A 144,179-nucleotide genomic window follows, 5' to 3' on the forward strand; every position below is an offset into this window, starting at 1 on the left:
CTGTATACTGTCCCAGACACGTCTGTGTTGTATGAAAGATGATTCATGGCAGTATAGCTTGAGAAATGTTCTCCGTACTCAAATAAAAATTTAAGAGCTCTTTTAAAGGTCAGATAGAACAGTCATAGCCAAGCTTCATGCAACTGCTGTTCAAAAACTATTAATTTATGACGCTTTCCTCATGATGGGGTGATCACATCTAAAATGTAATCAGAATAATGTATCTTGATGTGTTTGTTGGTAAGCATACATCTCAACTCCGCCACAGCATTTCAAGCCACTTGTAAGTGAAATGTAACAAACTCTGGCTCAAGGTTAAAAAGAAAAACAAGAGGTAACAATTTGCGTGAATCTTTTTAAGTTATTTCAACTTAGCCATTGTCATGTAAATGCCACAAGACCTCTCAAGTTAGGCAAGTTCTTATTAAACAACATGATTTTTTGTGTACTCTACAAGCTTAATTAAGTTGAATGAATTTAATTTTTTGTTTTGTTTTGTTTTTTGAGTAATGTAACTTATTTTTGCACATCAGCACACAGCCCAGGCTTAAAAGGAACCCCCACTGTCATGACAAGTTTGCTCCATATTATTCATTTGGTTGTTACTAACATAACTTTGAGATTAATCTCAAAAATTATTTCCAGTTTAATAAATTTTGTAGAAACTTTATTTGGACGTACGCCGCCATTGCTATTTACATCGCAACGCATTCAGTGCGTAGTGACGTAGAATGGCGGCAGGCTCTCTGCCAAGCAATGTGAAATATCTATAAATAAAGTAAGTTAAGCCTCGTAGCATTACTAAAGAAACAATATGCAATCGGGATAGCCACCCTCCCCCACGCTGTGCTCTCGTCATTCACCAGACGCATTCAAGAGTTTTGATCGTCCCTTTAGGAACGCTACAAAATGTATTAAACTGGACATTCTTTTTTGGAAAATGAATCTCATAGTTATGTTAGTAACAACCAAATAAATTATATAGAGCAAACTTGTCATGACAGCCGGGGTTCCTTTTAAGGAGGGCACATGAAATGCATGGGGGAGGAGGCGGGGGGTGGGGGGTGAAGGGCAATTATTATGCATATCCTACAGACAGCATTAACTAGCCCCATATATATGGATAAATTCACGTAGCACTTACCGTTCATCTAATCATTGAATGGCGCCCGCTGACAGTATTATCATAGACAGCATTTACAGTACATATACATGCAGTAGACGGCAAGGACGTCGTGAGTACGTTGACGCCGCAGCCATATTGGATGAGGCAAAGTGAAACTATTTGTAAAGATGCCTCATTCAGTTTCTCCTTGGAGATGTATCATCAAGCCACAACTCATTGGATTCATAAGGAACCATTACCTTTGATTATATGACTCTGGCACGCCAACATTGACGTATTTGTCGTGTATAAGCCAGCGTAGGCCTACCTAGCATTATTTTCAGTAAGGCTGTGACAGCTGTTGCAAATAAGACTGGCCATCAATCAAACAAAACCACACCACAATTTCTTCATATTGTGACGTCTTGCAAGAATGCCGCCAGCAAACGTTGTTTGGGAATGTCACCCTTTTTTTTTTGTCTTGAACAAACGCAGAAAACAAGAACAATTCACGAGCGGCGAGCAGTAGCAGCAATGAACACAAGCAACACAAACGTAACGTACCTCCTCCACCGCGAGACCTGTGTTACGTTTGCTGACACTCGGACAAAAGAGTGCGAAACTGAATGAATGAAAAATATAATAATAAAAAAGGAGAACCATTTTAGAGATCCACGCCTCAAATGGGGGAGCACAATTATTTTTGTGGGCGGGCACGGACCCCTATGACCTGCCCATGGCGACGTATGTGCTCAAATAGATTTAACAATTTGACAGTCATGCTGATCAGACTGATTTAAAGTTACAAAGTAAACTTATTGTGGCAGAATGTGGACCAGCACCTTCTGTGTGCCATGAGGTCAAATATGGTCAAAAGAGTGGTGCACAGGAAATGGTTTAATGCAGTGAAAATACGGTATCGTGCTTTATCTACAGGAGCAAGTGAATCGACAAATATGGAAAAGGCATAACATACTTTAATGTACTTAATGAACTCTGAGCAAGGCAATGGAAATAGAAGTGCAACATTTCCTCTGTAATTTGAGGAATTCTTTTACCTTTTTATTTTTTCAATTCTGTATGGCAGTATACTTTTTAACGACATTATCTTAGGACTGACTTTGAGATGCGACTGATTTACATCCAGAGGGAAGCGATCTGGCATATCACTCAATAGTAACTAATGGGTGCCAGTGACAGCCTGTTAACGTGGTGATGTCACATCTGCATGGCGTCGAGAATTAAAATTAACCAGCGGAATTGTTTTAGCAAATACAAGACTAGACACGAAAATGGAGGCACCAAATATCAATCAAACTTCACAATATTTTTGGTCCATTTTCCTGTCAATACCTCGAAATGGGGCTCCAGATGTAGACTTTAAAAGCAATACTTTGAAAGACCGGCACAGAAACAAATGAAATGGATTATTACAAATGCAAATGTACTTTAGTTGCTTTAATTAGTGGGTGTCTCTTCAACGAGCTGGTCCAGAAGTATGCTACTGTCATATTTCGGTCACTTTTTGATGTCCTGTACTTTTATAGTACTATACTTTTACTTTATATTACAAATATTGCTGGACTGTTATTATTTTAAATGTTGCTATATTTTCAAGTATGCAGAGGTCACATTTTATGTTGTCCTGGTAATTTAAAAAAAGGGCCTGGAGTCTTTGTAGTTGAAAGTGTCTTTTATTTTGTATTTCTCAGACACAATGAAGCACGTTACCCAAAGCACAAGTGGGTTCGAGGGTGAGAGATGTGGGCCTATTCAATACCTATTAAAAAGCCATTATGCTTGCTCTGAATGAGATAAGCAAATCACAGTTTTCCCCCCAGTTTTCCCCCAACTTGCAATAATTCAGTTCATACATGCAATTTCTATTTGCAATATAAAAACACATTTATATAAAGTTTAGTTTGTATTGCCAACAATAGCATATTACTTGATACTGGTTTAGCCATCATTATATTGTCTTCCCTTAACACACATTACAAAGTCAGCTTGAAATGACTTCAGCTGCCAATAAATGTGAAAATAAAATGCTTGTACAGATGAGTGAAAGCTACATTTTTATCCCACAGCTTTGCAGTTCATACAGCACCCGGAACACCACTGGAAGAAATGCCTCGTTTTGGCTAAAGAAATTCTAATGTGAAAATATTGTGAAGTTGTTGACTTTTATCATTTCACAATGTATTTCATCAAATTAGAATACTCAACAATCAGCCTTATTCTTTTTGATACCTTTAAAGTTTGTTGATTTAATCCGTTAAACATTATAAGCACATTCTACAAGTCTCTGCAGTGGAATGAGACGTTTGAAAATCTAATGAGCATTTTTTCTATAGCAGCCCCTTAAAGTACAGTACATCTCCCTGAGATGAAAACAACACTAAACTGAATTGTTCCTAACCAGAGGAATCATTTAAAAGTCAACCTTATTTAACCACATATACAAAGTAATTAAATATTTTCTATATAAATGAAGACATCTTGTTTCCTATTATAATTTTAGGTTGTGACCTGCACTGTAAATCATAAACTAGATTTATATTGAAAAGGCAGTGGAAAGTGACTTTCAAATAATAATAATAATAATCTAAAAAAATCAACAACAACAACATTGATCTGTGTGATAACAGTGTGATGTTACCAAATCTTCCTAGCTGCTGCTTGTTCCATTTGGTCACTCACCTCCAATCCTAATTAATATTCAAATTGAATTTATTGTGGGGTTGAATGTGAAATAAAATAATGATATGACCAGGGACATATTGAAACAAAAATGTATCCCAGGAATATTCGTCGACAGAGAGGGCGGGGGGCTTTGAGCAGCCCGGAAATGGAACGGCCATTCGGAAAACTCCCGAAATTCCCAATGGACACCACGCCCCTTGAATTCACACATTTCCTTAACAGAGTTTAAACCATCCAGCCAATTGCTATGCTGCTTATCCTCAAGAGGTTAGCGGGTAAATTGGAGCCCTTCCCAGCTGATTTTGGGCGAGAGGCAGGGTACTTTACGCTGGCAAACATAGGGCACAAATAGACAAACCACCATTCACACTCATGTTTAGACCTAAGGACAATTTAGAGTCTTAAGTTAACCTTTAGAAGTCGAATATGGAATGTGTGAAAAATTGGAATATGCGTAAAAAACATGAAACTCCCATTTCCACTGTACTCTTGGAATGCACTGATTATTAACATAGTACACTTTCAAGCTAACACAAAATAACTTAAAATTCAGACATAGTAATAGTGTAGCCAAAATCACAGTGGAAATGTGTTTACAAAAATACTTTACGAGCAAAAGAATGGGATGGGTTAGGATTTACACACCGTCGTTTTTGTTGTTATCGAGGAATGTCACTAGTTTTTCCTGATCTTAGTGGTTAAGGTTTAAACTGCAGCTGTATAATTAATTGTGTTTATCACTAGACAATTCAACAACAATTGTAATTTCTTACATTGCATAACAAGTAGAGCATGTAATCACAATTTAAACCTAGTATTTCCATTTAAATAAAAGAAATGAGGGCAAAAAACAAAATTACTATCAGAATAAATAAATAAGTAAATAAATAAAGTCAAAAAGGTACTACAGTATAACTATACAAACAGTAGATTTGAATCATGTAAAAAAAAAAAAAATCCTTCCTTTTCCAGGCCAAACTGACAGTGAAAGACAGACGAGGGAATGAAGACAGTTTGTAGAGTGGAGGCAGAAAAAAAGCAGGGCAAGCTGATCACAGCTTGTCTGACATCAATTCAGTGTAGTTGGTTTGTCTCACGTTCACTGGACACATATTTCATTCTTCAGACTGTCGGAGGAACAGAGAAAGGAAAAGTTGCATTAACAATATATTCATTGATAAAACATTCATTGTATTTAACATCAGGATTTATTAATGATAAGAACAAAATCGTAAAAATCAGTTGTAAAGTTCCAATGGGAACTTTCACCGGTTCTTGTATCTTAATGCTCGCAATATTATATTAACAGTAACGACCAGAAGACTGCATAACTTAGTTGAACCATTTACTAGATGCCAGCAAGATCGAGTACACAGCTGTGGAGCCCTCTTCCCTTAGTGTGCGGAAGAAGGTCTAATATATTCAAAATGGTTTCTGCATTTATGTCTTGGCCGCCCACCCACACTACTCAGCCTTGCCCATGTGAAAATGTGTGACCTGATGTTCTTAACTGTTTTCGACTGGATAAGTGCGCCAGAGTGCAGATAAGAAAGGGTTCTACCGAGAACATAATGGGTTATACCCAGAACCATCTGTGAAAGGTTCCACCCAGAACCTTGTATGAGAGGTTAAATAAAGAGCCCTTTAATTGTTTCATTTAGATCTCAAACAGGGAGTTCCACTGAGAATCATTTTATATTACAAGGGTTTCCTCTAGAACCTTCACAGAGTTATACTAAGAACCCTTTTATGTTTCAAGGGTTTTATCTAGAACCTCCACAAAGAGTTTATATATATATATATATATATATATATATATAAATAAAGGGTTTGTATTAAGAACCACAGTATTCTACAGATCAAAATGTTTTTTTATTGTGTTCATCATTATTCTTGACACTGAGAAACATTCAAACAATTTTTAAAGAGGATTTTGTTTTTATTAATTAAAAATCTTCAAACAATGATTGATAAGGACAGCAGACTGTCTAAGGAAAAGCTATCATGTAGGCCCAGTAGGGAGGACAGGACAGGGACGAACACGGGTCCAGTGGAATCAGCAACATGACAGCTGTACAGGGTGTCCTTAGCAGGTGGATTTATATCATCTCCAGCAATCACGACATAGAAAGGGAGGACAAAAAATAAAGACAGTTAGTAGCACCAATACAAGGCATACATACTGCACCAGATGAAGCCATTTATAAAAAGTAAAGCCATGCATGGTCGAAGGAGAGCAGTATGCATTTATTTATTTATTAGCACATCATAATGGCGACAGTGAAACAGACTGAATAAGCCTGTCCTCTAACTCCTATAAAAAAAGCCTCCACTGGCACAAAATCAGGTGAAAGTTAGCGAACCCCACAAGGTTTTCATATTAATTACTTTCAACAACGTTAAAATACTGGAAAAGGAGGTTTAATACTCACCCTAACCCACTTGTTGAAGCCAGTGGGGTACACGTCTTTGTTTTTGTCCAAACCCTCTATAACTCATGTCTACAAAAAAGAAACAAATGTTAACAAAAAAAAGTCTACCTTTCTCCATAAGGGTCCTCGAATCACACTTGCTGAAATAAAATAGTAGATTTAACTTACCTTGATAATTTGAGGTTTCTGATAGCTTGAGGTTTCACTTCAGTCCAGCTTGTAATACAAATTCACATGTGAATAGTAGTAATCACCACTGATATGTCACACCTGTTTTGAAGAGGGTGGAGCGTATAACCGGTAGCAAAGCCATCATTCAACTCTCACAGGGCAACCAACCTGGCAGCCAGTTTCAGGTCCTGCACACACTAAAATCCAGCTTTTCTCCTGGGCAACACAACTACCAGCAAACATTCGCACCATTGGTACACCAGTGTAAATGGCACTGGAGGCAATGTGTGTACCAGTAAAATGTCTTGCCCAATGACATAACTTGGAGAAAGTAGGAATTGAACAGCAGACCTTCTGGTTACTGGACAACCTCCTGATCCACTGCTGCCACCCACACCCAAGAAGGTCAACTACCCAATTTCCAAAAGTGAATAAATGAGACGAGGTCCTCCCTCCAGGGTGGGTTACAACGGCAGGAACAAATTTAATATACAGAGAGTATATTCTGTTGCTACATTTATATTTGTACTGTATTCTAAAATTTCACAAGAAAAAAGTTCTTCTGCAGACAAATGCCTCTTAACTCAGTCCCATAGTGCACTGATAAAAAAGGTAGAAAAAAAGACTTGAAAAAACGTATTCACTCAGAAATTCTAAGTCACATTTACAAGGAGAATTTGGAGTACATTTTACGAGTTTATTAAAAAACAAAACAAAAAAAGGCTACTTTAAGGGTGAGGTACAAATCCACAACCTTCAGGTTGGTGGACAGCCAGTGTACCACCTGAACCATGCCGCGCTTGCTGTGTGTTAGTATATTGCTAGTGTCAGGTGGAATCCTCGTACCTCAGTATGTTGGCCTCATTTTGGACAGTCCAGCAATGCAGTAGAGAGCCAAACAAGATTTGCATAGCTCAGGTACAGTGGTTGTCTCCCAACCTGAAGGTCACGAGTTCTAACCTCAATGCTTGAGTAACTTAATTAGTTTTTTTATTGTAAAATGTACTCAATACTCTCCTTGCAAAATTTTTTGAGAATTTCTGAGTGAATACTTAATCATGGCTAAACATTTGATGGAAAGGACCTTCCAATACCCATGTTTTCAACAGCCCTTGAGGAACCCCTTCTTCCAAAAAATGTTCTCTTCATTGAAACAGTTCTTACAGGAACCCTTAGCTTCAAAAGAGCCCTTGAAGATTTATATAAAAAAAAATTCAAAAAAAGGTTCCTCAGAAGCCCATAGTTCTGGTTAGAACTTCTGCTATTCATTAAGAACCCATTTGGAACACTTACTTCTAAGCAGGTTAGCTTACATTTACATTATATTAACTTTGTTGTACATCTTATTGCGGCAGCAGCAAATGTTTATATTCTGTATATCCATACACACACAGGGAGAATCATATCTATGTATTAAATTGAAATGAAAATCTTCACCTACTGTACAGTTACAGCCTGTGAACCAAATGCCAAAGTAACAATTAGTGCTTGAGAAGGCTGAGGAAAATGATTTCCAGAAAAGATGGGATTGACGGATTTTCTAATGCACAAATAATGCACTTAAGTTAACAAAACAGTAAGGAGTATAAGACCAATTGTTTTGTTTTGATTGCTTTACATACAGTACACACAGTCCCTTTCCTTTTGGGGCGTATAGATAACAATGTGCTCCTTTTGAATTGCTCCAAAACTTCTAACACAATTATATGGTTTGATAGCAATTTGTTACCATTTTTATTTGCATTTTTTTATTATTTTGTATTTTATGAGAATAAAGACTTTCAATTACTCTTCCAGTGCGCTCTGTGTCTGTTTTGGGGTCTGACCAGTCACATGTTCAAGCAAGAGTGTTTAAGTGTGAGCATTATGAGTAAGCTCATTCTTTCTACGGGAGGCAAATTATCATTTGCATACATATTTACCAATATAAACAATCTAAAAAATTGTCACGGTACGGAGTGGAGGACCCAAATGCAGGGAAGCATGCACTACTAAACATAATTTATTTTACAAAAACACTAACAGGGGTACTGGGTAACTCTAAATAAACAAAACCAACAAAGTTGTGAAAAGACCAAAAATCTAAGTAACAACAAAACACCAGTGGTGACAGCGACAATGATCCAACCCAGACAGAAGGGAGACAGGAGACTATATACACACACACTAACGACACAACAAGACACACCTGGGGCAAGACACAAGTGGTTGAGGGCACGGATTGGTTGGCACGAGGAAGGGCAGGATTACACTCAACAAGACCAAGGGAGACACACAACCAAAAACAGAAACCAAACATGACAAAAATATTAATAACTAAAAGACTTTCAACCTCCTATTCTTCGCTGTTTCCGTACCCCGAACTTGCTCCACTTTCAAAACTGCTCTCAATACAGTAAATGATATAATAAGCTGAATTGTGTCACAATTTGGTAGAAGTTACTTACAATATTATTTCTGTGTAATTTCCTGTGTGCATAAATATACTACCACAATGACAGGAAAACTAGCACAGATTTGCACTAGTTAAAATAAAACAGCTGCAAATCGCCCAAAGCCGTGCTGTTTAAATTACAAGCCGTGGTCAAAATGACCTAATCATATGTATAGAAAAGCACCTGGGTCCAGATCGGTAATGCAATCAGCCTATTGACGACATCTAATATGGGTTCACGCTTAAATAAATTGTCTTTCCAAAATTCGATAAATTCATTTTCATATTAATTTATTTCACCATGTCCTAACTGCACCCATTATCTGCTTGGTCTACATTAAGGAGAAAGGATGTACCTGGCTGTACAATTGCAGGGCTTGAATGGAGCTCCAGCCACAATGCTGGAGTATTTTTTAATCAATCACTTGTCCAACCATACGTCCACCCGCTAATCAAGGCGCATAGAGGAAGGAAATGAGACACTGAGACAAGTGAATGATGAGCAATAGAGCGAGTGTTTGGAACGAAGAGAGTTTAGAGGGGATCAAATGGCAGGGACAACAGAACCATGGAACAACTAAACAAAGGGACATACAGTACACGCATGATAAGTGACTGCAATAGTTTATGCAGGTCACTTACTGTGCTAGCTCATAAGATGCCTGTAGCTAGCCATGCTTTGGAGAAAAAGTCTTTAGTGCTTATTATTATTATTATTTTATTATTTTCATTATTATTATTGTATTATTTTCATTATTATTATTGTATTATTTTCATTATTATTATTGTATTATTTTCATTATTATTTTTATTATTATTATTATTAATCAAATTAATTTACGGCCACCCAGCTCTTGTGAGTGCATACACCTGTCAATTAAGTTAGATTGACATTGCTTGGTATAATCATCATCATCATAAATCATCATCATTGCTATTAAGGTTTTCCAAACAAAGCTCCTGTTTGAAGTCCAGCACATTCTGAACAGCCAGAGAGGATAATTTCATATAATGAGCATATGTTGCAGGACAGACAGTTTGTTGAAAGATTTGTTGTTGGAGTTTGTTGACAGGTTTTACCAACTGTCCAACTGGCTTTTAATCAGCTTCATTCAGGAATGCATGTGTAAATCCAGTAGATACTGCGTTTATATTTGACTATGTATTTGTAGTACGTAAATTAATTGTTATACTGAAAGATACAGTCTAAAGTGATTGATTGATTGATTAATTAGTGAGAGAACAAATAGAAATAGGCCATGACGAACAGTTCAGACGAACCACACCACCTGACTGCATCAAAATAACCAGTTACCAAAAGTATATGCAGTATATTAGGTTGCTTGTCGAATGCAGGGCAATAAGATGTCTGGCAAAAAAAAGAAGAAGAAGCTTGTTCTCGCTCTATTGGTTGCAATGTCTAACTTAAACTGACAGTTTGATATGACAATTATTTCTTAGCCTGTATGTTCTTTCCACGTGTTGATGAAAAGTAAGAAGCTCCTTGGAGGATTACAATATCCTGGCCTGTAGAGACAGCTCTGAAAAGCAGTACATAGTGTACAGGGCTATTATTTTGAGACTTGATGATCAGGAAAATAAGGCTGCATAGTCAAACGCATGTGGTGGCATTGTCATTCTTCCAACCTCATCTGTGACTGCCAATGCCTAGGAGATGATCTTGTCATGGAAATGTGTCTCCCCTTTCTGAGCTATTAATGGTTCCTACGTGTGAAAATGGCCTGGCACTTTGCTGAGCTCCAGCTGTGTGTTGTTGTAAATCACAGTCATTAAACGGGAGATGAGTGCTGGAACAAGATTACCTCCGAAAATGCCCCTGCCTTGGACTCAGCTGTTTTCTGCTTCAGTGCTCAGGAAAATCCACATGCAGTTCTTTGTTTTAAGACATCAATGTTCCATACCGTCCTCATCTTACTGATGTTGTCATTCATAAATACTAGCACATACTGTACATCTTCAAACCCAAGGCGATTAAACTGTTTAATCGTAATTAATCGGATGACTTCAATAGTTAACTTACGATTAATCACAAATTTTACATCTGTTCTAAATGGACAAGAATATTTATTTCCCAAAATTGTCATACTCTTGTTAACATAAATGTGAAAAAAAGTTAAACTATTAGAAATATGGCTTCATCTTTTAGTAATTGATACCATAATTTTATAATTTCGTAAGGGGTGGTCATTAATCGCTCGTTAAAAAAAATCAATGAATGAATGAATCAATCAATCAATCAATCAATCAATTTATTTAATTCATTTTTAAAAGAAAAAAAGACAATATAAAGCAGTATTTAAATTCAAAGTAAAGCAAAAGAAATGAAAGGGGACAGAAAGAAGTAAAAGTTTTGTCTGCCCCTATTAGTGCCGTTAAAGGAACTTTAAATTGACTCAAAATGAATGCACTAATTTTGGCACCCCTAAAAAAAACATCGTGCAAAATGGGAAAATCGACTTTTTAATTGCTGGTATACAAAATAACTATCAGCAATACCCCTTTCTAGGTGCACTCATTAAGTGTGAAGTCAGACGACAAAGTAAATCTCATGTTTTATGTCCTCATGTTTTCTGTCCTTGACTTGCCAGGTAAGCTTGGTGAAAATATGCTGCATTACGTGTGCTGACTTTTTTCCCGACTCTGGCAGGGCCCTCCAAGTAAAAGTTGTCTGCATAATCGCAAATCCCTAACTTCAGGTAAGGAAAGTTGTATTCAGCAGTACATGCGGCGGGGCAATAACTTATATATAAAGCCCTAACGGTGGTCCTTTCAGCAAGATAAAAATAGGGTGTGTAAAGTATTCTATAATTCTTAATCTTTTTCATGAAAGTGTCTCACAGACGTCTTCAAATTGTGGAAAAAAAAGTATTAAAGAGATACTTGACTCGTTTAGCCATTTTCAGGAGTAAGGAGATAATATTTTGTTTATAATTAATGTGATAACTTCATTATTTTTCATATACAATTAATACCTTAAAAAAAACATTTTGCTACTTACTGTAGAATAAAAAATGACATCATGTGTGCTCAGGGCTCAGGTAACGACCAAACATGGCTCAGTTTGCTAATGTTACATCCAGATAACAGGTGAGGCTTGATTTGTCGTTAGCTGAGTGCTGAGCACCTGTGATGTCATTTTTAGTCAAAATGTGTTTTTAAAGGTATTAATTGTACATGAAAAAGAATTAAGTTATCAAATTAATTCTAGACAAAATATAAACTTTTAAATTCTGAAAATAGCTAAATGAGTCAAGTATGTTTTCTAATCCAACTGCTAGGCAGTGCATGGGGATAGTTTGCTGAATGGAAGACAAACATTACAAATGTGTTGGCTATTTGTAGCAGCAGGATGGAGCTGGTTGATTGCTTCCCATCAGCTTGTATTGACAGCCATGCCTGAGAGGACATGAAACAAAGGTTACAGATACACTCGTGGTCTGCCAATGACACTGAAAGAAAGCGGCAATGCTATTGAAAATATGGTCAGCCGGAAGACCAAATTTCCACACTTCATCATTTATGTGTGTACCGATGTAATTTTAAAATATAAAAGTTGATGTGGTAAATCAGCTTTTTTGCTTAACAAACATGTTTTTACACATTTATATGTAAATAAACCAATTATAAATATAGAATAAATATAACTGCAAGACGAGTTTATTTTAATGCATTCATGACTGAGAATCCCCTTTCAGAAAGAGTTTCAACACCCACCTCCGGCAGAACTTCTCCCTTGTTTTGGGGGAGGTGGGGGACATTGAGTCCGAGTGGGCCATGTTCCTCGCCTCCATTGTTGAGGCGGCCGATCGGAGCTGTGGCCGTAAAGTGGTCGGTGCCTGTTGTGGCAGCAATCCTCGAACCCGCTGGTGGATACCAGCCGTAAGGGATGCCGTCAAGCTGAAGAAGGAGTCCTATCGGGCCTTTTTGGCCTGTGGGACTCCGGAGGCAGCTGACAGGTAACGGCTAGCCAAGCGGAATGCAGCTTCGGTGGTCGCTGAGGCAAAAACTCGGACATGGGAGGAGTTCGGTGAGGCCATGGAAAACAACTTCCGGACGGCTTCAAGGAAATTCTGGTCCACCATCCAGCGTCTCAGGAGAGGAAAGCAGTACACCATTACCACTGTGTATAGTGGAGACGGGGTGCTGCTGACCTTAACTCGAGACGTTGTGAATCGGTGGGGAGAATACTTCGAAGACCTCCTCAATTCCACAGACACGCCTTCCTTTGAGGAAGCAGAGTCTCGAGACTCTGAGGTGGGCTCTCCTATCTCTGGGGTCGAAGTCACTAAGGTAGCTTCTCGGTGGCAGGGCCCCGGGGGTGGATGAGATCCGCCCGGAGTTCCTAAAGGCTCTGGATGTTGTGGGGCTGTCGTGGTTGACACGCCTCTACAACATCGCGTGGACATCGGGGACAGTGCCTCTAGATTGGCAGACTGGTGGTGGTGGTCTCAACTATAGAGGGATCACACTCCTCAGCCTCCCTGGTAAGGTCTATTCAGGGTTACTGGAGAGGAGGGTCTGCCAGGAAGTCTCGGATTCAGGAGGAGCAGTGTGGTTTTCGTCCCGGCCGTGGAACAGTGGACCAGCTCTACACCCTCAGCAGGATCCTTGAGGGTGCATGGGAGTTCGCCCAACCAGTCTGCATGTGTTTTGTGGATCTGGAGAAGGCGTTTGACTGGGTCCCTCTGGGAGTCCTGTGGGGGGTGCTTTGGGAGTACGGGGTACCGAGCCCCCTGTTACGGGCTGTTCGGTCCCTGTACGACCGTTGTCAGAGTTTGGTCCGCATTGCCGGCAGTAATTCGGATTCGTTCCCAGTGAGGGTTGGAGTCCGGGTCATCCGGGAGGGACTCGAGCCGCTACTTCTCCGCATTGAGAGAAGCCAGTTGAGGTGGCTTGGGCATATGGTTCGGATGCCTCCTAGATGCCTTCCTGGATAGGTGTTCCGGGCATGTCCCACCGTCGTGACCCAGGACACGCTGAGAGACTATGTCTCCGGGCTGGCCTGGGAACGCCTTGGGATCCTGTCGGAAGAGCTGGTCGAAGTGGCTGGGGAGAGGGAAGTATGTGCTTCCCGGATAAGCGGTAGCAAATAGATGGCTGGATGGATGGATGGCTGGATGGATGGAGGCATGGATGGCATTCATGACTTGCTAGATAAAACATTCAAATACAATCAAAGTTTGCCAGAAAAAAAAAGAGTAACTTGTTGAACTGGTCGGACAAAAATGTAATAATTGTGTTTATAGAAGAAATGAAGAGCTTATGCTCACAGATGATGAACTATACTTGCTTAAATTTCATATTCAATTATACAAAATTATTTTTTATTCTGGAATGCAATGTCAAAGAAATTCTGTAGTCCTTATCCCTGCTATCAGCTTCTCTCATGTAGATTAGATAGATAGATAGATAGATAGATAGATAGATAGATAGATAGATAGATAGATAGATAGATAGATAGATAGATAGATAGATAGATAGATACTGTATTGCTTAAAATACTGCATAGGACAAATTAATTTACATTATTTCCCAGGAGAATATTGTTTTGAATCTTAAGCGATAACATAAAATTTGAAATTACTGACAGATTTATAACATGACACATTCATGCAATTCAAGTCAAACGAAATCAGCAAGTAAAAGACATAGATAGGTCATATGGGTCTTTCAGTAATTGAATGAACCTCATTGCATGTCAGAGATCTAAATGGTCATTGAAGGTTTGCTGCAGTGGTGAGCAGCGTGAATCATTGTTTAGCCCCCACAGCCTCTGAATAATTCAGCCTAGCTATAGAAACACTGCACCTTTGAGTGTGGACCTGTTTTGTGTTGTTCAGTGATGCAAATGCTGTACTGTATCACAACAGAAATCAGTAGTAAAGGTGCATGACCGTGTTCCCCGTAACACAAGTTTAAAAGGGGGCTCAATACAGTGCTGTTCATGAATTTAGATTTTTTTTCATTAAACCTTATTTAATGTAATTGAGAACATCTTGTTTATTCTTCATTGATAAAGTCATACATCTTGACAAATGTAATCATTGCACCACAGAGCACAAAAGTAATTACTGATGAATATTTCTATGTTATAAATTTCCAGACCAAAATACAACAATATGGATAAATAATAAACAGCCTTATTGACGAAAACAAACTAAGGCCTGAAGGGCACAAGGCAATCTATGAGTAGCTAACACATCATCTAACGTTATCATCATAAAGGACATCGTAATGTCTAAAAGTCTAATACATCCATAACACAATGACCCTATAAGCTGCATAATCATAACATAGCATCATCATAACACAAGTGCAAAAGCCTTCACAACACATATTTATTAATTCAACTACTTTTAAATTGAGTATTCTATGTATGCTGAAGCCAGGAGGAAGTGAATGCTACTTTCTATAGTAGTGGTCTCCAACCACCGGTCTGCGGACCAGTAATGGGCCACTTTGGACTGTGTCGCAGCGGACTGCACAGTTGAAAGAATACAAATAAAACTTACTCTACTTCTGGTTTATTTATTATCAAAGGCTAAAAAATATTTTAGTAAGTGATCGGATTTTCTCTGTTACAACTGTCTATGACCAACTCTTGACGCTTGACCAGATGCTAATCTTGCTTATTTCGTTCGCATAGCGCTGATACTAAATCCACAAGCCAGCGAAATGAGTAAAAAAACAATGTATTTGGAAAGTTGCTTTGCACATTGATGAGAGCAGGAGACCTACTTGAAATATGGATTTATGGTGACAGGTGATTCTCATGCGAGAGGCCTGCTCTGCACAATATGTGGAGAGCAGCTCTTGATTTAGCGTTATAGTGACGCATGTCAGGAGGACGCTGCTAACATAGTTACATAAAAATGTGGCTCCACGTTTATTGTTAAAGTATATCTACAAAACGCCCCAGCTTTTGTGTTGTTTGTATCATTCATGATAAGCGTTACCACAGTGACCATTGTTGTTAATCTATTGTTTGTCCTGTTAGTAGAGGTACACAAAAATACACAGTTGATTTGCATTTGTTGTTGTAGCATTTTACAAATCAGCACACATAATAGACGAGACTAGCTAAAAGCAGGTCTAAGTTGTGGCGCAGGTGGTGTTACGTGATTTTGGTGGATTCTGGCAGGCAGACAGATTCTGCACTCAGCTGATTGATATCTGTGGTAGATATCATCAGATTTTATTCATAAATATAACAGCATACATCAAACCCTTAGAGTCATTGCAGAAGTCCATTTATTGAATCCATTATTTTTATCATCTTTAATTTTAAAAGCACCAACCGACCTAACCTGTGGCGTCACACACAGACGCACAGTCAGGGGTGGAAGGTGGTCTCCAAGTGTCCATTTCACAGTGGCCAACTTTACATCATCCACAAGTGGGGACCTTCTTGTAGTATATATATATATATATATATAATTGAGCATGAAAAAAAACCTAAACATCTTTTGCGTGTGTAAATGTACTGTTAGTATGTTTAGTATAGTAAAGAAATGTTGTGCTTTGCTAGACTTGGTGTGCCCTGCTGTGAGTTCATCTGCAGGGCTGATGAGGAAAGTTTATTTTAGGACGCATCTGTCGAGGAAGGACGCATCTGTACTCGCTCCTGCACTCGCTCGTGACTTCTAACTATTTTGTTGACATTGGGATTTTTAACTACATTGTTGCAATATGCCTGTTGGAAAAAGAGCTGACGAGACTGAGGAGATAAAATATTCTCTTGCAAAACTCAAAGGAATGGTCACCGAAACACTTGAAATGAAGAAGAGCATCAAGCCACTTCTGCAGGAAATTCAGCAGTTGAAGAGAGACACACATGAAAAAGATTTACGCATTGTCGCCTTGGAACAAAAAGTGGATGATTTGGAACAGAATCTTCGTATCAACGATGTTAGTTACAGGTATCAAGATTAAACCTCCCTTGGGCGAGAGCTGCAGCCAGCACAAGTGCAGTTGATTCTGACCAAGCTTCAGCGAACGAGACTGTCGAACAGCAAGTGACAACTCAACTCAAAGATTTGGGATTAATTGTGGATCCAGCGCACATTCAGATGTGCTTTTTGTTTGCAACTGGGGGGACACGACCAACTGGAGATTGCTCTTTTGAGAGATCGCTACAAGCTTAAAGGTAAACATGTCTACGTCAATGAAAATCTCACAAAACGAAATACTGACATTGCCAGAAGGGCGCGACAATTGAGAAATAATGGACTTATTGAGAACACATGGACAAAAGACTGTCAGATCTTCATTCAAACTAAAGAAGAGACGAAAATACGAATCATTGGCGGAGTTTGAGAGACAATAACTGCTATCAGTAACTCACATCATTAAATTGTGGATTATGTCTTACCCAAATGAAACTATTGTAACATTTTTCTAATTAACCCAAAACTGGAGCTGTTATGATTTGAATCATGTAAATATAGCATATGTTTACTTGCTGACACTGCCAAGGTTAAGTCTTGTTTGTTTATACACCTGCATTGATTACATGTATTGCTGTTGCTGTAAGAATGTAAACATTGTATGGCTCTATTTCTGTTTGGACATTTGATGTAACATGCAAGGCTGTCGTAATAAAGTTGTATTGTGACTGCAATGTATCTGCTGTAAATATTTACAATGGGTTGGTAAACATGATTCCGGGATGGGGTCGGCGGGGCCTACTCAGCTGGTGAGTGGCCTCAGTGGGCACTAAGGAGTGTCAAGGTCTAAGCATCATCTGGATGCTGGCAACAGTGGTGGGCCGGTGGCTGAGCTGACCAGAATGGAGTGAACATTGCTTTGGACGCAATGGGCAGAATGCAAGCCGATCTACTTATCTGGAAGCCACAACGTGTGAAAGCTGATCCAAGGTCAGCGAAGACGCTACTGGTGAACGAGCATGCGCTCGCCTTGCCTGCTCGCCTGGTTGGGTGGGCCTGTTGGAGACCGATTTACCAATTCCAAATGATTGGTACTGGCTGCAACTTATACACGGACATTACTCAAGATGAACTGAGCGAGGAGTGTGCAGATTGGTCTGGGTCAAGTCTGGGATTGATAATGATATGAATCAATGACCATCATAATTAATGTATATGACTGATGCGTATAGTAAGAATCGATGGGGACGGGTTACTAATAAGCCATGGCTTCTACCCGTCAACCCTTCTTTCGGATGTCATTGTTGCAAATGATATGATGTGATTGATGTAACCTCTAATAATGTGTCCCAAAGTAAAAAATGAATAAAACAAAACAAAACAAACAAAATAATATGATTAATCTTCCTTTGTTTTCCCACCCCAGCTGCATCTCAGTTTGCTCCTTCTAGCCATAGGCCTATAGATGGAAATGCAAACCCATATCAGTGTATTAGCTTTTTTAATGCCACATTTTACAGTAGTGATAACTTGCACAGGCAATTGCATTTACAAAAAGTTGATCTGTAAGGTACATTACCCACAAATGATCACAATTTATTATTCGTTGTATTTGGCTAGTTTCAATCCAACCTTTGGCAGTGGTGTGTGTACAAAGGGAGGGGGTGAGGGGGCGTCCCCGGGCATCCACCTTAGTTGGGGCTTCCGCTGCCCTGCCATCCCTCCCACCATTGAAGAAAAAAAATCTGAGTGGGCAGCACAATTACTTTGGCTAGTCAATACACCAGACACAGTTGTATTCCGTGGGGCATCCGCATTACACTAGGGGGCATCCAGCCTTAGGGGGCATTATACTCATGCACTTGCCCTTGGCATCCAGTCCACTGTGCATTGCACGCCAGTGCCTTTACAGCAGAATTTAATTTCACCTTCAATATACTTGTGAATTCACATGTCCAACTGTTTAATGCTTCATCACTTTTTGTACAACTTGCTGTTCTCTCACAAGGAGAAAAAGAGTACAAGTCTAAACATGTTTGATTTGTAAATTGAACAATGCATTTTAACATAGGGAAAATATAGTTCACCCTTGTTCAAAAATTTCAACCAAAATTGAATCCCCAACTTTCTATGATTAGTTTACATATCCATCAAGCTATACCAGGGGTGTCCAAACTTTTTTCTCAGTGGGCCGCATACAGAAACATAGAAAAATGCAAGTGTCACTTTTATTTTATTTTTTACTTAAACTTATTAAAAACAGTAAAACCAATCAAGCAAGCAATCATTCATATTTTGAAAAACTGCCATTGCTAAGGATAAAACGGCAAATAGTTTAGTTTATTTTTCTTGGTTTTGGGATACTGCATGGCCCTGTCTCCCCTTGGGATTTATCTGCCCCTCCACTGAGTAGCAGTTGAAACCCGTCTTCACATTTAGAACCAAAACAAGAGCAATCTTAAATAAGCTGGCCAGACAATAAGCAGAAACATTTTAATGTAAATTTGTGTGTTTGCATATCTAGAAACATTTCCAACACACACACACACACACACGCATGTTTTCTTTGCTTTTTTTCAATAGCATTGTGGGTCATTTCAAAAGATCTTTTTAAGTATATGCCGTGGACTTCCAAAAAATGGACGGCGCGCCGCATATTGGACACCACGGATCTATACAGTATACAAAATTGATAAAGGACACCAGATTTATAATGTAAGCTTACATTAATAAGCAAATGACCTAGAAAAAAAGGCACCTAGTTGTGGATTACATAGAGGTGAAATCAGGCTGGTTGTGGAGGAAGTGCGTGGTGGCTAGGGGGTTCGCGTGCGGATTGAATTCCCTGTGGGAGCCTGCTGAGTATAAGGTACTGTTCGTGTATTCCATGTGCGTGTTTGTGTTTGTGTGTGACAGTGACTATAACAGCAGATGTTCATGGAAACCCCATGGCTCCAAGAAGCAGTGCAGGCATGCATGACTAAAGCATGGAGCTTGTTAAACGCTATGTCAAGTATGGTGATGCCGGCATCCCTGTGGATGTGTGCCACAAGAAACTGCCCCACAGGAAGAATTAATTCCTGGAGAAGCAAGCCATGTAACATCTATCAAATAACACAAACTGTGCAGATGGCACTGCTTTGGTTGCTTTTACATCACAATACGATAAAATAAAAATCGGGGAGGGGTTTAGTGCTTACGGACATCTTGACAGTGCGGAGGAAGCACACTTACAATCTTTCTAACAAGTCATATTTGTCAATTTCCATATTTATATTCAAATTAATACCACAATACAACAGCACATATTTTCTAATTATCATAATAAAGCTAATAAATTGTATAGGCCCACAAATAAAGTGTTAAATACTAGTACTGTAAATTAGGAGGACAATTTGCTTCTTCCGCAATGGCCTAAACGCTGCAGACTTCATTTTTGATACAGACAGAAATCAGCATGTTATTGTGCATTGTTCACTGTCGGGACAAGCTTTTGCAAGATTAAAAATATTATTGGTTATTGACCAAATTGTAGCCAACAATAAATACTTGGTTTAAAGATTTTGCTTGGGAAAAGTTCATCTGTAATGGCATTGAACATAACCAGGGTGCCCCCAGAAAATCGGGACCATCTCAAATTTTAAAATAGTCTCATAATTCATCAGTGGCGTGCCGTCTGGGCCTCCAAGCCTAAACATTATCAAAAGCCCTGACCTAAATTTAAAACTTTGCATACATTTGTAAGTTTATTTCCAACAGTCTTTTGTATTCATTTCAGAGCATGTGTTTTGGCCGTTGTAACAATCCGCAGTATGGCACCGCGCCACAAGGTTGCGCCTCCTTGTTTTTGCTACGCCTATGCAGCACTTTTTCCGTTTGGCCATCAGTGTATAAAAATAAAAACAACTTTATTCAATAATTGTAATTCACAATCAAGAATCAGGTACGTCAAACAACACTTTCAACACATGTATTTAATGCCATGGACTTCTACGCATAATCGTGATGCGTGGTAGCACCAAGAAGCCTACATTTGACATTTTTTTGTTTCCTATTAATAAAATAAGGCTGTGGACTTCCAGTCCCTTTGTTTGCTCTCTGATTTTTTTTTTGTTATCTACGGCGCCATGGCTGATCAGTCACCGCGGGTTACACTGTACATCTTGCAGTCGTTAGTGGATTATCTTTTTTTTTTGTCCAATAAGATTTCAGCTTCCATGTGATGCTATATCAGTGTTTAACTTCCCAACGGCGTCAGACTCCAAATTGAAGAGTTGAACACACAAATCAAACAAAGTAAAGCCCACTCACAGACCTTAGGGGACGTCAGAATTTTTCCGTCCTCTGATTGGTTCAGAGCTACACTACAGTAGCGTACATAAAACGAGAAGAGGACAACGAAGTGTACATGACTAAAAATTCCTTTTCAAGGTTTTCAAAAAAAGAAAAAACCTGGACATTGTGAGGATTATTCAGACAATGCCTGTAGCTGGCTAGCCTGTTTCAATCCAGTAAAGGATTTATTCACCACTTACATTGGCAGCAACTACTTGTACATAATGTAACTCTCTGACCAAATCAACATTGCTAGCAAAAGAGAATAGAGTTTGTCTATAAATAGGCATCTCAGGTGAGTATGATGTATTTTGTTTTTAAAGTTATTTGTATTCTTGTTGACATGTTATGAGAGAAATGATTGTGAACTGTGTGACGAGATTTTGAGTTGACTGTTGTAATGGAGCCGGATGGACAGATGCAATGGACGATAAACAGTTGGCAGTTATTATTTTGCCGTGACCAGCAACTCTCCTGCTAGCATTATTTTGACGTGAACGTCTCTGATGACTCAATCGCCGTACGCCGTCTTGTCGAGACAGACGCCTCGCGAGCACTGAGCTTAGGGGTTAGCATGACAAAGTTACCGGTCGCGGCAAAATAACCACTTGGTAAACAGTTTGACTGTATGATTTCATCACCAGGCACTGTGTTAAGTTTTTGTTGGTGCTGTGAAAATTTTCTGCCGATGCAAATTCTGTAATCTATTTGCGGGATGAGGGATGTGGTACGTGTGTTGAGTGAAGGCCTAGGTCTGAAAACCACGGCCCACCACTGTAATTTATGCATGCAATGTGAAATGCACTGTATTTAAAATGCACAGGCCTTCTGGAGGAGCAGGGGATTTCAAGGACACAGATGAAAGCCAGCAGAACCATTTTCATGCCAAAATAAGAAGTAGCATTTAGCATTACGTACATCAGCATCAATACTTAAAGCGTGCAAATGAGCTCCACTTCTGGACCCCACAGTAGCGTGATCAACTCACTTGTTTTGGTGCTTTGAGCCTTGCAGATGTGCGTGGTACTGCGCCACCGAATTTAGTGTCATGCTGCAAACGTCACAGGTATAACGTCGTTTCAGACCTGGAAGTACACAAACAGTACATCCACTTCAGAGGAGGTGATTTATCATACCTGAGATGAATTGCAATTGCCGATTTTCCGCATCATGCAAAGCGGTGCTAGTGTAATGCAGACAAAATGAGAGAGAGCTGAGAAAACTGTAATACTCATGTAAGCATTGTTGAAATGACATTTAAAAAATATTGTGACATTTTCTGTTTAGCAACATTGTTATGGAGCTTCTAAATGAACAAGACTGACACAAGAACAAGTCGTGCCATATCACTTATGACAAAACGCTTCAATTCAATTCAATTCTTTTCAGCACACTGTGACTACTGTGGTCTCTCCCAAAGCAGTTTTCTGGATGTAGTCAAGGTGGAGGGATTTATGAACAGTTTCAGTTAATGTTAGCACAAAACCTTCAAGCTTTTTAAAAAATAAAAATAAAAATGCTACCAAAAGGTCTATTAGAACAAGTGAAATCTATTTGTGTTTAATCAGAGGTACTTTAAATTGTGGTCGGTATGTACTGATTCTTATCTAACAGTTTGAATGTGACATCCCACTTGTAAGAGGGTGTGCAAACTTGTATATTCAGATTTGTTTATTTTTATGTCCCCTCACAAAAATGCATTTTTAAGAAATTGTACAGGTTACAGGTCAGGTAAATAGTTAAAAAATATTTGAAATGATTTACTGTGCATCACAAAAACCTGGCATTTCAACACAGGTGTTTTTATATCCAGTATGAAAATGTCCCGCTATGTAGCAGCGCTATAGGCCTATAAATATAAAGTGTGTTGAGGAAGAAGATAAAGTTTAATTAGGATTTCTGGACTTCCAGAATGAGTTATGTTACTTCAAATTAAGAAAACCCATCTAAAACTAATTTTATCAATGAAAAATTAAAACCAGAATTTTGTTTTGTCCTTCCAATTACAGTAAAGTGTTTCCTTCTAAACCACTATAGTGTAAGTTTTCGGTGATGCATGCACCCCATCAGGCAAAGCCCAGCTGTTATATCATAAGTTATGCAGCAAGATGTGATGCCCTGTTCCGTGTTGGCCCTTGACTGCTTGCTTCTCAAACTATTCTTGAAAGGATATAAGATTACACAGCAGCCTGAGTATCAATCACTTCCAGCCACCTGCAGCTCTTCCCTCATGGTCTTGTCTTGGAAGACTTCTGGCCTCATCAATGTTTCCCCTCCGAGGTGTCTTACATTCTTTCCATCTCCAGTACAACACAATACTACATAGTTACTGGGACTGGAGCTGTAGACAACTTCCGTATCAGGCCTTTATCCAGACCACTCTTTTTTTCTCCTCTCAGGCTTGTATTTATATAATTGGTGTAAAAGCAGTGCAAAGACTGGTCTTAAAATTAAGGGCTATTTTCATGCCCAATGCAATTTTACCCAAATCATATTATACCACCTGCACCACAACTTAGACCTGGCTTCACTTTGGCTAAAGTCTAATCTATGTTCTGTCACCAGACTATTCTGACATTCTGGAAAAAAATTCAAGCAGAAGCTTTCCAAAAGCTCACATGTTCAATGGATGTTAGAATTGCAAAAACTGATATCAAATAAGAGGTCCTACGTTAAAATGGAACTTGACCTGTTTTTGATTGAAAAAGCTTTTGATTTCAGCAAACACAATCTCTTATTGCTGCAAATTCAACAAATTACTGTTGTTTAAAACATTCAAATTATTTTCTATCAGTTGATGCCTTGAAAATTTTGCTGAGCTCCAATTGCATAGACTGTTTATAAAAATCTGAAAAATATCATTTGCATCATAATTTGGAACCATTGTAGATAACAGTGTTGGGAGGCCCTGTTGTGAGAGTTCTCCGGCGTCCTCTTAAATTCCAAAAACATGCATGCTCAATTAACTGACAAGTCTACCTAAGTGTGAATGTGATCGTCTATGGAGGTTGCTGATGTGCTGAGAGTACTGCATAAATAAAATAACATATGACATATATTAAAGTTATTGGTAAATCTGTAATGCTTATGGTGCATTCTAAGATATTTTAACATAATTATACATAATTCTGAATGTAAAATGTGCATGAAGAACATGTTCTTGTTTTCCATTGGGTAAAAAAACCCCAACAACACTAGTTTACTTTCTTTTGAAAGTGTTTTCTTTCCAAAGTGAAGCTGCGAAGGAGCATTTTGTGGTGCTACTCAGACTAAAATCCTCCTCTGGGACACTCCCAAAAAAGATGCTTCAGACAACAGCCATGAAGTAATGTACCACTCTTCTCTCTGCCAAGGTAATGGGTGGAAGTGAGATCACCAGCTGGGGTTACACACTTTCTATTGCTATTTTCTCTCTGAATGACAGCCATGCATTGTTTATGTGGAAAGCATTACGAATGGCTTTCTTCATTTGTGGTCTGTAAAGTTTTTACCTCTTTTGCATTTTACTTTCATTCTTCACTCGTACATAAATTAGCAGGGGTGGGCGCGTCAATGAATTTTGAGCGTTCGTCATCAACAAGTCAGGACACCCTTCCGTCACCGTCAATCCGTCGGTATTTCAAGTTTAATCGCATTGTAATCATCAATCAGCCATCCGTCAATCCGTCAGCAAGATGGGATATCCGTCATTGACGGATTAAAATATTTATTGACGGATTGACGATTACATTGATGGACGAAAACACCCTTCCCGCAATGCTTAGTTCGTCATTTTCTCCGAAATTTCCCCTCAATCACCAACAAAATAGGACCTTGCGTCAATATTGATCCTGCAAATTACCATACCATAGTGAATGATGTGTTCAGTAGCCGCTCATGTACTTACTAGTTAAAACATTAATTTACAGTGTTCCCTCACTTTTTGTGAGTGATACGTTCCACGTCCGCCCGCAATAGGTGAATTCCCGCGAGATAGAGGTAATCAAAAAAAAAGTGCCCCCCCCCCCCCTTCAATAACCGCTAATACTGTCTGTCACCTTTAGCCTGGTTCACACAGCAAGATTTTAACATTGTCGTCCAGCTTCCCAACTCCACACGTGATGAGAAAAAATCATGGGAGTAACCGTTTTGAACGTACCATGTGTGGTGTGCAGCCACACGGCACAATCAACACAACATATGCAAAAAAAAATGTTCTTGTGTCTCCCTTTGTCAATGTCTCATCAAGTTTTATCATGTCCACCTGTGCTTGCCATCCGGGATCTTGTGCAATCCAATCAGCTCAGTTAGCTACGTGTGTCTTGCCCAGGTGGTAGAGATGGGACGTTTGACGCTGAGACTCCGGAGCATGTGTCAGCCGAGTGAGACAGACTGCTCGAAACAATGTATCAAAAGCCCCGATCAAACCTCCGTGATCACGTGCTGATGACGTATGCGGCTTTATGCGCGCTACTGAGATACCGCAAATTACGTAACTGATTCAAACCTTTTGGCGCGGTGTCAGCTGAAGCCGAACACAATAGAGCAAATATTGTTGTTGAATAAGAACTTGTAAAACAAAAATATATAAAAAGTTGGGCACAAGCACAATTCCCTCATGTACATACTATTTACTTTATTTTCACTGTAGCACAAGCACAATTCCCTCATGTAGATATTTGCTTCACTTTATGTTCACCTGGAAAAGTTAGTTATTCGGTATGTTTCCAACAAAAGTACTCCCAAAATGATGCATTTAAAGTTTCCAATTATGCATTATTTTTAAATTGTGTGTAGAAGATACAGGCTTGACCCAAGTATTTTCCACCGAGTTGCTATAAGCGCTTCTCCAAGACCCTCAGTCACATCTCCCAAAGACTGATGTTGAAATACTTGTCATCTGGCTTCACAGCGCACTTGTGTCATATCAAATCATGTTTATAAAAATCGAATGAGTAACAGGACATCACATTGAACCATAGTACTGGTACAGTGTCAAAATATTGCAACACTTCCATGTGTACCTGATGATCATTAGACAGAAAAAAAAAAAAAAAAAGACAGACACAAATGTAAGACTGAATGTACTGGTGTTATGTTGGAATATAAATCAATCAGGCAAATCACTTTGAAGATTATAGCTGCTATGACTCCAGCTGACCACCAGATGTCACCGGTACGATCTATCTTATGGGGCTTTGAAACTTCGACTCTTTTTCCAAATCAATCAGCCGAAAGCCTCAAAAGCTTCACAAGGCTTCATTGTCCCATCTCTACCAGGTGGCTCTCATTTTCTTGTCAGTTGGTGTGTATTTAGGCCCTGTCCACACGAAAGCCAGTTTCAATGTATCCTCAAAAGTTTCTTACCGTTTAGGCCGTTCGTCTACACAATGGCTCAGTTTCGGAGATTGAAATCGATAACTTTTGAAACCGGGCTCCAGAGTGGAACAATTTCAAAACGCCCTCCGTACGCGTTCGTCTGGACACCATATGCAGGATACTCCTCCAGTGATGACGTAATGGTTGCCAATTCTCGCGTGACTGCGCGCGAACCATCAGTCTGTCAACAACAATGGCGGATAGCTGTGTCGTAGTCGGAAAAAAAATGTGTTTGTCTTCTTCGCTTAACTCCCTGTAGCTGCACTACAGCGCCACCCCAGACTTCTTTTGGACACACGCAAGTCTTGAAATGCTTCTGTGTGTACGAGATTTGTTTGAGGAACGAAGCCGGCTTTGCTTCTGCCTTAGTTAATGATGCTCAGATGAAGCCCCATGAAGCAATTAACACTTTCAGCCAACTTTGCCAGTACGTATGCCGTCTCTCATTTAAAATTGGAAATTGAAACATGGAAAACGAGCCTTTATCCAATCCTCTATTATTCTACATAACACAAGTCATGAAACAAAATACGACCCTAATTTGTTCTCCTTGATTTTACTGCTGCCTTCACAAAAAGACCTTGTTAACTCATTCCCTCCCAGCCATTTTCACTGAATCAACCCCCTTTGTTCCCGGCTGTTTTACCGGATTTTGACAGATTTTGCAAGACCCACAGAATATTGTGTTCATTTGCTATTAAAGAACAAAACAAAACATGGAACCTGCCAAAAGAAAAAATAGTTTCTTCTTTCATCAGAACAAATAGTATGTTTGTATCTGTTTCAGTTTTGGAGCAATTAGCATTAGAATATAGCTAAGTTTCATCATTATTCACAAATCTGTTCAAAACACTGGGGAAAAGAGCTTGTTGCCACATGGCCCTGGTTGATCTCTTATACTCTACTGCCATCTGCTGGCCGTTTTTTGTAATAACTGCCATTGCTTCAAGCGACCTCTTCAGGTCAGAGGCTGCATCAGAGCCTTCGGTATGCTCTAGCATAAAACAAAAACAAAAAAAACATTTAAAACGTATAAAAACGTTTTTGGGACCATTGCGATATTTAAAATAGAAGGTTTTTTATACATTTTTGGGAGCAAAATGAGTTAATAAGTAAATAAGGTTCTTCTGCTACGCCACAAAAGCAGCAGCTGCCAAAGAGGCAACAATAGAGGAAGAGTGTCAAGGTGAAACAAGCTTGATGGCAAACAAAGGGATGGAAAGCGATTCCATCCTAGCATCATTTAAAGATAGGGTTTTGATGCATCTAACTTCAGAAGCCATATTATGCACTGCACTTTTTATACTTCAAAGTCTCTGAACATTTAATGGTTGCTTTTAAAGTGTTTTAAACATTTTTTTCCATACAAAATACTTTTTGTGATATTTTTTTTTAATCTTGTAAACAAGAAATGCACCAATTCAAAAACAAACTAATACTAACACTAATATATCTCAAACAAAACTCAAAACTGAAAAACTAACTATAATGACAAATCCCAAAATGTTATTATAGGCAATTTCTTCATTCAAAATAGTGTCATGTTCACGTTCCAGTCACAAAGCAACATTTACTTCACAGAAAAAATTAAATAAATTGCTAAGAAATAATTGAGAAATCATGACAAGAAAAGATAGATCGAGATAAACTGTCATTTATTGAGTTATTTCTTGAAACAAACACCTCTTCAGTCACAGATGACCCCTGTTCAATGATAAACACATGAACAAAACAGTACCATTGAAAATATTCTAACCATTTTTCCTCTATAATTTCCCATTTGACCTTTCCAGCTTTCCATGGATGACCATTTCTACAACAATGCGTGTGATGGAACTTTTTCATAGGAGCTACTAAATATTTCATCACATGTACACATCTGCAGAGTCAGGCTGCACATTTTATCAGCAATGCTGAGCAGATTGAGAAGATGATGCTGGGGTCAGATAGAGGGAAGCGCAGCATCAGATAAACCATAAAAAGGCATCAAAAGTGGCAGAGAAGATGAACAGACGTAGAGAAAAGTGCTTTGGCAGCAGGTGCAGCCTCCTTCAGCCCCCACTCCACAAACAAGCCCACCCCCGAACCCAAACACTACTTTGCTTATTTCACAGAGAGCTACGGTACCACCAACCAGCTTTGCCAACTGCATTTTTATTCCTCAACATATGACGCTGTCTTAAGTCTGATGGGATTATTAAACGCTTCATTAAAAATTGATACAAGCAAGACAATTAATTTGCCTCATTCAAGTAAAGTTGACATTTACCCATAATTCATATACCATAGGATGTTTGAAAAGCATTAAACATTCTTGCAGAAGTGCAAAGGAGGGCTAATGTCTAGTTAATAATAGCTTCTAATAAATGAGAAGAAAAATAACATGCAGCACATACACCGGAACAAACTCACATCCCTATTATTATTTTTTTTTAGCCAAGTAGACAATCAACCCATTTACCCTCTACCAGCTGTAGCCCACTTATATGAACATAAAGAATCAATCCACTGATCTGTACCAAATTGTCAGTCTCGGTCAGTATGGTCACATCTGAATGCCTTTTAACACCTCTAGGGTTCTTCTGGTATTCTGGCAGCTAGTGTACCACCAGCTGGAAAGAGATTGTGTAATTGTTATTGACATATTGTGACATAAGCGACAACGTCCTCCCTTCCCCAGATTAACAGCTTGTGACATATTAGTCGATTCTACAGTGACTATAGCTTCAGTTCAACTGTGCATGAAAAGCCTGAATTAATATACACAAGTGGACTGAACACAGGAAGGCCTTCCAAACTTGAAAGGAAGGGAGACATGCTATGTTGAGGTATTCAGATGACCTTTTTTTTTTGGGCACATACAACGCATAACATTACCATACCCAGCACAAGCCAGTTGAGACATACTTTATTACTGACCTCATTGGCTTCTACAGTCAATCATGTGTCCTTTCTGGTACTGTACTAAATACACAGTGCCCTAAATGAATGAAGTATCAAACATATTAGTGTTTAAAATTGAAGCCAATGTATAGTCATACTTTATATGACTATACATCTCATAAATCTTAAGTAAGATATAATTTCTTAAATGTAACCTAAATTTGCTTATTTTGCTCTGACAAGTTATCCATCCATTTTCTTAACCGCTTATTCCTCATATATTTACTTAAAATAAGATTGTCAGACAAGACCATTCTGCTTATTTTAAGATGCTTATTACTTAATTATCTTATTTGATCAAGCAGTCTTAGCCTTGAGTGTTAACAGCCAGTTTTATGTAATGAGGATTAAAACAAACATTTTCCACATTTTAAGATGACTAATCAAAATCAAAGGCCCTGAACTGGGGTTTCATAAATAGATTTTTTTAATTTTAAGATTTTGCATAATCTAGTAATAAGATAAATGGAAAAAAAGACAAGTGTGAAAGCAATAAGACAAATGTACAATATACCACTTTATTGTAAGGACCCCCCACCCCACAACACCCCCCCCCCCCAGCCTTTTTCTTCTTTCCAGCAAATACAGTACCACACGTTATATAGTTAAAGGTCCTCATTACAAGTTAACTTTACCAGCTATGGTTGCAAATTTTTCATTTTCTTTTTAAAATCTCACAATCATGATTAAATAAATTAATCCCAGATTTTAAAAAAAATGTTTAAAAAAAGTAACTTAAAAGTAACTTAAACTTGAGTAACTCATTACTCTACACAGATGGTAATATTGTAAAGAAACGTATTACTTTCAAATGCAAGTAACAAGTAATATGAAATATGTTACATTTTGGAAGTAACTTGCCCAACACTGCCGAGACCCCAGTCAACACTCGCCTGTCCTCTGACTGGATCAACTGGGACTATGTCTCCTGCTGACATTCCGGAAGACCAACAGACAGCGTGTGAATAATTTTCATGAAACGTAAAAATGTAATCCTTCTTGTTACAGCTAAGTTGCCTTTGAAACATCTACAATGCCTGACCCCGACCCCCAGATCCCGGGGATCCCCCGTACCCAGGCATCGGCGCCGAAGAGGGGCCGGACAGCGGAGCGGAGAGGGCACCCGCGCCCACCCCACCCCCTACCGCGTGGAGGGACGGAACACCGGGGGCAGAAGGGGACATGGGGGCACCGAAGGACGGGCGGCACCCCCGAACCCCAGGCCCAGCGGGGAAAGGCCCCGGTCATCACTCCAGCGTTCTTAGTGAAAGCTAACCCTCTGTTATTATCTAAGGGTGAGACCTGAAACGTAGACTGGGATTTGACTCAAGAAATTGAACACATCGATAAATATGCAACAGTGAAACTAACACTAGAGACACAGAATTCAATGTTCAGTCAAGCTTTCAGTACCTTTCATATCTCCCATGTCTAGAGTCTTGCCCAGCTGCTCCAGCAGGTCTGCTCTGGCAGCATTCTTCTTGTGTTTTTTACCATCATAATGCTGTTGGGCCATGCCTGGGTTGTTGAACCAAGCATTGCATAGTTGGCAGTAGCGATCTGAGTCGCGTCGGTGTCGTGGGGAGGTCATGGGAGATGTGTCTGGAGAGCTCTTTACAGGACTGGAAGATGCCTCTGAGCAAAAACAGGACAAAACATTGTATTACGTTTTGCATCAGCTTTGTAACACATTTAGAAAGCGTATAATGCTGGTGTCAGATTTTTGGATTTGTTTGCTTTGCAATGCTTGTAGAATTGACTGCAGCTCATTGAAAGACAAGTAAGGCAAGGCCAACAGTTCAATTAAATTGGAATCGGGTATGTAGACCAGGGGTCTATTTCACAAAGCAGGTTTAGTGAGAACCCTGGGTCAAGAAACCCTGAAATGTGGGAAACTCTGCGTCTTTCGATTCAGAAAGGGAGGTAACTAAATGTCATGGTTATTCTCAAATCTTTGTGTGTGTAATCTTGTTTGTGTTACATAGTGGGGCCAACATTTCGGGACTTCACAGAGTTGTGGGGCCCACCCATCCATGTGGGGCAATTTTGCGGGGCCCCACAAGTTTAGACCTCTTTTTGAGGGTCAAAACTTGGTTTTAGAGTTTAGGTTTGAATTGGGTTATGGTTGAGGTTAGGGTAAGGAATAGTGGTAGGCAATATTTTTTTATGGTTAGGGTTAGGGGAAGGGGCTAGGAAATTAATTATGTCAATGAGATGGCCCCACAAAGATAGTAAAACAAACTTCGGTAGCAAGTTTTTCACAATGAACTTCGAGTTTTTCCCTGTACCCGCCTCCTTTCACACACGACATTTCATTTCCTCATTCATCATTCCGCTGTGGCGACTTTTTGCGTAAATACGCCTATAGTCTATAGCGTAAAGTCCACTTTTGTCACTAACATGACATGTCCTTTTGACAATGACCCTATTGATGAAGGTGCCGCAATATTGCGCAAGTATTAAATATTTGTCGCGGGATTGTTATCAGACATGATTATTTAGACATGCTGCTATTTCCGCACAGTTATCTTTTTGAATGGTACCATTTCACATCACAGTCCATCATCTACATACACAACCTAATCCGTCCTTACATTTGCAACATTACCAGCTGTATGTTGTCATGCGCTCACATTCCAGCATATATTATGTATTGCGCTCCGTTTTTTTCTTATAACCGTTTGAATAATGCTTTTATATTTCATCTGAAGACAAGTGCGCTTCTCCATCGCAGGATTGCACCTAAATGAAATGAATTAATGAGCTACCATTTAACAGGTTTCCCTGTAACATTATTGTGATTGCAAAGGGCTACATTTAAATTTAACTATTGACCCAAACAGCAACGTTCTCCCACGCCACTTCCCTCTATTGTGAGCCGTTGTGGTGTTACACATTTTTTCTAAAGGCTTGTTCAAATTCGCCATATGATCGCATTAAGATGTTTTAATTGAGAGGGGTAAACAAGCAAACAAACGCAGAAGCAGAGGGCGGCGCCATGCTCTGCTTCCCCATTGCCATGGTGACTCGACGAATTGGGGCCCCATTGACGTGGTCTTTTTTAGTGTAGTGGTAACTCCAGGTGAAACTACTCTGCGTTGATAAAACTACCTTAAATCAGCTGTCCTGGAACCCAAAACGCAGAGTTTCATCTCTCAGTGTATGTCAACTCGCTGTTCAGGGTTATTCTCAGTGTTTGTTGAACATGCTTTGTGAAATGGACCCCAGCACTGTATGTACAAAAGAGAGAGAAAGTATATTTATCTCTACCAAAGGTTAAATTGGACCTACGACCCACTCATGCTGCCATAATCTACCGAATTCGGTGGTCTTAAATCAGACCTGAGCCCTGGTTGAATGACATAAAAAGCACAGCATAACAGGAATGCCGGAAAGCTGAACGCAGGTGGCATAAAGACAAGCTGCAGGTTGTTACGGTGCTTGACTTGGGCCCGCTTACGTTTCCACTGCCCTCGCATGTTTGATTCCTCTGCCATGTCTGCAAATGCAAACTTGGCTGTGCGATCTGCCCCTCCTCATTGGTAGATTGGTTTTGTCCCCTCCAATCAACTATCCCCACCTGTCGGACCTGTGACGAATAAAAGTGCTGCTTTTTCTTTTGCTCCTGGCGGCTGGAACTTTGCTACAGAGCTGTTGACCTGTCTCTTGTTCGGTGTGCGCTTTTGTGATATTTTGAGACAAAGGTCACATTGATCTCTGTAAACTCTTTGCAAATGACTCCAGTCTTTGTAAACTCTGTGCTTGACTCTAGTCTTTGTTAATACGTAATCCAAACTCTGTGTGAAAAAAACACAAACACCCTTTGTAAAACACATTGTAAACCTCCGACAAATCCCCAATGAAATTGTCAAATTTCATTTAACTATTTTAAATCCTTGGTTTGTGTTACATACTTCCCCTTTTCCCTAGCAGAGCTGGTCCTAACAAAGTTCTCTTATCAAATCTTGAAAGACTTTTGTCATTTAATGTGTTGTATGTGTAGTTTGACAGTTAACTTCAACTGGGAACGTTAAAGGTGCATTGTGTCGTTTAAAAAGGTAATGTTCTACATCATGCATGCTCCACCAATTCGCAGATGAGTACGAAGAGCCCTGACTGTTTTACTCTGACTGCACCTACGAACTTTTATCTTCCCTGTGCGGACCCAGCACACTCTTTGGGGAGCGGAGGGGCAGCGTTTTTCTCACCTCATTTGAAGTCATGTCTTCGTTTGTCAACTGTGGCTGTCGCTTTAACATCGAGCACGTACTCGCACGCACAACAAACGAACCTGACACAGATGCTGCAGTTACGCTTTGGGCCAGACTTTGCCTTTGTGGCAGTCACGAGTAAAAAAAAAAAAAAGTGACAAACTGCCTGAAGATCCTTTAATAAACAATAAACAGCTTGAATCCTTTTTATTTGAATATTCTTTTCCATAGACCTGTTTGCCAGGCTGCTCCGTTGTGATGTGAATTTAGTTGATTTGAGTTCCCTGCCGCAATACAGCACTTGTTTCTCAAGTTTGAGCTTGCAAGTCAAAGCAAAAAACAAAAAACATCCAAAAAACAGCTCATATCTTGTTAGTCATATCTCGAGGTACTACTTTATTTCATTTTAACAAATAAAAAGGTGCATTAATGAGATTTAAAAGTGATTAGTGAGCTAGAAAAACTATTTGCAACCAAATAGCAGACCAACAGCAACTCACCCTACCGTCTATGTTGGATTTTCAAAGTGCAAGCACGGCAGCAGCATGCAACAGACAACGAGGTATACGAGCGTTAATAAGCTCTGATCTGCTGCAAAGTAACAATGCCCATGGTCCGTCCTCATGCAGTCAAGTGTAAAATAAGCTGCTATCTACATTAAATGCCTGAAGAGGAAAACCTCAATGCTACTTGACAAATGGAATAAAGAGCCTGTTGTTCCCGTTTCTGCTCACTTGTGTCTTAATGCATGGTTACCACGGTAAACCTGAACACATACTGTTTGCAGTGAGGTCTCTACAGTGTCAAATGAGGCTATTAACCAAATTAATGCAACCCTGTGTGAGTGAATGTGCTGCCCACCCAACTCTATTACTGTCGTCTTATGTATTTGGAGTCCAGTAATTGTGAATGAGGACATCAATTCACTGCAATGCATCATATTTTTTTTGTCTTAGTTGAACCCTAAGTGAGTCAGAGCTGTTGACAGCTTCAACGGCATGCTATTACGTGCGATTTGAATCAACGTCTTTGGCAATAGATTGAGTGACTTCTTTGACTGCTGGGCCGCTGTAAGATGTCAGAATTGGTTTAATTTAACCCATACAGAGGGGACAAAAGAAAGCTTGCAACATTAAGCCCTATGCTCAATTTGTTCATAGTCTGTTCAAACAAAAGGAGACACCTAAAGGAACAAAGCCTCCAACTCAAATAAAACCATGTATCAAAAGAGACAAAAGAATTGAAGATGAAAACTTAACTCACAGAAATTTTAATTTGTTTTGGGGACATGGCAAAAAAAAAAACACCAACAAAGAAATACATTGGCTTTTAATTATTTTACAATGCATTGATTATTTGATCACGTGTGTGGGGTTTTGTGTTGTTTTGCCAAAATGAGACGTGAGGATAATTCATGTATGTGTAGTTAAGTGTGCCCAATTGGTTGAATCCCACGACTGACCCGAACTGACCTGACTGACATCCTCACGGTGTCGCCCAGTGTTGTATTCCGCCTCTCACCCAAAGTCAGCTGGAATAGACTGCAATTCACCCATGACCGTAATGTAATGAGGGCAGGTGGTTTAGAAAATAGACGGACCACACATTTATTGCACCTTAATACGGACACTAGTCAACATGGAAAATGGGGTATGCTGTAACACTCTTAAATCGGCATCTTATATCGCTCTTCCAATTTCTCTATTTTGTTTGTTTGAATATTACAGAATTAAAAGCAGTAATCCAGTGAGGCTAGCTGTTTTTGTCTGCTTCCAGTAACGCCAAGGAGGGGAAAGCATCTCTTTGACTTGAAGCCAGAGCACTGGACACTGCTTGAAGAACTTCAATAAGGGTTTGCGCCTTTTGAGATTGCTACCTTAGTGGACAGTATACAACTATTTCAGGTCTTCCACAGGTAATCAAAGGGCTGACACAATAAAGGATATTTTAGACAAGCTCAGGGAAATCATATTTATTGTCAGTGCAGAAAAGGGGATACAACAGAGATTAGGAAAGATTTGTACTCGGCAGCAAGACCAAGAAAAGGCAGTTATTTTCACAGTTGCCTTGGACCCCAGATAAAGAATTTTGTCTCCTGAAGATGACATTAGAGTGAAGGGGCCTGTTTGCTTGCTGTCAAAGAAGTAAAGGATGCTGGGGTACACAAGCGTGAACAACTTAAGAGCACCAATGACTCCGGCAGTCTTGAAAAGACTGATCTGGACTCTCTACTTCAGTCTGACACAAACAGAATGAAAACCAGGAAGACGCATCCCAGGAGGACCAAATACACTAATTGTGGTAAAATAAAGTTCAGCTACCATATACGAGTACAGTGGTACCTCGGAGTTTGAACATAATTGGTTCCTGCGAAGTGTTCAAAGTCCGAATTGTTCAACCTTCGAAAAAAAAATTCCCATAGGAAATAAATGCAATTAATCCGTTCCCAAGCTTCAAAAACAGAAAATTCCTAATTTAATTTATGTTTATGTTTTTTACATTTACAGTACAGTACAGTTTTTAAAGAATAAAAAATACCTTACCTTTTTTGTTGTGGTAAAATGGCATCAGTGGAAGATAAATGCTAGCTTTTGTTCAGTGCTGAGTTTGTGTATTTTACATTAGGCACATTGTTAGACTACTAAGCGGTCCTTGCGTGCGTTGTTTAACATCAGGCACGTTGTTGAACAGCTAAGGGGGGTCCTTGTGCCAGTATTTAAAGAAGTAGTCACAGTGATAATCTCCTTCCTAATTCCACTGTGGTTCGTAGCACTGTATGTTTATTTTTTTTGCTGCCAGTGGTACTGTTGTCTTTCTTTGGGCCTATGGCGAAGAAAATTGCACTCGGGTGTATGGAGCACCTCCTGGAGTATTCACGATCTGACTGGAAATGGGCAGTGCATCGTCTCAACTACCGCAGCGTGAGCATTCGGCATTTCTCGGCTGTGTGTAGTGCTATGTAATATTATCATCCTTGCAAAAATGTCATTCTTTTGACAGAAATTTGTCACCCTATCAGTTTCAGACTGACGCCCGGAATTGATGTCACCGAGTAAAGCGTAAAAAAGTATGTCCTGAGGAAAACAGGCATACACTGTTTTATTTAGGCTCTTCCATGCCGATAGAGGGGCAGGATTGTCTCATTAGGGATTATTGAGGCATTAACACCAACACCTTCATGACTTTTAAGGGTGAACAAGGAGATTAAAAAAAATGCTTGGCAATGCATTGTTGTGACAACGCAGAATCCCAAGAGATGGTGCATAAAAAAAGAAAATAACAACAAAAACGTTGATGGTGTAATCAATCAAGCATGACGTAGAAATTAAAAGCCTGGATTTATCTCAATGCCATTTTTTTTCATGACAGATCTGGTGCTGTTAAAATTATTTTGTTATTTCACATGATTAGAGACACTCAACAGTTAGAATACTGATGTATCATCTGTGTAAATTATCTCCTATTTTAGTGGTCAAATAATGTTGACTTTAAGACATGTTGATAGGCGATGTGACAACCAAACAAGACTGTAACACACACTCATGACGAAGCAAATGTGTCGTGCTTTTTTTCCCCCATGCCAAGATGTTGTGGTTATTTTTCTGTCTCACAGTTTCCTGGATTATTGATTGCCATGATTATCAGATGTGTATTAAGTGTGGCACAAATTGAAGGACACCATCAGAATATTCCGTTACAGTGTGTCAAACGAAAATGTGCATAAGACCTCAGAGCAGACTAAACACAGGATGTGCCCTTGTCAGTTCAAGTAAAAGTCACGCGACCGATCCAGTCGTAGAGTCGCTCATCCCTTACCTGTAAATCAACCTGTGTTTGAAAGGAAGCACATCTAAAATGTGTCAACGGGATATGTCATTGCCAAAATAATCAGGTTATTAAAGAAAAGAAACATTTCTGTGGTTTGGTCCTATTTTGATCTCAAATAAGGGTAAGTGTTTTTCATTTCTTGTTTAATGCTTTCATCTCAATTTCTATTTGATGTCAGAATTCAAATCCATTTTCACTTGACTCCAAATTCAAATTATTTAATTTTCTGCAGGTTAAATGCCAAAGCAGAATTGTCTTCTGCAAATAAAAGCACCACTTCATTGCTGAGGCATTACAGAGCCAAAATTCAAACGAGGTCACAAATAAACCTAGAATAAACACAGAAAAACAAACATTAAGAACTTCTTTGTGGTCATTTTATTAATAATGCATCCATCCATCCATCCATTTTCTTAACTACTTACTCCTCACAAGGGTCACGGGGGTCGCTGGAGCCGATCCCAGCTAGTTTCTGGCAGTAGGCGGGGTACACCCTGAAACTGGTTGCCAGCCAATCACAGGGCACACACAGACGAACAACTCACACTCACAATCACACCTAGAGACAATTCAGGGTGCTCAATCAATCTGTCATGCATGTCTTTGGAATGTGGGAGGAAACCGGAGTACCCGGAGAAAACCCGCGCAGGCACGGGGAGAACATGCAAACTCCACCCAAGCCCGGACTCGATCTCACTGGGAGGCGGACGTGCTAACCAGTCAGTCACCGTGCCACCTTAATAGTGCATTGTTTAGGCTAAATGTTTTGTTTTGTTTTTCAATTACCATTCACCTACTGCATTTACAAAAATAGATATATATTTTCAATATAATTATTACATTTTTTATTTCGTTTTGTTATATTTTTGTTGGGAGTTTTGTGTGGAAAAGGCCAAAGTCGGTGGTGTATCAGTCAATCATGCTTGAACATGAACTCAAAAGTAAAATAAAAATGAAAGGACCTTTAGAGACCAGAAAAAAATAGAAGAACGACAAATTATTGATTATAAACGCTGCAAGAGAAACGCTATCCCGACATAAATTGACTGGTAATCAAGCTGAGAGGGATTATGTAATGCAGAATACAAAACTGAATGAAATTCTAAAAAGTCATTTCCGCTCTTTCATTTCAGCTCTTCGGGGGGGCAATAGATTTAGCATGAGCTATAATCGACTCATTCAGCCTTTGAAATAATCCTGAACAGTCTTTCCAAATGTCAAAGGCTGTTATTGTGCTTGTATGAAAGGGAAAGTAAAATAACAAATAAGGAGAGCAAGAGATATATATCCTTTTCAATCAATTGCAATTTTAGTAGCAACAAAGGACAAAGGTAGGATAAAAAACCCATTTCAGATAAAGCCGCCATAAAAAACACGGTATTGATAAACATCAGCAGTGGTGCAAATAAGTGATGTGCATGTGTGCATGCTCACTGAATATATTAAAGATTGTTTCATTCATTGTGACAATACTATGGCTTCATATCCTCCAAACTGCCAATCAGAAAGTTTATTCAAGGTGTACAGCTGTTAGTAGAATATACCAGCAGCCAACTTCTGGCACCCTGTGGTATAAGTCAGCTGGTGAATATAGACAAAGACCGCTTAGCACAAATCAGCCAACAACACCAGCTGCTTTTAAGTTGTTGTTAATGAGCTGAAATGGGCCAAAAAATTACAACATTTTAATTAACCAAGTTGGGAATTTACATCAGACAAGACGCCAGACAATACTACAAAATGAAACAACTTCGGATGGGGTCAGCACAGTGTTGTAGTTGTTAGCAATTCTCCCTGAGGTGGGCCTTAAACTTCGGGCCTAGCCTTCCTCTGTGGTGTTGGCATATTCTTCCATATGCTTTGCTACACTTTGTCAGAATGAGTAGTTTGTTTGTCCATGCTCTAAAACTGACTACAAACCAGTCCAACGTGTCATTTGCAAGGACATGTGGCATAGAAAATGGATGGATGGATAATTATGACACAAAGTGACCAGGATTGTCCCAGAATTGTTTCCGACCTGTTTTCAAGCTGTAAAATAAAAATGAAAAATATCTTTCTGAATTTCTACTCAAACTTTGGATACATTAAGTTGTATACACAAAAAAATACAATTTAGTCATTACTCATTACTTGATTGTCTCCCAGTTTCCCCATTACCTTCCCCCTCTTGACTGTACTAATCTTCAAGTTCCCATGCCATCAGAATCCAAAATGTCTCACTGTTTAATGCACTAGTACGATACGATACGATATACTTTTATTTTCCCCGTGGGGAACTTTTTCCTTGACTCCGTCCAGCTGCAGTTACAGTAAGGAAGAAACAACAGAATAGAAAGAGATCAAATTAAAGTTAAATAAGAAGTGCAGCAATAAGAAACCTTCACAGAAGTATACATGTGTAGAGAAGTACATACATGAGGACTGCACACACCCATATACACACACACACTCCTAAATATATATATATATATATATATATATATACATGAGTATGTACAGCACGGCTGCATATATTCCACACACACAACATTGCACCATATATCTATTATACTGAGTTAATGTCGGTTGTTAAGCAGTTTGATGGATGTCGGCAGGAATGAGTTCTTGTAGCGGTTCAGCCTGGTTCTGGGGGCCCTGAATCTCCTGCCGGAAGGCAGTAGCTGGAACTCATGATGCAGAATGTGAGTCGGGTCAGTAACAATTTTCTGTGCCAGTCCGGTGACGGACCGCTCATAAAGCATCTGTAGGGAAGGATGATTCCTGACCCCCATGATCTTCATGGCAGTCCGCACCAGACCGGCAATCTGTGACCTTGACTGCACAGTCAGGTTGCCGTACCAGGCCGCAATGCCGTATCTGATGATACTTTCCAATGCAGCCCGGTAGAACAACAGCATGATCCTCTGCTCCACTCCATAGACCCTAAGTCTGCGTAGGAAATAGAGACGCTGTTGGAGTTTTGGAGCAGAGACTTCCAACATGTACCCTCCAGCTGAGTGTGTTGTCAATGTGGACCCCCAGATACCTGTATGAACCCACCTGGCTGATGGGTGGTAGTCAAAACATGACCTGGTTATGCTTCAGCTTGACACACAGTAATTTTTTTTTTTTTGTCGATTGGATGCAAATATATTATGCAAAATAGTATCAACAGTATATGTTTGATGCACTGGATAATGTATTGTTGCATCTACTTTAATTGAGACAATGAACGGTTAATGTCAGCACATATTCAAAATAGTTATATACGTATATTCCACACGTTTTGTGTAGGCCGTAGGTCTACCTATGCACAATCTCTCAATCACTGACCTTTCAACAACTAAAAAGGATTTTTGAATATCATATTTGTATTTAATGATATATATAATTTTTTTCAAAGATTTTTTTTTTTTAGCATATGATCTTCCTCATATAGCGGATTACGATTTGTCTGGTGAATTGTTTGTGGGTTGTATATGCGCTAAAAACTACTGTATCTGTCAATACATTTCTTTAAATCAATAAAAATACAATTAAAAGAAAACAGGGTCACTGAACAAATTAAACATGTAACCCCAGTGTCCTTCACTAATAACTGGGCAACACGTTTGTAAGCACAAACAATGTTACGTGATGCGAGAGTGCACCACACACACGTATCTCCCATTTGGACACTCATTTCTCAATTTTCTCTGCAAGAATAATCTAGTAGAGTGACGCTGTGCCATTCTCACCTCCCACAGTGTCAGTAGCACCACCGAGAACACACAGTCAGTCGTTGTACCGTAGTTTGAAGCAGACACGATGCTGCAAATGTTATGTTTTATTAAATGACGTTTTGCATCATTTATGAATGGACAGTGTGGGACCAAACTGATCTCCACACTAAAAATAAATTAATAAATGACAAAATTGTACCATATGATGCTAAGAATACTGCATATAAGGGGGCCTTTTGAAAAGTTTGAGGATTAGGTTTTTGTTTGTTTTGTTTTTTGGCTGTATACCTTTGGTTGTGATGACAGGCTGATCCCCAAGTAGCAGTTTTAGCCTCTTGGCATGGATTTTACCCTGGTAGTGTGACTCTGCAACCACAGCTGATGTGAAGGACATGTTACACAGTGTGCAGCATTTATTCTTGTCCACGTCACCTTCGTCGCTGCCCTAAAAAACACAGCAATATACAGTTAAGAAATCTTACCAATAACTGAACATTAGAATCTGTGCAATTTTAAATACAAGTCATGACTTGTTGACAATGTCAAAAAAAGGTGTGCCCCCCTCAAACACAGTTTCAATTTAAACACACTAACTAATAACATTCACACAATGCTGATAACAGAGTAATATTCAGCATTCAGCGAGACGCCAACAGCACCAGAGGGCCTACGCCTTTGTGCTGCAAACGTATTACAAATGTCTGCTGTCTCATGAATTGCTTGATTGAAAAATCCTGATGTGCTGAAAAGTACTGCTCCACTCAAAGGTCACTGCCCCACCTGTCCCCAATGCACTTGTAGGGTACACCTTGAATTGGTTGCCAGACTATCACAGGGCACACAAAAATAACCACTTACACCTACGGACAATTTAGATTTTTCAATCATTTTACCCTATCATTTAGGTTTTTGCAATGAGTGGGGAAGCCCGAGTGCCCTGAGAAAACCTACACGCACACAGAGGATATTGCAGAAGGCGGAGCCTGTGTTTGAATCCATGATCTCAGTACTGTTAGGTGGATTTGCTAACCAGCCAGCCAGCCTGACACACATGATTATGATTGTTAGTATTATTGTGATTATTATTAGTGCAATTTTATTTATTTATTGATTTCAGTGCTGTAAAAGTTTAAGAGTTAAAGCTTTAACTTCTGAGTTAACTGCAGAGTTAAAGCTTGAACTCTTCAAGCTTTAACTTTGACAGCACCATTTTTTTAATAGGAGACTAGTAATCTTGGAAGTAGAAAATTTAGGGACACACGAATCGCACGTCAATTTGCAAATTAAATATTCACATTTCCACACATTTTTTAATCGGAATGATAGGTAAGCGGGAAGAAAGTGTGGACCATATGTTTGTCAGCAACAAAAAATAGCCAAGAAATAAAAAAATAAGAATAATTAAAAAAAATCTGCAAATGTATTAGTCACACGTACATACATCGCACGTGAAAATTTTGCTGCACTCAAATGTCACCATTAAGGAGCAGTCTTGAGCCGTGTTGTGTAATACTAATACTAATAATAATAATAATTATTATTATTATTATTATGTTTCATCCAACCGGAACTCATTGTCTACGTAAATTCATCTCTGGTGCCCTTACAGCACTGAGAGAGTGTGTTTGGCAGAGGCAGAACATGCTCCCCTCCCGGTAATTTCCAAACACAGCCTGTATTAAAAACTGTTTATAACTTATAACTAATTTGACTTGGTAAAAAACGTGTAGGGTTACTGACATTTTTTTAATAATCAAAATAAAATGTGTTTAAACGGTTAAGGTTTGTACAGTTAATACAGTAGTTCTGATCTGATATTTTCATACTGTTTCATAGTACAGCTATCAAGAAGCCATTAAACAAAGGAAAGACAGTTGGCATTCATTCAAATTTTTACTCGGATGCAGCAGGCATTGTAGAATTTCACGCCTTAATCATTTAGTTCCTGCTGGGATAGAAATGGAGGCGGCAATCCGTGTTATGTTGTGATAGTGGAGCCGATCAAGATGACAGTGGACTGCTCCCTAGGCCTCCATCTGTGCAACTAGCACCAAGTCATTATCATCATGCAGCCATTATCAAGAAGAAGAAAAAAAGGACACAGATAGCCCCTTATGCAGTAAACAACTCCTGTTTTCATTTTGACCACAGAAAGGGGCCACAACAAAGTGAAGCGAAGAGAATCCCATTATCAGAAATTCCTTTACCCATGTCTGTGCTCAGTGTAGATTAAACAAGTGAACAGTTGGTAGCTGCATGAGTTTCCTTTCACTTCAGCAGTGTCTCAGCTTGAGGTGACCTCAAATAATGAGCTTTTCACCTCTATGATGTAAAATGAACAAAAATAAAGTGTTTTCTTAAGCACACAGCTATTTGGTGCAGGTTGAGTAATGGTGCGTGTCAAGTATCATCCACACACACACGCACACACACACACACACACACACAGGTTTCTTTTACCATCTTTGTGGGGCCATCTCATTGACATAATGCATTTCCTAGCCCCTTCCCCTAACCAACAAAAATTATTGCCTACCCCTATTCCTTAGCCTAACCTCAATCATAACCCAATTCAAACCTAAACTCTAAAACCAAGTCTTGACCCTCAAAAAGAGGTCTAAACTTGTGGTGCCTAGCAAAATTGCCCAACATGGACGGGTAAGCCCCACTATGTAACAAAAAACAAGACCACATAAAAAAAAATATTGTAAGCTTTCAGTAAATTATTGTTCTGGTGTGCATTGTGTGCTGGATGTGAGCTATGAAAAATTGAATCTCAAATACCTATTTTCTGAAAGAGCTATTGCCATAAACCATGCTTTTGCCCTTCTTAAAAGAGGATTTGATCTAATTATTCAGCAGATGTTCTCTAACGTTTACCTTTACTCTACAAAGAAAGACCAAAAATTGAAGAATTAAATATTAACTATACAAGATGAGACTACTAAGCGATAACATTATTGACAAACCATGAATTCTGTTGTTAAAACAAGGGTTGCTCTAGCAAAAATAACCATGGTGAGGCAATATACCCAACTATAGTATATAGGATGAAATATATTTTGTATGCTATAATAATAATAAGAAGAAGAAGAATACGAATACGAATAAAAAGAAGAAGAAAAAAAAGATAAAAAAGGAGAAGACGACTTTTGTCCATGCTTTGATGTGTGTAATATACAACATAGCCAATTCATGCTAATTGATGTTCTGCCTACTATATGTTTGGAAGGTGCAACAGCTAATGCAAACGCTTTCTAAGGATAAGATCTATTCATAATTAGCCATTCAATAGACTGATTTCGGCAGACAGTCGATGTTTCCACACCATTATTTTTTATTTATTTTTTTATTATTATTTTTTTTCTTCAAAAAGAGCTCAGTATTGTTCATTCGGTAATGTCATCATCATTGCTCTTTTTCTTTTCTTTTCTTTTGTATGTGGGTGAGTATGTGTATGTGCGTGCGTGCGTGCGAGTGTGTGTGCATTCGTTAGCTCACCAAAAACCTATTAGAAAAAATCCCATACCGTTCACCTAAACCGAACACCGCCGTCAGGAGACCCGAGGGGACCAAAGAAAACAAAGGAAAGTGAAATCCAGCACCGGCCAGACACCACCCACCGAGCCACCAACCAGAATTCTTCACCAACCCCAGAAACATCTAAATTCCAACAAATCCAAAAAATCAGGGAGACCTCAAGAGACCAAAGGAGAGACTGAGGAAAGGAAGGAAGGACAAACGAAGCAGAGTGAGATCCACAGACACCAGCCTCCACCGATTCAATGACCTGAGGAGGAAGCAGATTGTGTCTGAGTTTTGATAGATGCTGGTGTGGTGGATCTGGCATGCATGAAAATCTCCACCAAAGAGGGGAGCCGTCGACCTCTGCCAGGACAGAGCAAGCGCAACACAGACACTCAGGGCCCACACCATTAGACGCCCAGTAATATCAGTAGGTGGTCAAGTGACGCTTCGCTAATGAGGCTAGTGATTCAATTATCATTTTAACAACAGAAACTGTAAGGGGGTGAGCATAAGCATCCTAATCCTAAAAAAAGAAAAACAGAAAGCATTTGGGACTAATTTAATAACCTCAAGCCCATCTTTATAAAGGTGTAGACTCTCTCATCTATGGGTTCTCACGCTTTTCTGGGAAAACTTTTTAACATAACAAATTGACTGTTTTTTTTTTTCACTCTTAAAAAATAGACAGTTAAAAATGAATGCTCAATCATTATTCTCCAATTCAAGTGAGAATGACTCATTGCATAGTGTTGTGTGTACGAGTGTCACAGGAATGTTTATATGACGACGCAAAGCTTTGCAACATTAAGGATACTTACACTTAATTGTAGTCTCTTTAAGAAAAATGTATGTTAAAAGTCTCATTCCTCTTGATACAGTAAGCGATTAGAATGAATTTCTCCAAATTTCAATGTATTCAATTCTACTTTCTGTCATTCAAATTCAATTCAACATTCTGTGGGGTGGGGTCAATTCAAATTCATATTCATCAACTAAATTTAATCAAATTCTGAATTTTGCCCAGTGAAGTTGCATAAAGACTGTTAATGTCTTTCTTAAATTAATAACTCATGTTTTTGATACTCAAAATGTTCAATCTAAACTGAAATGTATATTTGTTTGAAATTGCCCCACGGAAAATGCTTCTACACAAGATAATAATTTGCTGCTACGCTCAATTTGAATTAAAAAAAAACAGAGGAACTGTTGATTATATAAAAAAGGAAACCAATTGGTCCCTTATGAATTAAAATGTTTTCTTTTTTCTTTTGTATTTATAAATGTCCATTAATCGTGCAAAAAAAGATTTTATCCGACTATTTGATTATTCGATTTTTTTCGAATTTTCAGGACAATAATCAAATACTAAATTATTCAATAGCTACAGCCCTACAACTCCCCTGTTATTGCCATATTTTTTTAATTAAACCCTTGCTTCAGATGCCTGGGATTAACCTGCAAAAAAATAGCTCCTTGAAATTTGCTCCTCAAATTAAGTCACTGATTAAAAATGTATTTGCTGTGAGCAAATATATATATTAGCGGTGTTAGAAAAAATCGAGAAAAAAGTGAGATTCAAATATCGCGATATTACAACACGCAATTCTCGAATCGATTCGATATGCGGCCGAATTGATTTTTAAACATCAATTTTTTATGGGAATATTCAATTCAATGTCTTACTTTTAATTCACACATTAATCATGGAAGAATGTTATATTAATGGAACATGAAGCCTTAATATTTTATTTTAGTGCTGTTCAAACATGAAACAGACTGCAACCTGTTTGCTAAATGCAGTGGCTCACAGTCATAAACCAGAATTTTCAGATAAATACATTTTCATACAAATTTTACAGTGCACATGTACAAGTTTACTGATTAGTATTTTCCAAATTTGAGTAAAAATAAATACAATCGCAATAATCTATTTATAGGTTCGTATCGGGATTAATCGGTATCGAATCGTGACCTATGAATCGTGATACAAATCGAATTGACAGGTACTAGGCACACCCTATATACATATATATATATATATATATATATATATATATATATATATATATACACACACAACAAAATTAATTAAAAAAATTCTGAGAGGAAAGTGACATCTCGCCATCGTTAACCGTGAGATACTGTATATAATATGTGTGAGAAGATATATACACACAACTCTACTGCAATGTGTGTTATTCTGTGGTTCACTGTGACTCATTCTGAAAACCCCTCTTTACCTAGCACACGCACACACACGCACATGCACACACACACACACACACACACACAGACACACCATCACTTCTTTCTGTCCTTGGCAGTGTCCTACATTTGTTTTCTGTTACACACTTAGACACTAACAACCTCCCTCCAGTGACAAAAGCAAGACCAGACTATCTGTCTCAGAAATAATTGAAATAATGATAATATACAATATGTGAGGCTTTGTAACATCGCTGTCATCTGATTGGCTGACAGATGTAGGTGTTTCTTTAAGCGATGCTGCAAGGAGCTCAACTGCCCATTTCCTGATTTTAAGCGTACAAGAAAGAGCCGACCGCTGCCAAGTCATAAAAATACAACAAATATTGTGTTTTAAAAACAATGCTATAATTTCATATGTACCAGTGGATGAAATAAGTAAAACTTGCCGTAAAAGATTTTGTGAGCCAAGTGAACGTAGCTGGATCCATTCATTTGAATGGAGTGAATGAGAGCACACTACACAGTGTCAGTCAAGAAACACGCAGGTTACTACAGAAAGAGGACATGGTCTACAATGAAAACAAAAGTGGGGATATATTAATAGATGGGACTTGCTATAGCACACTTCATACACAAGGCAATGTGCTTTACACAAAGAAAGACAACATCTCTAAGCATCAACAAACAGCGGTTAACAACATTCAGAGGCAAAAAAAAGAAAACAAAGTAGCTTACACAATCTACTAAAATAACGTACATTGACAATGTCAAAACATTAGACAGCAATAGACCCAATATATGTGTGCTGTTTATGCTATGTTTTACGTTTTGAATCACCGCAAAACCAAGGCCAAGTCTCGTGAGATCTTGTGGCAGTTCAGTTGATCCTGCTATAAACCCGCCTCAATTGACGCCTTTGGTAATTCCTTGGCCAGTTGGTGCTATTGTGAGTAGCAGAGGCCAGACCAGGCCAAGCGAGGCCGGGGCAGAGAGGGGCCAGGATGTTCTGGAACCTGCCATGGAAAAGCTGGAAAAGCGCCTAAAGTCTGGCTTTCTGCATGGAATATAAGTAGCCTTATTTGGAAGCCAAGAAACACTGACTACTCATGTGCATCTCCCCTGAGGCACATGTACAAGAAATAGGACAGCGGAGTACAAGGGTATCCCTGCAAAGAAAGGATAAAAAGACGGTCTGAGCAGACAAAGTAGTCTATTTCTGTGCATACAGGAAAGGGCAAACCACTGCTCAGACTGGCCACTACAGCACTCACACACGCGCATTAAACAGCAGATGGTACTAATACTATACGAGATCAATTCAATGCCAACTTCATATAGTGTGTCACAATGAATTAAACAACAATGAATTAAACAGGGCTACTTCGTGTGATTTCATCATGTCTTGCAATTATCCATGTTATGGTTTCATATTTTTGTCAGGAAGAAGTGTTGCTATCTTAAAAGAATGATTAACCACATCAATATTTTACACAGCAATTTGCACATAATTAATGGCCATACATATGTAAAAACTAATGATAGCCCTAACCCAGAATGTATCTGTAGCTGAAGGTATCTATACACAAGAATATTGAATGGCAGGCTTCCACTGGATGACCCAGTTGAGGGACTTCTGATCAGCTACACTGACTCAGCAAAATGTACAGCTGTGGTAATTGCCTGCTCAGCTCTTCTAATGAACCATATAAAAGCTAATATGTTTACTGACATGAGTTGTCTGTTGATGTTGCTCATCACTTCAGTGAGAGAGTGCAGAACGTTTTCAGATTGAACACAGCTCATTATATAGAAAGATATACAAGTAACATTTATCAAACAGAAATATGCAGTATTTTATGCATTAACATTCTCCATTAAAATCTCCTAAAAAGCATTGAGGAATATTTAGCCAAGTAGCTGTGACATAAAGCCTGCTTAAGGTGAATGCAAAATTGAGACAAGCAGCTTGAAGTGTGTCTAAAAATGGCAGTTTGCATCATTACACCAGCATCCTTACAAAGTTGAAAATGTTCCTGCTTTCCGATGGGAGATTAGTTGGCCTCTAACCTGAATGTCTGCATACATATGCAGATATTTCTATAGAACTAAGCTTCCACGTTTCCAGTGTGAAAGGTTAGCAGCACTTCTACAGACATTGACTCAGTACAATTGTACCTAATATATTCAGTGCACTAGATTGAAACAAATCTTTGTGTGCTTTTCTGAGCACTGGAATTGCGGTGGACCTTGTGAATATTAAGTTAAGTTTTTCAAAAATCATAAAAAAAGAGTTTTAGGGAAAAAAACAGCAATAAGGTACAGTCAAATATATAATATTGCTGGGCTAGCCCCTTTCGTGTTAATATTACTCACCTCAAATATGCATCATCTATTTGAATATAGAAATGAAATGGGAGCGCCTCATAAAAATGTTAGTGTGTCAAGTGTGCAATCTGTGAGAAATTGCTCAAGGGAATGTTAGGGCAATGAAGCATAAGACTCCAGTCACTTCTTATTCCGTCAAGGCAGCGTCGGACACCTGTGCCATCTCCAGGAAGACTGCTCTGTCTCCCCGCCGGGATCCAGTGGCAACACTGGAGGCTTGATTTAACGGAAGACGGCCTTTGAATAAACTGATGGGAAAATAATCACATCAACCCGCACAGATGACTACTTACAGTGGATATCATTGTTGCTTGATAAAGTATGAAATTATGCATCAATTAACAACGCAAGCGATAACAGCATACACAAGAATAATAATTGCTTTCAATGTATAGTTATGAAGTGGATAGAGATGGATAATAAATGAGAGCTTCAAACAAAAAGACTCTATACCATTAGACAGTGTTGATGTCATGATCTGTGTTTTTATCGTGTGTTATTTTATTGTGTTGTTTATATTTAGTTTAGTTTAGTTTCATGGTATGTCCTGTTTTCTTGTGTTTCATGTTCACGTCTTGTCTTGCTCGTTAGGTTTTTGTTTCCATCTGTTGTCAACAGCCTTGTGCCGTCTGTTAATCAATCTGCCTCCTCAGCTTCTCACGTCTTGTCCAGGTGTTCCTCGTTGGCTCTTTAACTGGTTTCTTTCTGTCTTTGTCGGCCCAGGCTTGTTGCTGTTTTTGTTCCTGTCCTGTTTTCATGTTTGTCATGTTATTTTCACAGTTGTAGTGAGTCTGTTTCCAGTGTTGGATTTTTTCTTCAAGGTATTTTGGCTTTTTTATTTTTTTATTTTTTTATTTATTTTTGTATTTTTCATCATTTACAACAGTGGTCCTCAACCCTGGTCCTCGGGGACCGGTATCCAGCCTGTTTTCCATGTCTCCTACAGCCAACACAGGTGGGAATCGTTATCAGGCTTCTCCAGAGCTTGCTAATTAGCTGATGATATGAATCACCTGTGTTGGCTGCGGGAGACATGGAAAACAGGTTGGATACCGGTCCCCGAGGACCAGGGTTGAGGACCACTGATTTACAACTCACCAATTCAAAATATATGGAATTATGAAAAATACTTTTTTTTAAATACATTCTTCTTTGAGACTGTTGCCACCTCAACATTGCCACAAAGAGTACACAGTTGTGATAATTAGTCTTACAAATTAATATATATAAATGAGCCTTGCACAAAACAATAATTCCCCTGATGATTTTATTTGATATGAAAGGACATTTGTTGAAAGCAAACTTGTTGTTGATGCATAGAATATATAGCAACTGTTATGTCAAGCCAATTATTACCGTGTGGAGCAAAAGATGAATTTAATCTTGTTGACGAATTAACAGGCAATGTTCTTTACATGCCAATGGTGGCACAACCAAAAATCAATCTTTCACAAAAAGTTCTCAGTAGTAGTTTAGTGCAAACAAAATCAGTCATACTTTAAGAAAAAGTAGTCATCAGACATATTGAAATACAATATCCATCCATTAGAGTTACAGGTTAGCTGGAGCGTATCCCAAATGACTATTGAGTGGATCCAACCTTGACTGAGCGCCAGTCAATAGCACGGCACATATAGACAAACAACCACTCACGCTCAATGAGGGAAATTTTGGAATGACAGTGGAAGTACCCGGAGAAAAAACACAGGCAAGCACGAGGAGAACATGCAAAGCCAAAATAAGAGCCCAGACCGTCTCGACCGTTAGACAGACGTACCACATTTGTAATAATAGGATGATAATAATAGTAATAATCAGGGGTGCAAATAAAAATGTTGGCGCGGTCCTCAAATGAGCACCAGAGGTTGTTTGCTTGGTACTTAATTTTCCCTGGTGCTCATTTTCTTCCCGACCCATCACCTCATGGATGAACTTACATCTAGGCTAAGTTCATCATTAATAGGTGCAGGCATGTCTTTTTAATATAACGGAATACACCTTTTTTTTTTTCAGGTTTCACTTTTTATTTCTTATTACAACAACATACCAGGGATACACAATGGCAACTTAAAACTACACTATTTACAAAAAATAAAATACACTTGTGGAGTTAATCCTTTAGATCAGAGTAGGTGAAGGGATCATCATTTCAGTTTTTATAGCTCTAAACTAAATTAATTTAACAGTCCAATGCAACAATCAAATAATATACATTGTGAGCATTTGTGGGTTAAATGTTTTAACAGTTCCTCTGAGGTTTCATATGTTTTTAGAATTTCATTTAGGTGATGCCACCTTTGCTTTCATATTTGCCGACATCGCACGTCATGTTTTTTCTGCATGTTTTTTTGTTTCATCCATTTCAGCCATCAAAAATGGTGTAAACACAACAAGTTGACCGACATTCCCACCCCAACCGACCGAAAGCAGGTTATCACAGCAACGAAAATGACCAGCAGCGTGTACAGTTGTCACATGTCATCAACTCAAAAAGGTCCAGATGCTGGGCCATGCCAGAATGTACGCACTGTCTCAGTCTCTGTAGGCAATGCTGCCGTGTGTATTTTTAGACAGTGCCACCTTATATGCACACCCTGGTCACATCACATCTGTGTAATTTTACAAGGGAGGTCCCGTCTCATCAAGAAATGTGTCCGTTTTACAAGGGCTGCAATCAGACCTAACATAAATCTAGAGTGACAAAGGAGGGTTCAAATTGATCCATTGTTACATTTTGTCAATACTTAGGATTGGTACTTAAAAAAGTCCCATGCAATCAAAAATATACATTTTTCCCCCATTGTTTTATGGGTCAAATGAGTCTGTGACATGGTTTTGGTTTGTTTGGTTCTTTATGTAGTTTTACATAAATATAGCCTTTCAAAGAAAAATGCCTGCTAAAACGCAAAATTTCAATGGTGTCGTGACTTGGATTTGTTAATCATCATTCCTGTACCTGCCACTTTGTGGTTGCTACACGCCCACTCAACTCGCCCTTTTACTGGGGCACGTGCCTCAGTAGTAATGAGCTGTGCACCATATCACATCAACATGAAGGAAACTTAGCGATCAGGGCACACACAAAAAAGAAACAAGAGGATGAGAGGATGAAAGGAACAATGAGGTGGTACTAAATTAGAAACATAGTGCTGCCAGTTTGTTTGCGTATCATCAAGCATCACAAAATTGACTGCAAGTTACTAGCTTTATACTGATTCTAAATCAGTTTTAACATAAAATTAACATTCATAGTTTGTGCTGAAATGCCACAATTACGGTAAGTTGTTGGCAGCTATTGTAAACATGTCTTGTCAACCACGCATTATGCTACTTGTGCAAAAAATCAATAACATTTGGATGTAACAAATCATAAGAACAGCTTTTAATACACCAGAAGACAAAATTTGAGTTTGTGATTTAGCTCATTTTCAACTATTCCATTTTTAAAATGACAATTAATGGAATTTATTTGATTTATTGCCCATCCTTCCAAACATGCCTGTTGAAAATAGCGATAGCGATATTACTGCAATATTTAACATGTACCTAAAGAAATTACATTATAAAATGATCATCTAATGAAAGATTTTTGTTCATGCAGCAAAATAAGCAAGCTCAATGTATTGCTTCAGTAGTGTCCAAAGTCGGTCCTCGAGGGCCGTAGTCCTGCAAGTTTTGGATGTATCCCTGCTCCAACGCACCTGTTTCCTATGATGACAGGATTGTTATCAGGCTTATGCAGAGCTTGCTGATGAGCTTCAGGTGTGTTGGAGAAGGGAAAAATCCAAAACCTGCAGGACTCTGGCCCTCGCGAACCGACTTTGGCCACCACTGTACAACATAGTTAATTTTAATTACCCTAGACTGGTCAAAATCAGATAAAAGCAGAAAATTCAATAAGAAACTTATTGCATGTCTGCGATATGCACATTGCATTGGCCAATATCACGATGTCGACATTTTTTTTACCAATATATTGTGCAGCCCTAACATGAAACATTGGGGTTGTTACTGTAAATGGTTGTTCATGATTCCATACAGATTTCAGTGTTTTTATTGTATAATGCAGTTGCTCATTTACATGAAAATATTAAAGCAGGCTGATTAAATATAGCATGCACTTTTTTCTTTTCTTCAAGGTACTATTAAGTTTTTTTGTACAACAACAACAGTTGTCTTCAAATCAATTTAGGATTTTACTATTACTAAGTTTGTACACATACATGGCGCCATGCAAGCAAGTTAGCACCACCACTCTATAGTCCGTATCTCACTGAGCAGCACAGGCCTGCGAGGGTGCTGCTTTTTCGGCAGGCTTCCTTCAGTGTTGTAAAACGTTGCATAGATACTTGCAAGACACTCTCAATCCCTCTTTATACTCTCAAACCGTTTTGGGTGTCTCCCTCAAATTTTGAACATGTTCACAATTTCGCTGATCCTGATCTTGATTGGCTGATAGATATACTGATATTGACACAAGTCCAGATTGAAGCTGTGACTGCTGGTATGATGTCCACATGCACTAAAGCAATATATATATATATATATATATATATATATATATATATATATATATATATATATATATATACATATATATATATATATATATATACATATATATATATATATATATATATATATATATACATATATATATATATATATACATATATATATGTTGCTTAAAAAGCTGGAGGGAAAAAAAGTATAATAAAAGAAACATCTGTCTAAAAACCTCTTAATTTTAGGATGGTTAATGCTTAACTCTCATGTATGGGACTACAAGTAGAATAGTAGCCCCCAGCCTTTTAGCTACTCAGACACTGAGGGAGGTCGTTAAAAATCCATTCAAAATAAAACCCTTAATGTGACTCTGGCAGATGAGATCTGACATGAAACACGTGTTTCTCAGTGAGTTCAGACGAGGGACGTGATGTATATATCATAAATAACTTACATTGTCTGTCCTGAGCTTCTTGGGAGGGCAGCCTCCATCCACTGGATGTAACATGTAATAGAGTCGCACTTTATTGGCATGTTTTCGACTCTGCAAGAAAGAAAAGAAAGTGTTATGAATAAAGCAATATAAGGCAGCCAAATTGATATCAATGATTTACGTAGAGTACTACGAACCTTATAGCCATTGCTACATACTGCACATTTTAAATGGGCCTTCATTTCATCTTGCCACTTCCTACTGCATTACATCAGAAGCCTCACAAGTACTGGATGTGTTAAAATGGGGCAGTCATGCCTTCTTGCCCCCAGTTCTTCAAATATTAAAAAATTAATTGGTGATAAAAGAACACAGTATTGTATATGGTTATTGTATATGGTTGGGTGAAGTGTTTTTCTCATCAAAAACTTTTTTTTTGGTAAGATCACAGATCAGTTTTATTTGCATAGTTTTTAAACACTGTGTTTGTAGTAGTGGTTAATTAGACCGTGCTTGCACTAGACTTGTGCCGGGCCACGAGAATAAGGGTCATAGTGTTTAATTTATATATATATATATATATATATATATATATATATATATATATATATATATATATATATATATATATATATATATATATATATTAGTGCTGTCAAAGTTAAAGCGTTAACTAATTAATTAATCACAAAAAAATATCGCATTAATCATGTATTAACGCAGATTAATCGCACTATTAATTTTGACCCCAGATGATCCTTGATCTTGACAGCGGATGGTGACGTTAAAGGTAGCAGTTGGTGTTTGAGCAATAACCATAACTACATGCATTTAATAAATGTGTGCGTAAGACATTCAGAATATTTGTTCATTTTAAATTCTGCAAGTAAATAACTGATTAGAAAAAGAGGAGCATGAGAGTGTGTAGTGGAGCAAAAAACATTGAATATGTCCTCATAACATAAAATGTCGAAATAATTTTAACGAGCAACAGGTGCTCTTCAAATATGGCGGGCAACAAATGTTGATTAAAAAGCCTTTTTAATTAAGTGATTAATCGTGATTAATCAAAATTCTAGAATGTGATTAATCAGATTCATTTAATCTTTTTTTTTCTTTTTGAGAGAGCTCAGTATTGTTCATTCGGTAATCTTACCGATTCAACATGTCACCATCATTGCTCTCTCTCGTGTGCGTGTGTGTGTCTGCATATGTGCGTGCGTGTGAGTTTGTGCTCATTAATTCACCTGAAACCTATTAAAAATCCCATACCTTTCACCTAAACCGAATGCTTCAGAATCCCGATAGTCGTGAAATTGTCAAAAGACCCAAGGAGTGATCAAAGAAAAGAAAGGAAAGTGAAATCCAGCACCGACTACACAGGTTTTACAAACCAGAATCTTTCACCAACCCCAGAAGCATATAAATTCCAACAAATTAGAGAGACCTCAAGAGACCAAAGGAAAGACTAAAGAAAGGAAGGAAGGATTAAATGAAGCCGAGTGAGATCCACAGAAATCAGCCTCCACCGATTCAGCAACCAGAGGAAGAAGCAGATTGTGTTTGAATTTCGGTAGATGCTGGTGTGGTGGATCTGGCATGCATGAAAACCTCCACCAAAGAGGGGAGCCTTCGACTCCGGCCAGGACAGGGTAAGTACAACCCCCCAGAGACCCCAGGCCTCGGCAGCACCAGGGCACAACCCCCAGTCGGCACGGGGGCCACCGGCCGGAAAGCAAACCATGGAGCCTACCACAGCCCAGCCCCCGCCGCCGCCCGGCCACCAAACTCCCAACAAGCTGCCCTATGAGCCTATTTACAAAGTGTATTGTGCAAAACTAGTGGAGTGAGTTAAAAGGAGTGACCAGCAGAGCCTCTCCCAACCCGGCGGGGCCAGAAAGCGCACCCGACCCCAGCAACAACCTGAGCTGATGTTTAAACAGTCATCCTCATCATGCTGTTCACAATTTGACATCATGAGATCAAGACAACACCTAACAATGCATCAACAGTACTGTGAGTATTGTGATGCTTCAAACAGGAGAGTGATATTCAGCAGGTTGCAACAGAGATACTGAGAGACCACATCTCATACTGTAGACCGCTACATTGTGAACAATGCCATGAGAAACGAGATGGTGAATTCCACTCAAGTCAACACAAGTGTCACGTCAGACCATTCAAAACCGTTTACATCAGTGTGTTCTGCGTGATAGACGACCTGCAAGGGTACCTAACCACACCACCAAAGGCAAAGGTTTCACTGTCTTTCATGGGTGAGGGAGAATTTATGCTCGACGAGGGACCAGTGGGCCTCAGTGCTGTTCTCTGATGAAAGTCGATTCACGGTGAACAGAAATGATGGCCGCCTACGATATTGGAGAGCGCTATGCAACAGCCACTGTTGTCACCAGGTGAGCTTTTGGTGGTGGTGTCTTGTCAGTTGGCTTGTATTTAGTTTCCTGGTTCCGTTCAGTCTTTGTTGGATCATTGTCACTGTCACCACTCTTGTGTTTTGTTGTTACTGATTTTTGGTCTTATCAGAACGTTGTTGGTTTTGTTTATTTAGAGTTTTACCCAGTACTCCTGTTCGTGTTTTTGTTAAATAAATTGTGTTCAGTATTACATGCATCCCAGCTGTGGTTCTCCTGCCTCCCTGCATTTGGGTCCTCCACCCCTTTGTGACAAGTAGTATGTTTCAAAATGGTGATTTTTGGAAAACCTTAATTACAAAGAAGCAGAAGAACCCTTTTAAACATTAAGCACCCACTGTGTGATTCATATTAAAATTAAAATAATAATAATTATTATTATGGTTAATTATTACTGTGTTAATTGTGATTAATTGTTTATAATGTGTTGATTTATTTTTATACTTGTTTGACCTTACAGGCTTAAACTACTTGGAAAATTCCTCGTACTGTTAAATGTTTTAAGATGATGGCAGTCTGACCCTGGAAAAGATAATCTCTATTTATTTATGATACAATATACTGTTTTGAAAACCATCAAAGTGGAGTTCGACCAGTAGCCGGGAGCGGGTTGCGTTAGGAGTTATTTATATTTAGTAGTCCATTATTTAGTAGCAGTGGTTTACTTGATCCTCTTCACCATTTGACCCTAAGCTCCGTATTGTCTAATTTAAGCTGTAGACATCAGCTCGCTGTGACAGCAGAGTGATGATACTCACGACCACAAATTACGGCACAGTATATTGTCATGAAAGTTACCACAATGAGCGCTCTGCTGCTCTGTTTACGCCATGGTTTATTTGTGAATACATGTTGAATTCTTGTGCTGCTGCTGCAACGAAGCATGTTTAATTGTGAAAGTCACATTTTGCAGTTGCCTATTGACCCTTTCAATTACACACAACTTATATAATTATCTTACATGCATCTTTATTTGATAGGGAACAGCCTCAACAAAACAGTGACAACTCAATTAAATGAACTCGCTGCCGCTCGCTGCCTGAAACAATGTTGAATTGATAATTAGAGCACAGTTCAGTGAAAGTGTAGCAGGTGTCTTCTTACAAGCTTTGCATTGATCGCAAAGGATCTGATCTTGGAGCCACCTTGGTCAAATAATTGAGATGACAAATGAGTTTATCTGAGAACGAATCAGCTTTACAAGAAACACTGTTGTTATCACGAGATGGTGATACAAATAACAGAGGAGAAAGTAAAATGAAAGTTAGAAAGCAATTTTTACTTACTGCGATATTATTTCACCATGAAGGAGAAAGCACAGATGAGGGAGCCTAAAGTTTCGATTGCCGACATGACTTCCCAAGGACATAATACACAAGGGGAAGGCTGTAGAGATCTATTTTACAGTCTGTCGCGTTTACTGATATCGTAAAATCTGAGCCAGATAAAAACTCTCTATTGCATGATTACATATCCCACTATTTTATCTTTTACTATAAGATGCTTTGTTTGAAACCATCCAAATATGAATGAATGGTGTCACAACAACAAAGTGTATTCTACATTCTGTGTAGTTGTGTTAATTTTATCGGGCATTTTTTTATTTAGTCTCAGTTTTAGTCCAGTTTTAATCACACTTGTTAGTTTTTATCATAGTTAGTCAACTTCATCCCGTTTATGTTTAATCAACTTTTAGTCGACTACAAATCTAGCATTTTAGTCTTAGTTTTAGTCCTAGAAAACGTAATTTTATTTGTCTAGTTTTAGTCAACAAAAACTGTCAACATTTTAGTCTAGTTTTAGTCAGGACAATCATTTTACCTCTGTATGGGTTTTTTTGTCAGCAGATAATGTTGAATTTTGGATCTAAAACTATATCACATAAAATGTTCTTTCATCTTTTTGATGAAAAATAACTTCACACGCAATTACAGTATATCAACAAGTGGCTACAATGGATCCATGGTACAAGCTAGTAAATTAGCCAGCATTAGTTATCAGTTGGGTTAACATTATTGTTGTAACATGATAGCCGTTGGATTAATGTTACGTTATAACTATAGTTGATTTTTTTTAAACCGTTCACCGTGAATCCACCTCGTCTGTCCCATGTGTTTGTGAATGTTGCACTCGTTAGCTGCAGATTTGAAAGGGGGTGTGTCAAGTGACAGTGACAGATTAGCACAGACAAGATTTTACCAAATCATGTAATTTTTGTTTCGTCTTTGCTTATATACTAAAATGTCCATAGATTTTAATCCAGTTTTTATTAAGTGACGTACATTTTCCTCTCGTTTTCATTAGTCGCTGAAAATGCATACTGATTTAGTCCCAGTTATTGTTTATTAATGAGGGTTTTAGTCAAGTCTGGGTCTAGTTTTAATCCGGTTAAAAATGTGTGTTGACAAAAATATTTTTGTACACTAGTGTGTAGTGCAATCTTGGAAAATGAAAACATTTCTATCTACTGTATATTAATTATACATTTCACAAACTTCACAAAGGTGAGACACAAATAGTTTGGATTAAATTAAAGCTGATATGAGTTGTGAAAAAGTATCTCTTACTATGGGATGAAACATAACAAACATAACTACTAATTTAATTATCTAAGTACGTATTGGCAGAGATGCAAACAAGTGAACCCGGTTTCAACAAACAGCATGCTATTATATTTATTTTAATAACCTAGTCAAATAAAATGTAATGTGCATTGTAACTAATTCATTTCAACTTTTTCTGCCGCGTTTTCAGGCAGACACCGATATCGCCGGTCGTATGTTGTAGAGAGTGACACGTTCTGTCCAGTGAGGAAAGGAGACATTTGATGTATTTTCTTGTTTTGTTCTTTTACGCGAGAAAGCAAAAACAGAACGTACACTTTCGCTACCAAATGTCAGATTGTCAAAAGCAGGGGCCAGTGTTTCCCCTGCCTGTTTAGCATTAAGCTAGCGGGCCATTCTTAAGGCAATGTAGTTAGCTTGTTTTTTAATAGAAATTGTGTAATTCTGGTTGTTTTATGTTTAATTTGAAAGTAAACTACCACTTTTAGTGTAAATACTTTATTTAAAAAATACATCTAGAAGCCTCTTTTTGGAAGATTTTTTTTCTGAAGTTCCATCTGGCAAATTGTTGCTTGTTGTGAAGTGAGTCAAGTTTCACTGCCACCATACAGCACACACAAAAATCGGCTAAACTCCAACCACACGTCTATATAGAGGTGTCTGCTCTAGATATTATGCCACTGAGGTACAAAACATAATTCATGAATTAACAAGGAAGCAATATCAGTGTACTATACAATGCTAAATGGTAAACACTATGTTTTTCAAATGTAGGAATAACCAGAGTTCTTCATAAAGTTTACCTACGAACAGTGGTTGATTTACAATTCTTTAAGCCTAACAGATGAGGTCAGCAGAATTTTCTGCTTTGCATATACTCTTGCCACAATTGTGCTTGAACATTAACATACACTTATGAGCGCACAGTATGGTGAGAAAAAGGCTTAATGACCATAAAATCCAAAATAGTGTGACAATTGTTTTATTTTTTTAGAGATTAAAGTTGACATGAGTAGAGATGTGCATGTGAATTTTGGTGACGGTTCATAGCATTTTTAGGTCATTTAGCAACATTTAGCTTTGTACATTTACAGTTGTAAATCAAGCACAACTGTATCTAATATGCTGTCAAAACAATTTGATAACATTTTCCAACTATGACTGTTTGCGCAATTGTACCATAAAACCCTCAAAATGCATCCAGAATGTTCCATGCCTTTCTGCTAACAGTGCACTAACACAAACACAGTGTCAATCAGGGACTTTGAGTGTCAGGTCAAAGAACTTCTTATTTGCTGATAAGGTTATATGTAAATTAGTTGATTTCCTTTAGGAGGCCATAAATTAAACTGCCAAATAAAATGAAAATAGAATCTAACCTGAAGACACATACCAATAATGTGAAGTTAACAGCCTTCATATCTCCACTTACTGAATATTATATAAATATTCATCATTTAAGGGTTTCTGATGAATTACCATATTTGCATTTAAGCAGAATTGCTCAAATTGAACATTCAAATTACTTTTTGAACAGGCACATTTTACCTCGTATTATTTTTGCTTTCAATTTGAAAACATACTGTAAAACCCCTCTAAACCTCAATATTTTCTCAAAAATAGAAGCTGGCGGAGCATAAATGTGATCCTATAGCCTACTATGGCTATCCCTCCCTGAAGAAATATTTATTGTGGAACTATTTATATACATGGGAAGTGGTGGGAGACTAATTGAAGTGGCTCCCTCTGAGATCCAGTTGAAATTGACTTATCCATCAACCCAGCCTTCAATTTTTGTATCAGTGACAGTAGGAGATATTGAACCCATTTGTCCAAGACCTTTCACTCTGTTTTACCCTCTGTCGCTCCTCCCTGTGCTACAACTCTGACCGGATCTGGCACTCCTTGCGACCTCCCCGTCATTTTAATGCATGTTATTTGTGGGTGATAGGGACCGGGCCGGCCCACGGATAGCAAAAATGTGCATGTAATTGACACCCAGGGAAATGAATTGCATGTCGTTGATGTTCTGAAGCCGCAATTGAGCCCCAGGCAATTACACAACCACCACCAAACATGTTTGACTGTTTGTATGATGACTTTTTCTGGTGTATTACACTTAGGCTAGATATATCTAGACTTTCACCTTTGAAAACATTCAGCTTTTGTCTCATCCGTTCATAAAATATTCTCCCAGAAGTCTTAGAATCATTCAGATGTACTGCATTGTTTTTTTAAGACGAGTCTTTACGTTGTTTTGGGTCAGCAGCGGTTTTCACCTTGGAACTCTGCCATGGATGTCATTTTTCTTCCTTATTGTTGAGTCATGAACACTGACATTTACGGAGGCAAAGGAGGCCTGCAGTTCTTTAGATGTTGTCCTAGGTTCCGTTGTGACCTCTTTGGTGAGTCATCGCTGTGCTCTTGGTGTAATATTTGCAAGCCGGCTGTTCGTTTATTCATGACACTGTAACTTTGCGTTAAAGTCTGCTATTTTTATATTAATACATAATGTAAAAAGCCATAGACGGGCTAACAAAAAGCATCTGTGTCATGGGGTTTATCCCTTTGTGCAATGGATAGTTAAACTCATATGGCCAAACAACAAATGTAGACAAATAATATAACAATACGAGCATGTATTCTTTATCATCTGCTAAGAATGACTAATATTGTGGCGCCGTGGTGGCTTACTGTCGAGTTTAGGCCGGCTCAGTTTATAGAAGCAGTATGTTCGGACTCGCCCCCAAACTCGACATTTGCTATTCATGTTGACTTAAAAAAGAAGTTCTGGATCAACTCGAATGAGTTAATCATTATGTAAGTTCAGTCCATTTACTGTTTACCTTTCCCAAAAGACACATCAAATCCAACAAACAAAAATCTAATCAAAATGGTAAGTAGTAAATTGTGTACACTTATTTAGTGCTTCATCTACAACATACGTTGTCCAAAGTGCTTTACAAAGCCTCATATTCACCCTTTTAAAAACATATCACAAAGTGTGTACACCAGTATGCTGACGCAGCAGAAAAGTGGTAAAAACTGCTTCATTTATTTACATTCTATTTTTAAGTACCGTATTTTCCGGGCTATAAATCGCACCGGATTATAAATCGCACAAGGCCAAAAATGCATAATTAGGTAGGAAAAAAACATACATAAATCGCACTGGAGTATAAGTCGCATACATTTTAAGTAAATATATATATATATATGTATACTGTAGTATATTACAGTACAAGTCTAGAGTGCCCTCTTGTGGCTGTCTGTTAAATTATATTCCCCCGGTATATTTTTTTCATGTATTCATTCATTTCACATCGCTCCGGAGTATAAGTCGCAGGAACAGCCAACCTATAAAAAAAAGTGTGATTTATAGTCTGGAAAATAAAGTCATTAACAATGTTCTCCCTTTATTTTTTATGTCTCTGAGCACACACAAACTCGCTGAGCATTCTTTGTCAACATCAGGCTTGCACACAAAACAGTATCACACCTTTCCAAAATCTGAGTTCCTAACAAGTTACATGATGTTCTGTAGTTATGTTACAAAAAAATTCAAACCACCTACATATCAAAACAGATGATATAATCGGATAGAGATTTATACTATGAATAAAATTAACCTGAGTTTGTATGACTTTTTATGTCGTGAATTGGCCCAAATTGACTTGTCCAGAAATCAATGTAAGTAGTCAATGGGAATTTTGTAATAATTGTACAGTATTTTTTTACATAAATTACGACTTCAATCTTTGCTATTTTATAATACAAATGATATGACGTGAAGTGAGACATGAATGATGCTTTTCATCAACAATATGTGAATATAAACACATAAGATAAACAATATTAAATTATAAATGTTGTATAATGTTATTAAGTGTTGGGATGCTTCACTTGTTACAAGTAGATAATAATCTTCAAAAAGGATGTTAAGGACTTTACCTAGCCCAGTAAATTTCACATTCTTTAGATGATGCAAAACATTCATATTCTATCTTTTGGGTGGTAAATATTAGAAGGCTAACAGATTGAAAATGCAGGACAAAGTGACTTATATTACATAACTCACATTTTGTCAAACATGAGCAAAATTACAGAGGGGCTACACGTCGCCCTGAGCCAGCCAAAGCATCGACGCGAGGCAGCTGGGGCTGCAAGAACTCATGTGAATGTGAACTCATGTGAACAACACATTGGCGATCAAGACTTCATACATACATCACGGAAATATTCTTCAATTGTGCAGATGCTCTCACTCAGTACCCCCCCCCCCCCCCCAGTCAGCTGTGAGGGGATTGGTGAGATGACGAGTGTACAGCGCAGAATGACTTAAGGGCCCGATTTTCATGCCTAGTGCAAGCCTAGCACAAAGTCTAAATGGGTTATTTCTCTTTCTTTTGGTATTTTTGCTTGACTAACACAGACAGAATAGAGCGTTTTGATTTGTCGTGCTCCATTGTGAGATGGAATGCAGCCAACTCATGGCCAATCCAAGCGGCTCCCCTTATTCCCATTAAAATCAGTGTGGTGGACACGCACATTGTGGAAGTAGAAATTGACTCGCTGGGGTCAATTTCTTCCCTTTCAGATGCTGTAGTCGGCCGTGCATGTGACCTGGACAATTGGAGACCGCCTATCACCCACGATCGTGCATTATTTTCTATTTAATTATCTGGTCTGTGCTTTATATTCCTTTTCCTTTTCAATCCAATATTGTCAATGATTTCATCACTTAAATTAGTCAAATAGCTGAACTTGTGCAATTTCTGTTCAAATACATGGGTAAGAAGAAGTATTGCACTGTGAGTGCCTCCAGTAAATACACACACATACAATGTTTACCTTTATATCGACAATATGTGTTTAATTACTCAAGTACTGTGCATGTTGACGTTCAACAGTACGTCTAATATATTTAATAATTGTGTATGAAATATGTGGTCTTACTGTCACCCAGAAAAAGCAACTCAAATGCCACTTTTCCACTACTCCCGAACAACACAGCACCAGACTACACCGCACGGCCCGGCACGACACCAGACGGCCTCCATTGCATTTACATGACAACAGGCACGCAGCAGGATGGGGGCGGGATCAATTGTACTGTCCAAGCTTGCACACTCACAGCATGTGCGGTTCTATAACATTTCACGAGTGGTAAGGCTCCACTGTTTTTGCGGGGATTCAAAATATGAATTGCCATTGCATGATGTGGCGACTTCGCAAAGTACAGCCCATCAAATGCACAGAAGCTTTCACATATAGATGAAAAATCTATTTCCGGGTTTAAATCACTGAGACAACAGGCCTCCGCCAAGACAAAATTATAATATATACAGTACAAACACTTTGCATGTTACAGCAACATTGAATCATGTTTATATTTCATATGCACCACCATGGATGAAATATTGCGATCCTGATTTTGCGACCTGTACACAAAGCTCGCCGCAAGCGCTCATTCATTCAGAATGGCGAGCTCACTGTCATTCATTTGGCCGCCTCTCCAGGTCAAGGCTTGTCATCCTCACTCTCCGACGTCCGAAGCCCTCCGGCGGCCAACAAAGCCGCCATCCCTAAGGCGGTAGCCATGACCATGGGCTGGGGTGATGGATGGGGCTTCAGGCTGAGGGCTGTGGCTGGAGCTCTCATTCAAGTGAATGGGAACACATCACCCGGCGATCTATGTGTGAACTCAGACAGACGACGGGCACTTCAGAACCACCTCCGAGATGGTTCTAAAAACTGCTTGGCTCTGTAGCGAGCAGTGACGAGAGTCAGCCTGGAAAAAGTTTGCTGCCGGCAGGCTGCTGTGCTGCGCTCCATTGGTGCAATGCACAGTAGAAGCAAAGTAGACTTACATAACCACTAGATTAAGCCTTGGCTGGTTGAGGATGTTCAGACTTTCACTCATATTGAGTTAACTATGTTTGTCTCCAATAAATTACAGTAATCATAACTCGTAGAATGGTTTGTTAGAACATCAGACATGCAGTTGTGATACCAGACGTGCATAATTTTATAATTAGGGCTTGAATTACATATTAAATATAACGAACGGCAAGACAAGAGAGAGAGAGAGAGAGAGAGAGAGAGAGAGAGAGAGAGAGAGAGAGAGAGAGAGAGAGAGAGAGATCATCAAAAAAATACAACAATGAACTTGATCTTAAAAAGCCCTTTTGATCTAATATTTTTGCTGTCTCTAAATCAGCCAAAAAACACTCTGTTCAAAACAGCCTGTTTTACGGGTGTGTCACTTTTAAGTAAATAGCTGCACCAGGCCACGCCTAGGCCATACCCTTCTCTCTCGAAGGGGCAGTGATTTAGGTCATGGTAGCCACGTGCTAATGTTGTGACTGGAAACGACTGGCCATAGGAGCAAAAGAAAAGAAAAATACAGACGTGTATTTTACACATTTGAGAACTATTTTAATATGTGGAAAAGTGGCATAATGTTTTATCTTGAGAAAAAGTAGCATAACGTTACTACAGAGACTATGTTGTGGCGTTAGTTTGTGATTGTTTAGGCAATGGTTATTATGCTGTAACCGGCAAATCTCCCGCGAACGTTATTTTGCCTTGAATGTCTCAGATTTGCAGTGAATGCTTGTAGACATTTACAAGCGGTTATAAATAACACAAATGTGCACATTAAGGCAACTGCGCAGTCGCAACGTGCAAGCCGTCTCGTCGAGACCACTTAGCGGCCGGTTAGCATCACAAAGTCTTGTCAACTAGGTGGCGAGTTGCCAGTCACAGCAAATTAACCACCGCGGATTGTATCTTGACAAAACAAGATGCAACCGCTTCATATTATTCAACCACCGTCTACTTTATCATATCCGACCTCTTGTAACCAAACAACCTCCACATGACAAATGTAGCTCCCACTTTAAGCACTAAAAATACACCAGTAATATGGTAGAAGGTGCACATCTCTTATTAGAAAAGATACGAAGGAAGGCTATATCAAAAGTGTTAAACTTACATCTTTCCCGTTTGCAGTCGTATCACACTGTTGGGACCGATCCATTATGTTTAAACGTGTTGCAAATCCAGCTCTGAGCAGGCCTTCACTAACAATACAGTCCTTTGAGAAATGGTGTCGGTACACGTCCTTCAAAAATACAATTAATCCACTGTCTTCTCAAAGACATGGGACGAAGGAAGCAACCATTTTTTCCTGATCAATGTTTCCCTTCTCCACGGAGCATTTGCGAGCAGGGAGAGAAAAAGAAAGGCGCAGCCAGCTTCTCGAATTTCAGTGGGCGTGACTAACCTTGACCAGACGTGGTGCCACTAACCCAAGGGGGTGGGTCGAGTGCCTTCCGTGTCTTTCTGACGTCACTAAGTCACGGAAGTTAAATTTGCCCGTTTGAAGCACACATTTTAGAAAGGAGGAGAAAGCTAAAGCAGTTGTGGACTTACTTTTTTCATGCCTGGTAGGATTGTAGACAGGCCGGGGATGCATATTATTGACAGAAACCCCCACTAAAGTGCATTTTCATACTATAGGGACCTTTAAAGAACCAGCCAAGATATATTCTCATGGTTCAACTGCATATTATTTGCAGCATAAACACAGGTACACAATGCACATTGTTATGGTCAGGTCACAAGATAACTTTTGAGCAGCTTATAGACTTGCTAATTATTCGCACAAAGAATCTCTGGCTTCTGAGCTTGTCACACTGACACTGTCACAGCCCTGTCCTTCACTGCCGTCTTTTTGCATCTCTGTATCACTTCACTATTCTCCTCACAGAAATTGTGAAGCACGCAACAGGAAGTGATGACAGTGTTGACATTGTTGATGTCGCAGTCACATCGTTTCACCTGCCTTTGAGACGCCCAAATGCCCTCTCCACAGTCATTCGGGCTCTGCTGCGACGGCTGCTAAAACAAAGCTGCGCATGTGTTGTCTATTGGTTCTCAGGGTACGGCTTCAGTAGCCATGGCAAAAGTGGATATGCTACATCTCCCAGCATTGTTATGGGCACATCAACATCTCCAAACCTCTATGTGAAATGGAGGAACAGTGTACCACTCTGACCCCCTGATTCTGGTGACTTACCATGGAGACAACTACTTGCTTGGTCCTTTGCCTATTCTAATGCTGACCAACCAATATCCTCTGTTCCTTCCCAGGAGACTGCCATGCTCCAGTCCTCAACAAAGTCCCAGGTTCACACGTGAACGGTCTACACTTGATTTCTCCTTTTCCCATACAATCGTAAAACACTCCAAACTCACAAACCATCATCATTATCAGCATTTGTTTTTAACTGAAACCCACACAAGCAATAACCATCAACCATAAGTCAAAGCAGTTTTAACAGATTTACTGAGCTACAATACTGTATATCACAATGCAATATGATGATTATCTTCTCCACAAAAGTGAGGTAAGTTGTTAGTAGTTTCATGCGACCAAAAAAAGGGCTACTGTATAATGATGGTATTGTTGTATGCGTAAAGCAGTACAAAAAATAAAAACAATATTTGCATGGCAGGCTGATTCTGCCTCCTTATGACTGACAATGTTAACATGTTAGAACAAAGACACTTTCAATGTTCACTGACTTGTCATACTTCATTCATATTCATGTCCCATTCATGACATGTAGACCTTTGTTTTAAAGGTGGTGTTGAATACTTCAAAGAAAACACTGAGAAATTCATGTTGTGTAAATGTATTATGTTTCTATAAGAACATCTCCATGTCAACCTACTAAGCCTGAGGACTTTTCACTCCACTGAGTTTGCTTTTTGACAGCCCGCAATATTATATCTCATCCGTATCTCTCAAAGGTTTAAAAGCTTTCATTTGATCTCATGGTGAATTCTCCCAAAAGTCAGTGAGATGAAAAATGAGATTTTGGTAATGTAAAAAAAAAAGAGGTTGCTGCACTAAAATCTATACTTTCTTTCTTTCCACCAAAGTGGAATAAATAGGTTTGGAAAAACACATCCTCAGAAAAATTGTGATACCTATTTGACCTGGTTGAGGCACAACTACTGCCTTTTCTGAGAAAAAGACCTTTTCTATTTTTAGTTAAAAAAACAAAGAAGTTTGCTCTCAATTGCTTTGTATACTTTGGCACTTTCTTATACAGTTAGTTAAAAAAGTCTACATAGTCAGTGGTGTTGCTTTACCTTTTCAACCACTTCATACCAAAATGTTTGAACCGGTCTAGTCATGAGAACACAGATACCTCAAGAGAAATTATATTTTTCCATTTTTATCAACTGAGAAAAATATTTAGAAAGTGGCAGCATATAGCTTTCCTTTTGATTATGTTTTCCATCATACAGTACATGTTCATTACACCAGCGGTTTTTACTTTTGTAGATTTGTGTCGACAGTAGCTGCTAGACTAATATTTCCAGTCCATTAACTCCCAAGCCAATAAATCTGATCGATAGCAGCAGTGTTAGCATCATTCATGCAAATGCAGACAAGCGCATATATAATATCTCTTTCACTCTATCTATTTGCAGCTATTAGCAGACCTCAGAGGACTAATAGGAAGTAATCGAGAGGTGATCAGGGAAATGAGGTTTATATTCTCCATCTGACAAATGGGATGGATTTGCAACAGACTGCAGTGATATTGCATTTTTGTTGTTAACGTTTGAGGTCACTGCTGACCTCGACTCAGGACGTTGTGAATCGGTGCGGCAGATACTTCGAAGAATTACTAAATTACACGAACACAACTTCCCATGAGGAAACTGTGTTTGGGAACTATGAGGCAGGATCTCCTGTCTCTGGGTTTGAACTGACTGAAGTGGTTATGAACACGTTACATATGAATGGACAGTCAATGCTGCTTTCTCGCTATCGCGAGAAGTGAAGCCACTGGAAGTCACTGGCCATCTCGTTCACGAGAGTTCGTCCAACCAGTCTACATGTGTTTTGACTTGGTGAAGGCGTTTGAGGGGAGTTGGGACGGGAGTAGAGAGTATGGGGTACCAAACCCCCCTGAGAAAGTATGTTCACTCCACGTGTTTGGCCTGCATTGCCGGCAGCAAGTCAGATTTCTTTCCAGCGTGGGATGGACTCGTTAAGGGGGTCCTGTTTGGTGGCCTCAGTATTGCATCTCTACTTTTTGCAGATGATATGGTTCTGTTGGCTTCATAAAACTGCAATCTTCAACTCTCTGTGGAGTGGTTAGTGGCTGAGTGTGGAGCAGTTGGAATGAGAACCAGCACCTTCAAATCAGAGACTGTGGTCCTGAGTCGGAATGGGTGGAGTGCTCTCTCCGAGGGGCTGCGATCTTGCCTCAAGTGGAGGAGTTAAAGTATCTTGGGGTCTTGTTCACAAATGAGGGAAAAATGAAGAAGAAGTTCAACGCATGGGATGGTACAGCATCTGCAGTGAAACAAACTGTGTTGGTGTGTCGTGGTGAAGTTGAAAGGTGAACTCAATTTGGTCGATATGTTCCTAATCTCACCCTCACCTCATGCCTGTGGCAGAAACCTTCGTCAGGCCCTCATCCCCTCCAAGATGGTTTTCAACAGTTTCTTCTAGGTAACACATCCACCATTATAAAGTCCAATGTATAAAAAACTCGACATTCACTCACTAAATCACTGACAATTTTTTTTATCTTTCTGATCACTGACACAAAGGTCGGAGCAATCTGACTCTATAGCTTTGTGGTTTTCCTTAGGTCAGTCCGTAAACTCTATTTAGAGTAAATTTGACTCTATTTAAAGTGGGACCAAATAGACTCACTTTTAGAGTAATATTTACACTTGGAAAAGAGTAAAATAAAAATTTGAAAAAGAAAAAAAATAACTCAAGGGTTGAGGAACTAACTATATATATATATAATATACTAACTATACTAAGATATACTAACACACAGCAGGAGCTGTTTGGCTCAGGGAGTAGATCGGCAGTATCCCAAGCTGAAGGCCGTGAGTTTGCTCCTCAACCCTTGAGTAAATTTTATTTTTTCCAATACTTTATTTTACTCTCTTCCAAGTATAAATATTACTTTAAAATTGAGTCGATCTGGTCCCGCTCTAAATAGTTCAATTTACTCTATTTACAGAATTTACCGCATGCTTCAAATAAATTACTGAAACACGTGCAAGGACTGAGAACTGTGTAGTACAGTACACAGTTGTGGCGATATAGGGTTAAAATGTTTTTCAACATTTCAGTTTTCCTTTTGTGGGGACGGGATGGGTGTGGCTAAAACATTGCTTTCTTATGCACTTGGGTTCGGCCATGCTTACAAATCAATAGTCCCTGCATGCTGCATATTTTTGGCTAGGTTAATAACATCTGTGATGTGTCAAATTTACAATATATATTTTTTCCCTTTACAGGGACTTTCAACTTGTTTGAGGTAATATAAATGAACAATTTCAGTCAGTTTATTTCAACCAAAACTCCGCAGCGGAGATTACTTTGTGTGTGCTTACAAAGTGATATAAAATAAGCCCAACTACTAGTAGCGAGCAGCTGTGCTTCACGAATCCTCACAAATTAACAATTATAAAGGTTAAACAGAGTAATCACAAAAATGTAGATTAGTTTAACAGTAGTTGACATGCTCCAACACTTCCAAAGCCACTTGCTCTTATTAGATAAATGTACAATCATATGTGTTGTAAAATATATAAAGCAGACTATCAAAAGATGCAGAGGCAAGAGAGACAAATTTAGACCCTGGATGCTGTATGTCATGGGTTAAAGCAAAAAAAAAAAACTAAATCATTTGACTGAAGACTTTTTATTCTTACAATGACTGCAGTCAAATTTTGCAGTGCAGCGGCCTCACTGTACTGCAAAATTTGACACATGGATTTTTTTTTTTTTAATAATATTGTACATGACAAATGTATATCTTGTCTAAATAGGGAGATTTTCAAACACAAAATATAAAGGCAGAAAACAGTGCAATGGGGGAATTAAAGTAAACAGTGGGTGTCAAGAACAAGGGGGGGGCCGCCTGGTGCGGTGCTAAAAAAAATAATAATGTTGTCAAATCTTGTACATTCCAGGCATGAAAACGGGTCAGGGATGAAACAGGTGAGAAGTATACAACTGCTCTAAAGGGTACAGGGGCATGATCCCTTGAAAGAAAATGTGCAGTATTTAATAGTTACATGCATCCATTTGATGCATTTTGATTTAAAAAAAAAAGTCAAGCAAAATTAAAAGACAGTATCAATGAATAATAAATGAATATCTATCTACATATGGTCATATTATGCTATGAGTTGGATTACTTTCAACAGTGCAGTGGCTACTAGCTAGCTTCGACATACGTAGCACTCCACACCAACACACATTCACGGGGCTTCACGATTTATGTCGTATGTCACATATTTTGGTTTCTGAACGATGTATTTTGCCCACGTTAGTAGAAAAGTAAACCGGCAAATATCAGCTGCACTCTCCTTCCACGCTAAATGAAGATTAAGATTTCCCACGGCACCTACAAAATAAAAGTGTCCACATATTGCAGCTGTCAGGACAGCTTTTATTGTGACGACAACAATCATGCAATGGTGTGCATGCAACTCTGCGCAAATGACATTTCCGTCTGTTAGTTCCTTCCTAATCAAATTTTGAACATGTTCAGAATTTCTCTGTGGCAAGATTTTTTTTTGGAGAGCTTAAAGATGGTTTGACAGAGTGTAGCAAGTGGCTTTGCAACGTTATGCAACACTGAAGGAAGCCTGTCGATAAAGCAATAATTGTAGCGCGCAACCATGGCTCAGTGAGACACGGGGCTTATTTTCCTGGCGACGGAGAACTTTAACCCTTGCTGTACGTTCAATAGTATTATAGTACCTTATTTGTTAGAATAATACAAAATGTTATTCTTCAACTTAATTAGGTATTTAAATACTGTATCCTCTCATTAAGCAGATAGGGGGATTGATAACACAAGAGTAATGTGCACAATAGACAACAACTTTTAAGGAAGGAAGGATGGATGGATGGATGGATACAAAGCTCGAAATATGCATTTGCGAATGTGTAAAATGCAAATTTTGCACATCATTAAAACACATCAAACTAATCTACACCAGCTAGCTAGCAGCGAGCATCGGCTGGCTACTGCTGTGGCTGAACACGTTGCGAAGTCGCTCCAACGTCAGTAATCACCTCTGAGTCAGCAAATAAGCTAAATTTCTGGTAAGTATTGTTCTGATGAAGGGAGATAGCCATGCTAATTGTTAAGCTAACCTAAGATTGACACGGCTAGCGCATTTACCATTTGACATTGCAGCAAAATAGCAAGCAAATTGATAAATGTCTGAACTCCAGAGCAGTGCTTCTCAATTATTTATTTTCTGGTATGCCCCCTCGGAAGAAGAAAATATTTCACACTCCCAACTGTCCGCCGCCACCATGAATAGTATTTGTCAATAAAATTGTTATAAGTAGACCTCTAATAACATTGTGTCCTTATTATGTTTTGAGTTGGATGGCCTGCTCTCAATATTTGTGGTTGTTGCAGCTGCTGTCTGACCATTGGCCATCCACACACCAGTTTTATGTTTTGTGTTGATTAGCCTGCACATTTACGATCAGCTGAGAGTACACCAGTTTGTCGGACTAATCTTCTTGCTGATCCCCTTTGCCCAACTCGTCTCGACCTCCCGATTACCTATTCCTCGTCCTCGCCTTTGATTCCCATCTCGCCTCGAACTTGTGCTTGTTTGATTTTTTTTTTGGTAAGATTTCTGTTTCTGTAGTTTTTATTCTTGCCTTATTGCAAGCTCTTTTTGTTAGATCTTTTCTGCGTTTGGTGACGTGCGTTTTCTGTTGTTTATGTGCAAGCTCCTTATGTTAAGTACTTCCGCTAATTGTTAGCATACATTTGTCTGTTATTCCTCGCATTCGCAAGTGAACTATTGTATTGTTGCAGCTGTGTGTCGCAATAAATTTTCTTAAACTTGATTTGCTTGTCCGTGTTTTGGGGATCCTCACACTTGAACTTGACAAGAAATAGAAATAAATACAGATCAACTTATAACAAAGAATAACTTTATTAGCACTGACTAAGTTTATATGCCATTAATATTCAAAATCTCGTTTTCTGACACATTTGAACATGCTCAAAATTTCTTTGCAACAAGAAAAACTGAGCGAGTGTCTGGCGACATCTTTGCAACCTTTAACAAACAAAAAACAACATTCGCTGTGTACACACCGTCGCAAGCCTTAGCCGCCTTTAAGTATAAATACCCAAAAATGAAATGAAAATCCTGTGTACTCTGGCTTTTTGGTATGGGTTTGAATGGTTGGTTGGTTGTTTGTATGTGCCTTGTGATTAGCTCGTGACCAGTCCAGGGTGTACAACACCTTTATCATAAAGTCATGAGAGATATGCTCCATCTTATCTACAATCTGAATGAGGAGAAGCCGTACAGAGGATGGATGGATGTTTGGTGGAACATAGTGTCACAGTACATGAAAACATCCCATCTAACCATCCAATTTCTGTACCACTATTTTTCTATAAGACTCTCTGGTTTGCTGGAGCCTATCCCAGCTGACTCACACCCTGGACTGCTCATCAGGGTGTTTATTCCAGAGGTTTATTTCAACCTTTTTAAACGGTAAGCAGGTTTGAAAGGTGCATTTAGTATGTCTACTTCTGTAAGCCCTGCTATAACAGGACCCTGCTAAAATGGAAATGACAATATGGCATGCATATGCAAGTGCAGTGTGCTGCATGTGTGCCTGCATGAACAATTGAACATTCTGTACACTTAAGTTGAGGCGTTTCAAAATGCAGCTCCGTTGTTATATTGTAGCACTTAAATATACTTTCATCAGCATTCATCCAACTTTAATCTTAGTTTAGTGGTAAAAGTCTAAAACTCAGTGGTTGCCCTTACTTACTATGCTACATTCAAGGGAGTGACTATTAAGTGTTGCTTAATATTCTACCAGCAACCATACAGTGCATTACTGCACCCGCACTTCATGTTCTTAATGACGACGCTCCTGCTTTTATTAACAAGCACCAGTTCAAAAGAAGCAGTACTGTAGTGGGCCGGCCTGTTGAGAGGCTTCAGAGCACAAAACTGAGCACATGCAACAAGACAGATGCATAAATTAACATCAGTCATACAGTAAGTGTTTGAGTCATGATCCAGAGGCTACTCAGATATACTGTGGGAAGCTGCAGGAGGTTTGATGGGTTTCAAAAAGAAGTTTTTCTGAAGTTGAATATTTTCAGTTAATTAACTGAAGTGTCATAGCAGCATCGTCTTAATTACACATACAATAATTATATCATGTGAGTCTGGGCCACCCTGACCAAATTGGGGCCCCAAGCAAAATAGTGTTTACGTCTCCCTACTTCTTGTGAATGGTCCTCATAATCACTTATGATAGTATAGAGAGTAGAGTAAAATGAGAAAGAGTTAAAGACATTTGATTACTGGTGTTATTATTTAATTGGCATGTATTAACAAATTAAATTAAATAATTTGAAAGGGAACTAAATGCATTTTTTAACAACACATTGTATGTACACCTACTAGTCTAAACACAATATTCTGAAATCAGACATGATTGTATGAACACATTTTTTCCCTTTTTGGGTTCAAACCATCATGTCATCAATCCGTAGCTATGCTAGTTACTGCAGCATACATAGAAGGTCTGCTAACTGATTTTCCAGTTTTGGTTACATGACATTCTCAATGCAAGCGCATGAGCAGCTGTGATGTTAATTCCAACAGCGGTCAACATTGCCCAATATGGTGGCCGTTAGAGAAGGATGAAATTTGGTGAATGTATTATTCCCTGAACACAATCTTAATCATATCGGTGTATGGGAGCATATACAACGTATTATAGATAGATAGATAGATAGATAGATAGATAGATAGATAGATAGATAGATAGATAGATAGATAGATAGATAGATAGATAGATAGATAGATAGATAGATAGATAGATAGATAGATAGATTTGTATTTAGTTTAATTCAAATGTGACTAGAAAATAGGTTTATACTGTACATGAATTTGATCAGCTATTTTATCATTATTTTTTTAATCAAGGCTATTTTTGCCTCCACTTATGTTGCTTAAAATATTGACTTATTTAAACTGATGTAGCATAAATGTATTTCCTTATCATTCCATACACGCCTACTGCTCAGGAATATTGTTTTCAATCAAATAGTGTGCAACTATTCCACAAGTCTGATTATTCTCATAAGGTTAGCTGGAACCCATCCCATCTTTCTTGGGTGAGAGATGAGGTATGACTGTCACTACATCAGACAAGCTTAATTGCGAAAGTACAATGTAAAAAAAAAAATATATATATATATACTGATGTTGCTATTGAAATCTTTGAGTTGAGCGCTATGTTATACATGTTAGCCTATATTGATTTTTATTTTCTACGAAAAACACAAATGAATGCAAACAACAGAAACACAAAACAAAGAAAGTTTTGTTTTGTCTGTTCACTTTTGCTCGTCACCACCATGACCCAATAATGTCAAGATGCATTAGATCCAAACTGTGTTCAAACAGAATCCCAAAAAGCCTCTGTTCCGGGAGGCAAAAGGCCAGGTCCTGTGTTCAGCATTCATCACACAATAACAAAATGAATATTTAATTTCTAAGTTTGGCACAGCCACTCCCCGTCTCCTGCAAAGTCCTGAAGAACAAAGCAGTTCTCCTGTTACCAATGGACATTTCACACCACTGTACTTTAAATAGCAATGAGCACATACCCCTGCAGGAAAGTCAGTTTAAGAAAATAAATAGATAAAATAAGCAAGTTGACTCATGATGCAACAAACGAAGGCCAGCGAGAAGCTCACAGCCTGAAACAGCACAATTATTTTGTTTCTCCTTCTCAATGATCAGATTTCACAGCTAAATCGTTAGGGTATCAATTTATATGTGGGTATCTATTGTAATGATTGTTAAAGGTTTTCTTTGGGTGAGTGTGTGCATACTGTAATGGGATAGTAACATATGTACGTCACATAAGCCATTTGAAGTCATCTGACAGTAAAATTTACCACAATCTTTCCACTCACTCTTTTGACTCAAGCGGAAAGCCGAGTGAGTGGCAACAGCTGCAGAGAAAATTGTCAAGACTGAAGCAGGAGGAAGAAGACCACCAAGATGTTACACTCGGCATCATTGCAGATCAGAGGTGATTACGCACCTACTGGAGGTGAAGATAACCTTAAGATGTATGATGTTAAATGAGTGGTTCTTAACCTTGTTGGAGGTACGGAATCCCACAAGTTTCCTATGCGCATTCACCAAACCCGTAAAATGTGGATTTTATTTATTTATTTATTTTTTCAAATTAAATACATAGGTGTAGGGTTTACTGGTGAACAAAATGAACAGGAAGAGTAGCCTTTCATTAAATCTGGCTCTCTTCACCTTGAATACGAAAAATATTGTGTTCTTGTGTTCCCCAGTTTTATGCAGATTAACACTTAAAGAAAGTGTTCCTTTAGTTTTGCTTGACAGCAAGTTGCGCTGGACTAGAATTGTTCAACAACCACAGTCGTTTTCTGAAGATGGAACCCAGGGGCAGTAATTACAATGAAAACAGCAGAGGCCCCAGAATTGAACCCTGTGGAACACCATACGTTCCATAATACATGTGAATTCATATTGCGCATATTTGTCTGGCCACTTTCTTTTATTGTTCGACATAGTATGAAAGGATTACAATAATAAAGAAATCACACGATGTACCATCACAAACGCCACAAGGCTACTAAGTTCACCTAATTCCCTGTAGCACAGATAGATCAAGTACCATCACGAATCATTTGATTCAGGTGTGTGTCTCGAGCTCTGCTGAACCCCTTGGTTTCGATCGAAGCCAGGTTAAGAACCACTGTATACTGTAAGTGTGTCTTATTGGAGTCTTCCTCACCTCATAATGAGCGACCCTCTGGGACTCGGAGATGAGCTGAGCACTGCACACTCTGCAGTAGCTGTCTGTGAAAAGCCCTTGGTCCACTTCTGTAGACTTCATCTGTTAAAAAGAGACCAAATGTTAGCTTACAGGAATAATACCTTGTGGCAAGTAAACTTATTTTTAAAGAATGGCTTGAAAAAAAAAAAGAATTGTTTTACTTGAAATGGATTCCATGAGTGAACCTCCATCAAGGTTTAGTTTTTTTTATTGTGTAGCTTTGCTAACAGACAAAATACATGTAAAATAAAACCCACATTTGGTCATATACACTAAGGAGTTAAAATTTTCATTGAAATGTTTTCATTTGTGGGGCATTTTTCAACATTTTCTTAATAAATAATGCATGGAGCTTGATGTAGAGTTAGGATTTTTGGCCTTGGTGAACTTCTCTACCCTACTGAGTACCATTGCAGGTGCAAAAGTTATTTATTCACTTTTACTTTCAATTCAAGATAAATTAATCGTATGCCATCCCCAGATCTACTTTGGGGGTTTGGGAGCAGCAAGCCAACCAAGCTGTAACGGAGTAAACAATAATCTTGTTTCATAATTATTAATATTTCATCCGCTCCTGCATTTAAGTTAGTGACAAATGCTGAGCAGCTTTTCAATGAAATGGCTTGGAAAAAGACATTAAATATCAAACATCCGCAGAGGACCAACATCCCCACAGAAACTTCAACAACACAGACAAAATTCCATTTCCAAATAAATGACTAACAAAGATAATGCACTCATCCTGACAACTAAAGCACTTATTCCGTTTCCAGGGAAATGTCTGAAACAACTATTACACATTTTGTTACATTTTGTTTGAAAGTAAAATACTGCACAAAGTATTCAGGCTTAAAATAAAGAGTCCCCCCCCCCCCCCCCCAAAAAAAAGGTATTCAGGCTTATCTTCAATAAAACAGAGAGAAAGTTGGAGGCTAAACTAAGCTACAGTATTGCTTAAAATGTTTATTAACCATATTCATCCAAACAAGTTTTTTTTCTGCTGGTATTTAATTCTCACCTGTTAAAGCACTGACGTTCTTTTTTTCTTAATCAGAGTGGCTCTTTGTGAATACATTAACAGATTTTTGACACTAACTGCTTGAGTAAAAACCTCTGTTGTCATTTAATGAAGCTGAACATAATGGACGCTGTAAGCTACGCAGGTTATTTCCCACATTATGCCCTGATGAGTAAATGTGCAAATAAACTCTGCTTAATGAGGCTTGGAGCCGTTCCTCGTGTGTCGGTTTTAACCTGGCCTACAGTTAATTTGCCAATTTCCCCATTGTGGGACTTATTAAAGTTATCTTAACGTATCTTCAGAAAAAGAAAACAAATAGTACAGACAGAAATGATGAGTACAATTATATAACATTGGAAAATACAAAAAGCTTAACAATTTGAATCAAAGATAGCTTGTTGGTTGGCTGAAAGGTTTTTTTTGTTGTTTTTTTAACCTGAAGAAGAAAGCAAATCAATATTAGGCTACATCACAAACATTTTCCCAGTGATCTAGCGATGCATGATGTTAGCTCATTAAACTATTCCTGAAACACTTTTGGCATTAAATTAAACTTTTTATGGGATACAAAACATACGAATTATTGTGTTTCACTGCCTACAGCTGCACAAATGTTAGAGAGGCAGATGCAGCAAAACCAGCAGCACAACTAAAAACAGGAACCTGGGAAACTTGGAACACTCAAGCTCAACTCAAACATTCTTTTCAACATAATCTCTGAAAAACCAGCAAAATAACCCAAGATAAACCCCGTAACGTATACATTTTGGACCCAAATACAAATCTGCGATATAGTGAATCCGTGATAAGTGAGCTGCAAAGTAGCGAGGGACCACTGTACACGTACATTTGCTTACATGCTTAGTGGTCAAAAGGCACTATAAATTAAATCAACTTTTAAAATATTACTGACTTGAGGCCATGAAGCTTCTGAAGGAACTTGGAATTTGAGGACAAGACCATTGACTGGCTACTAAAGAGACTATAAATACTGTTGAGAGGACAAGTCACTGGCTGTGGCTGGAGAGAAACGATACCACCTGGGCAGCTAAAAGTAGCTAACCGTGAGATACACACCCAGGTCTGATCAACCTGTGGCAGGCCTGTGATCAGAGGGTGTCTTGTGATAAATGACCGAAACACCCGTTAATGCTGAAGTACACAACTGATGATGTGTCTCGCTGGTGAAGCCTTTTAGCAGTGTAGCATGAGTGAAGCTCAGTGTTAAACAGATCGGACTGCAACCATTAGGCCACAGACCAGACATCCACTACTACCAGCGTGCTCCAGCTCAGAGTGCAGCCAGCAAAAGTTGTCATCATCTCCCAGCGCAGAGCCCAAGCAGCTACAGCCAAAAGAAGGGCTTTATCTAGAACCCAACCAATCACAGCCAATATCAGCCCCCAGCCCAGAGCTTAGATAAGTACAGCTGGCAATAGAAAGAAAGATGGAAGGGGAAAAAAAACAGGCCCCGATCCAGTGAGAAGAGAGAGTCGGAAACTATAGACTCTGACCTGTTCTTCTGGAACAGCAGAAGGACCCTGTGGAAAGAAAACTGGACAATATAGGAAACATTATTTACAGATATGGTGCCAAAAGGGTTGGCGAAAAAGAAACAAGACAGTAGAAAGGCCCACTAAAACAACCAAAGTCCAGGAAGCAGTGGGAAATTGACAGACTTGTGAAAGAGAGAAGGCAATTGAGGAAGGCCACAGAGATGGAAAGAGTGGGGCTTGAAGATCTGCAGATAGAAATCAAGCAGCAACTCACCAGGCTGCAAAGAGCAGAGTACCTCAGACGACTACGCAAGAGGAAAGAACGGACACGAATCCTCTTCTACAACAATCCTTACAGCTTCGTCAAAAGTAATTTTGACCCAAAGAAGAGTGGGAGCCTCGTGTGCCCATAAAAGACCTGGAAGAACACCTGAAGAAAACCTACTCCGATGCTCGAAGGCAAGAGCCAGTCACTATCCCCGAGGACATGCCGCCCATTCAGGCACCGTAACACCAAATGGATACAAGGCCTCCCACATGGAATGAGGTGAAAAAAACGGTGAAGCAGGTAAGATCAGCATCAGCTCCAGGACCCAACGGAGTCCTGTACAGATTTTATAAGAACACTACTAGAACTTTGAAGTACCTATGGAAGCTGATAAGGACAGTATGGCTGAAGGGAGTGATACCAATGGCATGGCAAAGAGCTGGAGGTATCCTGATCCCCAAGGAGAATAACTCATCATCCATGTCCTGTCTTCATTCTTGAAAAAAAAAAAACTTTATTGACACCTCAGTACCGAAGGCTGGTATTCAGGGTTTCTCAGGATGCTTGGAACATGCCAATATCATCTAGCACCAGATTACAGCAGCCAAAATGGATCAAAGAGACCTGCATGTGATGTTTTTAGATCTTGCTAACGCCATTGGGTATTAAAGAGACTATTAATACTGCTGAGATACACACCCAGGTTTGATCAACCTGTGGGAGGCCTGCCTCAGCGGAGGGTGTCTTGTGATAAATGGCCGAAACACCCGTTGATGCTGAAGTACACAGCTGATGATGTGTCTCGCTGGTGAATCCTCTTAGCAGAAAATTAGCATCGCTACATGTCTTATGTTTGTAACAAAACAATCTACGTCAAAATCGCTAAATAAATAAAAGAGCTCTAATGAATTTATTGGCGCCGCTTTGACAAACGTAAGATGGCGGCACCAAGTGCGTCAGCAACAGGAAGGCGGTATCTACTATTTTAAACATACAGCAAGACTCCTCCAGATAAGCGACTCCGCCAAGTTGTTGTTTTCTTTCACTCCTGCCCTCGGCCATGCAGCATTTGCCATAAGTCAAGTCATCTTTATTTGGACTATTGTACTACGGTTTTACGCCACCAAATGTGCAAAAAAACGAGCCAAATTGACCCAGTTGGCCACATTGCATTTAACAACAGATGCAAGGGAGTTTGCAAACAAAACATGACGCTGGCAGTAGAAACAAACTCACTTTGTGACGTTTATGGATTTGAATGGGATGGAACGAAAAAATTACATCAGGGTGACAGCGTCGGATCCTGGAGCATAAAGTAAGTTATTTGAAAAAACTTTCTGTGCGTGTGTGCGGTACCCTTAGCATGCTGCATCAATGGCCATTGTAGGCTTCAACAACGTAATATGTTTGAATGAGACAAGCGAATGCGTCAGACTTAGTAAACATAATGAAGATAAAGCGCTATTTAAGTGCATTAATATTTTTGATCTAATGGGATTTGTCACATGTTGGACCATGAAGTGATTTTCAGGAAAAGTACAATAAGTAAGTGATTCGAGTTTATTCAGAGCTAATGCTAATTTTGTTAGTGTTTGTTTAATATGTGCATATGTGTGCAGAAGATAAGGAACAATGAGTATTTATATCCACTAAATTCAACTCACGTTCAACCTAAGTGGACTTAAAAAATATATATATATTGAATTTTTAAGGGGGGGTGGAGCGATTAGTCGATTAATCGATGGAATAATCAATAGGCGACTCAAAAAAAAATTTTAAGTCATTACTGACAGCACTAATGTACGGGCACATGCCTCCTGTTACTGGTATGTGTCACTTTTGCACCAATTCTACCTTCATAGTTAGACCTTTGTTTGGTATGGTTTTACTGAAGCTGACAAAAGTTTTGGGAGCTTGAAGAACCATGGTTGTTTGGGGGCGTGGTTTGAGCGTGATTTGCGAAAAGTCAATTGCCCACATCACATGCACGGCCAAGTACATCATCTGAAAAGGGAAGATCTTGCAGTTTACCTGTATAAACACACTTCATGCACACCAATATGTCATGCACAGACCAGCAAGTCCATTTCTGCTTCCGCAAAGTTAAGTTTGGGTTGTTGCTATGATTAGCCAGGATTCAGCTACTTATCATCCCACAATTTACACCCAATTCTACCTGCGGAAAGTCTACTAAAATACCAAAAGAAAGAAAAGTCCACCCATGCGCACAGTTAGTATGCGCTTTACACTAAACTTGTGCTAGGAATGAAAATAGGGCCTGTAGTCTTATCAAATGACTTATTCATTCATTAGCACATGAATACGTTTTTGTTTGTTTGTTTGTTTGTTTTTTTAAACATCCTAACCATTTTGTGTATGGATTGTGGAAATTGTTTCATAATGGAAAGCAAAGAGGAAGTATATAAAGCATGTGCTATTCATGTTTTTTTTTTAATGCTTTCAGTAATATATTATAAGCATAAACTGTTTATTGGGGTCATATTTCGATCATGCAAACATTTTAAACCTCTCTGATAGTAACCTAATAAAGAGGACTGTGAGTGCATACGTCGACAAGCCTTAACACTCAGGTTTAATCATATATAATGGAAAAGTCATTTAATCTATTAAATGACTTTTCCATTATGTTTATATTACTGCCAAATGTGCCAAATGGATGTGATCCAGATGACGGCTCGTTTAACATCCCAGCTTCGGAGGCTGGTGCATCTGTCTCAACAGTCGGTTACTCAAGTATGAAAAGTCCCGCAGAGTGTGAAGTACAGGTCTCTAAAAGTAAAAGCTCTACATTTACAATAAATAGAATGCCGCTGCCCTCGGTGATCAGTTCATTAAGCTAATGGATTTTGCTGCCTAATGCACAGCTACAAGGGTTACATTTCTTCAAAATGGGATGAAGAAAAATATACATTTTCACCCAGTGTAATTGGATATTGGAATTCAAGGCAATTGTAACCCAACAGGGGTATCTTCAAATAATTTAATCGTCATTACTGTACCTAATCAGAGCAGCAGTTGTCAACATCATTAATGTCACCTTCTGTTTAAACAGAACAGTTGGCTAAGATCATACAGAAAGAAGGTGGCCTTTTGCTTTAGTGGAAGGCACTCCTCATCTTGGCAATCAAATTAGCGGCAAGCCAGTCTGAATGTCACACCTAGTCAACAATCTTTAACGTGCGCCTGGAACGCTCATCAGCTAGAGGCAAATGAGTCAAGTCGATGCGTTGCGCGTTGTGGAAGGGTCACAGCAGCAAGTGGCCAGCAGATGTTGAGGCAGTGAACCATCACTTGTAATTATTCAACTAGGGCAATGACCGGCTTTTTGTACGAGGTGTCTCTTTGGCTCTCAGTTCGTATTACTGACTTCCCAGGGTTGTGCTTCTGTCTTGAAATAAGAAGCCTGACTTTGACATTTTAACAAAGAACCATTTTCCCTACATTGTCAATTGCAGTTATACCAAGTGTCACTTAAATTCTTATTTCTCTTCAGTGGTCGGTGATCACTGAAAATATGTACCCTTAGGTACATATTTGCCTATAAAGAGTACAAATATGTACACTATGGTACATAGAAAGTACCCTATGGTACATACAATAGTTGCCTTCAAATGGTACAAATCTTAAGGGTCCTATGTACCCAGTTTAAAGGGTACAATAGTGTCTCCGTTGCTTTTCCATGCGGTGGGATGGGGGTGGAATCAATTGAAATGCCTAAGCTTGCACACACGCAGCGTGTGGGGTTCTGCCATAACATTTCACAAGTGGTGAGTTACTACCACGGTTTTTGCGAGGACTCAAAATATGAATTGCCATTGCATGATGTGGTGACAAAGGTTAAGAAGCTTGCAAAGGACAGCCCATCAAATACACAGAAGCTCTTTAAACCAGCGAGACACAGCCGACCTCTGGCCGGCCACCGTCAAGACAAAAATACAATATATGCATTTTACATCGGCATTGAATATTTAATATTTACAATTTAATATGGACCATGGATGAAATATTGCAGTCATGATTTTGCAACCAGTACACGGAGCTCACCGCCAGCGCTCATTCATTCTGAATGAGGAGCTAAAATGGAAGTCTCATTCATTTGGCTGCCTCTCCGAGACAATAGCTTGTGCTTAATGGAAAGCGGCATAGGTGTACCTTGTAAGTGACAAGCCATTGGACCCTTAACTCATTCACTGCCATTGACAGCTATAAACGTCAAAAATTCATTTTAACTATTTCTATTAGTTTAACATTTGTTTCCCACTTTTGTTAACAAGAGTATGAAAACCTTGATTTTTTTATTTATTGTTCATTTAGAACAGATATAAAATTTGTGATTAATCGTGAGTGAAGTCATGTGATTAATTACGGTTAAGAATTGTAATCGCCTGACACTTCTTAAAAAAAGCTTATTAAAAAATAAAAAATAAAAATTAGGGGCGTCAGGCGATTACATTTTTTAATCGTAATTAATCGCATGACTTCACTAGTTTAACTCACAATTAATCACAAATTCTAAATTTGTTCTAAACATACAAAAAAAATTATCACCTGTTGCTCCTAATTTTTTATATTATTTTTGTTTTGTTTTTAATGAATTTATGGCAGTGAATGAGTTAAAGGTGAAAATTTAGCACCATTTTTCTGACTGTGTAAGGCACAGGTCTCAGTCCTGCATGTTTTAGATGTTTCCATCCTCCATCACACATGATTCAAATGATCAGAATCATTATCAGGACAGGCCTCTAGTGAGCTTACTGATGAGCTGGAATGCCCAGCCTAGAAAACGATCTGCCAAACTGGCAAACGCACTGTGAGAGACTTGTGCTTGCACGAAAATCAGCATTTAAGCCCCTCAGATACAGATGGGCTATGTGTTATGCCCTATTTGTTATTTATATAGTGGACCTGCACATATTGACCTATTTGTAGATTTGTTGTTCCATGTTTTTTTTTATTTGGGCTGTTGGTGGAGCCAACCCATTTTTCGTGAAAAACATGTAGTCGAGTTTTGTCGTCAATTTTGTTGTAATTATTATTTTATTTTTTTCCAATGCATTTGAATGGGCATCAATGATATGAGGATTTTTCAGGAGATGAAGGCAAGTCATGTCTCTTTTAGTCTCCGCAGGGGGGGAAAAAAAGTTCACATAGCAAGCAACAAGCTACAACACTTTGATCTCTATCATCTTTTTGATCCAAGAAACATCATACTCCCACCCTTCCCTTAAAGGTACAGCTTGTCCCAGGTGAATCGATCCCTTGTGGGTCGCCACATCCATCCTACTGTACTTGAGTGTGAGTTTTTTTTTGATATTGATGTACAGGACTTTTCAGGACCTTTATAACAACATTTTAAAGACAAAGCTTTGTAGGGGGCATATTATGGAAAACTGACTTCTTAATCGATAGTGTGCAGTGCATTTTTGTACAGCCTATTTCAGAAAATGTCTCTGTAAGCAAGCACATTACCTAGACTGGATACATGTGACTTTGACCACCCAAAATTCACAACCAAAGAGCATTGTGCACTCATCATTCTGTTTCGGGCTCTTTTTTATTGTACTTGTTTCCATGTTGTGCGACCATGCACGGTCTACAAATCTGCTGGGTGAAAACAGGCTGTCTCCACATTAGTACAATAATCAACTTGGTCTTAAGCCAGTGCAGGCAATTTGGGTAAATGTTGCGATCCTCGAATTATGACACTAGTCAGCCTAATGAGGTTCATGTTGGCCAACGTGGGCACAAGCTTGAAATCTCCTTAGTCAAGGAAAACGCAGCATTGAACTCTTACAACAGACATTGTAGTCAGAGGCTTTTCAGTTACATAACGATTTTAACGGTGCACCCATTTCCATTTTTTTGCACTCTTTTATTGGTACTGTATTTGAAATTACAGTGATTCACAGACCTTTTAGTGGCTTCAGTTACTCTCATTTTTGAATGAATGACAACATCATCTGCAGCAGTGGCGGACATGCTGCTGCTTTCCCCTCAGACATTAATGTAGTGTGTGCAAAAGAGAACATATGTACCTATGCATGTACTTGTCACTTGCGATAACGTCACGACCGCAATATTACATGAGTATGTCAAAAACGTTGCTTTCATTCAGCAAAGCACTCTGTGCGCTGATTCCATTTACACTTTTGCTGCACCTTCTTTTAGCATGTTTTGAACCTTTTATTGGCCATGTATTATGATGCAATGTGACTGTCCAATATAATGTAACTATATCACACTGTACTGTTAGTTGACTATGTATTTGTATTTTGACTTTGTTTTACTCTGCTGTCTGTTGCCAGGTTGGCATTGCAAATGAGAATTTTTTCAATTGCCTTTCTTGGTTAAATAAAGGTTAAATAAATCAATAAAAATTTAAAACACTGTCCACCACTGCACTTCCCAGTTCAATCATAATATTTAATAATCAATTGCTTACATTACTACTGTGCTTTACTGTTTTGTTCCTATGCCTTGTACAGGTTAGAGTTTCAAGTCAACCTATATGTCATGTCCCTTTTTGTTTCACATTTTTGTTTCACATTTATGTGCAGCTTTTGTTAAATAAATGATGTAAACATGTCCAAGTCTGTTGTGGTTGCATTGGGGTCGAATCGCTCACGTGTTTGATGCGGTTCCCACAACAAAACTAGGAAATAGCCAAGTGCTCGTTGAAAGCACCACTCGAAGACGTTATCCTCATTTGAAAAGATGCTCTTGTACGTTAAAGTGAGACTTAAAGACACCTCTTCAAATCAAAGGTCTGATCTATTTACATGTCACAACATTATGTCACCATACTTTCTGTATTTGCGCGCAGCCAATAACTATAACTTGCCGTAAATCCTTTCATTCCTGAATTCAGTGTGCCAAGGACCTGAATTAGAAATTTACTTATGACTCCATTATATTTTCAGTGGTGAAGATGGCAACAAATCCACCTAATTTCACTTGACAGTGCATGTGCAGTATATTGCCAGACTACTGTAGATTGCACCTTTGCAAAACACACATTTCCGTCTGCATCAGACATTGCTTAGCTGTCATCATAACAAGGTGATGCCAGCGCAGATAATTACAAGTCTTTCTCAAAGAAATCCATCTCAGCTGAGCAATGAAACGAATACCGAGAGATGGAAATACTGGTGGAGGACAGAAAAATAAATAAAGTGTACAAATTATGTTTAACATGACAAGTTATGGAGTATGCTCTTTAAATACCGAATGAAGATGGTGAGAGGTGTTATTTCCAACTTTAGAAAGTAGAATATACAATAATTTAATCAATGTAAAGGAAAAATGTCTCATAGTGCTTATAATATTTATCAGAAATTGTACATGCAGTCCAAGAAGCAAAACTCAATTGAACCAAAATGGGGCCCTCTTGTGGTCTGTGAAAGAAGTTGGTGATGAGGATGCCTTCTTTTTGATGATGCAGTGACTTTTTCACATGAGGCCAAAATTCAAGAAGATGGTAGCTAAAATTAAGTTAATTTCATCACTGTTCTACTCTTATCCTATAGGATCACAGTAAGCTGGTAAATTACAGTGAGTGGTGATGCACCCTGCACTCATCTCAAGACATTCCAATTTAGTCATTTTCTAATTTGTTTAAATTCACAACAAAAAAAATTATTTTAAGCACTTTCAACATGATGTAGGTTTAGACCTCAGTGTGAGACTTTTATACATCACAAGCGATGAAGTTCAATTCAAAGAGCGGTTACTGATGATCAATCACAGCAGAGTAAAATATTTGAACAGGTTATCTTGTTGGAAGCAAACCCCACTGTTGATGGGTATGTCAAAAATAAATAAATAATGAACGATGAACATAATGGTCTTTTCTCAATATTTTGCTACTTAAAACTGCTCATAAATATAACTTGAAATGAAAATCTGGCCAATTGGGCAAGCATGCACAGCACTCTCCCACAAAGGTGTGTGAGGTGTATCCAGGTCTCAGGGAGCTGCCTCCACTTATCAACCTTTTAAATGTCACCTTGAGACAGTCATGTTCTCTTCCACCTGCAGGGCTCTTTTTTATTATTCTATTGTTAGCATTTTAATGTGTTGGAGAATTGGGGGGAGGGGGTGGGGGCGATAAAATATGGCAGAATTCTGCCCAGACTATTTAGAAAAGAATACACTGGAAAAACAAAGACCCAAAGAAGAGAAGTGGTGGGTCGCAGTTCTTTGCTTCGGTGCTGTGAGCTCAATCTCCACCTGCGTGCTCTTCTTACTTTGAAAACATGTGCCACTACTATGCAGCGCCTGCGCGCATGCAGCACCGCAACTCTGCGCAACACACACCAAGAATGTCGCCGTGTAAATAAGCATGCAACACGACAGTCATGCTTGCTTTTCACCTGCGGTAGGCTCTCCCTTCAGTCCCACTCATTGCTCTGCATGCCTCTAGTGACTGATGCCAAAAGGGGCTAAATAGAAGGAAAAAGCGGTGCAAACAGTACCTGTACGCTGTAACTCTGACTGAAATGTGTCGGGAACACCGCCAGCTGATGTCGTACTTGAAGGGAAAGTAGATAATCCATGAACCAGAGCCGCCAGGACGCCAACAGAGTGAGCGGAAGATGCGTCGACTCCCAGCAGCCGTACTACAATATAGTACAATAAATCTGCCGCTATGCCCCGCCCACCTGTTCTCCTATTGGCTGCAACCGTTCATCAACACGCGCCGGTCCAGACTTCAAGTTGCCTCATTACATCGCTTTAAACATTGTTAAAAATGTAGCCAAAGTTTAGCTCATCCATACCCAAATATTGCTCTTAAGGTTAATGTGGTCAGAGTTGCAATGATTGAGTACAACAGTCAGGGCCTAGGTGATTTGGTGCCCTGGGCGAAAGTGTAGATTGTAGCACCCCCCCCCCCCCCCCACAGACAACTATAAGTAATACAAATAAATAGCATAAGTACAATGCAATACAACTGTTTAGTGCAATTTGTGCTGACATTATTAACTACAAAATGTTTTCAAACTATGTACAATATATTTGTGCAAGATACATATAAAAAGTAATAATAATAATGAGGTCAAAGACGGACGCCCGGGAACCTTCGAAAAATTTACGAAAATTAATGCTATTTTGATGCTTATTTTTATAGACAATTCTGATTGACTGACATACATGCCTCTCTCTACCCTGGGCCCGTTTTTCCTCCTCTTTTCGCCGCTTTCTTAATGCAGTCCCTGAGGGCTTGGACCTTTTCATTGCAAAGGTTTTTGATGTTTAGACAACAACATAAGCAAGCCATCCATCTATCAATAGCGCTAACACTCTGAGATGATGCACGACCCCTCCCCCTACCTTTCACTGTAAACAGCAGCAGCAGGTCAGATTCAGGGTGCCAGGTCATGATTTCATATTTATTTGGACTAGAAGTCATAAAAAATATTTATCATATAAAATATATATGCAGCATTATATAACATATATAAATAATGTAATGTAATAACGTAAAATAAATAAAATATATGTAGCATCCTCAGTTGAAATAAAGGTGGTCTCTCCAACTGATGGTTCACAACTTTTATTCAACCTTCCTTTATGTGAACACACTGTAAGAGCTACAATACAAATAAACAAAAAATGTTTTGTGTATCCTTTTATCGTATTTAAGCCATATACTAGGGTGACCATATTCCCATTTTTGAAAAAAAGAGGACACTTGCCTCGGCCTTGAAATTGTGGTACCAGTCGCAGTTACACAGTGTACTTCACCTCCTATTAGTCACGCAATGCCAACCGGACATTTTCATGAATTTATAAAACCCTATCTTTTTTTTTTTTGCCCTGCAATTTGGCGCTCCCTCCACTAGATGGCGCCCTAGGTGAGCACTTCGTTTGCCTATGCCCAAGGCTGGCCCTGACAACAGTGGTCAAATACAATCCATGCATTCTGAAAGCAAAGCTTCTCTATAATATGTAATACTCTGCAGGTATGCTAAACTCGACATCCTGTGCAATACTTTTTATACATTCCATCTTACATATCGTCACGCTCTTAAAATAATTGCCTATATCCTTTTTTTGGGGGGCAAAAAAAATGTTTTTTTGCCTTAATTATCTCCTCATGATGTTTTCTGAATAATCTGTCTGTGTGTGGTGGAGGGGGGGGGGGTGATACTTAGGCGATTATTTCAAGAAGGCATCGGTGTCTTACTTTTATTTTTAATAATAATAATAATAATAATAATAATACATTTTACTTGTAAAGCACTTTACATTTGAAACCAAACCTAAAAGTGCTACAATTGGTATAACATAAAACAACAATTTAATAACAATAAAACCAATATATTAAAAAGTAGCAAACAGTAGAACCAATAAAAACACTGTAAATAAAATAAAATAATCATAAAAATCAAGTCAAAATCAATGCCTTTCTGAAAAGGAAGGTTTTTTACATATATATATATATATATATTATTTTTTTATTTTTTATTTTTTTTTACTTTGCACTTGAACAATTTACACTTTATTTTTTCTTTTGTTTATTTTTTTTATAATCTATATTTAATATAATTGATGTATGCACTGAACAGAGACAGGGGAACCTCTCCTATCTCGTTGTAAGATGTGTAATGACAATAAATGGTGTTCAATTCTATACTACTATAATATATAAATTTGATATAATAATATATGTTTAACATAAATTTCCACTACTATACTGACTTGGACAGTTTGTTTTCCACCTCAAACTAGTACTGTGGAAGATGTAAAAAAAGAAGAAGAAAAAAAGTTTAATTGAATCAGTTGGGAATATAACAATATAGGAGAATGTGAGAGAAGCTGACTCCCTTTTTTAGGATATTTTCTGTCCTAAATTTTTGGGGAATATGTACTGAGCAGTCAGGCTAGAGACGGGGACTGCCTGTCCATTTTGTGCACATTTTTACACATTTTTAAGTGTACAGTTTTTGTCTACAATTTCTGTTCACTGAACAATTCCAAAAATGTAAAAAATAAAATAAAATTAATTAAAAAATAATAAACAAAATAAAATACACAAATAATATAAGCCCTAAAGTTTACTTATGAATGATCTCGTAAAAATATAGTAGCCACTTTTCTTCTTTTTTTTTGCTTTTCTTGAAATGTTTACATACAACCAAAAACATCATCAAAATGATACCATAAAGAATGTTTTTTTTTATAGTTTCTCTTTGAAACCCTAACATTTATATATTGCATCTCCAGAGCAGTTATTTTCAAAACAAGCGACCAAAATAAATTTTCTCATGTTGTGATGTGTTGAAATTGACATTTTCCCTTCAAAGCAATTACAAAAAGTATTTGCTGCTAATAACTCACAAATGATTAAACCCTCAGGCACCATGAGCCCCACTGCGTTGTGGTCATTGGAAACGTTTGTGGTGGGATGGCAATCAAACAACTGACTCACAGGAATCAAAACACAACAGAATGAAGTCGAAAATCATGATGTACTCGTTCGTATGTGCTTGGATCCAAGAGCAAAAAGCTCAATCGCATCCTTTAAGGTCTTGCACTAGAATGAGTTCAGGCAGTGAATCTGCAGTGCAACGCTTGTATTATTTATCAGCTATGATAATTAGAAATATCTCGCTCTCGCTCCTGATTATTCCAACTAGGTCAGAATTCCAGGTCAATCGTATTGGGAGAAGAGGGGAAAGGAAATCTGTAAATGTCAGTGCAAATGTCTTTTCTTTGCCCTTCAGCACTGCACCCGTGGTCCAGATGGTTCAAAAATGCTAAAAGCTGTCTGCAACGGAAAACTTGGTGTCTGTACTGCAACTTTTCAGCATTTTGAAATTATTGAGCATGACTTTGCCTGACTGTCTTGTAAGGCAAAACTGGACCAGTTACTGAATTGCAAGTCTGCCTCAGCAGCATGCTGGCCTTCTTGCTGAGAGCTACAAATAGGATGTCACACAGAAGTGAATGCCACTTCACTTCTGATTTGGACATAATTTAACAAGGTTTGTAAAAAGCTACAACACCTAGCAGATGAGGACAGAATATAAAACGGAGCAGCGACTCCAAGAGCAGCAAGATGTAGGACATTCCGAAAGGTTGTGGATTTATGGGTGAAATCCCAGCCTCTGGTAAGAATATAATTCCACTGAGCTTCCCGGGGAATGCAGCAGGAATAATTTCTCCATAGACAATGAATCCTCACCTAAAGTTCAAGCAAATGGACTTAAATGGAGACATATCCATTTTGATCTCAGCAGGCAGCGGCACTTGTCTCTTCCAAACAAGCCCAATTTGTTTGTTGGGACGCTCCATGCTGACATGAGGCATACATGCCTGTCTGTCTGCCGAGATGTTATGTCTCTTTTTCAGTTTGAGCTGACATACACAATGCGCCACCATCAGTCAATCTGTCATTCGTTGCAGACTGACTGTTCCTGGGAGGAAGACTTCAAAAAGGCAGGAAATATTCTCTTTGCACAGAGACAAAAGGTGCTGATTTTTGTCTTGATTACTGTTTTTTGGGGGGTTGATAATTAGACAAACAAAAGTATTTGTTTGTCTGGGCACATCTGGTAGTACTTTTCCTTCCTCATTTGTTTGCTTCACAAATTTTCGCCCAAACAGACACCAAAGAGTCTTAAGTAGGCCCGACATCTATCAACAAACGGCCACAAATACGACAAGTCAGAAGTTTCTTGACGCTCGTCAAATGATGTCAGGACCACTGAGAAGGCTCACGAGACAATCCTGCAAATGGACATGGGAGTCCCCCGCAGTGATCCATCACCTTACTTAGCAAATAAGAGCAGGTACGCTCCGTAACTAATGTAAGATCAATTGTGATTTGACAATGTTTTATAGTAGCTAAGTAACTGATCAATCAAGATTAAAGATATAACTTAACGATGCTTATTAGAGTCACATAAATGCAGATTGAGCCTCCAGCAAAACACTCACACCACCGTCATGGCGGCCATATTGCTCCTCTCAATGGCTCTCATACAACATTACATTTCACAAAAGTTGACAGTGGATGGACATTTTTCTCTTTACTACTAACTATTGTACAAAAGTCAATTTTGAATGTTTTTTTGAAAACCGAGTTTATTGTAGGAAGAACTGACAAACTTTATCGCTGTCATCCAGTCTTTCTTCTTTTTTTTCAGGAGCAACGGATCTTGATATCCATCCATCCATTCTCAGTACCGCTTATCCTCATTCAGTGACAGGTGTGCTGGAACACTGCCACACGTGTGGACTGACCGGACTTGTGGGGGGAAAAAAGCACAAAATTGTATATGGGTGTGTTATTTTTTCCAAAATTAATTACCAATTTAAGGTGTTGAAAATAAAAAATGAAAAACCTCTTCTTACACTGTTCCAGTGACCAAACCTAATACAGTATATATCCGATTACACTATATGTATACTTAAATAGTACATATTTTTTCAAAACTCTGATATAACACTGACTACTTAATATTGAATACTCATTTTCCCCACAGAATGGTCATGTATGCTTTGTGTGCAAAACAATGACAAGGAAGGGTGCATGAGTCATTGCTGGATGCGGTTAACTTCATGCTGTTATGCAAACACTGCATACGCTGTATACAACGCTCTGCCGTCTTGTAGCTATGCACTTTATGCCCAAAATGATACTTCAATCCAAACGGCTCTGAGTCAAGGATCCAGTGCACGCTCTGGCCATTTTTCTCCCCCAAGGGCAAGACTCGACACTTGGTACGTTGCAAGACGTAATTGGCCTTGTGCTGTGCATAGATGCCTGCTTGTACCATTTTCTTTCTCCCTCATCATCAGAGTTAGGTGCTTTTGAATTACTTGAATGTTAAAAACCAATACATGATATTTTCAGTTATTGTTGTTGTTGTTTTTAACCATCCCTATTTCAGTTGCGTCATGTCTGTGAAGGATTAATCGATTTATTTTGGGTCAGTTTATGTTTAAGTTATGCTGGGGTTTGTATGACAACACGTGACATTCCACAATCTAGGTACACCTACGGAGGTAAACAGTTGTTATAATAGAACATCAATATGTACGTGTATCGGCCGGCAGAAGTGGGTAGTAACGAGTTACATTTACTCCATTACATATACTTGAGCAACTTTTGGAGGAGAAAAGTACTTCTACGAGTAGTTTTACTACACAATACTTTATACTTTTACTTGAGTAGATGTGTGAAGAAGAAACGCTACTCTTACTCCGCTACATTGGGCTCGCTAGTCGTTACCCGCCGCCCCAGTCATGTATTAGATTTACCGTATTTTCACGTAAGCGCTCCACATGACTGTGTGGGAGCATTTCCGCGGACACAATGAGGCGCAATTCTCGTAATGTCCCGTAATGTTTTATTTGTTTTGTTCCAGGTTTATGACCTGTGGTCTTATGTTCAATAAACAAAGACAAACACGAGCCATAACAATGTGTGCGGGCTAACGTGTCTGCTTGCACTGTTGTTCGAGCTCAAAAAGTTGTTATTTATTTATTTATTTTATGATTTGAAGATGCCAGCATTTCCACACAATTTAGTTTTTGTCTGTCTGATGACATTGTTTTAAAAAATAAATCAGACTTCATGTTCAAGCAGTTACTCAGTACTTGAGTATTCATTTCAGCGAATACTTTTCTACTTCTACTTGAGTGATTTTTTTTAATGACTACTTTTTACTTTTACTTGAGTAATATTATTTTTGAAGTAATGCTACTCTTACTTGGGTACAATTGTTGGCTACTCTACCCACATCTGTCGGCCGGACTCCTCAACCACGGAGCCTTTTCGGTCACAACCATGTTGATGTTGTTGGTTCCCTGCTGCCATCTGAAAGCCATCAATACCTCTTCACCAGTGGCGTAGTGGTCCCTGGAGAAGTGGGTATACTCTCTCGCTCTGGGGGGGAGCGGGGGCTGTGGGCCGGTGGAGTGCCTGGCGGGCCTGCCGTGCCTCTTTCTGCTGCGTTGGGCTTGGGGCGCGCGCCGTGTTGGGGTGAAGGGCGCTCCTAGCTCCTAGGTTTGCTCTCCGGTTGGTGGCCTCTGCGGGGCCCGGGGTTGTGCCTTGGCGCTGTCGTGGCCTGGGAACTCTGGGGGGTTGTGCTTGCTCTGTCCTGGCCGGAGTCGATGGCTACCCCCTTTGGTGGAGGTTTTCATGCATGCCAGATCCACACCAGCATCTACCGAAATTCAAACACAATCGGCTTCTTCCTCTGGTCGTTGAATCGGTGGAGGCTGATGTCTGTGGATCTCACTCTGCTTCATCTATCCTTCCTTTCTTTCCTCAGTTTTTCCTTTGGTCTCTTGAGGTCTCCCTAATTTGTTGGAATTTAGATGTTTCTGGGGTTGGTGAAAGATTCTGGTTGGTAACCCGGTGGGTAGTAGGTAATGTCTGGTCGGTGCTGAATTTTGACCTTTCTTTCTTTTCTTTGATCCTTCCTCGGGTCTCCTGACAACCTCACGACTCTAGCTGGATTCTGAAGTATTCGGTTTAGGTGAATGGTATGGGATTTTTAATAGGTTTTAGGTGAACTAATGAGTACGCACTCACATGCACACACACATGCACACACACACCCGCAATGATGATGAAATGTCGAATCGGTAAAATACCGAATGGACAATATTAAAAAAAGAAGAAAAAAAGAGCAATGATGATGACATGTCGAAACGGTAAAATACCGAATGAACAATACTGAGCTCTCTCAAAAAAAAAGAAAGAAGAAAAAGGAATGTTTATAGAGAAGCATCTTAACATTACTCACCGCATATGCTGTTCCTACGCTGCAAAAGACAACAACTTTTATTGAAATAACTTGATCGTGACTTTTTCCTTCTCTCTGTAACGTGGCTACAACTTAACAGTGTATCAGAACATGCGGAAACACACTGCCCCTAAGTGACCAAATCGTGTACCACATGAACAGCGCTCTCAATAAAAGCACACACAAACAAGGGCAAGAAAATATAAAATAATTTAAATAAAATCAATTTTGGGGCATGCAAAATCGATTCAGAATCGTACTGAATGAGAATCGCGATTTTTATGAGTATAGATTTTTTTGGGGCACACTCCTAGTATCCATCGACCGCTTGTAACCCGTCTACCTGGAGGACGATCGACCCACGCCACTGGCCACGACCCGTGCTGGACACCCCGTCCGCCTGCCCAATCGTCTGATTGAACTACTATACTACGACACTGTCTGCCGAACTTCCTTGACGAAGGGCTCTCTAACAGGGGGGTACTTGTAACGGCAACAAAAAACGTTCCCAACATACGATGTAATTAAGTACTTTGTTTCCAGAAAATGTTTCTGTGTAGAGACTGTGAGCAAAACTACTCAAGCTAAAAGCAGTAACAATTGTTCATGCTATCCATGACGGAACAGGTAGCCAGTGCTGAGGCCAGCTTCAAAATAAAATCTTTCCAAATGCTGAAATACGCTGACATTTGAAATTGTTCCAAACATTGTGTCGCAGACAGTGTGACTGCCGACTTGACTCCTTTTTTTAGTCACTCTGGTTGCGGTGTCTTGGATGTCAACAGCACGTCATTCTGAAATCAAGTTCAATCGCTAATTAAGGACGCAAAAAAACCTACTTAATTATTATTAATTTTAGAAGTGTAATTTTGTGTCCAAAATGGTAACGCAACAGTTACCTTTCTATTACACTACACTACTCTTCAGGTACGAGTAATCGATTTACGATCAATCGAACAGTTACACAATTGTATCAGTTGGATTGAGCACAGGAAAATAAAATGTCAATATCGCACAGCACTAAAGCAAATTGCATTTATACCTTATGTCAGTTCATTGTGTTTCTGTCCGTTGCAGCCTTTGATATAACCCACATTCAACTTTCACACAGTAATTGTTTATTGTTTAAAGGTGATGATGTGCATTTATTGTATTTTTTTTTTTTACAAGACCTCAATTCACATGAAAATAAAAACATTTCATGGTCAAAGAGAAACCGACGGCAGCGTGTTCAGACAAAAAAATACTTGTGTTGTTTTCAAAGCACTTTAAGTCTGCAATCATTTCAGTCCCTTTTTTCCCCACATGATCCTGGACTAGCTGATTCAGCCAATGGCAGGACTCACGGTGGGGAGCCATGCTGCCTTTATGCTCTCAGGAGGCTTGCTTGGTGCAGGTTCCCACATTCTCTTGGAGGTTCACCTTGGATCTAAAGACAGAATTCACCAATTTAAAATGCGCTTAGGATTTAAGTGGCTTGTGATGTCCTTTCGAATTAATTTTTTACCCATATTAAACAATGAAACAATAACACACGCAAACAAACACTGACCTGTTATGTGCCATGTGACTCTTGACCAGGTGACCAGCTGCCAGAGCAGACATGAGTGACAGTTCTCCAGCTAGCACAGTAGCACACACCACTTTAGCAAGCTGCCTGGCATTCTCCCCTGGACAAACCTCACTGGCCCCCTGTACGCCCAGCATCTGGACACACGCACAAACAAAATTTCAGAGTGGAAGATTCTTAATGACCACATCGGCAGAGTATGCATAATGCGTTGAGCACCATCATCTGTGGGGGGCAGCATTGTCCGTGTGGGGCCCCATTTTGTGCGCGGGGACGCATTGCGACATCATCGAATGCGCATGTCATGCATGAATGTGTATTCTTAATTTCTTTTAATAACAAAAAACATAGTAATAACACAATGCTTTCACTCAACTGTCATCGTGTGCGCTCCTGCGTTGAGGGATTAAAAAAATGGTTTGGGTGTAACTACATTGGCACAACACACACTTCATGGTGACCCCTCGCGGCAACAACAGATTTCAGGGCACAGACATTTTTCTTACTTTAGTCTTACGTCAGACATATCCAAAGTCCAGCCCAGGGGCCAAATGCAGCCCGTCATCAAATTTTATCCAGCCTACAGTCTCTGTCATCAAATTAATAACATCTGGCCCGTAGCCCTGTCGACCAGTGTATAAAATACACGCTAAATGCAATTTCCCATGTATCCACAAGAGGGAAGCAGCACGCTTTTCAGCTCCATGACCCAGTGTGACCATTTCTGGACATTTTCTAAAAGGGCTACAGTGAATACGTTTACAGCGAGGGCCAACAGTTTTAGAAAAGGTGAAAATTTGACTTTTTTTCCCCCCACTGAAACATGCAATAGTTGCCTGGCTCAATTGCAAAGCGATGGTGGCTTTGTGCTGCAATTCAGATCTCAGTATCACCCTTCACATTAATGCAGGCAACTTGTCTGTCATTAACAACGACTAATATAAAAATCTCAGTTGAGTGAATACATCTTGTTTTATCACTTAAAACAACTTCTGAAGTTGACTTGCTTCCCTGTTTATTGAGCTTCGAAAGGTCAGTGAACATTTTCAACGATATGCCACGTTTCAAATGAAACCCTGCACTGTGTCAAATGATTTATTTTAAACATGTTTCCCTGTTATTGAAATAAAATGCTCTGAGAACATTTAATTGCCAGTGTTTGAAATGTAATTTGCACTGGTGAACAAAAAATAATTTTATTGTGATAAACAGTGATATGTCGTGTTTCAAATGAACCCAAAGACATGTTTAAGAATCTTGAAATTTAAATAAAAAGTCAAATAGGAATGGTAGACAGGTTTGCTAAATGTGTAGATTTATTGGTATTCCAAGTAAAAAAGAAAAAAAAAGAAAAAAAGAATGTCAGGCTAAAGCTAAATGGTAGGCTCCACACATTTTCACCTCACCAAATCTGGCCCTCTTTGCAAAAAGTTTAAAGTTAAAAATCAAGGAAGTAAGTCATCTTATTCAGAAGTTGTTTCGATCCTGAGTAATAAAACAAAATGTATTCACTCAACTGAGATTTTTTTATATTAGACATTGTAAATAAAAAAATAATTTGAAATTGCATTTAGCATGTATTTTATACGCTGTTCGACAGGGCTACGTACCAAATGTTATTAATTTGATGACAGAGGCTGCAGGCTGGATACAATTTTACTAGAGGCCGCATTTGGCCCGCAGGCCGGACTTTAACATGTCTGAGCTGCATTATACTAATGCTATGTGAGCATACCTGGAGGCAAGCTTGTTGGGGAGGCAGGTTGGTTCCGCCCCCTACAGTGCCGAGCTCTATGGAGGGCATGGTGCAGCTGATGTAAAGGTCTTCGCCTGTCGGGCCTGCCACCTCCATCAGGGTGATGCAGTTACTGCTGCCCACGGACTGGGCGGGATCCTGGGGTGCACACATAAAGGTACACTATAGGATTGCAATTCAAATGATCACAGAGAGATGTAATGTTATTTACCTGTCCACAGGCAATGTATATGGCTGCTACCAGGTTTGCTGCATGTGCGTTAAATCCACCAATGCTGCCCGCCATAGCTGAGCCAACAAGGTTTTTATTTATGTTCACATCCACCAGAGCTTCTGTCGAGGTCTTCAAAACCTGCAATACAGTGGTCAACCTAAGTAAATGCCAACAAGTCTATTTTCTATCACCCACAACCATTCACACATACACATTGGCATTATAAGTGTGTGTCCAGTATAGTAATGACCCATAGATGCGTTCTTTTCTTTACATGGAAATACATTTGTTTGTGTGTGTGGTATCAATATAAGCAAATGTTGTTGTTGTCTTTGTCATAGATGAAGATCACATGTTATGACCAATTATTGCAACTGTATTTCTTCTTTAATGGACTACTTTATCAGAGGCAAAATATCTAGCGAACAAGGTCGACTTCAACTTACCTCTCTGACTACATTAGCAGGGATGGTGGCCTCACAGACTGCTGATTTTCCTCTGCCTTCTATCCAGTTGACTGCAGCTGGTTTCTTATCTGTACAGAAGTTGCCACTGACAGACAAAACATTCAACTCTGGAAAGTGCTGTTGAAGTTTGTTCAAAGCTTGGTCTGTACCCTGCAAAAGGGCACGGCACACTTTCAGGATGTGTTTATAGGTACACTTCATACATTTTTCACGCCAGACAGCTTTAAACAATGTCACGACAAAATTTCATTGACACTGACATAATAAATCTCACACATTTACTAGTTTACCTTTGAGATCATATTCATTCCCATTGCATCCCCTGTCTTAGAGTGAAAACGAATGTAGAGATTTCTTCCAGCCAGACACACAAGCAGCTTCTGGAGGCGAGCAAACCTGCCAAAACGTCACCCACAGATGTACTTGTGTATCATGTGTGTACATGTCCAGTGGCATCTCTGGCATGAAAAGTCGAGTGGGGCGCTTTACATTCACAAGCAGTAAAGCCTACACAATAAATTCTAATTCAATTTAAGATCACAATCCGGCGGAAAAGCGCTATATAAATGAAGTGCTGAATGAATGGTTAAAAATAGGGCTGTGCAATTCATCAAAATCCAATTACAATTTCAATGTATATATTTGCACCTTTTTTTAATTTTAAAATGACAAATTTAATAAATCTTGTTTGCTCCAAAAGGAACTTATAGCAGTGCCCCCAATAACCTGATTGGTATTTATTTGAATATTCTTCTTGATAAAATAAAATGTTCTAAATTATTAGCTATAAAGACCGATTATAAGCCTGCAGAGTGCTCAACAGCGACACCTGGTGGGGCCCCGGCCCACTTGCCCCAAATGCAGAGACGTCACTGTACATGTCGGCAATAGTGCTCAGTTTACCTGCTGGTGCTGTCAAAGGCTTCTTTGATGGCCTGGAAACCATCTATGCTCTCCAGCCAGGCTTTAACCTCAGCAGCTTGGCAGGCAGAAGGAAGCCTCACCACAGGTCCTCGGGTCATGCTGTCAGCCAGGATGCGACTCCTGGCTCCGCCTCCAAGCTACAGAGTACAGAAGACACAGCCTGTCAGACACGCAAAATACAACAGTAATAACTGGCTCCCTTCTATACTTTCATGGTTCAAATGATAATGACGTGAAGAAGTATCTATTCAACCATTTTCCAAACCGCTTATTCCTCACAAGGGTTGCAGGGGTGCTGGAGCCTATCCCATGCACCTAGGGACAATTTAGAGTGTTCAATTAACCTACCATGCATGTTTTCAGTTGTCAGCCATCGTGCTGCAAAGAGGTATCCTTATAAACATTGCTATACAAAGTCTGTCAAGAAAAGTCCCCAAACTGGTCTCCCAAAAGATATTCAGTTGAACCTCGGGTTCTGAATTACAGTAATTCCTCCCCCTCCATCGCAGACTTCCAGACAACTCCGGCAATAAGTTAAATCCGCAATATTTAGTGTACCCTGGCTATTCATGGAGGCCAATCCACGAATAGTGAAATTTCTCATAAAACTGACCGCTATAAAGACGCACTGAAAAATAAACTATTTCACTTTTCTTTTTTTTGATTCTTAATTCATACTTTTAAAATAATATAAACACATATAAAAGGAAAGCAAGAGCAATAGATAAAACAATTACTGTACAGTGTCCCAGTTCCTCTCTGTGTTTATAGAACACAAATCCCACTTTTTCCAAACTAAAAAACTCATGCCTCAAGACATAAACTATAAAATGAACCCAAAGCTGTCGCTTTGTATAGAGTCAAAAGCAGGGTTGAAGAGGATTTGACATTCAAAAATTTCCAGCAAAAACTAGGCTTATCATTATTTTTCTTTGTGGAGCAGTTTTGCGAATCAATAGGTGGGTTTCCAAAATTCGCTAAAAAAGTTTTTACGCCTGGTGGGGGTGGTTTTTGAAGCGTATCGGAAAAAAATGAAAATACGCATTTTGGTGATGGAAACAGGTTTTGCGAATAAGTCACTAGAAGACCGGATATACGTCGCACGTTTTGACCGATACTACAGCACACGCACGTTTGTAGTCACGATAAATGTCGGATGATAAAGTAAGATATGTTTGGGGAGACTAAGAAACACGATTCTTTTTATAATGAATTCAAGAAAAAAAACAATGCAATTTTAGATGGCTTTGTTAACATCAGCTTTCAATGGCGGGCGACCGGGGGTCGAAATCCCCCATTGAAATTAATATTAATCAACAAGTCTAATAGTTGCAGAGCAACACTTACAGTTTTATTAAACAATAAAAATGTGACAACATAATGAACAATTGGTTTTCTTATTTCAAGAATGAAGACTTTTTGTTTCATAAATGTTTTGTTGATAGCAGTAAACTATATCTTCTTGTTTAGAAGTGAAGCTAAATGGATTTTTAAAAAGCTCTGCTTCAATGTAATTTTATCAAGGTAAATTTATTTTAAAAACATTCCTTTATTTGCTGTATATGTAGTTTAAAAAAAATTCAAAGTAAAAAAAATTTTTTTCAGTTGAACTTTGACTTTCAACTTATTGTATTGTCGTCAATGTTAGTCCTTTTAGTAATTTTTCTAAGTTACTACTTTTCTCTGTATTGCTTCCAAATATGTTTTGCTTTCCCTTGCAAACTTGTTTTCTCTCTTCCCCCCTCTACTCCTTCCCTCTCTCCTTGTGCTCATACTGGCCACTTGAACCCGTGCACTGCAGGCAGAGACTAATTGACAATAATGTGTTGGCTTTTAAGCCTGGTTTATACTTTTGCATTTGCTCTTCCGTTAATGACCGGCGTACATCACGTGATCGACGCTAGTCATTAACTTGAAGTGCCACGTAGCTCGTGGCCGGGTGCTGCGCACACGTCTCCAATTCTGGTACACCGTACACGGCGGGTCGTAAGATCGCTCGTGATTGGTCCGTTTGATGGCATGCTCAGCTTTTTTTTCTCTCGCTGCCCCCGTATAGTTTCCGTGAAGATAACTGTGTAAGCGAAGGAGGCGCAAACCCACTGGGAGATCACGTTTGTGTGAGTTTGTGTATATGTATGTGTTGACGAAAAAAACAAAACTGTGTTCTCTAAGCACGGGGCTGTTATGTTTTGGCGAGGTACGGCCGACATTAACCGTTGCAAATTGGCATTGAATAATTGCCATGGTGATGAGCCAACGCTCGCCTTGGCTGTGTGACTTGTTACAGAAAGGAAAATTGGCCATAAAATGCAGAGGAATTTCCACTCTGTGGCGTCCTAGCCAATAGCAGCCGTAGCGACACCCCGACTTGGAGTGAAACTGCAGCAGAACCTGATGTGTATTGTGATGTGTATTGCATATAAGTATGAAGGCAAACGCACGAGCGGGGCTCAGCCGTAACGTCTCCGCTGTAGCCTGACGCAGAAGTATAACGAGGCCTTTTGAAGTGAATGACGAAAAAGCTCGCGTTCACTTCTATTTCATTCGCATCTGACAGACAACAATTCTTTTGTCTCTGCGCAGTTTTGTGAGTCAACGTGTATTAAACTACAAAATTTGCCACGCAAACTGCGATACGAACCCGCTTATTATATTATATATATTCATATGTGTATATATGTGTATATATATATATATATTAGAGCTGTCAAACGATTACTTTTTTAAATCAGATTAATCACATTTTAGAATTTTGATTAATCATGATTAATCACTTAATAAAAAATACTTTTTTATCAATATTTTTTTCCCGCCAAATTTGAAGAGCACCGGTTATGTGTTAATTATTTTGACATTTAATGTTATGAGGACATCTTCAACATTTTTTGATCCATTGCACACGCTCATCCTCCTCTTTTTCTAATCGATGAATTACTTGCATAATTTAAAAGGGGAAAAACTGACCCCAACAAAAGGGGAAAAACTGACCCCAAAATTTTGACATAAACAAATATTCTAAATGTTGTATGCAAACATTTATTAAATGCTTTACTTTAATGCATGTAATTACGTTTATTGCTCAAACCACCTGTGCTACCTTAAACATAGCTGTCACGCTAAAGGATAATCTATGGTCAAAATTAATAGTGTGATTAAGTTAATTCATGATTAATGCAATATTTTTTGTGATTAATTAATCAGTTAATGCTTTACCTTTGACAGCACTATTTTATATATATATATATATATATATATATATATATACATACATACAAACCCAATTCCCCAAAAGTTGGGACACTAGACAAATTGTGAATAAAAACTGAATGCAATATTATGTGGGAGTGCCAAATTTGTATATTTTGTTCAGAATAGAACATAGATGACAGGTCAAAAGTTTAAACTGAGAAAATGTATAATTTTAAGGGTAAAATATGTTGATTGTAAATTTCATGGTGCCAACAAATCTCAAAAAAGTTGGGATGAGGCCATTTTCACCACTGTGAGGCATCCCCTCTTCTTCTTACAACAGTCTGCAAATTTCTGGGGGATCCAGGAGACACGTTTCTCAAGTTTAGAAATAGGAATGCTTTTTTTTTTCTTGCTTTTTTTTGTTAAAAAAAGAAAAGAAAAAAAAAGCAATAGGAATGCTGTCCCATTCTTGTCTAACACGCGTCTCTCTAACTGTTCAACTGTCTTGGGCTTTCTTTGTTGCACCTTCCCCTTTGTGAAGCGCCAAATGTGCTATATATATATATAAATATGTGTGTGTGTGTGTGTGTGTGTGTGTGTGTAATATTACTACAAAACTTACTGCAATTGCCCGACATCCTCGATTGGTGCTAGCTACAAGGCATCCCTCGGTCGTTGCCATAGGAACTTGGAACTGCTTCCCATCCAGATGTAGCGGCCCAGCCACGCCCACCGGCACGGGCACATATCCAATCACATTCTCACAGCAGGTGCCCATAACCTGCAAGCCACAGTCACGGCTTTGTAAAACATGCAGTAAAGAAGACTTGTGTTGACTGTGTTGCATGTGAATGATCTCACCTTGGAGTAGTCGTAATCAGTGAATGGCAATGACGAGAGTGCAGAGGGAGAGGAAAGCTTTGCTGATATAATTTGTCTCCGTATGGCCACACCTCTCTCAGGCCTCTCCATGATTGCCTCCAGTTTGTAAGCAGGAATGTGTTTGGAGTAGACCAGCATCATCACCTCAGCATCACTCAGGAAATGAGGCCCTTGCTGTTAAAACATGTCGTATTTTGTCATGGGTCTCCTCAAGATATGCTGTGCATTTCAAACATTATGAAAACTTTTTTTTAAATCCAGAACAATACATTTGTTAAGTACACTTCACTTTTAAGTACAATACAGTTACAGTTAATCTCAGAACGGTTTGTTTTCAGATATTTAACAGTCAACCCACCCTGAAAAGATGTACCAACACTTCATTTGGGTTTCAAACTAAGCAGAGATGTCTTACCTCTGGATTGTTGAGAATGGCCACACATTCAACAAGGCCTCTAGGCTTCAAAGGGAGGTGTGGCTCTACGATTTCAGATTTGATCTCCTCTTCTACTTCACCAAGAATGAAGACATTACTTGACCCAGGATCGTTAACAGGCCCAAGCAGTGGCCGGATGACCTCATCTAGAAAAGCAATGAGAAGAAGGAAATTCAAATTGTGTTTGAAGAATTATTGTCTCATGCCACAGGGATGAAAGATTTACTGATAAACCATGATAAAATATGTTTTGCCCCTATGTGTAATTGTGAGTGTGAATGGTTGTTTGACTTATGTATGCCCTGCGATTAGCTGGCAACCAGTTTAGGGTGTACCGCGCCGGCTGCCCGAAGACAGCGGGGACAGGCTCCAGCAGCTCTGCGACCCTTGTGAGGAATAATCAGTTTGGAAAATGGAAATAGAACCCTCGAGCACCTCTTTATTAAAAATACAACAACATCTAGCAACTTTTTCTGGTGCTCTGAGACTCCCCAATAAGATGCAAATGCGTCCAGACTACAAGTGAATGGCATAACATAACTGCATAACTGTTATCTTTTTCACTTTCCAATTCATTCTGCAGGCTGGATTAAACCAACAAACAAACAAAATGAAGTATGTATGTAGTAGCACAAACAGTAATGTACAAAAAAAGGCTGATGTTTAACGTTCAACTACCAAAACTGCTATATTCAACAACTTTTCCAACCCCTCCAAAATTTGACTTGAATAACATTATTGTGTCAAATATTTAATTTGATTAATTTAGGTTGATACTAACATTGGTTTGATATACAGTAGTCTTACCACTATTATACTGTTTTTTGCTTTTTGTCATCTCAACTATATTTTGTGGGATCTATCATGCAAAGGTTTTTGATGTTTACAATTTCTAATGTCAAAAAGTAAATATTGTCAATATTATGTTTTTTTATTCAAAATAAAATGTGTTACCATGCTTGCTGTGATTATAGCTGTGATTTAGTTTTTGTTCACATTTAAATATCCTACAGTATGCAAAATCAACTTTTTTGAGCCTTTAGCCATAATAAAATGTTATTTCCTCACTAAAAACACCACCAAAGTGGGTTTTCCTCCATTTACCCATCTCTGAGCATTCCTGCTCTTCAAGCACCAGCCCCTCCCAACCCAAGAAAACCAATGGGTCTTCATTTATCTACGTAGAAAAGTGAGTACAGTCCGTGCAGACTAAACACAGCCATTTTCTCCAAGCAGCCTAACAAGTGTATCCAGAAAAGAGGCACTATGATTTGGCCACCTTGTCTAAAGCCCCCGGCATCCCCGGCTGGAGCTCCACTCATTTGAATTTTTTTTCCAAGTCTGGCGGGACCTGTGGGTGTGACGTTATTAACGGGGTGTGGCAGCCACACAGCAGAGGCGGGGTTTTAGTGAACCAGGCGTCCCGGTTGGAAGAAGAGCCGCCAAAATAACTCATATTTCATAAGGATTTACATCGTCATTATGCCAAAGGTAAGATCTAATCATATATATGCCTATTGCAAGCTGTGGAAGGGCCTAAAATACCTTTATACAGACCCTTTAAGATGGTTTCACGTGAACATTTATTTTAGTTACAGTGAGGTGGGCGCGTCAATGAATTTTGAACGTCCGTCATTCGGCAATTGTCAACAGTCGGGACACCCTTCCGTCATCGTCAATCCGTCAATATTTCAAGACGAATCGTCAATCCGTCATTCGTCGACTGTTCAGCAAAATGAGCTTTAATGTTTCCGCCCTTTGAAGTGGGCATCCATCAATCGTCATTCGTCAATCCGTCAACAAAATGGGACGGCCATCATTGACGGATTGCCAAATGTATTGACGGATTGACGATTACATTGACGGACAAAAAAAACAAAAAACGTCAATCGTCAATTTTTGAAGTTTCCCATCAATCGTCAACAAACATTGACGGATTGACGGAATGACCACCTCTGATAGTTATATTGTGATAATACCAATACATGTGCTAATATTGGTCATGATACGTGCAATTTTATAGAATACTTAATTACTGTAACTGAGCACAGACATACCTATATCTTCCTTCCCTCCAGGTGTGGTGGAAGTCAAACTTTGAGATGGTGCATGGGGTTGCGGAAGATGAGTCTTCCTGCAGCAAGTCTCTGTGGCCTGTCGTGGAGCCAGGGGCAGGGTGGACATAGTGATGGGGTTCCTTATTGATAGGGTAGATTCCATCTCCACTTGCTCAAAGAAGATGTACTTGATGGCCAGAAGCAGAGCCAAGGACAGGCAGATCACCTGCTCAATATCCATGGTGATCATTCTGTAAAAAAAACATTGGTACAGAAAAGTAAAATATTGCTTCAACCAAAAGCATTTAGTGTCATTAGTGTAATTTGTTGTTCATCGGTAACTTGATCTATATTTTGCACACACAAAAGAAAAAGTATTCAATTAAATTCAAATGAGTCTATAGTAGGTATGTATGTGGCACCAGGATTCGTTTAAAGCGGACCAAACAAAGCATGTCTGAATACACCTAGATCTGGTCTGCATCACATATGTGGACTGAGTTTCGTATTTATTAATTATTTATCTTTTAATTAAGTAATTATCCTCTGTTTCAATCCATTTTCATGTGTCATCTAATGCACACATATCAAACTCAGCACTGATTTACTGTACAGTAATTAATTGTGAGTGATTGTCATCTTCATGATACTACAGTTGCAACTGCAGTTGAATGTAATAATGCAATAATGCTAATTGTGCAGGACAACTGTTGCCGTTAAAGTTAAGAAGATGCGCAGGCTAAAGACACGTGAGGGGGACATGGAAGCAGCTCGTGTTGTTTGGCATGAACAAAAGTTCAATACGGGAGCACTCTTGATTAGACTCCTTAAGAAAAGAAAAAAACTGACGGTGGTTGGATAAAACTGACGAGGTCGCGTGTTGTTTGGCCAAGATAAACAAATCCGCGGTGGTTATTTTACCACGACCGGTAACTCGTCACATAGTTGATGTGAGTTTGTGATGCTAACCGGCCGCTAAGCTAACGTGACGGGGTGCGCGTTGGTGTTCCGCAGCGGCGTAAACATGCACATTTGCATACCCACTAGTGATGTCTACAAGCAATCACGGCATTTTCTCGCTCCTCTTATTAACCAATCAAAGACACTCACGGTCAAATAACACACACAGAAAGGTTGTTGGTTACGGCAAAATAACCACTGTACACCATAAGGGGAAAACCTTTTTCAACACTTGCCTTCGATGTACTGAGCATGATGCCAATCATGCCACAGACTGGCTGCTACCGTATCTTTTTTGGGCTCAACAACTCGAGGATCAACCGCACAGTAGAAAATAATGGATTTTCTTGACTCTTGCCACTGACTTCTGAAGGTTTGTTTTCTTTGTATTTACTAAGTAAATGTGCTTTATGTGCTTTCAGCAGGTATGTTACAATTAGACCTCGCAGGGTAAACACTACCTGGCCTATTTTTATTTCCATTTCATTCCAATACTGTTGCTATATTTGCACTTTGTTTACATTTCAATTGTGGGAAAATGTGGCTTAAATATTGTGCTGCAATAAACGTTCTATTATTCCAAAACACCAATCACAAATCTATTGTTCAGTAATTATTACCAATATTGTCAAAAATATCATCACCGCAAATTTATTTGCAATATGGTGATATCATTTTTAGGCCATATCACCCACCCCTAGTATACAGACAAAAAAATTATCAGTGTACCACCATTTGACCAGCATCTTAATACAATAGCGTAGTGGACCTAAGTGTTCTTAAAAACGAGCTAGAGGTTTTATTCCTAAATAAAAAATACACTTGTATTTATTATTGTAGGTCACTGCAACACTACGCACAATTCAAAAATTAACACTGTGCTTGAATGTAGGGAAATAAAAGTGTACTTAAGTAATGATTACATTTCTTTCAATAAATACATGTATTGAAAATATTGAATGAAAAACATACGCCAATAAATGTTAAAAAAACAGTATTTCCTAAACACATTGTAAACACATTGAATATTTGGGGGGACATGTGCAAAGACAATGTAGTATGGATCAGTATCATCAGATACTGAACCCATAGTATCGATATCGGTAATGAAAAAAGCGGATTGGAGCGTCCCTAAAACAAACTATCGTGTTTCCTGCACGACATTTTGAATGCTATGATGATAGACTTTTGGTGCTGTAGAGTGACAGCGTTCACGAAGAGTATGTCACAGCAAATCAACGTTATTTCGTTCAAGAAATTGCTTGTGGCTTGCCAGGCTACCAAAAGGCACAATAACTGACCGCGATTCTACCTTTGGCCACAATGCGACACGGGATTCTGGTTAAGGTATGCCATTTTAAACTAAAAAGAAAACTTCCGTTAATCATCAATCCCCGTCGATGACAATGTCCACCTTTCGCACAGTGCTTCCGCATATTCGGCGAACGCTTTATAAAGCGAAAACACACAAAAGGAGAGGGACTGTATGTACTCGCCCTGATTGATGGACATAAACGTGCTTTAGTTGGGGCTCTTTCCGTATATTTTTTTAAGGCTTCGTGTCATTGTGCACTCGCAGAAAGGTGGCCGTCGTCATTGACGGTAAGTGACGATTAATGGAAGTGCCCAGCTTTGTCGAATACAACCGAACTCTTTTGCTGCTGTCAACACCATAAGGGAACTGGGATTTTGGGTGTGAGTCGATGCAGGACCAGCTAAACTATGAAAAGAAGTGTGATTTATAATCCAAAAAATATGGTTACTATATAAGTATATCTACATATATGTATGTATAACAAATACTGAGTTTATCATCGCTCACTCGTCTCTTGGCATGCAGCCACAGTTGTTAGTAGCTGCTCTGGCAAAACCAAAGTAGCTAAAATTTGACATTGAGTTTTGTCTGGCTGTGCCTATTGTTCTGACAGTGACCACCTTGATTGTGTCCTGGTGTGTAGTTTGACAGAAGCTGGAATGTTGGTGTCCATTTACCTGGTGAGGTAAAAATGCCACAGCGGTATCTCTGGTTCGATCCTCCTTGGGGACAGGTGTTTTTCATCAATAGCACCCTGTGGAATCCCCACTGTTGCATTGAACAACAGGGGCTCAGCAATCCACCTACTGTGAGCATGAACCATAACAAGGCCCAGAGACTGCAGACAAAGGAGATGCACAGCTTATCAAGCAAATTCTCCGAATGAAGACAAGAAAACAATTGCAAGGGAATACTGAATAAAACACAAGTAAGAATGTACAAAATGTTAATCACCATAATCATTTTGACTCTCTGGGTGACAGGATTTGGTTTGTTATCCTGTTCTTCCTCCAATACACGAGAGAACTGGCTCAGCTGCCAAATCGGATGGCCTTCCTGACTCTCACGGGACAGCTACAGGAAAACCAAAGCATCATAAATACAACTGCAAACTCTTTGAGTACATGGAAATTTACTGAGATCAACTGAACTCTTACCTCCAGCACCAGTGACACACATGCAGGGAAGAATGTCATGAATACAAAATAGTTGGCTAAAACAGACATGCAGCCAAAGCAGCACATTATTTCTAACTGCCGAACACCTGAAATATACAAAGTTACAAACAATTTTACCATATTTCACTGATTAGACATTCATAGGTTAAACAACTTCTTTTTTTTTTTTACTAATGACTCATTATGAATCTAATAGTGTATTGCCACCCAGCACAGACTAATATAACTACGTATTTAAATATAAGAACTTTTATTAGTTCAATTTGAGAATTTTGCATCATTTGAGCAGCAACAGTGGATACAGGAATTTAAAAAATAGCATGCCATAGAATACATTTGTACAATACATTGCACAAAATAGAAATATGAGCTGGGAAGGAAGTTATCCAACCAGCAACGTTATGTTATTTGTATTGCTGCTGGTTAATTTGGACAGTTAAGATCCGATCAATCTAATTGAATTGCTTTCTTTACTACAGAATTGGTAAAGGCAAAGTAATCCATGGGCACCGTCATTTGAATGAATTATAGAAAACTCAACTGAAAGCCAGTTGTAGTGATTTCATTTACGTTACCGTGAAAGGATGCAATCGATACAGTGATATGAATTTTGGGCCATATGACCCAGCCCTACATTAATCCATACATTTTCGACACCGTTTATCCTGTTCAGGGTCACAGGGCGCTGAACCGCCTATCACAGTTGACTTCGAGCAAAAGGCAGACAACACCTTAGACTGTTTTCCAGTCAGTCGCAGAGCACTCCGTTTACCATTTTACCATTTACAAACAATCTTTTACAACGTCACTGAGTCAGGGTAGTTTTGGCTTTATAAAGGCAAGTTCTAGTTGCAGCCAATTTTCATGTTTTTGACAGCCTTTTGCTTTTATTTAATGAACGGAAATGTTTTTTTCAATTTATTTTCATTAATTTTAGTTAACTATATTAACCATGCACTGAGTAAAAACTTAACCCACACTGCTTGCATTCAAGTAAGGTGAATGTACTACTACAGCATCAGTGACCTCACAAATGATGATTCCTAATCAAATTAACCCCAACTGTGAATATCAAGTCTTAAGGTTCTGTACACAATCTATGAGAGAGTAAAGTAAAAATAACAGTACCTGACATAGTTCCCACACCAATCACTAAGCACTCCACCAGTGCATCTAAGGTGAATGTAGGTCCCAATACTGCCATACCTCGAGCAATATTCTGCCTAACTTCATCCTGGGGGGAAAAAAACATTGAAATCCAAAAATTAATCCCCCATAACTTCTTCCTGAAAAAAATTCCATTGAAATCAATCATTCATTTTATTAAGGAATCTACTACACATGTTTTGTACTTGAGAACTGGAGCTAAGGGCAAACTTGGCAAGAGCACATGCTTTGGAGAGGTCGATCAGGAGCAGAAAGAAAGGTAAAGCCTCACTGGAAGACACACCAGAAAAAGAATAAACCACTGACATTTCTCAAATGGACATAGTAGCAATAACAGTATACTACATAAAAAAGAAAATGAAAATAAGCCTTACTTGAGGCCGGTCAGCTCTTTATCAAGGAAGTGAATGACCACTGTGCTGAATACAAAGCTGGAAAAAATTGTGAAAAGCCCTGCAATGCCTGAAAAAAAAAAGGATGAATCAAAAATCACATACAGAACTCATTTTAGGTATTGCCCACATGTATAATATCAATAAATCATACCTAAAATATATTTGGATCCCAGTTGTCTTAAATTCTGGAATTGGAAGTAAATATAGACGATGGCAATGCAACGGGTGATGGTCAGGATGATTATGTCACTGCTCAGAATTTGCTGTTAAAAGAATGTACATGCAAATAAATAAAAACAGAGTTGCACAGTGCTAAAAAAACAACAACAATACAGTGCAGAGATGGTACATAGGCAGAATTCTACGTTAAGCCTTTTCGGGTTATGACCCACAAGCCAACTTGTGGTGGCCCTGCCAGAAACAGCACTGGCCCTGCATTGGGCTGATACCTCATATCTCAGAATTTGGTCAAGTTAATATTTTTTCAAAAATTTATACTATTCGTCGGTCCTTACACGTGTATTATTTTACAAATTATTCACCAATCTTGGGTGTTGAAAATTGCTTTTTTTCTTTGATAATGAAATGTAATTGAACAAATATGCCGTTTTTGAGGCCTCCTGAAAAGGTTGATCACAAAACAATACATCAACAGAACTCATCTCTTCGTCACTTGGCAAAACAAAATAAAAGATATCAAAGATAACTATAACAATAATAGATAATAGATAAAATAAGAGTTATTTATAAAATATAATAAATGTCATAATACATAATAAAATATAGTAAAATCACATAATAAAAGAAAACTCTTAATTGTTATATTTCATAAATTAAAAGTGTTAATTTCACCAAATTAATGTATTAAATTTTTTAGGGCCATTTGTATTTTACCTGTGAGTCCAGACCATATGGACAAACCAGTAGAAAGAACACAAAATAAAATCAGGCTGCAGGCTTTTTTTTCTGTCTTGACCGATGCATGGTTTTTTTTGGTGAGAAAATAATTTCTAAATATATTTTAGAAAATCAAATAAAATGCTGCGGGGAGGGGGTTTAACTGGGGCTACACAGTAGATTTCTGACGGAGCTAACGTGAAGATTAACGGTGTTTATGTTTCAGTTTAACTTGACCCAACTTGAAACATAAAGTGGACATATGTGATAATAAAAATATGTAATAACACATAGTAATAATTTAGGTTATCAGTCTCTTCGCTCCTCAATGGAAGTTTGGGTCTTAGAGGTATCTGACTGCAGCAAACACATCTCCAAATGGACGCACGTGAACATCTGGAGCACGACACAGACAAGAGAGAGACTTCCTCCCCATCCCTCAAAAGGCTGGTCGTACCGGTGCAACCTTTTATTATTTATTTTAGGCGTACCGTTGAGAAAATAAGGTGCATGGGGGCCCAAATTAATCTCTTGTCTGGAACACCAGGGATTCTGCCACCGTTTTATTAGCCTGGCGAACCGACAGGCTTTTCTCTCGACCTGCACCAGACTGAGCAATTTTTCTGGGGGAAACCCTGTTTAATATTTTCAGGTAGATTGCATCATTGCTTTTACTCACCTCATCTGTTTTGGGGCAGTCAAAGTTCCAGCCACAGATTTGGTCATTCCCAGTGAACATATTCATGGACATCATACAGACTGTGAGGGTGACGGTGCCTACAATGACCTCCCAAGGATGCGAGGCCACCACAAGTCCGTGAATACGGAACAGATGAGTGAGCATGGTGGAAGAGGACTGTTGAATGCCAAACAAGGAGAATCACAACGCTATGAGAAAAAAATCTTGCACAATTTTCCTGAGAAACAACATCTGAATCTATAAATTAATCAATCTTCGTTCTTCTTGCATATAAAACAGCATGGGTCACACCGTTACATCATGGATTGGACTTGAATCTATAAATTAATCAATCTTCGTTCTTCTTGCATATAAAACAGCATGGGTCACACCGTTACATCATGGATTGGACTTGAACTTTCATACCTTTTCAAAACCTTTTTTAAATCCCAGTTGCCCAGACGACCCATTTTCAAATTGCGATATCTCGGAGATTAAATGTCATAGCATGATATATGACAGCTAAGGGTCTGTGCTAGGCCCCATTTTATTTATATTGTATATAAATGATATCTGTTGTGTTTCAAAAATATTCAAAAGTGTCTTAATCGCCGATGACACAACACTCTACTGTTCAGGAGAGAACCTGAAGCAGCTTCTGACTACTGTGTTGTATGAATTGAACACACACAAAAATTGGTTTGATATGAACAAATTATCACTAAACTTACATTTTAGTTTTTGGTACTAGACAAACCACACAACAGGTCAAAATTATAGTAAATTAAATTGAAATAGAAAGAGTGTATGAAAATAAACTTCTTGGAGTAGTTACTGATGAAAATTATGTTGGAAGTCACACATAGATAATGTCAAAAGGATTATGTCAAAAATTATAGGGATACTCTCTAAAACTAAGGATGTCCTGAATAAGAAATCATTATATACATTATACAGTTTATTATTATTACCATATCTGACCTATTGTGTGGAAATCTGGGGAAATGCATATAAAACAAATACCAATCCTGTTTTCAAACTGCAAAAAAGAGGCATAAGAATTATAAATGGATCAAAATATACAAAACCAACTCATTCTCTATTTATTAAATCAAATACAATGAAATTCTACAACTTGAAATTAAAATAGCACAAATGTATAAAGTACACAACAATCTACTCAGGCACAGTACTCAGAAGATGTTTGAAATTAGAGAGAGTCCTTAACATAACATAAGGGGTACAAGTGTCTACCAAAAAATTCAAACAAGAACAAATATTAAACAAAGGTGTGTTTCTGTAAAAGGTGTTAATTTGTGGAATGATTTTGGAACTGACCTGAAAAGATGCCAGTCACTTGCTGAATAAAACATTTTTTTTAAGTAAAGTTACAAAAATTACTTACATCAGACTTGAGATGTTAAAATGCTATATATGCTTTCTTTGGATGTATCGATATGAGTGTAATGAAAATTGTATATATAAGTATGAGGATATGATTCATAGATGTATTACGGTATATGCCTATGAATTTCATGTACATACGTTGCTGGCAAATGTGCGTAAGTTAAAGTGCACTTGTATATATGACTAGGTTTATCAATTTTCTTTTGTTGAAATACATTAACCTTATCATTTTATCAACATAAAACGAATAAGGGATAAAACTAGATACGTTATTAACTTCCTCCTACCCGCTTTGAACATATAAACTATTTTCTTTCTTCCTCTTCTTGTTTTTCTTTTTTACTTCAACTTATATTTTATACTTGTAATGTGTTTTCTTTATGTTTATATGTTCAATAAAACCATAAAAACAAAAAAAGCTTTGTACCACAAAGTCAATAACCGGTTAGTGTAGTCTTGACTTGAGCCTAAGCCTGCTGACTTATCGCGAGAGGCAGAGTACACACTGAACTGGCCGACCGCCAATCGCAGAACACATTTATCCAAATTAAATCACAATCAATTTATGGGGAAAAAAATACAGCAATAGTCAGTTTATAATATCTAATATCACATATAAAATATATTTTATTAATAATAATTATTTGCAGCTGTAGTGGTAGAAATAATCCGCATCTAAAATGTTGAACGCAGTCTCAACTAGTAGCCCTTCGCATGAATCAGTACCCACCCCAGTTTCAAAAAGGTGGTGAGTAAAAAAACATCACTCCATCTTGTGTGATATTGCTTGAATTGTTGTTTATTTGGTTTTGATTGCGCATTAAACAATACTAAAACAACAACAATTGGTTAATAAACAGTAATTGGGCAGATTTTTTTTTAGCAATAACATTTGAAGCTAAATACATTTCTATCATCCATATATTCATCCATCCATTATCGGAACCGCTTCAAGTATTCAATTCGATGGACTAATAGAATAATTGATTCTAAAATATTCGATAATGACAGCGCTAGTTGGATATGTGGAGATGTAAAGCCACAAATGTATTTGTATAATTGTAGAGATGTCAAAATTAATTGATTAATATACAAGTAATCAATGATCACATTAATCAACATCTATTTTAATAATCGAGTTATTGTTTGGAGCCATTTTTTACATTTAAAACTGTCCAAATCCTCTGATTTCAGCATATTAACATTAAATGTTCACTAATTTCTGTAGTCCTTCATGAAATAAGTTTCTGTGTTTAATCAAAATAAGACATTTGCAAACATCTGTTTTTTCTTTGGAAAACAATGACTGAATCGGTAACATAGTAAAACATCAATCCCCTTTTTTTTTCACTATATGAATATGAAGTACGAAATAAACACTAATCACTAGTTAATAAACAGTAATCAGGAGGGTAAATGCTTATGTAATACACTTTAATGCAAAATTAAAATGAATCAGATGAGTCGATTAATAAATGTAATAGTCTAGAGATTAATCTATTTCAAAAATATTTGTAATAGTGAGGGGCTGACAGCCCTACATAATTGTTGTAATCTGCACTTTATGTTGTGTAATTTCGTACAGATTTACAGCACAGTACTTTACTGTATTTAGATCTGATATTGTTTATGTAAAGATGATTATTTGCTTGTGTTTGTTGAAAAACAGCGTATCGTAAGAGCGTATTGGTGGGATGATGCCACTTCTGCAATCAGCATGTTGTCAAACATATATTAATTGCAACTGTCTATTAAGTGATTTCCGTAACAAAATACAGAAAATCGTTAACAGTTGGCAGCTCTTGAACATATGTGTTTTTTTTGTTTTTTGTTTTTTTCAATTGAGTTGTATAGGTTATACATCATATTAATGGTAGAAAATGTTTTTAAATGATTTATCCTGGTCTCGTCTTTTAATCACGAAACTGCCATTTGAACATAAATGTGTAGCCTAGACTAGAGTGTCTTTACCGCCTGAAAGTTGAAAAAGTTATCCTCAAACATTGTACCAATTGTGCGTCATTCAAACGTGAATTTAGAAAAATCTAATGCAATGTAAATATTACATTATGCATTTTAATGTACATAAAAAATGTGTGTGTGTTTTGTTACTACAACAAGACTCTACAAACTTGAGTGATGTTATTGAATTTTAAAACACCTTTTAAAGGCACATTAATTATTCAGATACAGGTAATTACACCCTATACTTCCACTGACAAGAGCGTATTTTAGCAAATGGGTTATTTGGATGGATAGATGGGTTTCCGATTTAGCAAGCAGCTTTTACTTTTTTAACTGCTGAATTGTAATGAAAGTATAAAGGCGCTAAGGATAGTATGTAGATTATACAGTATTCAGCTGGAGCACGTAATGTTCCATTGTCTGCTATGTGTAAAGACCCTTTACAAATATATACAATAGTGACTTACCTGTGAGCGTGAACAGAGTGGAATGGGAAGAGGTTTGGCGATAAAGGCTGCTCGAGTCAAGGGGAGAGCGAGTGGGCTGAACTTGAGCCTCCCAACATGAGTTACATCCAAGTTGAGCGGATTCTGCAATTAAGCGAGCCCACATGGAACCATGGCACGCTACTACATCATACGAGGCCTGAGCCAATCACAGCGTCCTCCTGCTTCAGTGACGCTATCTCCACGCCCCGTTTCCTTGGTGACGCCAGTGTGGGCGTGCCCACGTGAGGACTCCTCATCGCACCACTCAGATATCACAGTCAAATCAGCAAGCGTGGGTGTATAAATTGTCAAATGAGCGTCTTCTGAATAAAGGTGCGGTTTTAGCACACAAAGAATACCAATAAATAACATGGCAACGTTTCATTCGTAAAGAGTAGATATCATCGCCCCTCTCCCGCAGCGGTGTGTGCAGTGTGTCACTCATCATCACTTGACAGTTCTCTTCTCTGGCAGTTCTATCACGCCAGCTCGTCAACGCACGCAGTTTCGCCTGTGACGTGGCGGCGTCGGGACGGAAACTCACACGTTGATTAACAGTAGTTTCCACACGCTTTGTTGTACGGTTGGCACTCGGTACGGACGTATCATTTGATACACTCAGTTGGCTATAAACAGCTGAAGCCGGAGAGCAGCCATTTTACGTTGCCGCTGTTACTGCCAACTCCCGTTCGGTTTTCACCGTTATCAGTGCGTGTTTAAGGCAAGATCTCATCCCTTTAAGGACTCATGAGGGACTATCAAAGAACTAACTTCACTGTTTGCATCGACCATTCAGAGTATATCATCTCATTATAGTAAATCGCTACTTACAGGAATTAGGTTTTAAATGCATTTTCTTAGGGTGAAATGTGCATGTTGCGTTTCCCTAAGACTTCCTGGTACAACCCTACGCCACACACCGTGGCATTTTCGCCGTAGAGAGAAAATAACAAAAACGCCGTGGAGAAATCAATGTATTCAAGTAGGCGAACTGAGCGAGTGGCAACGCAGGATGGCCGCCGCTGGCTTCACTTCTTGCTACGGCGAGTAGGTGGTGTTACGGTTGCGTTCCTTAGGCGCCAACATCCAGGGCTACTCTCTCGCGCCGCTGGATGGCGACGCTGTCCTACTAGTGGATATTATTCGATACACTCGCCTTTATACACACGTGTGTTTTACTTCGACTAATAGGAGGCCGAGTATTTCTCAGGTAATTTTAGCTGATCATTTTCTACATACAGAATGTGGTTAATTGAGAGAGGAAAACGTTTCATACCAGCAAGTGAAAACCGCCTGTTTATATTTTGCTAGCAAGCTAGCTTGCCAGTACTGTAAATTATTGAACATGTAATCAGCGACGATGAAGTTGGCTTCACGGTTACGCTCCCGTCAAATCAACTTTGCATTACAGTAAACTTAAAGACCGCAATTAAGCTTTCTCGCCTGTAGATAGCAGTGTTTCCACAGTTAGGTGAAGGCGCTGGTTTAAGTTGCTCACCTGTTTCACAAGCTACACTTTGCCAGCTTCCAAATGAAACCCATTTAGGAAAATACGACTGGCAAAAATTGGAATTAATTGTTTAAAGTGTCCAACATAGCCATTTTTAATGTAGAGGCTACTCTAACTTTGAGTAAAGTTTGTGAATTCCCCCAATTGCCACACAAACAAAATGGCGTTGAGTTTCCAACTTTTAAATGTTACCCATTTTGAAAAATCTGATTGGCAAAAATTTGAATAAATTAAGTTCAACTTGTCCAACATAGGCATTTTGAATGCCAAGAACAAAAACTTGACATCAGTGATTTTAATGGGATAAAATAATTATATGTTATGTAGTAACATTTTGATGGACAAATATAAAAATTCTGATTGTCTGGTATGGTTTTTGTCATGTTTAACTGCCCTAAAGGAGTTTATAGGCAAGAAACACCATTGCACAGCTCTAACTAGACGGAAGAACACGCTTGTACACGTCCATTCATTCTTTACAATTTCCCGACAGAAACAAAAGATCCAGACGGTCGTAAAAGTGGCTAAAATTGTAAATGTCTTGAACACATCTACTTTGTCAATAACCTGAAACCGAGGGAACAGACGGACGGAGGCAGCACGGAAAGATTGCAGCGAAACTAATGGAGTCACAGAACATAAGAACAACCTGACAGAAAGTGTTTTCCAGTTACTGTCATTTTTCAAATACAGAAACCTCTACGCATTGTGTTGGTTTTATTATTGCGGCATGTCACATTGGCGATTGATTTGCTCAGTTTTATGCTGCCTTAAGATCACTTCACTCGCGTTATGTGGCCAATACAACACTATTTGTGTTTTGTTTGGACCAACGCATTGCAAAACTATAGCGATTTACAGAAACATTACGTTTCTCAGCAACTCAGTAATATAACATATTACATACTACTGTACAATGCGCTTAAATTAAATTATGTGCTGTCAGGACTAAATATCCCCAATGCACCAGTCGGATACGTAGTAAATTCAATATGGATAGTAGTGAATGATTGACGTCATCGTTGCAGTAAAAAGTTGATGATTCGTGTGATGATAGACTTCCGGCGCCGAAGAGCGACATTGCTCACGGAGAATACGTCACAGCAGATAAACAAATTTGATGAAAGTGGGTGTGGCTTGCCAGGCTAGGCCATACTTGCCAATTTTGGGTTATGAAAAATCTGGACATTTACGCAGGGTGTTAGGGGGCGACAAACATTAATTCGGCGATGGGGGTTGTGGCGTGCCATGCAACAAAATTATTTTATTTTATTTTTTAACTTCAAACGCTGTACAGTTCGCCATATTTGCGGGTAAAGTGGTCGCAGTGTCGAGCCCTGGCTGTCAATTTTTCACTAACGCTCTGTGCTGCACTCCTTTAGCCTCCCTTCCAGCCTCCATCTGCTTTAATTAGAAATTTGAAGAAGCGTTGGCTAGGATTTAGGAGTGGCGGACCGCCGCTCCTGAATGAATGTAAAGGAAACACTGTGTTGTAACCATTCTGCCCGTGAATTCGCAAAACAACAAGCGGCAGCGCCCATACAGTACTCTCGGAATGAAAAAATGTCACGGGCCATGGCCACCGTGTTTACACAAAGCACAACCAATGGAAAAATTATGTCTCTATTTTGATCAATACTCTGGAAAAAGTTTGGCATTGATTGAAGCGCTGCAGGAACACAAGAGCATGACTACAAAAGCATCGTCAGTGGATTGTCTTTTGTCAATTTTAGGCATTTTATGGGAGTGGTAAGCTAAGGAATAATTTGCCCTTTTCAAAAATGTATTGTTGTTGTTGTTTTTTTTGCAGAAAAATGGAAGAGAATGTAAATACAAAAGCTAGTGCTAATAGCAAAATTCTCCTGGCAACGAAGAAATCTTTGACAGGTAAAAAAGTGCTTTGCATATTATTCACTGTTCGTTTCAATCGCCCTACTAATGTGCTGTATTTACACATAGCACAAAAGTTCTCCAAACCATTTCAGTATGTGAAATTACCTGGGCTAAGCGATATGGCCCAAAAATCAGTAATTCAAGGCGTTAACGATTTCAATCGATTTTGATCTAATAAACCAAACAAACGTTTATTTAAAGGTTTCCTTTTTTTTCAAGAATAATTCCTGTGCAAAAAATGTTCAGACAACAAAAATGTATACTGATTCTACATCATTTTTTTAACATAAACTTAACCTTCATTGTTTGTGCTTAATTGCCACAATTAAGTAGTTGGTAGCTAATTTGTAAACATGTCTTCGTAAACCACCCGTTCAGCCTTCTGTCACATGTGGAAAATTACAACTCACAATAGCATCTCGATATAACAGAACATAAGAACAACAGCTTTTAATAATCCAGAAGACAAAACTCGATTTAGCAAATTTTCAACGATTCGATTTTCAAAATGACGATTAATCAAATTAATTTGGTTTATTGTCCAGCCCTAACCTGAACAATAGAATACTGAAGAGATACTGTATTACTGGCTTAAATTATTATTCTTCCCTATCCACGGATACGACATTCACAACTCTTACACTCCCAGTTGTGAAACGTAGGAATCGCTTTGGTGAAAGTTTGCTCCATGAAGCTGTACTTAGCGGAGATGTTCAGCTGCTGAAAGACATCCTGAAGCTTAGACCAAATGTCAACATGGCTGATAATACAGGTAAGACGCAGTGTGAAATCAAACAGTTTAAAGCAGTGCATTTTGTTACATTTGATCTTGGTCATGGTTATACTGTATCTTTTTCACTTCCAGGACGAACAGCCCTACATGAAGCTGCTGTCCGTGATCAGTATGAGGCTTGTTTTTGTCTGATTAATGCTGGTGCTTTGGTCAACATTGGAACACGCAACAAAGTAACACCTTTGCATGAAGCCATCACATTTGGCAACAAAGGGGTACTTTAAATAGACTTGATACTTCAAGTAACACTTAAAACTGCTTTTGCTTGCCCTTTCCAGAAAAACGCATGAGCTGGGTTTGTTTGACTACAGATAGTGGAGCTGCTTCTGAAAAATGGCGCACAGCCACCGTTGAAAACTATGGAGGATGAAACTGCATTAGGCATTCCTGAAAAACGTTCTCGTCAAGTGCAGGCAGCTAAAACAAAAGCGAAAGGCAAACTTCTTATTGACACTGGAAGAAAAATAGTAGGTATGAAGCATTTTTTAATGACAATAGTTCAGACTAAGTTAAAAAAAAACTTATTTTATTCATCTATATAAGTAGGGTCTGTTGTTTTATAGAAGTAGACCCATTGTAGGGCTGGGCAATAAATCGTTTTTAAATAAATGAAACCTTTAAATAAATGTTTGTTGGGTTTATTATATTAAAATCGATTTTCCGCTATTGTCAGATTGTACTGCATATGTTGCTAAATTTCAGTGGTTTAGCCAATCTAATTGTTTCATGTTAAATACAGTTCTACTATGATTTAGGTGAATTTCACTATAAGCGTTTGAGTAGTTTTGTTGTCATTGAAGGTTTGTAATTAAAACATTTCTCACAGTAATCATGCGGTCTTTGTGATTATTTAAACAATCCACGAAAAAATTTTAAGCAAAAAAAAAAAAAGGACTTGTAATTGCTCCTTGGCATATTAAAAATATATCCATCGTCTACAATCATGTATTCAGATACACTTTGTACATGCTGTGAACTAGTGTTGTTCCGATACCGGTATTGGGAGAGGCCCCGATACTGCATTAATACAGTGGTATTGGCATCGACGAGTTCTAACCAGTAACATGCCTATATCATTATTTTCTACGCTAATATAGGACTTTGGATGCAGCATCTTGTGTCTTGTTTGTGTGACGACATTCACTGATGTGTGATGTGTTCACTGCATGCCGAGTCCAAATATCCTATTTTTTCTGAACCAATTACAGGGCAGCTTTTTCATGTTGGAAAAAAACAACAACTAGGTATCAGCACGGTATCGGCATTAGCCGATACTGCAAAACTGGGTATCGTATCGGCGGCCAAAAAACGGTATCGGAACAACACTAGTGAAAACCACACAGTTTTTTGTAGTCCACTGAATCTACCTGTTTTCAGCTAAAATGAAGTATGTTTGTTTTCCAGGGGCGAAAGTACAGATGGGAACTCTGGACATGTTTGACCCAGTCAACAGTATTTGTTGTGCCTTTGGGTAAGTGTGATGTTTCAGTGGCTGTGGCTGATCAGCAAAATGTTACATTTTAGTTATTCAATGCTTTATACTGTCAGATTTAGAAAGATCACCGATGGTGAAACTGTACTTTTACCAGAATTTAGTGCAGATGACGTGGGTTCACTTCCCTGATGGGATGGTTTGAATATGAGCGTGTCTGTTTTTATATGTACTAGGGCTGCACAATACATCGAAAAAATATCAATATTACAATATTGACCCCTGCAATATGCATATCGTAAAGACATGCATTAAGTGTCATATGGAATGTTATGCCTTTATCTAAATTTGACCTGTCAGCCGCTAACTGCAATGTGCACCGTCATCCAAAAGGTAATTACAATTAATTAAGAATATATTGAGTTTGCTTATTTTGCTGCATGAAATTATTATTTTTTTTTCATTAGATAACAAAAATGTCATTTATTTTAGTACATGCTAAATATCGCAACTATATCACATGTCGCATGATTTTCCAATATTGTGCAGCCCTAATATGTACCCTGTCATTGACTCTCAACCAATAATCCACTTTTTCTTAACTCTTTGACTGCCAGACGTTTTCAGAAAAGGGATGCCGTCAGTGCCAGCCGATTTAAGCATTTTGACTGATCTTTCAAGGTCCACAGAAAATGTTCTGTTTGGACTATGGAAACACACATACTACCAAATGAAAGATTGGACTTCATCTTTCATCAGAAAAAATAAGTTTGTTTCTACCTTATTCCGTTCTTTAGTAATCAACAATAGAAAATGGTTAGTTTCATCCGATTTCGCTTGTTTTGGACTCAAATACGGAGAAATCAAGCTTTTAGTGAAACGATATTATTTCATGCATTCTAGTGAATTTTACACTTCTTTTTGTCCATGAATGATGCCACAAACACCTAAATAGTGCTTTACTTCTATAAAACACTACCACCAAGAATGAAAAAGTGTTTTTTGATAGCAAAATACGTTTATTTACATTCAACAGTGTAACAATTTGACAACAATTTGGCAAACTATTTACAAATGTGTGCAACTGTGGTACTATTTACAATTATGTGGATGTTTCAACGACAGTTTTTCTTTTTGTGAAACACTCCCCTGTGTGCAAGGAGACGCAACATGATTTGCACAACAGATTAGTTTCACTGCGATTGCCTCTTCGCGTGCAGAAGCTACACTTTCTTGCAGGCCGTTTTTTCCGGGGAATAGCAAGTATATACTGCAGTGTGTGTTGCCATCAAGTCTAATATCAGGATCATGCTACGGTTACGTTACGGTGGTGTTACGTCTGGCTTCCTCATGTCCTTCAGTTGCTATACCGGGTGGTAGATGTTCTGATCCATCTTATCCACTCCATTCATGGTGGCATCGTAGTCCAGAAACAGTGTCTTCTCCGTGATCAGACTGTACCCGCTCCTCCGATGAATATGCATTGGACTCGGGGTACTCTTAATTGTCCGACAAAATGTCCGCATGTGCAGCTCCGGCGTTAGCAGAGCTAGCCGGTGATGCTTTATGACGTGAGAATAAAGGCCGCGTCCAACTGTGGCGTCCAACTGTGGCGTCAACCTCGGGATTCACCATCATCATCAATGTGCATTGGTCTCTCCATCGCCCGATCGAATGTCCGATTGTGTAGAAGTACCCGGTCGGTTATTGTGCGCGTTTTCCGGCGTTAGCAGCGCTAGCCGCGCTTAGCCGGTGAGGCTTACTACGTGATCATAACAGTCGCGTCAAGGCTTCCAACTTTGGCGTCAAGCTCGGAGTCATCATCATCGTCGACATCAATGCGCTTTTTAGTATTGATCGATGCTTTCCGTCTTTGAAAAAAATGCTCAAGCGTGAGCTGCTTGCAACCGGTTGCTTGATCAGCCATTGTGGCTTCATCAGCCATTGTCTCCTCAACACTCTAGCTCCGCCTCACGTCTTCTACTGACGCCCACGGTGGGCGGCCCATCCAACCTTTTGCATAGAGAGTCATCGCTGCCATCTAGGGGCCAAAACGAGTCATTATACTAACCAGATCAGCTTGATACTTTCAGCACAGCTGCCCAAGACTTTGCTCCACCCGTTTCCCAAAAAAAAAAAAATAAACATAGTGAACGTCTTTTAACGTCCTCGGCGCCCTTCCGTAGGTTTATGCTAAACATTTTATAACGTTTATGGCGGTCAAAGAGTTAATATGTACCCTGTCATTGACAGGCTTTTCACGAAATCAACTAACCTTAGCACCCTCCGACCGCATGAGAAGGGTTATAGAAAATGGATATTAGATAGGTAATCACAAACAAGAATTGTTTCAGGAAAGGCTAACATTTTACATTTTTCTTTTGAAGGGAAAAGAGTGACAGCCACAATCAGCAATATGAGACATCCGATGACGACTCTATAAGCCTATTACATGGCATAGCTCCAGTCCAAAGCAGAGGGACTGTAGCAGGCTTGGAAATACATCATCAAGCTTTAGAAACTATTAACATGGAGCAGAAAAATAGGATGGAGATAAATCCATTAAAGACTTCTTCAGGGACGGAGCAGGAAAATTTGACAGAGTATGTAGCAGACTGTGGTGAGTGATGATCAAACACATCTAAAATGTCACTTTACTATATGGACAGAAACCTCATATGTCCAAATATAGTACATTTAATTTTTTTTTTAAAGTCTGGAAGTTGTTCAGACAATAACAAGTGAAAACAGTGAGGTCAGATATGTTTGAGTAGGCTTGTTTTGTTGAAATTGATCGCTGTAATGTAATGTAAAAGCCCCTACGCACCTGCCCGGTGCCTCAGGTCAGCGGACCTGACACCAGGAGGTACTGAGGGACTAAGCGGAGGCTCAGAGGGGATCAAACCTTTTCAATTGCCGGTCCCTCCATTTAGAATGACCTTCCGTTCATTTGTAGCCTCTTCAAACCTGCATTTTTTCTGCTGGGCAAAATTTATTTTCTTTTTTGGGGGGCTGATTTGGACTGTTTTCCCACATAAGAACAACTTGGAAATTCTTTTTTGGGGTTATATCATGTTTTTGGTTGTTATAGTGGACACCAGGATAATATGGCTGTAATGTGTTGTAAACTTGCCACGCTTATTTGCAACATCTTTAACATGAACATCATGCAAATCAACTTGCGATTGTGATTGGTTAGTTAAGATCCAATCATGAACCAAAAGTGTTGACATCATTGAAATTATGTGTTTTATTGGTTTGGACACGCGAATATGTCATGTCCACTGCAACCATCTCTGAAGGGAAGTCTCCATCCAGATTAATATATTATTTACCTAATTCACAGGGTTAATTTTATTTATTGCATTGCTCGTGGCTCTAATACATTTAAAGAAGAATTTGGATATATGATGAAGCACAGGCATTTGCTTTTGTAAAGTATTACCTGTATAGGTTTTTTCTATGGTCGGGGACTTGGCGTGAGCGCAGACTTTAAATGTGTACAGCTGGTGCTGGCGAAGTTTAATAAATTGTAATAAATTAGCAATTTTTAAAAAATATATTAAATTAGTGATTAAACATGATTTTCGGGTCGTGTTGATACAAGTATGCAATGGTATATGATTGCAATATAAGGTACCATATAATACCAACTTGAACAAATCAGTGTTTTGAAATTCAAGAAAGATGGCTTCTTTTTCTGAAAAGTAGTCATTTTAAAGGGGCTTTTACATAAGTTTGACTTACTTTAATTTTTATGACCCAAAATGTTTGCATTTTCACAGAAAGTGTCTCAAAATATGGGAGGGTGCTCAGCAAGAGACAACTTCATAAGCGAGATGGAAAGGGAGAAACAGTTCTTCACAGAGCATGCAGGAGAGGAGATGTGGCTTGTGTCAAAGTCCCAATTCAAAATGGGATCAGTTTTAACGTTCGGTCCCCCTTCAAGGCTAGGGCATTAGACCAAATATTACTGAAAATTTGTAATGCCTACATTAAGGATAAAGATGTGATTTCTCTCTATCTCCTGGTAATGACTAGATGATACAGCATGATGTAGTGGTTTGAAACTATCGTGGTTTGAAGCACTGACATCGGCTCCAGCATTCAACAGCTCCTTAACCACTTCCACATGACCCTCAGCAGAGGCCTCGTGGAGAGCCTGCCAAATCAGGTTGAAAACAGATTGGAGTTGAATTTGGAAAATGAGCAAACATATTGGACAGTGAATATTAATAGTAAAACAACTGGCATTATCTTCCATGTTAACTGATTTAAGACCCTATTGCAAATATTAATTTGATATTAATATCGTCCCCTGTGATGTTTAAGTGGTGCTAAACCTGTTACCGTAATTTATGAATTTTCCTAATGTTTTTGTTTTAGGGTGTATTCACGTTTTAAAAGTTATAAAAACGACTTATTTTACTCTACGAGGATACCTGCCACCACTTAGAACTTCCATTTGTTCCCAGTGTTGAGTTAATATGACTTAAAAATATCAACACACTGCTGGTGTTTCCACAAGAAATGTGGATGTACTGTATGCACTACAGGTAGTGAAGATTCTCCTCCAGCATGTGCGCTTCATATGGCTGAACAGGAAGATATAAAAGAGCTGATTTTAGCATCATCTTCAATTCAAATTTAGACCTTTTGAAATATATAATAAATTAAAGTCAATTGCAAGGACTTTGCAATTGAAACAAACAAACAAACAAACGTGTTTTGCTTGAATTCCAGCCTGTTTTGCCTTTGCTCTCCTCCCCACAGGTGAGACGTCCACTAAGGCTTGTCGCCGTAAGCGGCCACCATGCCATTTGAGCATCTATCACACCAAAAGTGACAGAACAGCAAGTGTACAAGCCACAAAATCAGTACATGCGGACGGAGCTATAATACCTGGAGAAAAAGACACCATGACTGATAATGTGAGTGTATAACTAACTACAACTATGACCACTGTAGATTGATACTTTATTCATCCCGAGGATAAATAGAAACCAGCATTCTTTATATTAATTTATTATCATCATCATCATGATGTTATTATACAAAATAATTGGCAGCACGGTGGCCGACTGGTTAGCACTTCAACCTCACAGTTCTGAGGTCTGAATTTGGGCTTTGGCCTTTCTGTTTGGGTTCCTCCCTCATACCCAAAATATGCATGGTGGGTTGATTGAATACTCTAAATTGAAATTGTCCATAGATTTGAACGTGAGTGGGAATGCTTGTTTGTCTCTTTGTACCCTGCAATTGGCTGGTGGCCAGTTCAAAGGTCAATCTTGCCTCTTGCCCAATTTACAGCTAGGCTCCAGCATGCCCTTGACTCTGATGAGTATAAGCGTTTCAGTGAAAGGATGATTATGTTATTATTATTAAATATGCTTTATTAGTGTTAGAGTGTTCAAATGAGTGAATGAGTTGCTTTGAGTTTTATGGGGATGTTTCACTTATTAAATACTGTGATTAAATTCCAAAGATCCAGACGCTACTGCGGAGAAGTTCCTTATTGAAAAAAACTTTGTGTGGATGTTCACCTCACGCTTCTCATTTGGGTGGTGGGGGGTCTTCGGCATGGCTAATAGGACCCACGAGACGCATCCTGGACGCCAATGTGCTCTAAGACATCCAACTTACCCATGGCGTTCTCTGTGGACTTGTGGCTACAATCATAAATGGTGCCTGTTGTTCTCCAGGGAGAGATGGTAGAGCCAAAGAGGTTCATCTAAAGTCTCAGATCAAGGTTCTTTAGAGACTTTTCAGAGACCGGTTTCAGAAGTAGTTCTTTCTTTGCCAATTGATAAATTGGGTTAAGATGTTAATTGATGATGTAATAAGGTCAGGCGGGGAGTGGTCTGTCCTTCAGGCGAGTTTTGGTTTATTTGTTTATGCTGACTCTTCGTTGGTAAAGAGGCAATCCCTCTATGTATCATGTTCTTTGTTAAAATGTTAAGGTGACATTTGAAGGCTAAAGTCAAGTAAAGTCATATTTATTTGTATAGCACTTTCAAACAACGGCATCTGTCACAAAGGATGTATGATGCTAGTTTAGGGGAATTGCTGTCAAATTATCAGCTAATTTTAGATTCTGCTTTACATTTTCTGTGAATGTGTGTGTTATCGAAGGACATACCTAATTGATTCATTTTGTCTTCATTTTTAGTTTCACTCTGCCAAGTGTTGATGACACAATTGTACAGTCAAAGCTACAAACCACTATGATGATGTCTTGCGTCATCTCACTTCAGAGTTTAGCTCACTGTCTAGTTTGGCAGTTATTAGGCCTAGAGTTAATCCCCACACACACAAACAAACATACTTTTAATTGTGATTATTGCAAGCAAGTTGCTTTACTGAACAAGAACGTGTCATTAACTAAACATACATGTTCTATTGTACTGTGAAATTAAGTTACAAGTTATCATTTCCCCCCCCAAATAATTAAAGACAAATCAATTATTCTAATTGTTGCCATGATCAAAATTGTAGTTGATCAGGCATCCAATTATTGTAACAAAGTACATTTTAAGCAGGAATATGAGAGAAAACAGCTGATGATATTGAGCTTTACCGTCACCGAATGGAATGGCATCTTGTGTGTCCAAGTTAGGCACGTTCCAAGCTTTTCCATTTTAGTGGCATATGACTGCTTGCTGTACAGTACTCTCTTTGCTCACCCATGTCACTGATGGAATAGGATGCATAGTGTAAGCAGATGATGTTACCCCTATATAGTAGGTAGTAGGAAATGGTGTGTGGGTGTGTTTACGAGACTGAAGGATGCACACTGCAAGGTAGAAATACAGTACATATGATTTGCATAGAATGTGATCTGTAACCTGCAATTAATCACTGCCTTTTGTTCACAACGTAGAACATACCGTAGGTTTTAGGCCCCCGTCCAGACAGAAGTAAAGCCGGCTTCGTTCCTCAAACAGCCCTGTGAAGGGATGGTGTGGTTGAGGACCCAAATGCAGGGAAGCAGAGACGTGGAGAGGAGCGAAGTACAAAAAAGGTTTAATTAAACAAAAACAAGGAGGCAGCAAGGCACAGGAAAAAACAAATAAAAAACAGTCCTAATCAAAAACGAGGCAAGACGTAGGGCGGACAACAGGGCAAATAACTGGCAGCATGACAGGAGGAAAACAACAATGAATCGACACAGACAGAGGGGAGACAGGAGACTAAATGCACACGCACGCACACACACACACACAAACACAGACACAACAAGACACACCTGGGGCAAGACACAAGTAGCTGGGGGCACTGATTGGTTGACACGAGGAAGGGCAGGATTACACTTAACAAGACCAAGGGAGACACACAAGGAAAAACGGGACCCAAACATGACAGTACCTCTCCCTCAAGGGATTGCTCCCAGACGTCCTTAAAACAAAAACAGCCCAAAATGAAAGAGTCCAAAAACAGGGCTGGCGGAAGGGGTCACGGAGTCGGGAACCTGGCCCACCCATCAGGGCCAGTCCTGAGGGCGTCCCGGACGCCAGACGAGGGGAGCATTAAAGCGGCCTTGCATAGACATATGGTTGTTTAAAAAAAAGTAAAGAAAGAAAATAAAGAAAAATAAAAGGAAACTGATTAGCGCACTTGCGAGGAACGGGAAGTACGTAGCAAACAGCGTCGCATGACGTCAAACACTACACGCGCTGGGCACCGCCCCTATTTCACGTCGTTGCTATAGAAACTTGTCAGATGGGTCAATAATGTGGTGCAGTCTGAACAGGGCCAGATCGAATTTCGACACTTGCTAAAAACAGTCTGGACATTCAGCCTTAAAAATTGCATTTGAGGAGGATTCCGATTGGAGTCAGACATGCCTGCAGTCTGAACGTAGCATTAATGTCCAAAGTCAAGCCTGTTTCTATTAAATGCATTCATTTAGTGCCAATTCACAATAAAAGTAATCACTCTACTCTTTTTACATCACAATTAGCAGTGGCGGGCATTCCGTCAATACTGATGGAAGGGCCGTCAATCTGTCACTGCCCGTTTTACTGACGAATGACAGGAAATTTTGAAAAACCGACAGACGACGTATTGACGGAAGTGTTTTTTCGTCAGACAACATAATCGTCAATAACCGGCTCAGTACAGGACGGACCTTCTCGGTCCGTCACTGACAGACTCTCATTTTGCTGATAAGTGACGAAAACGTGGCACGTGTCTCCCATGTATTTTTTCACGGCGGTGGCTGAATATGCACCAGGGTTGCTTCAAGTCATTGACATTGACTTGACTATATTTGACTCACTCTGGTAAAGGGTCCACATGTCACAGAGATTAGTTTTGAGTTATTGAGAAATATAGGTCGGGTGGATGAATATTTAGATTTTGAGATTTCTCAAAGAATAAGGACACAAACACAAAAGTTTAAATTGTAGTCAAAGTGTATGAAAACAAGTGATTAGTAGACAATGTGCATCATTAGCCTTTGTGTTTTTAGCCAACTTATACCCAGCACGTCTTGGGAAACCTGCCTCAAAATAACCCGGAGTTCCTCACCTAACGTCATTTCACAAATAACTTATTTAAATGTGCATAGCAATGTCAAAATAAACCATAGTGTGACTCTCCAGCACAAAATCAAACAGAAGATGCACGTATGGCTGAGTCGACAGTAGCTTAACTCTTACCTTATAGCAGAAGTGTATGTCGTCATACTGGCGAATGTTTGCAATTCAAGCAGATATCTCTTTAATGAATCTATTTGTCTTTTTAATGTTTTCATGCACTAAAGCAAACTATGTCGCAATACAATCACGTGGGAATTAAACACACCTCTGTTTATATGCGTGTGTCTCCCACCAGAGGAGATTACAGTACAGCAAGTCAGATTGACGTGAATGAAATAATGAATAAATTATGTGGTATGAAATAATGTACCGGTAATGTTTTAATTACTCCTTGATGTCGCCTGCCTGAGTGGCAGAATAAAGCCATCAACACAAATCTCAATTTTATGCCCTTTTAACTCTTTGACCGCCAAAACGTTTAATAACGTTTAGTAAAATCCAAATGAGTGCCGCCAAAGACGTTAAAAGACGTTCACTATGTTTTTTTGTTTGTTTGTTTTTTTAAACGGGTGGAGGAAAGCCTTGGCAAGCTGTGCTGAAAGTATCAAGCAGGTCGAGTTAGTATAATGACTATTTTTGGGCACTAGATGGCAGCGATGACTCTCTTTGGACAAGATCGGGTAGGCGTCAGTAGAAGACGTGAGGCGGAGCTAGAGTGTTGAGGGGAGAATGGCTGAGGAAGCGAAAATGGCGACCGGATGCAAGCAGCTCACGCTTGAGCATTTTTTTCAAAGACGAAAAGCATCGACCAATGCTAAAGAGCACATTGATGATGATGATGGTGACTCCGAGGTTGACGCCGAAGTTGGAAGCGTTGACGCGGCTGCTTCGATCGCGTCGTAAAGCCTCACCAGCTAGCGATGCTAACGGCGGAAAACGAGCACTTCTACACAGGCGGACGTTCAATCGGACGATGAAGAGTACCCCGAGTCCAATGCATATTCATCGGAGGAGTGGGTACAGTCTGATCACGGAGAAGACACTGGTTCTGGACTACGATGCCACCATGAATGGAGTGGATAAGACGGATCAGAACATCTCTTACCACCCGGTATAGGAACTGAAGGACATGAGGAAGCCAGACGTAACACCAGGTCACCGTATCATGATCCTGAGAGTAGACTTGATGACAACATGGCCAAACACACACTGAAGTATATACCTGCTACTCCTCGGAAAAAAAGGCCGGCAAGAAAGTGCATGCGAAGGGGCAATCGCAGTGAAACTAATCTGTGGTGCAAATCCTGCTGCGTCCCCTTGCACGCAGGGGAGTTTTACACAATATACCTCACAAAAAGAAAAACTGTGTAGTTGAAACATCCACACAATTGTAAATAGTACCACAGTTGCACACATTTGTAAATAGTTTGCCAAATTGTTTTGTCAAATTGTTACACTGTTGAATGTAAATAAACGTATTTTGCTATCAAAAACACTTTTTCATTGTTGGTGGTAGTGTTTTACAGAAGTAAAGCACTGTTTAGATGTTTGTGGCATCATTCATGGAAAAAAAAAAAGGTGTCAAATTCACTAGAGTGCATGAAATAATATCGTTTCACAAAAAGCTTGATTTCTCCGTATTTTGGTCCAAAACAGAGCATTTGGGTGAAACTAACCTATTTTCTATTGTTGATTACTGAAAAACGGAATAAGGTAGAAACTTTTTTTTCTGATGAAAGATGAGAGTTCAATCTTTCATTTGGTAGTATCTGTGTTTCCATAGTCCAAACACAACATTTTCTGTGGACCTTGAAAGATCAGTCAAAATGCTTAAATCAGCTGGCACCCACATATCCTCTTTTCTGAAAATGCTTGGCAGTCAAAGAGTTAAGTGGGATAAAATTAAAATCAAATATGAGCTAAGAAATATGAAACTTTAAGATGAAAGGATGATCTAGTCAAGTCATTTTTATTTATATAGCGCTTTCAAACAGTCTTGGCTGTCACAAAGCGCTTTACAGAAACACAACATAAAACAAACATAACATAAAACATTGACAGCAATACAATCACAACAAACCAACATGTTTTCATTCCTACAAACGCTTTGATGTTTGAAGCAGTTACAGATGAAAGATGAGAGAATCAGTCTCCTTTCATTGACACAAAATTCTTAAATCAAATTTCATACTGGTTTGATTTGACAAGGGGCAACAATAAAACAACCAAACATTGGCTGATGATGCCGCACGAGATGAATTGTAAGCTTAATGTGAAATGTTGATTTCATCTGTTAAGAGGTCAAACTTCCTAAACTTTTTAAAGGGTTAAAATCTCTGATGAATTTCTTACTTGCTATTGGAATTGACATTTTGATAGTCTTTCAAAAGTTCGTGAAAGTTTGGGGTTAATATTCTTTTCAAACGTACTGGTTGCTATGGACATTTTAAAGATGTACGTAACAGACAGTTGTTATATCAAACAGTGCGTGAAAAGAACAGAGATATTGAAAAGAAGCTAGATTAAAACAGCAAAGCTTAAATAAAAAAAAATGGCTAGTGTAAATTCCTTTTGTCTGGTAACGTTAGAGAAAGTTAATTTTGAACCCTGATTGTGACAATTTTCACGCTGCAGAGTACATCTCCAATGGTACACCCTTTGCTAAGGTGGCACAACCATCTTGGCGAAGATGTTGTAGCAAGGCCGTAAAAACATAAATTGAAGAATTCTTCTGTTCCCTGCCTCACAGGTGCATGCACACAAGGAAATTGGAACTGTAGACGGCTTTCTAATGGCTTCCTGGTTATCAGTGTTGTTGAATGTCATTTGATCAGCCATGGGGTTTCACATGTACAATATGGGAGTCTTTAATTAAGAGATGTTTTGACTTGTTTTCACAACTAAGTGGTGTAAACAGGTGTTTCTCTTATATTTTTTTCCCTCGTTTGCCAGGTCATTTTCTCAGAAGACAAATTGTCTTACCCCCTCGATAAAAGTGCTGCATCAAGATGCTCTGTTCAACACGATAACAGTAGTTCTACTCAGGAAGCACTGACCACAGGTTTGTTTTCACTATGCTGACATGTTACATTTTGACTGCTCCACTCACTTCCTGTCTTTGCTACTTCCCTATGAGCAACTCAAAATAATTGTCTAACTGTCAAAAAGCAAACATTGAAGTGAGGATTTCAATATGCCAGCTCTTATTCACATCACCCTTCTGGAGGTTCTATGAACGTCTACAATTGACAGCATTATAATTTTAGTTTATAGTTGTAATTTTGTTTGTGGATATCTTTTATGTCTTGCAGTGCCAAGCAGCAAAACGCATATTATGAAAATCAAGACAGTCCATTTGCTGGCTGATGAAGAACTGATACCAAATGCTGTACTCGACAGCTACTGGCAAAGGTTTTTACAGAATGATGCAGAATTAGAATGGTAACCTATCCAATGTCTCTAAGATTCTATTTGAGCTGTCTTGTTGAATCCGTATCAATTTTGATTTGTTGCCTCTTCTCTTTGCATCAATTGATGTCACTGTTTTAGGTTTGCCATTTTGGCTGTTCAATTTTTAATGTGTTTTGTTCTCAGCTTTTTTAGTTAATCCAAAAATGTTTTTACAGTTTATGCAATCAGAACATGCAGGAGCGCTACTACTAGGATGTGTTGGATTATTTATTTATTCCCTCACTCCCCCCTCCACACTAAAAGAAAATGTCTCGTTGGTGCTTTGATACCAACCACTTAAAAACAGGAAACTGAGGCACTCAAAAGTCGTTGCGGCTAAAAGGCCTTTATTTTATAACATGGCAAATTGATTAAAAAAGTGCCTATGTGTTTCGGCCTTTGCAGGCCTTCATCAAAGCAAAACAAAGACCTTTTATCCACAACGACTTTAAGTGCCTCAGTTACCTATTTTTTGTAAATGTTTTTACAGTTTATGCTGATATGTTTTTGGTTAACTTCCTCTCATGTAGCCAAATAAGCTGTCAACGTTATTTGAAACAGATTGATGCGCAAAACACATGGTCAGAATAAATAAAAACTTAAACATAACTGAATTTTTGATATAGCTCATCATTGGTTGTCCTACGCAGGTATACCTACTGCTTTGTAGTCTTGCTTCAGTAGTATCTATGATGGTCACTTGGAGCAGTGGTGTAAATAATAAATGTGTGCAGTTGAAGATAATGAAAGGCTTACTTTAGCAGGGTTAATCAGTAGATTCCTGTATGAATTTGCACTTGTTTGAATACACATGAAATAATCTTTATAAAACATTAAAAAATTATTGCCGCACAAACAAACAAACAAACATGCACTGTAATAAACCTAAACATAAGACTGAAACCAGTTTTCTGTGTGGTGAGGGGCGACACTGTTCTGTGGTTGTGAGGGCCAGTGGGCGGACCGTTCCCGGGACTCCTTCCCCACCTACCCCTACTCCCTTCTCCTTCCCTCCTACCCCCATCACTCCGCCCTCAACGGCCTCCAGTCAACGATGGAGCTGCAGACATAGCAGACAGGACACACACTCGCCTGTTCTGTCTAAACTTTCTTCACACATGGGGAACTTTTCCTGCTGGTTGGCCTCCCAATGTGCTGTCATACCAACAGACATCGTTCAAGGTAACATTACAAGACTCATTTTGTTGTTCAGTATTTTACACATGTGTTTGTGTGGGACTGAGACTTGTCATATGACAATTTTTTTCTTTTGTTGTTGTTGTTGCTGATTTTGACTCTTTTCCCACATAAGACCAACATGGATTTAGTTGTTATAGTGGACACCAGGATAATATGGCTGTAACGTGTTGTAAACTTACCAAGCTAATATGCAACATTTTTAACATGAACATCATGCAAATCAACTTGCAATTAGTTTTAGATTGGTTAGTTAAGATCCAATCATGAAGCAGAAGTGTTCACAACATCCAAATTATGTGTTTTATTGGTTTAGACACGCGACTATATCATGTCCACTGAGACCGTCTATGGGTCTGAAGGGTGTTAATTCATTTAAGCTTTGTTAATAAGTGTATCTATTCAATTTCATTACATAACCTTTTATCATTCATGTCATTTTTACCTAAAACACATACAAAAGGTACACCATAAGTAAATTTGAGTATTAGCATAGTTTTAGTCTCTTTTTAAAAGTAACACTGAAAAGTGCTACTGGCACTGAGTAATGAAAGTTTAAATACACAAAAAAAGACGGTGGCACTGACTAATAGAAATTTAAATACACACACACACACACACACACGTGGATTTTATGTCCACCTAATATTTTTTCAAAACATCTGCCTTGAAAATCAATGTAGCACGATGTGGTGGACTGGAAAATACAACAGGATCACAGCTTAAAGTCTTCCCTAGTTCCAGTTCAAATTTGACAATAATACTACAGAAAACTATTGTAGACAAAGTGCAATTTCTGCAGAAATTGCATGGGAATGATGAAAAGCTGAATGAGAATGCTAAGATTTGAATGCATGTGCTTAAATAATTTCTGTGAAATTATAATCCATTTACTGATATGGTTTTCAGCATTCCCACAATGGGATGCCGCAAGATATACGTCACCACACTTAAATAATATTCATGAGTCTAGGTGAGGGGGTCAAACTCAGCCGGCCAGTCATGCTAGACGCATGTAAACTGTCTACTAGCGAAATATCTACTGCGCTAAATCTACTAATTCTGTCCGAGAATGATATCCTTGGTGCCAAATTCACTGGTATAGACGTCGAAGAAAATACAAATGTTCAATTAAGGAGATGGCTTGAGTGTTTGATGGCTGAAAAAGACGGGGAAAAGAGACGACCTGATCCAGAGGTAAAGTTGCCCCCCCCCCCCCCCCCCAAAAAACATCATCCTACGCAACTGACACTGACATTCTCTAGTTTCAACAAGCTATCCTTTATGAATATTTTACACAGAGTTCAGAGTTGGATGATGAGATCCTCCTCTGCTGTTGGTCAGACGCCAATCCAGGGTTTCCCCCAGAAAACTTGCTAAGCCCGGTCGGTCATCTGGACAAAATTCGCCCGGGGGGGCACGACTGACCGTTTTGTGAATCAATGACTTAATTTGACAAGTAATTTCTAATTTCTTTCTTGTGGAGTAATTATTATTATTATTATTATTATTATTATTATTGCAGCCGGTTTCAGAAGTAGTTCTTTCTTTGCCAATTGATAAATTGGGTTAAGATGTTAATTGATGATGTAATAAGGTCAGGCGGGGAGTGGTCTGTCCTTCAGGCGAGTTTTGGTTTATTTGTTTATGCTGACTCTTCGTTGGTAAAGAGGCAATCCCTCTATGTATCATGTTCTTTGTTAAAATGTTAAGGTGACATTTGAAGGCTAAAGTCAAGTAAAGTCATATTTATTTGTATAGCACTTTCAAACAACGGCATCTGTCACAAAGGATGTATGATGCTAGTTTAGGGGAATTGCTGTCAAATTATCAGCTAATTTTAGATTCTGCTTTACATTTTCTGTGAATGTGTGTGTTATCGAAGGACATACCTAATTGATTCATTTTGTCTTCATTTTTAGTTTCACTCTGCCAAGTGTTGATGACACAATTGTACAGTCAAAGCTACAAACCACTATGATGATGTCTTGCGTCATCTCACTTCAGAGTTTAGCTCACTGTCTAGTTTGGCAGTTATTAGGCCTAGAGTTAATCCCCACACACACAAACAAACATACTTTTAATTGTGATTATTGCAAGCAAGTTGCTTTACTGAACAAGAACGTGTCATTAACTAAACATACATGTTCTATTGTACTGTGAAATTAAGTTACAAGTTATCATTTCCCCCCCCAAATAATTAAAGACAAATCAATTATTCTAATTGTTGCCATGATCAAAATTGTAGTTGATCAGGCATCCAATTATTGTAACAAAGTACATTTTAAGCAGGAATATGAGAGAAAACAGCTGATGATATTGAGCTTTACCGTCACCGAATGGAATGGCATCTTGTGTGTCCAAGTTAGGCACGTTCCAAGCTTTTCCATTTTAGTGGCATATGACTGCTTGCTGTACAGTACTCTCTTTGCTCACCCATGTCACTGATGGAATAGGATGCATAGTGTAAGCAGATGATGTTACCCCTATATAGTAGGTAGTAGGAAATGGTGTGTGGGTGTGTTTACGAGACTGAAGGATGCACACTGCAAGGTAGAAATACAGTACATATGATTTGCATAGAATGTGATCTGTAACCTGCAATTAATCACTGCCTTTTGTTCACAACGTAGAACATACCGTAGGTTTTAGGCCCCCGTCCAGACAGAAGTAAAGCCGGCTTCGTTCCTCAAACAGCCCTGTGAAGGGATGGTGTGGTTGAGGACCCAAATGCAGGGAAGCAGAGACGTGGAGAGGAGCGAAGTACAAAAAAGGTTTAATTAAACAAAAACAAGGAGGCAGCAAGGCACAGGAAAAAACAAATAAAAAACAGTCCTAATCAAAAACGAGGCAAGACGTAGGGCGGACAACAGGGCAAATAACTGGCAGCATGACAGGAGGAAAACAACAATGAATCGACACAGACAGAGGGGAGACAGGAGACTAAATGCACACGCACGCACACACACACACACAAACACAGACACAACAAGACACACCTGGGGCAAGACACAAGTAGCTGGGGGCACTGATTGGTTGACACGAGGAAGGGCAGGATTACACTTAACAAGACCAAGGGAGACACACAAGGAAAAACGGGACCCAAACATGACAGTACCTCTCCCTCAAGGGATTGCTCCCAGACGTCCTTAAAACAAAAACAGCCCAAAATGAAAGAGTCCAAAAACAGGGCTGGCGGAAGGGGTCACGGAGTCGGGAACCTGGCCCACCCATCAGGGCCAGTCCTGAGGGCGTCCCGGACGCCAGACGAGGGGAGCATTAAAGCGGCCTTGCATAGACATATGGTTGTTTAAAAAAAAGTAAAGAAAGAAAATAAAGAAAAATAAAAGGAAACTGATTAGCGCACTTGCGAGGAACGGGAAGTACGTAGCAAACAGCGTCGCATGACGTCAAACACTACACGCGCTGGGCACCGCCCCTATTTCACGTCGTTGCTATAGAAACTTGTCAGATGGGTCAATAATGTGGTGCAGTCTGAACAGGGCCAGATCGAATTTCGACACTTGCTAAAAACAGTCTGGACATTCAGCCTTAAAAATTGCATTTGAGGAGGATTCCGATTGGAGTCAGACATGCCTGCAGTCTGAACGTAGCATTAATGTCCAAAGTCAAGCCTGTTTCTATTAAATGCATTCATTTAGTGCCAATTCACAATAAAAGTAATCACTCTACTCTTTTTACATCACAATTAGCAGTGGCGGGCATTCCGTCAATACTGATGGAAGGGCCGTCAATCTGTCACTGCCCGTTTTACTGACGAATGACAGGAAATTTTGAAAAACCGACAGACGACGTATTGACGGAAGTGTTTTTTCGTCAGACAACATAATCGTCAATAACCGGCTCAGTACAGGACGGACCTTCTCGGTCCGTCACTGACAGACTCTCATTTTGCTGATAAGTGACGAAAACGTGGCACGTGTCTCCCATGTATTTTTTCACGGCGGTGGCTGAATATGCACCAGGGTTGCTTCAAGTCATTGACATTGACTTGACTATATTTGACTCACTCTGGTAAAGGGTCCACATGTCACAGAGATTAGTTTTGAGTTATTGAGAAATATAGGTCGGGTGGATGAATATTTAGATTTTGAGATTTCTCAAAGAATAAGGACACAAACACAAAAGTTTAAATTGTAGTCAAAGTGTATGAAAACAAGTGATTAGTAGACAATGTGCATCATTAGCCTTTGTGTTTTTAGCCAACTTATACCCAGCACGTCTTGGGAAACCTGCCTCAAAATAACCCGGAGTTCCTCACCTAACGTCATTTCACAAATAACTTATTTAAATGTGCATAGCAATGTCAAAATAAACCATAGTGTGACTCTCCAGCACAAAATCAAACAGAAGATGCACGTATGGCTGAGTCGACAGTAGCTTAACTCTTACCTTATAGCAGAAGTGTATGTCGTCATACTGGCGAATGTTTGCAATTCAAGCAGATATCTCTTTAATGAATCTATTTGTCTTTTTAATGTTTTCATGCACTAAAGCAAACTATGTCGCAATACAATCACGTGGGAATTAAACACACCTCTGTTTATATGCGTGTGTCTCCCACCAGAGGAGATTACAGTACAGCAAGTCAGATTGACGTGAATGAAATAATGAATAAATTATGTGGTATGAAATAATGTACCGGTAATGTTTTAATTACTCCTTGATGTCGCCTGCCTGAGTGGCAGAATAAAGCCATCAACACAAATCTCAATTTTATGCCCTTTTAACTCTTTGACCGCCAAAACGTTTAATAACGTTTAGTAAAATCCAAATGAGTGCCGCCAAAGACGTTAAAAGACGTTCACTATGTTTTTTTGTTTGTTTGTTTTTTTAAACGGGTGGAGGAAAGCCTTGGCAAGCTGTGCTGAAAGTATCAAGCAGGTCGAGTTAGTATAATGACTATTTTTGGGCACTAGATGGCAGCGATGACTCTCTTTGGACAAGATCGGGTAGGCGTCAGTAGAAGACGTGAGGCGGAGCTAGAGTGTTGAGGGGAGAATGGCTGAGGAAGCGAAAATGGCGACCGGATGCAAGCAGCTCACGCTTGAGCATTTTTTTCAAAGACGAAAAGCATCGACCAATGCTAAAGAGCACATTGATGATGATGATGGTGACTCCGAGGTTGACGCCGAAGTTGGAAGCGTTGACGCGGCTGCTTCGATCGCGTCGTAAAGCCTCACCAGCTAGCGATGCTAACGGCGGAAAACGAGCACTTCTACACAGGCGGACGTTCAATCGGACGATGAAGAGTACCCCGAGTCCAATGCATATTCATCGGAGGAGTGGGTACAGTCTGATCACGGAGAAGACACTGGTTCTGGACTACGATGCCACCATGAATGGAGTGGATAAGACGGATCAGAACATCTCTTACCACCCGGTATAGGAACTGAAGGACATGAGGAAGCCAGACGTAACACCAGGTCACCGTATCATGATCCTGAGAGTAGACTTGATGACAACATGGCCAAACACACACTGAAGTATATACCTGCTACTCCTCGGAAAAAAAGGCCGGCAAGAAAGTGCATGCGAAGGGGCAATCGCAGTGAAACTAATCTGTGGTGCAAATCCTGCTGCGTCCCCTTGCACGCAGGGGAGTTTTACACAATATACCTCACAAAAAGAAAAACTGTGTAGTTGAAACATCCACACAATTGTAAATAGTACCACAGTTGCACACATTTGTAAATAGTTTGCCAAATTGTTTTGTCAAATTGTTACACTGTTGAATGTAAATAAACGTATTTTGCTATCAAAAACACTTTTTCATTGTTGGTGGTAGTGTTTTACAGAAGTAAAGCACTGTTTAGATGTTTGTGGCATCATTCATGGAAAAAAAAAAAGGTGTCAAATTCACTAGAGTGCATGAAATAATATCGTTTCACAAAAAGCTTGATTTCTCCGTATTTTGGTCCAAAACAGAGCATTTGGGTGAAACTAACCTATTTTCTATTGTTGATTACTGAAAAACGGAATAAGGTAGAAACTTTTTTTTCTGATGAAAGATGAGAGTTCAATCTTTCATTTGGTAGTATCTGTGTTTCCATAGTCCAAACACAACATTTTCTGTGGACCTTGAAAGATCAGTCAAAATGCTTAAATCAGCTGGCACCCACATATCCTCTTTTCTGAAAATGCTTGGCAGTCAAAGAGTTAAGTGGGATAAAATTAAAATCAAATATGAGCTAAGAAATATGAAACTTTAAGATGAAAGGATGATCTAGTCAAGTCATTTTTATTTATATAGCGCTTTCAAACAGTCTTGGCTGTCACAAAGCGCTTTACAGAAACACAACATAAAACAAACATAACATAAAACATTGACAGCAATACAATCACAACAAACCAACATGTTTTCATTCCTACAAACGCTTTGATGTTTGAAGCAGTTACAGATGAAAGATGAGAGAATCAGTCTCCTTTCATTGACACAAAATTCTTAAATCAAATTTCATACTGGTTTGATTTGACAAGGGGCAACAATAAAACAACCAAACATTGGCTGATGATGCCGCACGAGATGAATTGTAAGCTTAATGTGAAATGTTGATTTCATCTGTTAAGAGGTCAAACTTCCTAAACTTTTTAAAGGGTTAAAATCTCTGATGAATTTCTTACTTGCTATTGGAATTGACATTTTGATAGTCTTTCAAAAGTTCGTGAAAGTTTGGGGTTAATATTCTTTTCAAACGTACTGGTTGCTATGGACATTTTAAAGATGTACGTAACAGACAGTTGTTATATCAAACAGTGCGTGAAAAGAACAGAGATATTGAAAAGAAGCTAGATTAAAACAGCAAAGCTTAAATAAAAAAAAATGGCTAGTGTAAATTCCTTTTGTCTGGTAACGTTAGAGAAAGTTAATTTTGAACCCTGATTGTGACAATTTTCACGCTGCAGAGTACATCTCCAATGGTACACCCTTTGCTAAGGTGGCACAACCATCTTGGCGAAGATGTTGTAGCAAGGCCGTAAAAACATAAATTGAAGAATTCTTCTGTTCCCTGCCTCACAGGTGCATGCACACAAGGAAATTGGAACTGTAGACGGCTTTCTAATGGCTTCCTGGTTATCAGTGTTGTTGAATGTCATTTGATCAGCCATGGGGTTTCACATGTACAATATGGGAGTCTTTAATTAAGAGATGTTTTGACTTGTTTTCACAACTAAGTGGTGTAAACAGGTGTTTCTCTTATATTTTTTTCCCTCGTTTGCCAGGTCATTTTCTCAGAAGACAAATTGTCTTACCCCCTCGATAAAAGTGCTGCATCAAGATGCTCTGTTCAACACGATAACAGTAGTTCTACTCAGGAAGCACTGACCACAGGTTTGTTTTCACTATGCTGACATGTTACATTTTGACTGCTCCACTCACTTCCTGTCTTTGCTACTTCCCTATGAGCAACTCAAAATAATTGTCTAACTGTCAAAAAGCAAACATTGAAGTGAGGATTTCAATATGCCAGCTCTTATTCACATCACCCTTCTGGAGGTTCTATGAACGTCTACAATTGACAGCATTATAATTTTAGTTTATAGTTGTAATTTTGTTTGTGGATATCTTTTATGTCTTGCAGTGCCAAGCAGCAAAACGCATATTATGAAAATCAAGACAGTCCATTTGCTGGCTGATGAAGAACTGATACCAAATGCTGTACTCGACAGCTAC

General features: G+C 38.9%; 4 protein-coding genes across 8 annotated transcripts in view; 2 read left to right on the forward strand and 2 right to left on the reverse strand.

The window, feature by feature from the left end:
• Positions 1-2,785: 2,785 nt before the first annotated feature.
• On the reverse strand, positions 2,786-88,567 carry zmat4a (zinc finger, matrin-type 4a). The gene is made up of 7 exons (XM_086077229.1): positions 88,433-88,567; positions 77,111-77,212; positions 54,213-54,302; positions 41,420-41,576; positions 30,802-31,023; positions 22,076-22,172; positions 2,786-4,935 (listed from the first exon to the last, which is right to left on the reverse strand). The coding sequence occupies exons 1-7, from the start codon at positions 88,511-88,513 to the stop codon at positions 4,908-4,910; spliced, it is 777 nt and encodes a 258-aa protein (XP_085933355.1). The 5' UTR covers positions 88,514-88,567; the 3' UTR covers positions 2,786-4,907.
• An 8,297-nt stretch (positions 88,568-96,864) lies between these two features.
• On the reverse strand, positions 96,865-118,225 carry hmgcra (3-hydroxy-3-methylglutaryl-CoA reductase a). Its single transcript, XM_086075841.1, has 20 exons — positions 117,648-118,225; positions 113,809-113,985; positions 112,384-112,495; positions 112,212-112,299; positions 112,023-112,107; positions 111,799-111,904; positions 110,650-110,756; positions 110,447-110,566; positions 110,170-110,330; positions 107,218-107,468; positions 105,140-105,306; positions 104,704-104,898; positions 104,465-104,623; positions 100,630-100,787; positions 100,017-100,122; positions 99,706-99,876; positions 99,257-99,397; positions 99,025-99,183; positions 97,272-97,426; positions 96,865-97,148 (listed from the first exon to the last, which is right to left on the reverse strand). Exons 2-20 carry the CDS (start codon positions 113,971-113,973, stop codon positions 97,094-97,096), a joined length of 2,661 nt encoding a protein of 886 aa, XP_085931967.1. The 5' UTR covers positions 113,974-113,985; positions 117,648-118,225; the 3' UTR covers positions 96,865-97,093.
• Positions 118,226-118,739: 514 nt separating this feature from the next.
• Positions 118,740-136,387, forward strand: LOC147174394 (uncharacterized). Of its 3 annotated transcripts, XM_086075739.1 has the most exons (11): positions 118,740-118,878; positions 120,989-121,065; positions 121,721-121,843; positions 121,937-122,079; positions 122,176-122,335; positions 123,269-123,335; positions 125,684-125,916; positions 128,070-128,227; positions 134,789-134,897; positions 135,148-135,277; positions 136,210-136,387. In XM_086075739.1, the coding sequence occupies exons 2-11, from the start codon at positions 120,993-120,995 to the stop codon at positions 136,232-136,234; spliced, it is 1,221 nt and encodes a 406-aa protein (XP_085931865.1). In that variant the 5' UTR covers positions 118,740-118,878; positions 120,989-120,992; the 3' UTR covers positions 136,235-136,387. The 3 variants fall into 3 exon arrangements, with proteins under 3 accessions (XP_085931865.1, XP_085931866.1, XP_085931867.1); XM_086075740.1 differs by lacking the exon at positions 120,989-121,065 and having other exon boundaries at positions 118,765-118,878; XM_086075741.1 differs by lacking the exon at positions 120,989-121,065 and having other exon boundaries at positions 118,766-118,836.
• Positions 136,388-143,817: 7,430 nt separating this feature from the next.
• The window catches only part of gcnt4a (glucosaminyl (N-acetyl) transferase 4a), a 9,233-nt gene continuing 8,871 nt past the window's right edge, over positions 143,818-144,179 (forward strand). For all 3 annotated transcript variants that reach the window (XM_086075737.1, XM_086075736.1, XM_086075738.1), the window contains exons 1-2: positions 143,818-143,837; positions 144,088-144,179. The exon at positions 144,088-144,179 is cut by the window's right edge and continues 38 nt beyond it. The gene's annotated coding sequence lies outside the window, so the exon portion shown is untranslated. The remainder of the gene's footprint in view (positions 143,838-144,087) is intronic.

The sequence above is a fragment of the Leptonotus elevatus genome, chromosome 5, assembly GCF_054856555.1.
Source record: "Leptonotus elevatus isolate MCC_2025b chromosome 5, RoL_Lele_1.0, whole genome shotgun sequence".
Taxonomy (NCBI): Eukaryota; Metazoa; Chordata; class Actinopteri; order Syngnathiformes; family Syngnathidae; genus Leptonotus; species Leptonotus elevatus.

What these genes read in the sequence shown, in the direction of transcription:
- hmgcra (XM_086075841.1), bottom strand. Translation starts at nt 113,973, where the DNA reads ATGCTCACTCATCTGTTCCGTATTCACGGACTTGTGGTGGCCTCGCAT. An exon ending in GGGATCCAAATATATTTTAG is followed by an intron (nt 112,300 to 112,383) that starts GTATGATTTATT and finishes TTTTTTTTTCAG; the next exon opens with GCATTGCAGGGCTTTTCACA. An exon ending in CTGCTAATGTAGTCAGAGAG is followed by an intron (nt 99,398 to 99,705) that starts GTAAGTTGAAGT and finishes ACTGTATTGCAG; the next exon opens with GTTTTGAAGACCTCGACAGA.
- LOC147174394 (XM_086075739.1), top strand. Translation starts at nt 120,993, where the DNA reads ATGGAAGAGAATGTAAATACAAAAGCTAGTGCTAATAGCAAAATTCTC. An exon ending in TCACATTTGGCAACAAAGGG is followed by an intron (nt 122,080 to 122,175) that starts GTACTTTAAATA and finishes GTTTGACTACAG; the next exon opens with ATAGTGGAGCTGCTTCTGAA. An exon ending in AAGACACCATGACTGATAAT is followed by an intron (nt 128,228 to 134,788) that starts GTGAGTGTATAA and finishes CTCGTTTGCCAG; the next exon opens with GTCATTTTCTCAGAAGACAA.
- zmat4a (XM_086077229.1), bottom strand. Translation starts at nt 88,513, where the DNA reads ATGGATTATCTACTTTCCCTTCAAGTACGACATCAGCTGGCGGTGTTC. An exon ending in GTCAGAGTTACAGCGTACAG is followed by an intron (nt 77,213 to 88,432) that starts GTACTGTTTGCA and finishes TCTTTTTAACAG; the next exon opens with ATGAAGTCTACAGAAGTGGA. An exon ending in AGAGGGTCGCTCATTATGAG is followed by an intron (nt 54,303 to 77,110) that starts GTGAGGAAGACT and finishes TCTTTCTTGCAG; the next exon opens with AGTCGAAAACATGCCAATAA.